Source organism: Diospyros lotus, chromosome 4, assembly GCF_014633365.1.
Source record: "Diospyros lotus cultivar Yz01 chromosome 4, ASM1463336v1, whole genome shotgun sequence".
Taxonomy (NCBI): domain Eukaryota; kingdom Viridiplantae; phylum Streptophyta; class Magnoliopsida; order Ericales; family Ebenaceae; genus Diospyros; species Diospyros lotus.
Window position 1 is genome coordinate 3,327,155 of NC_068341.1, and position 140,222 is coordinate 3,467,376.

At 36.5% G+C, this 140,222-nt stretch overlaps 9 protein-coding genes, 1 long non-coding RNA gene and 3 pseudogenes across 21 annotated transcripts in view; 6 read left to right on the top strand and 7 right to left on the bottom strand.

The window, feature by feature from the left end:
• Positions 1–13,754: 13,754 nt before the first annotated feature.
• LOC127799155 (calcium-transporting ATPase 12, plasma membrane-type-like) lies at positions 13,755–16,805 on the top strand. The gene has a single exon (XM_052332908.1). It carries the CDS (start codon positions 13,755–13,757, stop codon positions 16,803–16,805), a length of 3,051 nt encoding a protein of 1,016 aa, XP_052188868.1.
• An 8,890-nt stretch (positions 16,806–25,695) lies between these two features.
• Positions 25,696–30,213, bottom strand: LOC127800004 (ATP sulfurylase 1, chloroplastic-like). Its single transcript, XM_052334359.1, has 5 exons — positions 29,562–30,213; positions 27,034–27,439; positions 26,425–26,685; positions 26,232–26,318; positions 25,696–26,118 (listed from the first exon to the last, which is right to left on the bottom strand). Exons 1-5 carry the CDS (start codon positions 30,062–30,064, stop codon positions 25,981–25,983), a joined length of 1,395 nt encoding a protein of 464 aa, XP_052190319.1. The 5' UTR covers positions 30,065–30,213; the 3' UTR covers positions 25,696–25,980.
• An 11,996-nt stretch (positions 30,214–42,209) lies between these two features.
• On the top strand, positions 42,210–51,862 carry LOC127799410 (protein argonaute 10-like). Of its 4 annotated transcripts, none has more exons than XM_052333425.1 (22): positions 42,210–42,355; positions 43,883–44,474; positions 44,767–44,975; positions 45,261–45,410; positions 45,514–45,647; positions 45,756–45,865; positions 45,958–46,064; positions 46,392–46,530; positions 46,627–46,743; positions 47,333–47,440; positions 47,515–47,586; positions 47,846–47,968; positions 48,051–48,210; positions 48,311–48,432; positions 48,719–48,856; positions 48,953–49,095; positions 49,184–49,246; positions 49,920–49,983; positions 50,063–50,198; positions 50,301–50,374; positions 50,846–50,972; positions 51,457–51,862. In XM_052333425.1, exons 2-22 carry the CDS (start codon positions 44,010–44,012, stop codon positions 51,642–51,644), a joined length of 2,949 nt encoding a protein of 982 aa, XP_052189385.1. In that variant the 5' UTR covers positions 42,210–42,355; positions 43,883–44,009; the 3' UTR covers positions 51,645–51,862. The 4 variants fall into 4 exon arrangements, with proteins under 4 accessions (XP_052189385.1, XP_052189386.1, XP_052189382.1 ...); XM_052333426.1 differs by lacking the exon at positions 42,210–42,355 and adding an exon at positions 42,450–42,671; XM_052333422.1 differs by lacking the exon at positions 42,210–42,355 and adding an exon at positions 42,681–42,940.
• Positions 51,863–55,492: 3,630 nt separating this feature from the next.
• LOC127799411 (uncharacterized) lies at positions 55,493–58,844 on the bottom strand. The gene is made up of 2 exons (XR_008022617.1): positions 58,177–58,844; positions 55,493–57,780 (listed from the first exon to the last, which is right to left on the bottom strand). It is a non-coding gene; the product is annotated as an uncharacterized LOC127799411 (long non-coding RNA).
• Positions 58,845–63,832: 4,988 nt separating this feature from the next.
• LOC127799939 (uncharacterized) lies at positions 63,833–74,761 on the bottom strand. Its single transcript, XM_052334240.1, has 11 exons — positions 74,132–74,761; positions 72,798–73,062; positions 69,059–69,221; positions 68,150–68,903; positions 67,623–68,043; positions 67,340–67,521; positions 66,587–66,746; positions 65,989–66,216; positions 65,539–65,889; positions 64,569–64,670; positions 63,833–64,428 (listed from the first exon to the last, which is right to left on the bottom strand). The coding sequence occupies exons 1-11, from the start codon at positions 74,638–74,640 to the stop codon at positions 64,174–64,176; spliced, it is 3,390 nt and encodes a 1,129-aa protein (XP_052190200.1). The 5' UTR covers positions 74,641–74,761; the 3' UTR covers positions 63,833–64,173.
• A 1,207-nt stretch (positions 74,762–75,968) lies between these two features.
• On the bottom strand, positions 75,969–79,516 carry LOC127800477 (stem-specific protein TSJT1-like). The gene is made up of 4 exons (XM_052335092.1): positions 79,225–79,516; positions 77,179–77,419; positions 76,953–77,073; positions 75,969–76,455 (listed from the first exon to the last, which is right to left on the bottom strand). The coding sequence occupies exons 1-4, from the start codon at positions 79,422–79,424 to the stop codon at positions 76,268–76,270; spliced, it is 750 nt and encodes a 249-aa protein (XP_052191052.1). The 5' UTR covers positions 79,425–79,516; the 3' UTR covers positions 75,969–76,267.
• Positions 79,517–83,498: 3,982 nt separating this feature from the next.
• LOC127800620 (transmembrane emp24 domain-containing protein p24beta3) lies at positions 83,499–90,954 on the bottom strand. The gene is made up of 4 exons (XM_052335333.1): positions 90,670–90,954; positions 87,244–87,430; positions 86,821–86,928; positions 83,499–83,926 (listed from the first exon to the last, which is right to left on the bottom strand). Exons 1-4 carry the CDS (start codon positions 90,892–90,894, stop codon positions 83,793–83,795), a joined length of 654 nt encoding a protein of 217 aa, XP_052191293.1. The 5' UTR covers positions 90,895–90,954; the 3' UTR covers positions 83,499–83,792.
• A 3,229-nt stretch (positions 90,955–94,183) lies between these two features.
• Positions 94,184–96,344, top strand: LOC127800757 (probable aldo-keto reductase 1; annotated as a pseudogene).
• Positions 96,345–97,299: 955 nt separating this feature from the next.
• Positions 97,300–100,039, top strand: LOC127800755 (perakine reductase-like). The gene is made up of 8 exons (XM_052335553.1): positions 97,300–97,496; positions 97,581–97,656; positions 98,049–98,219; positions 98,530–98,733; positions 98,832–99,004; positions 99,175–99,271; positions 99,357–99,510; positions 99,614–100,039. The coding sequence occupies exons 2-8, from the start codon at positions 97,597–97,599 to the stop codon at positions 99,790–99,792; spliced, it is 1,038 nt and encodes a 345-aa protein (XP_052191513.1). The 5' UTR covers positions 97,300–97,496; positions 97,581–97,596; the 3' UTR covers positions 99,793–100,039.
• A 1,122-nt stretch (positions 100,040–101,161) lies between these two features.
• Positions 101,162–113,714, bottom strand: LOC127799156 (uncharacterized). Its single transcript, XM_052332909.1, is given in 16 exon segments — positions 101,162–101,417; positions 101,815–101,906; positions 101,995–102,048; positions 102,051–102,116; positions 102,250–102,339; positions 102,522–102,597; positions 107,379–107,395; positions 109,596–109,680; positions 109,780–109,898; positions 110,137–110,250; positions 110,327–110,452; positions 111,329–111,431; positions 112,555–112,639; positions 112,721–112,965; positions 113,377–113,525; positions 113,622–113,714. Coding segments are annotated over 16 exon segments (1,755 nt in total). The 5' UTR covers positions 113,700–113,714.
• A 3,537-nt stretch (positions 113,715–117,251) lies between these two features.
• LOC127800758 (perakine reductase-like) lies at positions 117,252–120,266 on the top strand (annotated as a pseudogene).
• A 5,790-nt stretch (positions 120,267–126,056) lies between these two features.
• Positions 126,057–128,710, top strand: LOC127800756 (perakine reductase-like; annotated as a pseudogene).
• A 1,497-nt stretch (positions 128,711–130,207) lies between these two features.
• The window catches only part of LOC127800753 (uncharacterized), a 20,418-nt gene continuing 10,403 nt past the window's right edge, over positions 130,208–140,222 (bottom strand). For 3 of the 9 annotated variants that reach the window (XM_052335544.1, XM_052335552.1, XM_052335551.1), the window contains 12 exons: positions 135,270–135,354; positions 134,099–134,201; positions 133,095–133,220; positions 132,905–133,018; positions 132,547–132,665; positions 132,363–132,447; positions 132,160–132,252; positions 131,888–131,977; positions 131,634–131,753; positions 131,454–131,545; positions 130,997–131,054; positions 130,208–130,474 (listed from right to left, as the gene is read on the bottom strand). In XM_052335544.1, the coding sequence (XP_052191504.1) occupies positions 130,412–130,474; positions 130,997–131,054; positions 131,454–131,545; positions 131,634–131,753; positions 131,888–131,977; positions 132,160–132,252; positions 132,363–132,447; positions 132,547–132,665; positions 132,905–133,018; positions 133,095–133,220; positions 134,099–134,201; positions 135,270–135,354 (1,148 nt within the window). In that variant the 3' untranslated portion in view covers positions 130,208–130,411. Of the gene's footprint in view, positions 130,475–130,996; positions 131,055–131,453; positions 131,546–131,633; positions 131,754–131,887; positions 131,978–132,159; positions 132,253–132,362; positions 132,448–132,546; positions 132,666–132,904; positions 133,019–133,094; positions 133,221–134,098; positions 134,202–135,269; positions 135,355–135,435; positions 135,682–136,106; positions 136,252–136,347; positions 136,478–136,601; positions 136,666–140,222 lie in introns of all 9 variants that reach the window. The other 6 variants (XM_052335549.1, XM_052335547.1, XM_052335546.1 and 3 more) reach the window with 6 other exon arrangements.

Genomic DNA, 140,222 nt, shown 5'->3' on the forward strand with positions numbered 1-140,222 from the left:
CGGGATTTTACCCTTCCTGCTCATCGCAAGACTTGGTCTTCGTCGCTTGCTCAAAAGGGCTCGGCTCCGGCCCCCCAAGGATCGCGCCTGATCCTCGCAATCTTAAGCCTTTCGAGGATTCGGGACCCTCCAAGGATCACATCTGATCTTTTGCTTTTGCCGGAGGTTCGAGCCTCCCGGGATCATATTTGATCCTTTGTTTTTGTCGGGATCATATTTGATCCCTTGTTTTTGTCGGGGGTTCGGGCCCCCCGAGGATCATATCTGATCCTTTGTTTTTGTCGGAGGTTCGGGCCTCCCAGGATCATATTTGATCCTTTGTTTTTGTCGGGATCATATTTGATCCCTTGTTTTTGTCGGGGGTTCGGGCCCCCCGAGGATCATATCTGATCCTTTGTTTTTGTCGGGGGTTCGGGCCCCCCGAGGATCATATCTGATCCTTTGTTTTTGTTGAGGGGTCTAGCCCCGTTGAAGGTATGTCAATTCTTTCCCTTCGCGCTGATGTGCCTTCCCAGATCTTTGGAAATGATGAGTTTTTACGCATAGGAGAAAAAATGAATTTATTCCTGGATAGCATACGCAAAGCAATAAAAAAGAAAAGATGCCAAGACATATAATGTAAAATTATTACTAACAGATCATATGAAGATAATAAAGAGCTATCACTGATAGAACTTCCTCAAGTTCTGCACAATCCATGCGTTTTTCACCGGTGTACCTTCGAGGGTCTGTATTTTGTATGCCCCCGGGCTGAGGACTTCTGTTACCTTGTAAGGACCTTCCCAATTTGGTGTTAACTTATCTGTTTCTCGGGCTCCCTGAACGTCTGCTCGCCTTAGTACCAAATCTCCTGGTAGAAAGTTTCGTGCTCTTACTCGTCGATTGTAGTATCTCTCTATGCGCTGATTATAAGCAGCTTGTCGAATCTTCGCCTGGTCACGAAATTCATCAAGGAAATCTAGGTTGTCCCTCAAACTCTGCTCATTGGATTCAGGGTCGAATAGCTCTACTCGTAGCGTAGGTACTCCAATTTCAACTGGGATTAATGCTTCCGAGCCGTAGCATAGACTGAAAGGAGTCTCTCCCGTGGAGACCTTCGCCGTAGTCCGGTAAGACCACAGAATGCTCGATAGTTCTTCTACCCAGCTACCCTTCGCCTTATCTACTCTTGTTTTTAACCCACGCAACAGAGTTCTGTTAGCGAGTTCGATTTGGCCATTAGCTTGGGGGTGAGCTACCGAGGTGAATTGTTGCTTGATTCCCAACTCCTGGCACCATTCCCGAACGGATCGATCAGAAAATTGAGTGCCGTTGTCTGAGATCAGCACCCGAGGAACTCCGAAGCGACAGACTACATTCTTCCATAGAAACTGTTTCACCCGGCGAGAAGTAATAGAGGCCACTGCTTCAGCTTCAACCCACTTTGTGAAGTAATCGATAGCAGCCATGATGTACTTGACCTGTCCAGCTGCTGGGGGAAATGGTCCCAGGATGTCTATACCCCATTGGGCGAAGGGGCATGGTGTGGCGAGATGAGTTAGCGCGACTGCCGGCACATGGACCAAGTTAGACGTTTTCTGGCACCAGTCGCAAGTTCTAACCCGCTGTTCGGAATCTCGTACCATTGTTGGCCAATAATACCCCTGTCGTAGGGCCTTTTGACTAAGCGCCCGAGCCCCGATGTGGTTTCCACATATTCCTTCATGAATTTCCCGTAGGATGTAGTCTACTTCGCGAGGTCGGATACACTTGAGCAGCGGTTGTGAAAAAGACCTTCTGTATAGTTCCCCCCCGACTAACACGAAATTTCGGGCTTTTCGTTTGACCTCCCGTGCCTCCGAGTCGTCTTCCGGGAGCTTTTCCTCTCTTAAATATGACAACAGGGGGTCCATCCAGCTAGGCTCGTCATCGATACAAAATTGGTCTGCGGCTTCTTCGATACTCTTTTGCGGAAGAGATTCGATCCGAATTTTCCGAGAGCTTGTAGGGAAAGAGGAAGAGGCGATTCGGGACAGCAAGTCCGCCTCTGTATTCATGGCTCGAGGGACGTATTCCACCTTTACGTGTTGGAAACGCGCCATCAGCTCTTTGGCTAGGGTCAAGTATTGCGCCATGTGACTTTCTCGGGCTTCATATTCTCCATTCACCTGCTGCACCACTAAGTTAGAATCTGAACTCACCTCGACGTTTTGAGCCCCCAACTGTTCAGCCAACCTCAGCCCAGCCAATAAGGCCTCATATTCTGCTTCGTTGTTAGATGCTCGGAATTCAAAATGTAGCGCGTAAGGCCATATTTGCCCTTCGGGACTCTTTATCATTAATCCTGCCCCACCGCCGCCCGAGGTCGAGCTTCCGTCTACCGCCACTAACCATGGTTTCTGGTTTTCTTCGGGACCTTCGGGAGCTCCTATCCCTTCGGCGATGAAGTCTGCTAGCGACTGCGCCTTAATGGCCGGTCGCGGCCTATACTCAATGTCGAAGGCGGTGAGCTCTACTGCCCACTTCAACATCCGGCCTGAAAGCTCTGGCTTGCTAAGAACCTGCTTCAAGGGTTGGTTAGTAAGCACTATAATCGTATGAGCTTGAAAGTAGGGTCGGAGTTTCCTCGCCGATGTTATTAAGGCGAACGCCAGTTTTTCCATAGGAAGATACCGAACCTCGGCTCCCGATAATCGTTTACTCGCATAATAAACGGGCCTCTGGATCCTATTTTCTTCTCGGATCAACACCGAGCTGACGGCCTCGTTGGCCACCGCCAGATATATGTATAATGGTTCTCCGGGCTTCGGTTTGGTAAGAACCGGAGGCGTGGCTAGGTGCTCCTTAAGCTTTTCGAAAGCTCGCTGGCATTCAGAATTCCATTCGAAGTTGTTTGCTTTCGATAAGACCTTGTAGAAAGGAAGGCCTTTTTATGCCAAACGAGAAAGGAATCTGCCCAAGGCTGTCATCTTACCCGTAAGGCTCTGTACCTCTTTCACATTCCTCGGGGCCGGCATATCCATGATAGCTTTGACCTTCGCAGGGTTTACCTCGATCCCTCGGTGGTGTACTATGTAGCCTAGGAACTTTCCTGCAGAAACGCCGAAAGCACATTTGACAGGATTAAGTTTCATATGGAACTTACGAAGGGTTTTGAAGCATTCCTCCAGGTCCTCCGGATGACATTCGGCTACCATACTTTTTACCAGCATGTCGTCGACGTAAGCCTCCATATTTCTCCCGAGTTGTTGGTGAAAAAGCTTATTTACCAGGCGCTGGTAAGTGGCTCCTGCATTCTTTAATCCGAAAGGCATTACGGTGTAGCAGTAGGTTGCCTTGTTGGTGATGAATGCCGTTTTCTCCTGGTCCTCCGGGTACAATGGAATCTGGTGATATCCCTGAAAAGCATCTAGGAAACTCATGAGCGAACATCTAGCAGTTCCATCAATTAGGGCGTCAATCCTCGGGAGTGGGTAGCTATCTTTTGGGCAGGCTTTGTTAAGATCGGTGAAATCGATGCAAAGTCTCCACTTGCTCTGCCCTTTGGGAACCAGCACAACATTCGCTAGCCAATCTGGATAATCCACCTCCCGAATGTGGCGCGCAGCTGCTAACTTTGCGATCTCCTCCTCGATCGCCCTTGCCCTATCAGGGGCGAAACTTCGTTTTTTCTGTCTGACAGGCTGAAAACCTGATCGGACCCCCAGCCTGTGTGTCATTACTTCTGGATTTACTCCTGGCATATCCCGGGCTGTCCACGCGAAGATATCTGCATACTGTCTAAGGAGTGATATTATTTGACTCCTTAGCGGATCTTTTAACTCCATACTCACTCTTACACATCGACTTGGGCAATTTTCTTCCAGAGGTACTTCTTCCAATTCATCCACCGGCTCCGCTGTTTTGGGATCTTCAGGTCCTTCTAGTAGAAAACTGACCTCCTTCGGGGGGTCAGCATCCTTCTGCAACCCTGCTTCTTTACTCTTCGCCATGCCTATAGAGGCCATGTAACATTCACGGGCTAAGCGCAAATCTCCCCGCACTTCGCCCGTCCCCCTATCCGTGGGAAACTTCATCATCATATGATACGTGCTTGGGATGGCTCGAAGGGCATTGAGACCCGATCTTCCCAGAATCATGTTGTAAGCCGAAGGCACGTCTGCTACCAGGATATCTAGCATAACACGAGAAGTTCGGGAACCTCTCCCTACCGTCAACGGGAGTTGAATAATCCCTTCTGAATATACGGCTTCACCATCAAATCCCACCAAAGGGACCCTCGCTGCCCTTAGCTGTGTCATTTCATACCCCATGCCTAAGAAGGCTTGCCGATACAAGATTTCTGAAGAGCTTCTTGGATCCACAAGGATCCGCCGAAGTTCCCACTTCCCGAGTTCAGCTGTTATCACCAGTGGGTCATTTTGAGTCGGGTACCCCGGGAGGTCGCTATCTGAAAAAGAGATTGGATCCACGTTCCTCGATCTTTTCAGCCGGGTCGTATTACTTTTTTCGTCCTTCATGACTGGGACCTCCCCCGCCGCGAGTGTGTGGAATATCGGAGGCTGAGGATGATCATCTTCTCTTCGATGTGATCTCTCCCGCTGGGCCCGATTTCGATCCTCCGCGCGGTCTCTCTTGGGGGGCTTCTTGATCGCGACCGTCGATCCTTTCTCCCCTGAGAATCACCTGTTTTTGCCACGTAGCTCCTCAGGAAACCCCGATTGATAAGTTCCTGAATCTCCTCCTTTAATTGGTGACACTCTTCCGTGTCATGACCATGATCTCGGTGGAATCGGCAATATTTACTTCTGTTCCTTTTGTCAGATGGTGCCTTCATCAGTCGAGGCTTTTTCAAGTAATCTTTTCCCTCAATAGTAGCCAGGATTTCTGCCCTCGGGGCGTTCAGAGGAGTGAAACCCGCCGAATCCCACCGAGGGCGATGCTTTTCTCTTCGGTCGTCACTCCTCCTTTCCTCGGGATGCTTCTTTTTATCCTTCTTCTCCACATGCTCCGCCCTCTTAGCCTGCATGACCTCTTCGGCATTTATGTACTTCGTGGCCCGGCCCAATATGTCCGTGAACGCGCTGGGAGGCGTTTTGGCTAATGATTGGGCGAAAGGGCCGGGCCTCAGGGCGTTCTGGAATGCCACCATAGCAACATTGTGGTCAAAGTTCTCGATGCTCAGGGCTTCCATATTAAATCGTGAAACGAAATCCTTCAAGGGCTCTCCTTGGTTCTGCTTCATACTCACCAAGGCCATGGTGGACCTTCGGTGTCTTCGGAGAGGTGCAAAGTGCGCCAGAAAGCTGCTCCGGAGTTGCGCAAAACTTATGATGGAATGATGAGCCAGGTTTGAGTACCACGCCCGTGCGTGCCCCTCCAGAGTGGCCAAGAAAACTCTACACCACATCGCGTCTGAGGCGTCCTGTACCATCATATGCGAGGTAAAGAGATCCAGGTGATCCATCGGGTCGGTGGTCCCTGCGTAGGGCTTAATGGCCGGGATACGGAGACGTTCTGGTGGTATGGCCGCCATGATCTCTGGGCCAAGGGGCTGATTTATCCTTGGTCCCTGAGCCTCTCCGGTCCTTGGCTTTAGGGCGGCCATCTCCTCCTCCAACTACCGCAATCTTCTTTCCTGCCGCTGCTGCACAAACGACAAGTCAAGAGACTCGGCCGCCTCGCCGTCATCTGGCCCTGGCCTCTGCGGATTCTCGTCCCGTCGATAAGATTCCTCTTCTCTTGGGGGCTCGCGCCTTTCCTCCGCCCGAGAGTGCTGGGCTTGCTGATGCTGGCCATCTAGAAAACCCATGAGTAACTCCGTCAATCGTTGTACTTGACCCTCCAGAAGTGCTATCCGATCAGGAGGAGGCGGAGGGCCCTCCGGACTCCGAGCCCTCCCCGGCGGGCTTCGGGGAGGGTTCTGCTGACTCGGTTCCGGAACGGGGTTGCTCCCCACGGCCCTAGACGGCTGTCTTCTGGTCGCCATTCACGGTTGAGAAGATTGTCCGCTGCACTGGAAAGACAGAAGAGAAGAATGTCGGCCCCACGGTGGGCGCCAATTGATGAAGGATTTTCGGAAGTGGTAGCCGCACGTTCCCTTCTTGCCTCTCTGAATGTACCTGCAATGGAGACGGGGCTTGCTCCCCCGGTCGATCTCCGATGATTAAGTTAGTTTTTTGATCTAGGGTTCCTTGTCCCCTTTTAAACTATGTTAATTGATGGAAAGATCAGGAGAATCTCCCACCTTCTTCGCTTACCTTTTCTCGGGATAGGGATCATGAGGGATCTTCGGGATCTTCCTCCCGCCTTCTTCGGGACTTTCCCGATAAGGGTTTCGCGATAGCCTCCGTCTCCGAGGAGTTCGGGATACCTGTTGCCTCCGTGATCTTCGGTGGGATAGCCTGTTCCTGAGATCTCGGGGGTTTCTCTATTGAGTGCTTATCTGATTGACGTGGCAATGCTTGTCTGCTGTGTATCTTTTGACCGCTGTTAGGTATTCGTCTCGGCGTAATTATGGGACCGAGGGCGTTCCCCTCATCACCTCACAGTTTCACCATAATCGAAGAAAATTTAAATAGTGTCTTGAGAAATGAGATTACTCTCACAATTTATCCTCGGTATCAATATGAACACCGCCTCGTGAATAAATGCATACCAGTAGCAAAACTCAGAAGAAAATTCTTTTGCCCTACTAAACCTAGTGGGCCTGAAAAACCCATTTAATGTAGCCAGAGAAGCTGTAATCGATTGCCCAAGTACCGGAGTGATGTCAAAATGATCACAACAGAGGACGTGTCCACTGCCAAAGATATAGCAGCTGCATGTGGTATAATTGAGGCAGGTCAGGGCATTGCCACTGGTGGAGTAGTTGAAGGAATGGAATTTCAAAGCTATGAAGATGATGAGAGAATGGAGAAAGTTGACATACTTCGTGTTATAGCAAAAGCCTCCGATGACGATAAGCATCTCATGGTACAATGCTTGCAAGAAAAAGGTCATGTCGTTGCGGTTACTAGAGATGATTCAAAGGACAGAGCTGCTTTAAGAGCAGCCATTGTAGGACTCTGTATGGGGACTCAAGGTGCTGATACGGCCAAGGAGAGCTCGAGTATTGTTGATAGTTGAAGTTCTGAGGTGGGGGAAAGGCATATGTACATCAATATCAGGACATTCACTCAGTTCCAACTTACCATCAGCATCACTTCTTTGCTAATTGACTTTATCACTCACCTGGTGAGCTCCCTACCATCAACTAGGCCTGACCACCGTTCCGAACCGACGTTCCGGACCTGCCTTCTGGTGGAATAGAATTGTCTATAGATAGTTCTATTTCCTGTTCTCTGATGGTTCGGGCTCGGTTTCAAGGGCTGTCATTTCCGGTTTAAATCGATTTAATAAAAAGAAAATAAAGAGACTTAAACTTGATTTATATAAATCAAATTACTTATGTATTCTTTTGCAGTTTAATGAAATCAAAACTTATATACTTCACTTACCATTTGAAATTGTTATTTTCTTATCTTAATCGAAATTATTTTCAAAAATATCAATTATTATATATTTTATATTTATTTAATTTATTTTTTATCGAGTTGAACTAGTTCCAATTTCGATTCTTTATTTTTAGGAACTAAAACCAAATTATAAGTCTTCGATTCCAATTTTAATTTTTTAATTAAAATAAAAAAATAATTTTAATTCAATTTTTAAAAGAACAATTTCGATTCGTTTCACGGTTTGAACCAAATCGTGATAAGGTCTATTGTGGCAACCATCTCTACTGAAAAAAATTATCATATAATAGATGAAACGTGACAATAATTATAAAAGATATATATTATCTATATTTTGGCCCTTTGTATTTTCATGTTTTGTTTTTGTGTGTTCATTTAAATTTTTTGTTATTTTAATTATATTTATAAATATATACTTTTAAGTTAATTTAATTTATGTATTTTGATATTTTTTCTCTTATGGCGATCTAAATTTTTAATTATTACTATTATATCCTTAAATTTATATTTTTAAATTAATTTAACTCATGTATTTTACTATAAATAGAATATGATGTGAATTTTTTTATCTCATTTTATCTTTTTATTTTACACATAAAGGTACGAAATTAAATTGACTTCAAAATTAGATTGAGAAATATTATTGAGATAATAACAAATTTAAATAATCATAATATAAATATATAAATATAAATTTAGCCTTATTATCTAGAGTATCATCCAACATCGCATCATCCACAAACAAATACCTTGCACCAAGACGCACGTGATGTAGGCGACGTCAACGTGGACCAACCAAACTCCAAAATTGCACGGAGCAGTTATTCTGGAAGCAATAATGTTCACACATTTGCATTTTTCCTTCTATTCTGCCAATGGGCATTTTTCCTTCTATTCTGCCAATGGGCGGCGGCGGCCTTCATAAATTCTAGAACTGCCCCCAATCCCATCCCATCCGGATAATCCTACACGTCCCGGAAGTTTTACAGGAATTTTTTTAATTTTTATTAATCTTTCTCGACATTTACGCCATTCCCCAACCTATTTAAAAACTTAAAAAAACTTGATTGAAAATTTGGGTACATCGCATCAAAGATCACAAAATTTTAGTATTTTTTATAATTTAATCATTAAACTTTAATTCTTTGTAAAGTAATCATAAAATTTTAAAATATTTTACAATATGGTCACTAAAGTGATTTTCTGATAATTTCTCACCAAAATCACTGATGTGACAATGGCTATATCATCGCTACGTCAGCGCCACATCATCGCCACGTCAGCAATTTTGGCTAGGAACCATCAAAAATTCACTTTAGTGATCACATTACAAAATATTTTAAAGTTTTGTTATCACTTTGTAAGGAATTGAAGTTTAGTGACCAAATTAAAAATGACGACAAAGCTTTGTGACATTTGGTGTGATTTATCCAAAAACTTGCTCCCCCGCCATATTTAAAAGCTTCCTTTTAATTTTTTTTGGCTGCTCATTTGGAGACCTAATCTCTTACAACATTATCAACAATCATGTGCATATGAAAAGGAGTTTAATTTCAATTCTTGTCATTGCGCGTTTTGTAACTGCCATTTGGTAAAAATTTTAAATAAGGATTTTGTTGGATATTTTACCTTTTAACATCAAATGTTTTACCTGCCCTTTTAATTTTTTTTTTCTTCATCCTTATTTCTCTCTTTCTTTCCCGCGCCTTCTTCTTCCTCGTTCGCTCAGCCTGCGCACAATCGCCATCGGCCTCCGCCCATGTCACGCCTTCTTCTTCCTCATTATATTATCAGATTTCTTAATATTTGTAGTACAGTACCATATTTAATTTAAGTTTTGAATAAGCTCAAAAAATCTAATAGCAAGTTTTCTATCAGATTTTTTAAGTTTTTAAAAATAGAGTGGGGCACGCGCCAGGGAGGGAGGAGTGCGATTTTGTTCACCCTCATTTAACGAGGGTTAAAATAACCCCCATGAAAAACTAACACCCATTTTCTCTCCTCCTCTCTACCTCCCTCTTCTTCTCTCCCCTCTCTCCTTTTCTCCTCTCTATTTCCCTCTTCTTTTATCTCCTCTCTACTTCTCCCCCTCTCCTCTCCTCTCTCCCTCATTTCCTCTTCTTCTCCAGCCAGCCTCGTGTCACCGCTGCCTCTTCTTGTGCGTCGACTGCCTCGCCTCGCCGATCACGAGGCGATGGCGCGATGCAACAGCGAGGCGGTGCAAAGGCACGACGAGGCGTTGCAGAGGTGCGGCAAGGCGGGGCACTGTAGCGAAAAGCGGCGATAGGGTCAGCGATAGCGAGAGCAAGGGAATGGGAGAAAGGGAGAGAGAGGGGAACGGGTGGGTGAAGACCCCTCCCCGAAATGACCTTTTTACCCCCCAAACTAACGAGGGTAAAGTTACCCCGTTAAATAAGAGTGAACAAAATCGCACCCGGGGGGGGTTGGAGGATGGCATAAATATTGAGAAAGGTTAATAAAAATTAAAAAATTTCCTGTAAAACTTCCTGTAACTTTTTCGGGACATATAGCATTAACCATCCCATTCGGGTCTCTTAGAGTCAGGAAAATGTCGTGCCCGCCTCTCTCTCTCTCTCTCTCTCATTTTATTCGTCCCTTTTTTTATCATAGATAAAGTTTCAAAAACCAATAGTTTCGAATCTATTCAGAGTTTAATAAATTTAAATATGTATTAATCAATATTTAAAGTGTGTTTTAGTAAATTTAATATTTAACATTTAATAAACTAATTAATCTTTAACAGAGTTACCTAAATTTAAAAACACTCCATAAAATATCTGGTACAGTTGCTCATTTATAATTTAAGATCCTCTATTTAATATGACTTTTCACAGTCATCTTACTGTTGTCATAATTAAGGATAAGCAAAGTTTTAATTTAATTAAAATAATTAAACAAAAGTAATCAAAATTGCTAATTTAGTTCGGTTTAAACTAAGGGTCAGTTTGGTTCAGTTTTTAAGTTTGATAATTTTAATCATTTCACTATGATTTGATTTTTATATTAAAATAACAAAACCAACAAATTACTTGAATAAAATTTTAATTACTCGATTATTGTTTCATATTAAACAGGCACCATGTAGTTCCATATGAAATCTTTGAATAGTCTCTATAGTCATGTCACCTCTAGAGTTATTTACTTTCACGATCAACTTCAACTTCAAGATGTTCAACGTCTTTTCACGACTTTTTTACTAATGTTTCTTTGAGAAAATGAGAGTTGGACCTATTCCGCCTCTATTGTGATGAGTTTGTCCAAAAGCATGAATTCTTTCATCTTCATGCTCATATTAGATGTGCAGGTGAGGGAGATCATTACTCTCGATTTTTTTTTTCAACAAATGTTATCTATCCATAACTCTCACCATATCCATAGTTTATCCTAGTCGAATAGATCTCCCACTTCATCTGAGGATAAGGTTTCCTAGGTCCTTCTTTCCCATTTCCTGAATCTCTTAGGCCTTCCTCCTCTTCTCCTTCTGGATTCTCTCTCTCTTAAAAGGAGGTCGCCATGTATGTAGAGCATTCTTTTTTTCAAGATTGTTGGCTGGATCTTATCAAGAGTGTCTCTTCCGAGGAAGTTCGCCTTGCCCTATTCTCCATGGGTGATGATAAAACCCCTGCCCCTGATAGTTTCACTGTTAAATTCTTTCATCAGGCTTGGGATGTTGTTGGTTTTGATTTCACTACGGGTGTTGGTAATTTTTTTTAGTCAAGTCAGCTACTTGGAAAGGTGAATGCTACCATTATTAATCTTATCCCTAAGGTCCCTCACCTCGTTTCTCCTAGTCAGTTCTTGTCCATCTTATGTTGCAATGTGATCTACAAGCCTCGAGCCTTTCTTGCCTAAGCTTGTGGATAGGGCTCAAACAGCTTTTGTGCTGGGCCGCTCAATTGGGGATAAAATTATGCTAGTCTAGGAACTTCTTCATCGTTACCATCTCCTGCGTGGCCTTCCTCGTTGTGCCTTAAAAGTTGATCTTAGCAAAACTTATGACTCTTTTTTCTTTTGGTTCTTCATCTTATGAATTTTCCCTTGTGTTTCGTTTCTTGAATTTGTGCTTGTGTAATTTCCCGTGGTAGGCGAGGGCTTCGCCAAGGAGACCCATTATTGTCTTATTTGTTTGTCCTATTCATGTAAGTCTTTTATGGTATTATTGCGTACCACACTCATGCAGATGACTTTCAGTTTCATTAAAAGTGTGATAATTTGGGCTTAGCCATGCTTATATTTGCTAATAACCTCTTACTCTTCTCCCATGGGGACCGAACATCTTTCAATATTCTAAAGCATTACTTTGATCGTTTTGCAGAATTCTTAGGCCTAAGCTAACCCCTCTAAAAGCGACAACTTTGTTTGTTGCTCCTCCCTTAATCTACAGGTAGAGATGGTTATGGCCTCCAGTTTTCACCAGGGTACCCTGCTTATTCGATACTTAGGCATCCATTTGATATCAACGAAGCTCTCTTATGGTGATTGTCATCCATTCTTGATAAGGTTCGTTCTCGAGTTAGTTTCGTCTACAAAAGAAACTAACCCTATAAGTCACCAGAGTTCTAATATTTAGGTGGAGCTTGAAATCGACAAGAGTCAGACATCTGAATCGTCGTCGTCATCTCAAATTAAGTCAAGCCCCAAGTCAAGTCCAAAAGCAAGTGCTGGTCGATCAGATTATTGTATTGCTAAGATAAACACATAAAAATTATCAATCCTCTTCAAAGATATGCTAAAACTGATCTCATGCATATGCTTTGAATGTGGCTAAAGATATTGACTATAGTGAAGAGTCTTCCACTTATTCTGAAGCAATTAGTTGTCCTGAACCTGGGAGATGGATTACCGTAATGTATGAAAAAATAGAATCCTTACACAAAAACAGTACTTAGAAGTTGACAAAACTACCCGAGGATAAGAAAGCAGTTAAGTACAAATGGATATTCAAGAGCAAAGAAGGCACGCCATGAGTTGAAAAAGTGAGGTACAAAGCCAGACTCGTAGCAAAATGATATAGTCAGGTTCTAGGTGTGGACTTCACAGACGTATTTTCTTCAATTGTGAAACACAGTTCCATCCGAGCATTACTTGGTATTGTGGCTATTTAAGATCTTGAATTGGAACAGTTGGATGTTAAGACAACGTTCTTACATGGGGAACTTGATGAGGATATCTATATGCAGCAACTAGAAAATTTTGAAGTTCCAGGCAAAGAAGACTATGTGAGATTGTTAAAGAAATCTCTATATGACCTGAAATAGTCTCCTCGACAATGGTATAAAAAGTTTGATTCCTTTATAATTAAGCACAATTTTAATAGATGCAATTATGATAGTTGTGTCTACTTTAAAAGGAACAAAAATAGGTCCTATATATATATCTACTTTTATATGTTGATGGTATGTTAATAGCATCAAAAGTTAAGGACAAGATAAGGAGATTAAAATCTCAATTCAACAAAGAATTTGAGATAAAAGATTTGGATGCAGCAAAGAAGATACTTGGAATGCAAATTTTAAGACAAAAAGACAGGTAAATTGTATCTAAGTCAAAAGAGATATGTTGAGAAAGTATTGACTAAATTCAATATACAGAAGGCTAAATTTATGAGTACTCTGTTGGCTGTACATTTTAAGTTTTTATCGAAATTATCCCCTCAATCAAATGATAAAATTGATAAGATGTCAAAAATTTCATACTCTAGTGCAGTGAATTTATCTTTTATGTATTTATGTATGCTATGGTTTGCACCCCCCCCCCCCCCCCCCCCGCGGGGCGCGGGAAGGTTGCGGCGCAAGTTTGGAATAATTTCCTCTCAAATACATAAATAAGACAGAATTAAACGAACAATGCAAAATGCGGCGTATGACGTAAAAGGCCGCCGCAACCTTGGAATAATCTCCTCTCAAATAAATAAATAAGACAGAATTAAACGAACAATGCAAAATGCGGCGTTTTGAGGTAAAAGGCAAAAGGCGGTAAATTGCCGATACCATGGGCGTGGCGTAGAGAGGCATGGATAATAAATGGATGCGCCATTTGATAGATTGAGAGCATTTATGAGTTTGCAGGGAAGTTTCCTCCAACATCATTTTTCCACAAGACACCGTCCTTCCCTCCCTGTCAATGCCGCACAAAGCGAAGCAAAGAAAGGCAATCCAATGCGAAGCACTATATATACGCACGAGCCAGGTAGCCATTTCACCACCAAAGAAGGCATCGTAGCTGTTCCCCGCCAGAATGTGCGGAATCTTGGAAATTCACGGGGAAGAGTTGGGGCCGATTTTGAGCAGAGCACAGAAGAGATGGCGTCTTGCTTTTAATGCAGTCAGCACAATCAGGGCCTTGCTCTCCGAGGGCAGGGGCATCATAGCTGTAGAGGTTTTGCGAGTTCCATCTTTTACCGTGCTCGATGTGGAGCCAGATTACCCTGCTGGCATAAACCAACCCGTCCTCAAACGGCTTGTTGAGGAGAAGGATCTGGGCAAGCTTCTACAACTCGGTGGGGTTCAAGCTGTCCTCTCTGCGCTAGGATCCCATGCAGAGAACGGGATCCAAGGCGATGTTGGAGATATTGCAAGACGCCAAATTAACTTTGGCTACAACTCCTCGAACCAAAAGCCGCCACCTGAAAAAATGTTTCATCTTGGGACGGGTGTTTTCTTGGAGGCGTTCAAGGATCCCATTATTCTTATCCTGCTTGTTTGTGCTGTGCTTTCGCTTGTCTATGGGATTAACAAGCAGGGATGGGAAGGAGGCTCTAATGGTGGAAGCATTCTTGCTGCTCTCGCAGTAGTGATCACTGTCTCTCTGTTTAACAACTTCTGGCTAACGAAGCAATTCAACGACTTATCCCAAGCCACGGAGAATACCCTTGTTGATGTCAGACGAAACGGACAGCTAAAAAAGATCCCTATATTCGACGTCGTTGTGGGAGATGTTGTTTCCTTGACGCAAGGGGATCAAGTTCCTGCTCATGGACTATTGTTAGAAGCGGTGTCGGTGCTAATTGATGAATCCAGCATGACGGTTTGTCGTGAACCTGTGGAAGTCAATCTCAAACACAACCCATTCTTGATTTCTGGCACCAAGGTCGTTGATGGGTCAGCTCTGATGCTTGCCACTTCAGTTGGCTGCAAGACAGAAGAGGAACATGTTATGATACAGCGAATAAGTTCGCCTTTACAAGCTAAGCTCAAGCAGCTGACTTTCTTTATTGGCATGGTCGGTGTAGCCGTTGCTTTCCTAGCTCTTTCAGTGTTGCTGGCTCGCTACTTCACAGGCAACATGCACGACGAACATGGAAAGAGACATTTCACTGCTGGCAAGACGCAATTCCGTCTTGTCTTCGATGCCATAATCGGAATTATAGCGACCCCAGTTGCTATAGCAGCGGCTGCAGTCCCAGAAGGTTTGTTGTTGGCTGCCACGGTTACTTTGGCTTACTCAACCAAAAGAATGCTAGAACGCCAGGCTCTCGTGAGGGACCTTTCATGCTTTGAGGCAATGGGCTCCGTCAGTGTGATCTGTACTGACGAAAGCGGCATCTTGATGTTAAAATCCATCAAGGTAATGAAGTTTTGGCTAGGCCAAAAATATATTGAAGAAGGGGCTTCATCTTCAATTGCACCAGATATTCTTGAACTGATCCACCAAGGAGTTGGTTGGCCTGCAGTTCACCACCGCACCGGGTCCCTCTCGGAACTCTATCAAAGAGCATTTTATGAATGGGGAATAAAAGAAATGGGAATGAATATTGAGAAACTACAGGAGGGCCATAGAATTATCCCTGCAGAAGAATCCTTCAGTTCAGACAACAAGGAATCCAGTACCGTTTTTGTAAGGAAAGAGGCTCGAAACACTGTACACGTGCATCAGAAGGGAGCACCAGAAGTAATATTACCTATGTGTTCAAGCTATCATGACGATACAGGTGACATCAAAGTCATTGATGATGATGTAAGGGAGTTATTGCAGCAAGCAATTCAAGACATGGAAAATAGTGGTTTCCAGTGCATTGCTTTTGCGCATAAACAGATGTCACAAGAAGAAGAAAACCATGAAGGCAATGATGCAAAACTCTCCCAAGCAGTACTAGAAGAAAATTCTTTTGCCCTACTGGCGCTAGTGGGCCTGAATAACCCATATATTGCAGCCAGAGAAGCTGTAAGCGATTGCCTGAGTATCGGAGTGAATGTCAAAATGATCACAACAGAGGACGTGTCCACTGCCGAAGCTATAGCAGCTGCATGTGGTATAATTGAGGCAGGTCAGGGCATTGCCACTGGCGAAGTAGTTGAAGGAATGGAATTTCAAAGCTATGAACATGATGAGAGAATGAAGAAAGTTGACATAATTCGTGTTATAGCAAAAGCCTCCGATGACGATAAGCATCTCATGGTACAATGCTTGCAAGAAAAAGGTCATGTCGTTGCGGTTACTAGAGATGATTCAAAGGACAGAGCTGCTTTAAGAGCAGCCAGTGTAGGACTCTGTATGGGGACTCAAGGTGCTGATACGGCCAAGGAGAGCTCGAGTATTGTGATGCTAGATGGCAATTTAGCGTTGATAGTTGAAGTTCTGAGGTGGGGGAAAGGCATGTACATCAATATCAGGACATTCACTCAGTTCCAACTTACCATCAGCATCACTTCTTTGCTAATTGACTTTATCACCACAATTTCAGCTGGTGAGCCCCCTACCATCGACATTGTGGCAGCCATCTCTACTGGGAAAGTTCCGTATGCAACACTTCAACTACTGTGGCTAAAGTTGATTGTGGGCACACTGGCAGCTCTGGCTCTCACCATAGAGCAGCCCACGAAGGAGGTCCTGCATAAGCAACTTGTTCGCGGGACGACCACACCATTTATCACCAACATCATGTGGAGCAACATGCTCGCTCAAGCTTCTTATCAGATAGCAGTCCTTCTAACCATATATTTCGGCGGTGAATCAATTTTCAGTCTAACTGCGAAGGTAAGAGACACCTTGATCTTCAATACTTTTGTTTTCTTCCATGTCTTTACAATGTTCAATGCAAGGAAGTTTGAAAAGAATGTTCTTGAGGGAATAAAGAGGAAAAGGATCTTTTGGGGGATTGTAGGAATGATCATTCTTCTTCAGGTGGTGATGGTAGAATTCATGAAAGAGTTTGCGGGTACAGAAAGGTTGTCTTGGGGACAATGGACTGCATGCTTTGGGACTGCAGCCGTCTCTTGTCCGATTGATTGGTTTGTAAACTACGTCCTTAAGCACGACACCATGCTTCACTGCCAGGCCAGTCATTGACTATTTATGGATGTTTGTTTCCAAACAGGGCCCGGTCATTAATCATGACGTGAACAAACTAACATCAACCATGTGTTCTAGCCATGCCAAATCTAGGATTGTTCCAGTTTAAGTTGAATCTTCTTAGGCCATTCCATCCATTGTAAGAAGTAGGAACTTTAATGCAACAGTTCAGTAGATGAAAATTGGTTTCGATTTTCCAAGGATATTGATAGATCTTGATATATCTGTATGGAAATTAGATTCCACTAGCCTCGCTTTTCTAGGAGTCTGTATCTGAAAATAGAGCATTTCTTTTTGTACATCAATCAAAGAGCAGAAGCAGTAGATGCTTAGGTGGGGGTGTTGTTTTGCTTTTTGGGGTCGTCTGTTGATAACTTCTAATTCTGCTGTTCCGGGGTGCTTTGCACAGCAGGGATTTGATTGTAGCTGTTGGGATTTGGCCCTTTTGGATCGTTTGTTCTAATTTCTAACAAAAGCTTATCACTTATCAATCAAACATCATGCTATAAATTTGGACAATTGCGAAGATGGATTGCTGAAATCTTAAAATCAGATACATACAGGAGGAATAAAGACCCATTACTGAAAATACCAACAGTCATCTAAGAACTGAACTTATAAATGAAACCCAACAAAGTTATCCCCAAGTCTGGAAATAGTATGAATCCATACCTCACAAGAACGTGCAGATCTCTCTCTCTCTCTCTCTCTCTCTCTCTCTCGTGGTTAGCTTCTGTATTTGGTGCAGAATATGCTTGAGAATATCTTGTTTTGGCCCTTCACGATGAGCTGTTTCGAGCTAGTTGACCGGAAGAACACGTGCCAAAGACTCACCACACATTCCTCTTTCAACCTGTCCTTGAGTCATCAGGATGAGAACACAGCGAGCAATTGCCAAAATAAAAATAAAAGAGGCTGTTTTGCTTACCCTTTTTTTTTTAAGAGTTTATAAATTTTTCTATTTATAAATTATGTAAAACTTAAAAATTGACTAATATTTAACTTAATAATATATTTAGATAAATATGTTTTAAACCGTTAATTATATAGATATATGTTTATTTTGAAAAAATTAATAAATTGTCAAATTTTAATAAAAAAATTAAAATAGATATGTTGTTATATAATATAAATAAAATTTATAAAAATATTATTTTTAATAAAAATAAATATATAAACTTATATGTTAAATATATACATAGAAAGAAAGAAGAAATGGTAGAGGATGGAGTGACACAACGGTGATAAATGAGGAGATCGAGACGATAGCATCAACGTTGGGCTAGAGGTGGCGATTGATCTAGAACTTGGAGGCAATGGCGATAACAACGACGTTGGGCTGGAGGCAGCGATTGATTTGGAAATAGGAGACGACAATGGACGTAACGAAAGAAAAGATCCAAACAACTAAAATGGTGCTCGCGCTGGGCTAAAAGTAGCGACTGATCTACTGGAGGCAGCAATGATGAAAGTTGGCAATGGAGAAGGTAACCAAAGAAGAAATGGGGAGAGAATGAGAGAGCGTAATGTTTTAAGGAAAAGAGAGTAAATATTTAAGTTATTTCAAGGGCAAATTTATAATTTAATTTATCAACAAAATAAGCTACCAACATGTTATTTGAAAAAGTTGCGGGTAGATTATTGAAAATTCTGTTAAAATAATTTTTAAACTCGATACCATTTAATTTTTTAAAATTTTAATAAATATATAACTAAATAAGTTATAACTTATAAGCCAAACTTATTAGTGGTCAAATCACTAGCCAAACACCCCTAGGTCACAAAATAGTGCCTTCATGGAATGTTGAATTTTATGACCTTTGAAACTATAAAAAATTAGGGTGTGTTTGATTACATTACCTAAAATTTAATTTTAAGTAATGATTGTTTAAAAAACAAAAACTACCTCACTTACTTGAAAAATAAATTTTATGAAAAGAAACTTTAAATGCTTAATTTTTTTATAAAAAGTTAAGAGTGTTTGATTATTTTTATATAAAATATGTATAATAATTACACATGATTTAACATTTTTTACAAAAAAAATGTATGTTATCAAACATGCCATTAGTGGTTTTTGCATGAAGTCGCTATCCTCTCCAGTGGCAAGGCCCATGGGTCCAAGTGTTAAAAATTTGGGGAAATAATTTGAAAAAATGGTATTTAAAGAATAAATTTTGAAAAATAATAGTTTTGGCTATTACTCAGAACAAAGCAACGCTGAGGAATAAAGAAGAGAAAAGGCCACTAGAGGGCAAGGGCAACGCCTTTTAGAACAGCTCCTCTTGGTGGCTTGTTTGCGTCTCTGTGTAGCCGGCAAGGGCCACAACCGGCGACGGTGGACGGCGGCGGAAGGCAGTGGAGAACGGGGTGGTCGTAACTTGCAAGATTGGGATGTGGGCATTGCTTGAAAAGGTTAAATTTGTCTGTGCGCATTATTGTCATTTACTTGGTCAATTGGAGCATATTTTTTTATCCAATTTAAAAGCGATGAAATATTTAAATATACTGAATATATTCAATGGTCAAGATTTTACTTAATCAACTTCTTATTTTATCTTTATTCAATAAATTATTTAATTAAATTAAGAATCTAAATGAAGTGACTAAATCTTCACTATAAAGTGTTCCAACTATTTTACTTAAAAGCTATCAAAAAGGTACAAAAGGAGACTAGCTTTTGTTTAAAAATCTATTGTCTGATTATCAAATATGTTAGATGTTACAAACACACAGAGATAGCAAAATCTCCAAACACAAACACACCGTCAAAATCCTACACAGATGAACTCACACGAACTGAAAAATAAAGCAATCAATATTGACAGTATTTAAAACATAAACCAGAAACAAGAGGCGCAAGATTTTATAGTGGTTCACCCAAAAATAGGGCTACATCCACTTGAGCTCTGGTGAGAAGAGCTCACTTCCACTAAATAGATTCAATCTGATTACAGCAAAATCGATAATAAAACAACCCTGATTTTCTAAAACAATAAGCCACGAACTCACTTACAGATTAGGTGCTTACCTTACACAAAACAAAATTAGGGAACGCTTACAGAAGACGAACTATACAACATTTACAGAGAGAGAACGAGAGAGAGAGCAAAAGATGAAACCCTAGAAAAATGACCGACTCTCTACCAAACCCCCTCAATCAAAACTCGTCTTCAATGCAATCAGAAAATGACAATCTCGAGGCGAGATATAAAAGAAATGAATGGCTCGGATTGCCTCAGCAAAAGCAGCGTCGATGGTCTGGATTAAATCGTGCAAAAGGAGCAGCAACAGACAAAACGACAAGAGATCAAAGGATATGAGAAAAGAGGGCCGGCCCAAGCTGGCTGCATCTTGTGGCCCTCCAGTGGGCGCCCAAAAGGGCAGCCCAGGTTGCCACAAGAGGCCCCCCAGACTTGTGCCTCTTTATCTTTCACAAAATATAACAAATTCTACCTTGAAACATAAAATGAATAAGTAATCAGATATGAAAATATAAGTAAAGCATGCTACAATTCTCACCTTCATGGCTCTAGATGACCAGAAAATTAGCCATCATCAATATACAACAATTTTAAGCAATGCTTAAATTTAGTTGCAGTTAATACCTTGGTCCCCATGTCAGCTGGATTGTTGGCTGAAGATACTTTCTGAATTCCCACAGTTCCGTTGGCTATCATTTCTCTTACATAGTGATACTTCACATCCACATGTTTGGTCCTATCATGATACACAGGGTTTTTGGACAAGTGGATGGCACTTTGACTATCCGAGAAAACCATCACTTTGCTTTGAAGCAAGTGAATTTCTTTTAGTATGCCTTGAAGCCATATGGCTTCTTTAAAGGCATCTGTTACAGCCACATACTCTGCCTCAGTGGAGGACAGAGCTACAAGAGGCTGTAACTGAGACTTCCAGCTTATACAATTTCCACCCAATGTGAAATAGTAAGCAGTGGTGGATTTTCTGGAGTCTCTATCTCCAGCAAAATCAGAGTCAACATAACCAGCAAGATTTAGAGTGTCAAATCTTTTATTAAAATTTAAGCCAATGCATGCAGTACCATTTATGTACCTAAGAAAATGTTTTAAGGCATCCCAATGAGTTTTACCAGGGTTAGACATATATCGACTGAGTAATGAAATTGAATATGCAAGGTCAGGCCTAGTGCTTATCATTGCGTACATAATTGTTCCAATTACATTTGCATAAGGGACATTTTTCATTTCTATTAATTCAGAATTGGATGTGGGACATTGTAATTTTGATAAAATAAAATGTCCTGCCAATGGAACTATGACAGTCTTACAATTTCTCATTCCAAATTTGTGAACGGCTTTCACCAAGTAATCATGCTGATGTATCTTAAGGCTATTGTTGCTTCTATTTCTCTCAATCTTCATTCCTAGAATTTTCTTAGCATGACCTAAGTCTTTCATGTCAAAAACTGAATTTAACATAGATTTTAACTCATTAATCTTTGACTTAGATTTGCTAATAAGAAGGATATCATCTACATAAAGCAGTAGATAAACAGGAATTTCTATAAGCATGAAATAGAAGCAATTGTCATATTGACTTCTAATAAACCTGGCCCCTAAAACAAAATTATCAAATTTTTTGTACCATTGCCTTGGGGCCTGTTTTAAGCCATACAAAGATTTTTTCAGCAAACAAACATGATCAGGTTTTTCAGACACAACATAACCATTGGGCTGAACCATGTAAATGTGTTCATCTAAGTCTCCATGCAAAAATGCAGTTTTAACATCCAATTGTTCAAGTTCTAAGTCAAATTGAACTACTACTGCAAGCATCATGCGAATTGTTTTAAATTTGACCACAGGAGAAAAAATTTCAATGTAATCTATCCCTTCCCTTTGTGTGAACCCCTTAGCTACTAATCTTGCTTTATATCTAATAGGGTCATCTAGGGATATACCTTCCTTTAATTTGAACAGCCACTTACATTGGATCAGTTTATGATTTTCTGGACGAGGGACAAGTACCCAAGTTCCATTTGCCATCAGAGAGGCCATTTCCTCATCCATGGCTTGTTGCCATTTTTTACTTTCCTTTGAGCTGACAGCCTCCTCATAAGAGGAAGGCTCACTGCTCCTCATCTCAACACCTGCCACTAGGGCGCAAAACACCAAATCTGAGAAAGCATACCTTGAAGGTGGTCTAATAGACCTCCTGCTTCTATCTCGAGCAAGTTAATAATGTTCCAGATTATGTTGAGGGGTGTCAAATTGCTCCACCTCAATTTCTGTTTCATCATTTTGTTCCTCATAATCAGATTCATGATCAGAGGTCTAGTCTTGGTTTGATGTAGGGTCTCCTTCAGATTGAAGGACTGGTATAGTTGGAGCATTTGAAGGATTGTTATCTATAACTTGATGCTCCACCTCTATTTGGGTATCTCCTAAATTTGTGGGATTATCTATGTCATCAGTTTTAGATAATTTGCAAGGGAAGACTGATTCATTAAATATAACATCTCGGCTGATGATAATTTTTACACCCTTAGATTGCCTTTCCCATAGCCTATATCCCTTAGTTCCTTCCTGGTACCCAACAAAAACACACTTAGTGGATCTAGGTTCCAGCTTACCTTCTGACTGATGAGTATAGGCTTCACAGCCAAAGGTTCTTAAGTAGTTGAAGTTTAATTTTCTTCCAATCCACTTTTCTTCAGGGCATTTTAAATTAAGGGCTGTGGAGGGGCTTCTATTTACTAGGTGTGAAGCTGTTGCTAAGGCCTCTCCCCAAAAGGATTTAGGCAAGCCAGATGTGAACAAAAGGCACCTCACTTTTTCAATGAGGGTCCGGTTCATTCTTTCAGCCACCCCATTTTGTTGGGGTGTATTCCTAATAGTCTTATGCCTATTTATTCCTTGGGAGTTACAGAAATCATCAAACTCTTTATTGCAGAATTCTAAACCGTTGTCAGTTCTAAGAGTTTTGATTTTTCTATCAGCTTGGTTTTCTATTAAGATCTTCCAGGTTTTAAATTTTTCTAATGTTTGATCTTTTGATTTTAATAGAAAAACCCACACCTTTCTAGTATAATCATCAATGATAGAAAGGAAGTACTTGTTGCCACCATGGGTGGGGACCTGGGAGGGTCCCCACAGATCTGCATGTAAGTACTCAAGGCATGCCTTCGCCAGGTGAGTTCCCTTATGGAAACTCAGCCTGTGTTGCTTGTCAAGCACACGTGGTTCACAAAAACCGAGGGTCTCAGCAGACACTGGACCAAGGTATCCTTGGTTTGACAGTGCCTGCATACCTCTCAGGCTCATATGGCCAAGTCTCGAGTGCCACAGATCTGTCTTATCAGTGTTAACATAGCATGCAGAATTTAATATAACAGAGGAATGAAAACAGCCCTTTAAAACATATAAACCATTTTTCTTTAAACTAGTTAAGATTAGTTCATCTCCTTTAAAAGCATTCAGGGAACCATTTTCAGCTTTGTATGAGAATCCTAACTCATCAAGTGTACCAAGTGAGATTAAATTTCTTTTAAGATCAGGGACATATCTTACATCAGTAAGAGTTCTAATTTTGTTGTCATGCAACTTAAGAGTTATGTCTCCTTTACCCTGAACATTACAAGATTGGTTGTTTCCCATGTACACTATTCCACTTTCTCTGTTATTAAAGTTGTGAAACCAATTAATATTAGGACACATATGAAAAGAACAGCCAGAGTCCATAATCCATTCATTTAAAACTGAGCTTGAGGAAACATTAAGCACCTCAGCCAAGCAATTAGAACTACTAGCTGCTACTGTTACATTTCCCCCTTGCTTTTGTTTTTTCAAGTAATCATAACAGTATTTCTTTATATGACCTTCTTTCCCACAGTGATAACATTTCCACTTTTGTTTTTGTTTTCCCTTCTTTTCCTTCTTTTTTCCCTTATACCTTGACCCATTGTGTTGTTCAGTATTCACAGTATAATTTCTTTTATCTGTATTTCCTTTAACAAACAAATTATTGCCAGATTCCTTAGATGTACTAAGTTCTAGTTCTCTAGCTTTAATACCAGATATAACAAGTTCCATATTAGGTACTATACCAGTGTAACGTAAAGCATGTTTCACTACATCATAATCATCAGGTAAGGAATTTAACAAAATCATTGCCTCACTAGTATCTCCTAAAGCCTGATCAGTACCTCTCAATAGCAAAGTGAGTTTAGTAAATTCATCTATGTTTTCATCCATGGACTTAGATGTATTCATTTTAAAGTTAAACAACATGCCTTTTAAATAAACTAAATTTGGAGCAGACATTACAGAATATAAAGATTCTAATCTATTCCAAAGTTCAAGAGATAGAGATATACCGTCAACCTTACGGATTACAGAGTCACCAAGATGAAGAAAAATCAGATTAAATGCCTCTTCTCTGATTTCATCAGTTCGGGCCAGCTGCTCAGGTGACCATTTCCGGTCATCTGTCTCAAGTGCTATAAGCACTTTGTGATGAGAGAGAAGTACCCTCATCTTCTTTTTCCAACTATCGAAATCCCCATTTCCATCAAATGTACCGATTTCAAATCGGGTTGTTGTCATTTTCGTAATACACGAAAAATTTCACAAAACAAAAAACCCTAGTTTACTGACTGAGACCTGTACAGCAAACTCACGCTGACAGGCTTTCTTCAGAAAACCCTAGAGTTCTTATAAAAACAACACCAACACAGTAAGGAAAGGAAACCCTAGGTTTTCGAAAAACAGAGTCGGTCGAGATTTTGACCCTAAAACATTGGATACGATAAACCAGAGAGCTCTGATACCACTGTTACAAACAAACAGAGATAGCAAAATCTCCAAACACAAACACACCGTCAAAATCCCATACAGATGAACTCACACGAACTGAAAAATAAAGCAATCAATATTGACAGTATTTAAAACATAAACCAGAAACAAGAGGCGCAAGATTTTATAGTGGTTCACCCAAAAATAGGGCTACATCCACTTGAGCTCCAGTGAGAAGAGCTCACTTTCACTAAATAGATTCAATCTGATTACAGCAAAAACGATAACAAAACAACCCTGATTTTCTAAAATAATAAGCCACGAACTCACTTACAGATTAGGTGCTTACCTTACACAAAACAAAATCAGGGAACGCTTACAGAAGACGAACTATACAACATTTACAGAGAGAGAACGAGAGAGAGAGCAAAAGATGAAACCCTAGAAAAATGACCGACTCTCTGCCAAACCCCCTCAATCAAAACTCGTCTTCAATGCAATCAGAAAACGACAATCTCGAGGCGAGATATAAAAGAAATGAATGGCTCGGATTGCCTCAGCAAAAGCAACGTCGATGGTCTGGATTAAATCGTGCAAAAAGAGTAGCAGCAGACAAAACGACAAGAAATCAAAGGATATGAGAAAAGAGGGTCGGCCCAAGCTGGCTGCATCTTGTGGCCCTCCAGTGGGCGCCCAAAAAGGCAGCCCAGGTTGCCACAAGAGGCCCCCAGACTTGTGCCTCTTTATGTTTCACAAAATATAACATAAGAGCTTTTCATATAAAACCTTAAGCTCAAAAGGAGTTTAATAGCCCAAGTTTAACCAAACAGTATATAAATTCAAATAAATATATGTGTGTGTGTGTGTGTGTGTGTGTGTGTGTTTGTGTACACATGCCCTTAATTTCAACAAGTGTGTAGTCTTTTTATATATCAAGGGTATGCCTTTGAATCGTCATTTGATTCTCCAAAAATCTTTAGCTATTTTTTTTTTTAAGATAGAAAGAAAAAAATACAAAAGACAAAAAGCTGGTAGAGAGCTTATGCCAAAAGGACCTTCATCTAGTTTCAAACAAAGATGGTGGATAAATGGAAGTCGAAGAGAAGATGAACTAGAGTAATAAATGCGACCATTTGACATGTTTCCACTGTAAAGGCACAATCACAACATAATGTTACGGTGTGCAAGCTGAAGGCATGTGCACAATCAAGCTGTTGCTACAATCTCTGGAGTTGTAATTACAGGTTGAGGCTTGGGACTTGTGTGTCTGAGCCACTGCCTCAAATGAGATATTATTGTATGAAAGAGAGATGGATTCACGCAGACTGAGATAAATAAGGAGTTTTCGTCTTCCTCCCAGACCATTGTCAATATCTATTGACAAAGAACAAATCCATCTAAGCAGGCACAGCTTCAGGAACTTTGCCGTTTTCAATGGGAGCCAAACTCTCATAGTATTCCACCAGCACTTTCCAACCTCCAGGGCACATGAATCCATCTGGGGGATTCTCCTTGTTCTTCGCAAGCGTTCGCATCTGGCAATACGGCAGCCACCAGTCAGTTCAGAATTGGCTGGATCAAGGGATACGGAGACAACTATCCGATGAAAAAATATTTGATTTTGAAGTAACTGTTTGAGAAATGTTACCTTGGTGCCTGAAATGAAGAGGAAATCTTGAGGCCTCGAGGGATCGAAGAATGCCATCTTGTTCTGAGTTTTATCGTATGCAGCCACCTGCATATAACAACCAATTATTAGCAACTAATGATTAGGATCTTATTCCTAGATTGGATGAGCGATGTTATAGTAGACCCTGTCCCAGCTAGAATGATTAGTATACCTTGAAAGGCAAGATGTTTAGCCGTTCAAGCCCAGGAGCCATGCTCAGAACCTTCTTTCCATGATCTGCATCGTATAAATCTCTTTTCTCAACTGGATGGCTCATGCCGGCAGGGTCCCGACCTACAATGTAAAAGTTGGCCCCTGCATTAATCCGAGCCTTGGCATGCCACTGCACCTCAGTAGGCCCAGCGTAGTGCATCGGTGATGGGAATATAGACACGACAGTGGTCTCTGGATCAAGCACCCCGTCCTCAAGTACCTGAGGAATCAGTGAAGTTGATAAGAAAATAATTCTTGGGGTAGCTGATTCTGAGAAATGAAGCCACGTGCGTTTCATGTTAGCTATGACAATATAGTTTCAGCAGATTCCCAATAATTAACTTAGCCTGCATTGATTTTCATGCAGGTTGTGGAAAACTGGAGAGTTTTTACAAACATAATGGTTCTTGGTCTATCCGAAAACATATTTAACCCCTACCTCAATCACATTATATCCCAACGAAGAGAGTGGAAAATAAGAACAAAGTCACCATCCAGGTCTTACGAGTTTCCAAAAAATAATGCAGTTATGCAGGGGGCAAAAAATGAAAAGAAAGCATTTACTAACCTTTTCATGTTGCTTCATTCGCCAACTAAGAGGAACATCATCTGCCTTTGTGTAGCCTCCCAATGGATGAAGCAAGAGGATGGGGTTCTTATAGCCGATGTCAAGAAGCCGGCGACGTGTGTCAGTCATCAGCAAAGCATGGCCATTGTGCACAGGATTCCTCAGCTGGAAAGCAAACACTGCATCGGCATTACGCTTGGTAAATTCCTCACGGAGTGCTGCAGGGGACAGTCGGAAGCGATCAAGACCATCATGGTACTTGACTGGCTCTATAACCTCTAAGTCACCGCCAATAAGCCAGTTTCCAGCTTTGGTTATGGCCTCTTCAACATAAGGCAAACCAGGTGCAGTTGTACCCCACGTTCTTGCTATCCTTTCTTCCTTGTTATGCTTGTAGATCTCAATACTACAAAAACAAATGCGTGCACCCAAACATGTAAGAATTAAGCAATTACAAACTAAACACTTACGACTTTGATACAAAAAAAAGTTTCAATATCTTCAGTACATATTGAAGAATATACCATTCAACATAAACTACAGAAACCAAGTGTTTAGGAATTAAAACACACAAATAACCAAGCGACAAGCAATCCCCAAAAGTCTGCAGTAAAAAATGTGCTTCAACTGGAAATTCCAATGGCCACAAGACTTTTAGCATCAATTGTAACTGAACCGTGACATTTCCAAGGTGGACGAGCAACAGTCAAAAATCTTCATATGACTTAACAATTGAGCCTTTCATGAAATGAGCATTGGCCAACCAGATGCAAGTTTGTGACAATTCATCTTAAACCAATAAGCAAAGAACAATACAAAGGGCTAAATTTACTCGAGAAGAAATAAAATACATGGAGTAATGTACTGTAGAGCATCATTTCATGAACTCTAACATCCTCTACTTGTCCCAAAAAAAAGCAGCCAGGACAAGAACTCTGTAACAAACTCCAACCACCTACAACTTCCCTCATCTAGTCAGAACTCAGAACTTCCCTCCCTAGTGACTTTCCAGTGAAACATCAAGTGACAGAAAAGAGAATACAATGTCATTACAAAAGGCATATATATATGCTCCAAATCACCGTCCAGGTCTTATGAGTTTCCAACAAAGTAGTTTATCAAGTTTTTGAAGTAACGGCAGTGGTGGAATTGGAGCATATATATTTTATTTTAAAATTTACTTGTTGGAACTCCAACCATTGCTATAATGTCACCGCGAAAGGCAATAACGCCCATGAATTTCTATCTCACTTCCATAGGCGCTTATAAAAATATCAAAGCCCTCAGATACCTTTGCGCACATAACAACTGGATTTAAAACCCTACAAGTTATTTGAGCAACAAGGACAATGATCAATGGAAGAAACAAACTTGGCATGGCAGGTAATCATTGAACAACTGAGGCCTTAACACAACAGACCTCAAATATTTTCCTTTCATATATCAGGAATAAGCATTATAGTAATAGTACTGATGTATAACATTGACTTGCAGTCAATGTCTAGCCACAACTCAAAACACCACAACATATCAAGCATTTACCCGACTATGTGGGCTCTAGCGGCAACTCACGTATGTACATAATTTAAAAGGATGCATAGAGGTCTTTTTAATTATTAAAAGGCCATACAAGCCAATTGGAATCAGAATCAACACCTCAAGTGCGAACTTAAAAGGTATCTCAAATCTTAAAGCTTACCCTAGTAGATGCATATTCATAGAATTCATGATTTTTTTGAATTTCTGATAGGAACTCTCCCATCATCTGGAAGAGAAGTGGGACCATTGGAAAGATTAAAAAACACAAGAAAATCATTTTATCTTCTCTAATACAATAAACGAGAATAATTAAGAGTGAAATTCGAAATCCTTCAAAACATGTTTCAAATTGCTTTTTCTCATCAGTGTTACACAAATCTTGAATTAGTTTCCCACATAAAACAAAATTCAAATACAGGACAGTGGAACAAAAAATATTGCTATCAGATCGATGTCAGACAGACATCTATAACCTGTGATCAGTACCAAAATTTGCCTGAAAAGGACACAGGACTAATGATTATCCACACCAATAGCTGTTCACGGTCCCTAGTCAAAACTTTTTTGACACTCTATCCCCATGAATCCATTCTTGTTAGTCTCTAGTATATTAGAATAATTGTATCTTTGTCATTAATTTAACAACTTAGCATAACAAACCATTGAAGAGAGAGTGAGAACAGTTGAGATTCCAATCATATAGGAACTAAGCTTCAATCTCGGTCAAAGTAATTCAATCTGGAATGGAAGATCAAGAACTGCATGATTGTGATTAACTAGATGTCACATAATTCAGCCGTCAACCCAATGGCCAATGCATTCCAAAGGATTAGCATATTAAGACACAACAACAACAAGATCTCATCATATTTCAACAAAAAATAAAATCATGATGTAGCCAATATTATCATATAGCCAATAGCAATCGCAGTAGAGAAACAGCAAGAGAGAATATAATTTCCAGATTGATGCGACCAAAATGCCCTTACTTGCTAAGAACCGCCACCGGGTTATTGCTGGAGTCGACGAGGGCGACGGCGGTGGACGCGCCGATCCGGGCCTTCTGGGAGTCGTCGACGGCGAGGACGATCGGCACCGACATGTTGACGACGGAGCCGTCGTCCAGCCGGAGCGAGTTGAAATGAAGCGTTTGGAGGAACTCGGATTCTCTCATGAACCCTTTGAGCGGGCTGGCCCATCCTTCGCTGAGCACATGAACCCACTGGAGGTCGATTCGGGACAGCTTGATTCTCGGAAGCGATAGGGCCTCCGTCCTCTTAGCGTCCCTCTGCGACTTCTCGACGATCAGATCCACCAGCTTGCCGCCGTCCGGGTCGATCAACCCGCACGAGATTCGGATCCTCCGGCGCGTCGTCGCGGAATGGACAGAGCAAGGGTGCTTAAGGGTTATTCCCAAATGGGTTTTCTGGGTTTTGGGGAAGGAGAGGGATGGGTTTGGAGTTTTGACGAAAAACGCCGCCATGGACGCCATCGGAGATGTTCCCTCCCCTCTCGGGACTCAGTTATTCCAAGTTCGGAGCTTATGTTATGATAAGGGGGAGACGAGGGGTATTTCGGGAATAATAATTTCTGTCACTCTTTAGGTATTTCAGTCCTGAATGGGACTGTGTTTGCCAGAAAGTAGATTAGATTTCATGTTGGATTTTATAGCGATTGGTCATTGGGCAGTAACTTTGGGAGGATGAACCTGGACACCTTTTTTTCTCATCGTTAATAAACATGTTTTTTTTATAAGGCCACCCTACAATTGGGTACAAAGTCAAAATTAGCCTCTGATCAAAAGTCTCAAGTTGGGTTCGGTCAAACCATCCCTGCTATCAAATAAAGGGTTAAAGTGTCCAATTTATCTTTCATTATCTCCACTTTATCCTTTAATTAAAAATAAAATAAATAAATAAAATGAACTTACCCTAACACTAAACACACTAGCAAATTGTGATGAACCTGAATTTATGTTTTATCGCCTAATTTTTTCTCAAATTCAAATTTAGATTTATCTTCAAGTTCGAGATAAATAATAAACCCTTATTTAAGTTCAAAAAAAAAAAAAGACAGAGAGATTATATTTTATGTGGAGTTCTAACAAAAATCTATTAAAAATCAAATCGAATTCAAATTTAAATTTTATCCGAGTTCCATCAAACTTAAAACACAATGCGAGAAAAAATAATATTACCATCAATCTAGGTTTTGCAATATAAAAATGAAAAAAAAAGTAAGAGACTTACCATTATAATTGTTGATATCTCTATTGAACTATCATTATCGTCTTACTGTATAAATCATTCTAGATTTAGAATAACAAAATTTGGAACCATTGATGTCTCTATTATTGTTATTATTTTTGTCTTTATTGCTAACCAAGAGAAAGACTTGTGACGGGAGAAATTATAAAAAAATAATAATCTTTTAAATATAAAAATATTTTTATTAAATTTAAATATTTAATAGAGTAACCAAATAACAAAGAAAAAAATTATAATACAATATTAAATATCAAAAATAGTTATTATATTTTTAAATACCAAAAATAAAATTTATAATTACCCTAAACCTCAAAAATACCATTTGAAATTTTTGCCTAAAAAATAATAACTACAAATTCTTATAATAAATAAGAACAAGGTGTTACCAATCCTGGGGATAGAACTGTCTTTCTAACTCAACAGAGGGCCCTAAGGCAAGAAAATTTTATAAGGCCCAAGACACCTTTAAGAAGGGGAATTGTGGGGCCCAGTTGATAAATGGGTAGCTTTCGTCTGTGTCTGTGTCTGTGTCCATGGATATTTCCAGGAATCTCCCTTAAAAATTTTCAAACGGCACTTTCCAGATGAGAAAGGGACCCCATCCAATTCATTTGTTTAGTGCATGTGACAATTAGCCATTCCCCCCCGCCAAAACTGAACAGCCCTCGTTACATGGCCAGGTTCAATTGCAGCCTTTAGAGAGAGTCTTCTAACCCAATTTTTCTTTATACCTAACACCCAATTTATTTAATATTGAAATAATAATGACAAAGAAAGCTAATGTGCGCCGGCGACGTGTCACATTTGGTTATTTAAGCGCTGACGTCTGCTGGTCGGGTTGTGAGACAGTGTCTTCTTTTGTGGGTTACAAAATGAAGAGAATCTAAATTTAAATAATCCTCATATATATATATATATATATATATATTCTGAGTTCTAGAGACCCAACAAATGTCTTTGCTTGTTTTTTCTTCTTTCACCCAAACCAATTGAAAGAATTTTTTTTTTAATATAATTATTTGTCTTATGTTGGTTTATTCTTCATCTCCAAAATATATAAATTTTCCGGTCACAATCAACTTATCTTAATTAGAAGTTAGGTTACATGCAAAAGAAAATAGAAAATAATACTTTTAAAAATATAAAAAAATACAAAAAAATGCATAAATAAAATATATATAATGTTTAATATACAAAATATGAAAAAATAATTATTCAGTTAAATATAAACATAAATTTCATTATCAATTTAAGTAAAAATAAACACAAATTGATTCTATCTCTAGCATGATTGTCGGGATAATAAAGGAGAAATTGATTCCATCTTTAACGTGGCTGTGGAACATAAATGCATTTTCAAATTAAAAATATTTTTTTAATATTTTTTCAATATTAAGAAATGACCCCAAAAAAATTTCAAAATTACAAAAATAACTAAATATATATATATATATATATTTTGTATTTTTTAACGTTTCAAGCTAAGAAACATTTTAGAAACACCAAAATGACACCATTTTTGGTGTATCCATGCATTAGGGATTTGAGATGAGTAATTCATCCAAATTACACTAGATCTAATTAGGTTGGGACCGACTCAATCCAAACATAATGTTTAATTTGTTAAGGTTTGAGTTTGAGTTTTTTTATATTATATTATTAATTGTTAAATAATATATATAGAAAGAGAGAGAATAAGGCTTGTTCTTTTTGCTATTTTTCTGTTATTTTTAGTTTTTAGTTTTTTAAAATAGTAAAAACTTGTTTACTTTATTATTTTTAAAAATGTATTTTTAAAAAAAAATTATAAAAAAAACCCAAAAAACCAAAAAGTCATTTTAGTTGTTTTGAGTAAAAACAAGTGCAAAATCTAAAAATGCCGAAAATAGTTGTTTTGAGTGTCCCAATTTCTCACAATATCAATCTTTCTCTTTCTTCTCTTTTCTCTTCTCATCCTTCTCAAGGCTCGACCATCGATTGCCATCACCTTTGTAAATCACTGATTTTGTGTATGGATGGAAGTTTAAATTTAGATTTATGAAGATTTGGACGTTGGATCTTGCTAGTTTTTGGATATGTTGATTGATGAGGATAAGAGTGTTGGGGTGGTTGCATTTGATGGCTAGAAACCATTGGCCACGGTGCCCAGTGACGATTGCCAGTGCACTTACGCAGGTATTGGGTCTAGCTGAAAGTTAAGTTTAGATTTAAGTAGATTTGCCCGTTAGATGTTGCTGATTTTTTAGTATGTTGGTTGATGGGGATGAAGGTGTCAGGTGGTTGCCTCTAATTATCGGAAACCACCAGCCACAATGAGTTGTGACGACTAATAGTGCATTTTTTAGTTTTAGCTAAAAATTAAAAATCAAATCTATAAAAATCCAATCATTAAATCTAGCTCATTTTTGTGTATGTTAACCTTATTGGCTCGACGTTTTTAATTGTAGGCTTTGATCATGAGAATCTTCAATCAGTGGTGGTGGACGGTGATTGCTGGTGGCAGCGATTGTGGCTAATTTAAATTGTTTATTGAATAAATTATCATTAAATAATTATTTTCAAAATTATAAAGTAAACGCATTTTTTAGTTTTATGTTTTGAAAAATAATTTTTTAGAATGATAAAAAAAATATATTTTCAAAAATCTCAAAATAAACATTCAAAACACAAAATTAAAAATTAATTCAAAATTTAAAATTAAAATACAAAAATAACACCACTTAAACTTTTGGCCCAAAGTGGGACCAGATGAAAACAAAACCAAAAAAAAAAACCAACATCAAGACTCGAGATTGGACGGAGAAGGTTTGGCCATATCGTTTTTTTTTTAAATAATTATTATTATTTGTAGAAACAAAACACTAATCATAATTACAAAATGACCATGTGTGTCAAAATTATTAGGTCATCTCTAATCACATTTATTATTCTACTATCCATTATATTATAAATAATTTGTTCCCTATTTTAATTTTATCTAAAAAATTGTGTGCTCCAACCACACTCTCTATTCCACTCCCTATCTCACTTCTTATCTTACTTATTTATTTATAAATTTTAATTCTATTTATTTTATCTCACTTATAATTTTTATTACTATAAAATTTATTAGTTATTTGATAATTTAATAAATACTCTCATTGTAATACAATAAATATTATTTTAAATACAATGTTAAATAATCTAATTGAGTAATTTAGATATGTATTTTTAGGATCAATTTCAAAATATTACATTGAAATTATGCGATATACGTATATATAATTAATAATTAAGTACACATACAAAATAAATAATCAAATACACAAAATAATAAAATGCATCACACACAAAATCTAAGCATTATTCTAGTTAATCAAACACATCTTAATTTAAAATCAAGCAAGAGAAAAAATAATTAAGAATTATTCAAAATGTTCTTAATATTAGAAAATAAACCAATAAAACAAAAGTAACAAAAGTTATAAAAAACAATTTATATAACTCACTATATAAATAATACAATTACACAAATCCACAAATCTACAACCACAAACCCACACCTTTTTCTCCGCATGCCGCTACTCTATCTTCTAGTGGTCGCTGCTTCGTCTTCTTTGCGCGGTGCCTCTGCGCCTTCTTCTCCGCACACCGCTCCTTTTCCGCGCACTGCTGCCATTGCTCTTCATCGCCGCCGCTGGTGTTGCTGCTTTCTCCGTTGTTGTTGTAGTTTTCAAATTTCAGAAGTCAAACAAAACATGGCTCCTCAATTGTAGGGAGTGATTTCAAGCTCCACAAAAATTTGAGGAGTGACTTGACAAGTAGGGTTTTGGAGCAGAAATTTTTGAAAAATATTTTTCAAATTTTGACTTAAAGGAGAATGTTGGCTCTGCGTTGGAAATGGCCTTAGGGTTCATTAAAGTGAGAGTGGAGGTGAAGGAAGACATTAGAATTTTAGTGGGCTGGCAGGGAAGTGCCCATCTCCCAGGAGCCCAAAGCAGCGAACATCTTCAATGGGCTGCATTGGGAATTATGGGCCAGGTTTCAGCTGGGCATGTTGTGGAACATAACAGCCATGGCCATGCATGATGAACCTTGAAAATTCCCTCTCTCAATCTCTCATAATGGCTTCCAAAATTTTCCAAGGAAAACTGATTGAACATCATCATCATCATCATCATCAAATTGAACCATATGTATGCAATCAGAATGGCTGGTTCCATTTGGTGTAAAGGGTGAATGAAATGAAAGATTCAACTCATCATTCATGATTCACCATCACTCTTTCATCATTCAATGATGAAAGATTCTCTGTTCAATATATCAACAACCTTTTGGGTTATTGTTGGGGTGATGGTCTAATCAGTTGGGTCTCTTTCAAATTGGCTTTATGAGAAATGGGCCGGCTGATCCATCATCCCTATATGATGATAATGATGACCCCTATCATTTTTCTCTTTCGCTTTCTAATCTGGGAATTATAGGTTCATGAATGAAAAAAAAAGTTGATTGAGATTCTTTAATCTTGTCTAATACTATTAACATCCACTTAATTAGCATTGAGTTATTAATCCTTTTACTTAACAAAATATAAAATATGTTCTGGACTTGACACTGATCAACTAAGACATAATAATCAAATCAAACTGAATCAAACTCATTAAAATTTATTTTTACTATGAAATTAGTTAGTACAATTATCGAGTTATATAAAGACTCGTTATAATATTTAAAAATCGACAATAAATATATTTAAACTTAATCAATTAAATAATTAGTTAACGTACGGAATAAGAACAACAACTTAATACTTTCTTATATTCTCTCTCTTCTTAAAGACTAAAATTCTATCCAAATCCGTATATATATAAAGTTTGAGAGCCACAAAGGTAGCTTTCAAAAATAAATAAATATATATAAGGGCGATGCACACGTAAACACGAAAATGTACAAAACCAAAGTTTGTGCAATCAAAGATAATGTCGGGCTGGAACATGCAATATTACCAGTCAAAAGATGAAGAGGATAACATCGATGGACACACTCACACACACACACGCGCAATAAATATAGTATTACTCATCAAACCCTATCTCCATGGTCCCAACAAAACACACCCTTTTTGTCGTCTTCATTAATGCAAAGTGAAAGCGAAGGCCATTTTTTAGGGTTTTTATTCATTAAGCACACTTTTATTGCTCATGAATTAATACTTTATGGCCATGATTGAGAGACTGAACTCTGAAGCAGCCAAAGCTTTTCAATTTGCAGCCTCAAAGATTGGTGAAGATACAGCCAGCCGCCTTGGACTGAAATTTTTGGCTAGCTTTTTTGGAGCTTGAGAGATGGCCTTCAGGGTTTATTATCTATACTAATTAAAATTTATGTTGCATGCTGTGCATGATAATAATTAATTAATATGTTTATAATTTGCCACAAATACCCTACACAAAATATATGAAATTTAAGTTGAATTCCTTAATTTATAGTAGTATATATAGTGTTTTTTTTTTTATTAATATAACATTATTTGTGAATGTGTGACATGCAATTAATACAGGATATACGCAATTAATTTTTTGAGGAAAATATGATATGGGACCGACCCCAGACTTAATAAATATGATATGTAACATTATTTGCTTATTTGAACTAAGTTTTTGCAAAACAATTCACAACTTATGTATTCAAAAAATTAATAAATTAATAACTTTTTTTTATGCTAAATATGTATTAGAGTGCAGATTTAACAACCCTTAATTAATTACCTTTTAACATTAAGCAATATAAAGATGAAATGAGATGCAGCGGTTATATAGTTTTCTAACAAACATCTAACTCCTTCAGTGTTTAGATGATTAGGGATTAGTGTCATCTTATCTATTCATCTAGTGTTTAAAAAATTCATTACCAACATTTTAACTCTATCTTTATCTGGTTCAATAAATTTTATTTTTCTCTCAACTCAAAATAATCAAGTCTATAATTTCAAAAGGAATAACTCTAAGTAACTCGATATCTTTATTCATATAAAGGTATAAAATTTTGATAAGTAAGTCAATAATAATTTCTAAGTATTTAATATGCGTTTATTATGTATTCAATTACTAATTTGAATATTACAAACTATGTCAAAAGAATCGATCCTACCTTTTCTTACAAATGCTCCAATCGAAGCATATATAGTTGTGATAATCGATCTCTTATTGCATTCTTAAAAATTTTGGATTAAAATTATAGTTCCAATTTTTGATCAACCTAGTTGTGGGGTATGCATGGGCCCCGGAGAAAATGATTGGGCCATGGACTAGCATGGGTGGTGGGCCAAGAAGACATCTAAAGACAAGCTTTCTTTTATTTCTTGATAATTACATATATATGTATATATTTTAATTCTTTTTGAAGGGGAAGAGTTTGGCAATAATTTATGCGTGGGGGGACAGAAATGCCCTTTAATGCTTTTTACGAAAAAAGTACTACTTGGCGTTCTGGGTGATGATGACGATGATTAAAGGGCAACAGAGATGTGAAAGCACTCCCCCCACCTCCCTGCCTTTTAAAAGCTTCTCTCTCTCTGACCCTTCTGCTTTTGCCTGAAATGATCAAAGTGTTTGGTGCCTTTTGATGCGGACATGTCTGTAATGAACACTTCAATATTTCCGCAAACCATTGTCTTTGCTAGCCTAAACCTAAAATGACCAGAACACCCCCACCTCACTCCCTATTATGACAGGCCAATGCCCATAGGGCTTAATGGTAATCCAACCCCAAACCGATGAATGAATGATAAGCTATTTATACATGGGGCACCATAATTTGATCCCAATAAGCAATTCTAGCTTCACTTTGCTAAACTCCTCAACCAGACTCTTACCCAAATGCGCATTGTACTTAAACGCGACCCCACAGCCGAGCTAGATGGGTCATATTGTGACAAATTCAAGATCTCCTAATAAGAACCCACCTTTTAATTCACCCAAGTAAGTACGTACAGGTACACACGTGTCGTGCTAACAAGAACAGATTAAGATACACAAGAATCATCATCAGCAGCTGACACAGTGGCACACATAGATCTTTCAATTCACCCAACAGGGCTTCCCATTTGCCAATTTCCAAGTCCTTATCATTCGATAAAGTTAAAAAGGAAAAGGCCGCAAGCGCCAAGCCTCCTCACCTTTTAATCTTCACTTCCTTTTTCCCTCTCGTCTTTTGACGGGTCCCTTTTTGCTTTAATGCTGTCAATGTTAGACTGTGTGATCAACTCAATATTCACAATTCATGCGAATGTAACATTGTAATGCTTAGGACGGCTAAGATATGAATAGATTTTGATTTTATTTGTGATCTCTTAAAGTTTGTCTCGATTCTTATTTTTCAGTTTAGTTAGATTTGATGTTGATGTTTTGAGAGTTTGTGTTTCATAAAACTATTATTTATACTCAAGCTTTCTTCAAACTCTCCTATATTATTATATATAATTTATTTTTGTTTTGTTCAAATAAAACTTTTTCTTTTACTAATTTTATCTCCATAGAGTTTGTTGGTGCTCGGGTTACGTCTTAACTAATATTTTTTATATAATAAAATTCCTATTTACAATAAAAAAATTATATTAATTGCATCTTTTCATTTATTTGCATACTACCAAAAAAGAGTTACAACATAGTTCATACATATAATTGTCTATTGTATTACGCATGTGAAAATAAACTTAGATAAAAATTTATGAGATGACGTTTGATAGTTATAGTTTATAATTTAATCTTCTTAGATAAAATTTTAAACAAAGTGATCTTTGAAATAGTGGTAAAATTTTTTACGAAATCAATTATTATTTATTAGTTATGAATTTAAATTTATTAGTGTAATTAATTTTTATTTTTTAAACAACATATATAAAGAATATTTTAGAAAAATACTTTATTAACAGGGTTTTATAACACCAAAGTTTGCTTATATAATGGTAAAAATTAGAGAGATGGTTTGTGTTAAGTGCGGATAAAAAATAAATAAATAAAAATTCATTAAGCGACGTTTAACTGTTATAATTTATTTTTAAATAAAATTTTAAACAAATAGTTGTATGACTGTCATATGATTATTTATGAGAAAAAGGATAATCATATAATTCATTTAAAATAACATAACATTTACGGTTTTGAATTTTTTGTTTCTTCTAATTATTTTAGTCAAAAGATAATTAATTAGAAGAAGGGAAATTCTACTATTTTTGCTCTTCACAACTACTTTATAATATATCTAAAATATTCTCTTTTGAAAAATCATATTTACCCTTACTATCGCAGTCATTTTCTCTTTCAATTATCAATTAATTGCTCGCTAATCATGACTACCCATTCATGTTGAGACAATGCGACAAAAAACAAAAAATAGATAAAAATAAAAGAACGCATACATAGATATACATATATATACATACATAATCACACAACCACATATATACACATCCTTGCATACACACATATATACATAAATATATATATAAACACACAGATACACATATATATACGCACACATACATACATATATATATATATACACACACTGGAGTAGCCATGGCGGCCATACCCACCATCGATGACCCTTTTCATGGTCCCTGAACCTTAGGGTTCAAGGGCAGCCTTCATGGCTCTCGTCGACGGGTATGGTGTGTATATATATATACGTATATGTGTATATATATATATTTGTGTGTATATATGTGTCTATGTATGTATATATGTATTTTTAATTTTGCAAACTTGTTTTGTGAAGGTTGTATTTGTGGATCAAAATTGTTGAGGTTTAAAGATATGTTATAGAGATGAATGTGTGTGAATGTCTATGATTGTGTAGAAGATGATATTTTTAGAAAACATTAACTGCAAACAAATTATTAAACTGGTTGTAAAAAGTAAAAAAATAAAAATAAAATTTTAATAATTGCGAAGAGCAAAAAAAAATGGCTGCAAATAGAATTTTCCTTAGAACAAATGTATCATAGACTCGACACGATGTCATTCCATTAGACCATTTATTTATTTTTAATTCCATGATCAATGTATCACTTAAATCACTAAGCTCCTGCACATGACCCTAAGATTAAACTCCCTTAAGCACGGTGCAATGAACACTAATTAAGCTTAGTTTATTAACCAAATAGGATAAAATAATTATAAAACAAAACTCACACGCATGCACAGTCTTGGTTAAGAGAATCATGTGGATTGAGGATTAAAAATAATAAAACCCAAATCTCAACAGGATCGAAGGTCATTAATGCCGACCATATGCCCTTTGGCTTTGTTAAGATAAAAATTAAATTAATTAATTAATGCTTCTTGCTGGGGGAAATTACTCTCACCCATCACTCACTCACTCACTCACTCATTTCTATTTAATTCTTTCAACCATGCCCTACCCTTCCAACCCCGACTAGTGCCCTTTAATTTCTTTCTTCACCCTTCTCGTCCTTCCCAACATTCCCCATAATAATCTATTCATCACTTGCAAGTAATTACATCTACATGCTTAATTATTTTACATATGCTGCAGAGACTAATCATAGATTATGATAAAACCATGCCTAAGCAACCTCCTTTCGCTAGTTTATGAGGAAAACTTCACTCGTCCCACATGGGTCATACACGACTCAATTGAATTATTATCATTGATTTGATTATTATATAAATAAAATAAGATTAGATTAGCAGTAATGGTGGCACACATGATTTAGGTACCTATAAAGTGGTTGATTTTTTCCATGTACTTGGCATCATTAAGGATTGGGAGCATGCTGATATGTCCCGTGCAAATGGCCATAACTCCCATCAGTTTTGTATTCTCTTCTTGTTTCCTGTTCTATTGCTTAACTAACCTTAATTTATGAACCCTGATGCGACAAGGAAGTAGAGTGACAGTGTCATTAAGAGATACCGGTTTAACTAACCATTAATTAATTGTTGCCAAGTTAGTTGGAGCAATATTTAGTCTACTTTTTATGGTTTAATTTGATATATTGCCTCATTATACCACAAATTCAAACTACACATATATCACTGATAAATATCACTATTCAAGGGCAACTCAACGCCCATCCATCATGGTATGGGCATTTGGTTTCTCTCTCCCAACATCGAGAAACCCAGCACCCAGCAGAGCGCACTTGCTGGGTTGAGTTTGGGTGGAATCATATCACACACACACACACACATATATATATATATATATTCCAGCAATGGAGCAGTGAGAATTAACTATTTTTGAATGGCTTTTGGGATACATGTTTTTGGATATTCGAGGGATGGAGCCAACAAAGTCACTCACAAACTGTTTAGCTTAATGAAGCCTCATTTGTCTTTGTTTACTAAACAAGTTGTACTTAAGACTTACTTGACTCGTTTGGATTTTACGATACTTACTCTATGTTAGAATTTTCTAGGTAAAATTTTGTGATTATGATGAAATTAGCCATTAATTGTGTTATTTGTAAGCCGGGGAAGATACAAACAAAAACAAGGCCATAACCCCTCCTTCCTGTCTCTGTGGGAGTAATGATTTGGTGCAGTTATTGTACGGTGGAGTTTTCTGTGCATGGCCACGCATTTACAAACAGGCCCATCCAACGCCAGATACACTGCAGCTTATGATGTCCCCTCGACCATATATCTATGGCCCACACACATAAACATCCACTCTAATGATTTTAATGATCCATCCTCCGCCGTACACTACCACGCTTGCCTTAGATTTAGACCAATCTTGATCGTCCAAGGAGTTCTATTCATATCCGACGGCTTTCGAAGGGGGAACATGCTAAGGCGAGTAAAGGCCATAACACTGGATCGTTTCCGGGGGTGACCGTATTATTATTCATTGTGGGTCAAAAAGATAATGATCCCCAGAGCAGCGGCGAATCACAACCATCCAAACTATAATGAATGGATTCCCATTAACCGGAATTAATTTCCCACTTTTAGAATCTGCCCCCCCCGTAGTGGGACCCATCAGTCGCTAGTCCAGGATGTCATGATGCACCATCGCTGCTCTGTCCATTCCGGGATGGCATCACCTGCTCCGCCACCCCACCGTAGCTTTTGATGCGTCCTTCCCCCAACCCCATCATCACCTGCTGTTTTTGGACTCATGCTGCCTCTCTACGAGAACATAGCTCCGCGGGATCAGATCAGATATTAAGCCAGCCATTGTGGGCCCTCGGTGATGAATGCCGAGGTCACAACTTGGTGGTCCGCGACACAGGTGATCACCATCAAACAGCCCAAGTCCAAAACCCCACTAGGGCCCAGTTTACATTGAGATTGACCCGACCGTTACGGCTTACCCAAGCAGCGACATTGGATTTTTAGGATATCAAAGCGCATAGAGAGAGGAGAGAGAGATGTTTATAATATATATATATATACATACATACACATATCATATTAATATATGTCTGTGCGAGAGAGGGAAAGAGAAAGCACATTTTGAGAAGTCTGCAAGGAAGAGACTGCAAGTTCGAATTATTCTTCTTCTGTGTATGATTGCTTTAAATCCTTTTGAGTGGTTGTTTTGGACTACACTCTCACCTCTACACTCCACTTGGTTTCTCCCTCTATAAATGGTTTAAAAACACATCGTTTCCGTGTACTTCCTCGAGGTTGCACGATCAGTCCACAGAGAGAGAGAGAGAGAGAGCATGTCCATCCATGGCTTGAGAGAGAGATAGAGAGCGAGCGAAATCAGAGAGACGGACCGATTTTAAAAATAGAAAAACAAAGAAAGCAGGGCCATGACAAGGCTTTTACACGTGATAAAGAAAACACCAAAAGCACTTTGCATGCGTGTATAAAGGTTCATCTTCATCATCATCATCTATCTTCCTTCCTCTAAGCCTCTCTCTATCTCTGTGTGCCATCCACAATCCCATATTTTCTCTCCACTTTCTAACGCTTCACGTTCTTCGGCAGTTCCTCCCTCTTTTGTGTTTCCGAGGGGTTAAAGCCCATTGCTTTTGACCTGTCCTAGAGCTAGATTCAAGCTCTTGTCCTTTGAGTATTTAAACCCCCCCCCCCCCCCCCCCCTTCTCTCTCTTCCCCCATGGCCACCGATTTCATGAGTTGGTGAGTTCAAATATCTCATTTCCTCTCGTGGGTCTTCGAAGTTGAAGTAGTTCCTTGATTTCTCGGGTCATTTTCTTTGTTGCAGTGGAATTGGGTCATATATGGTTCAGATGGCGATTTTATCTGGCGTTTCCAATGCCTATTATACCTTTCATTTGCATGTTTCTTATTCTTGGGCTTTTGTTTTTTTCTAGGTGTTTTTATTCTCTTCTTGAGCAGTCATATATCGCTGCACGTTTGCATACACATGTATGTATTTGTGTATGCCGGTCTGGTGTCGTATTTACTTGGATTTATTCCCCTATTTTGTGGTTTTCTGTACAAGTTTGGTTTTGGATAGGGGACAAGGGGAAGGAATGGTTTGTCTTCTGGGTATTTCCACTCTTTGATTATTATTATACAGTTCGCACCCATATATACATATTTCCACACATATGTACAAACACTATTTGTGTATCTAGGTTCCTGTCTTCGTGATTCATGCTCATTGTGTTTCGAAATTCGAACAGAAGCATCGAAGGAGGTTTTGGGTTTTGGGCAATGCTTAGGTTTGTCTCGACATATATGTTCATTTCCTCTCCACAACAGATTTTTCCTCCAAAATAACTATTTGGGCTTTCCTCCGAAACTTGGCTTTGCTGGGGCGTCCAGTTCTTGTGTTCTATACTTATATTTTATTATTTTTCGTTTCTGGTTGAGTGCATTTTTGGTTGAGTTGTTGAAACATATGTGAGAAGGCTATGGGTTTTTTCTACGTTGCAAAGGAATGGCAATAGTTGTGGCCTCCAATAAATACTGGGTTTTAATGCATATCCGTTTACTTTGCGTGTGAAACTTGGATGCATTGCCATCATTTTCACCCCCTGTTTCCATTTGTATCTTTTATTCAGTTTCGGCTATCTTGCTGACATAGCTCCTCCTCTCTGTTTTCTGGGTTTTCAGTACACTTTGCCTTAAATCTGTGATGGGATTGTGTTAAAGCACTGGAGGAGAAGAAGACAGTGTCTCTGTGTTTTCCTAACAAGGTTTTGGCACAAAGGATTTCGGGTTCAGTAAGCAACAACTGGTCATGCCCATGAGGCTGATGAAAGAGGGCTCAGAACAGCACCTTGTGATCAAACCCAGGTTGCAAAGCCCCATGAATCAAGCTCAGAAGCCCCTCAAAACTGCTCAGAATGGCAAAGGCCCACCAACGCAAGTAACCCAATACAATAAACCCCATAACCAGACCTCACCTCCATCAAAAAACAGAGGAAGGAGGAGGGGAAGAGGCGGCCGGAAGTCCGATCAAGGCGACGTTTTTATGCGGCCCAGCTCGAGGCCCTGCACCGGAGTGCAAATGCCAGCACCGGCCGGAGCTGTTGAAGAAGGTATTCCAAATAGGGTTGGTGAAGTGGAGAGGGGTTTTCCCTCTTCAAGCAAGTGTTTGAGTTTTGCCCCAAGGCCTGGTTATGGGCAACTTGGGGCAAAATGTGTTGTGAAGGCCAACCATTTCTTTGCGGAGTTACCAGAAAAGGACTTGAATCAGTATGAAGTAAGCTATCATCTTTCATGGGTTTACACTAAAAATGTTTGTAAACCATACAGCAGTCAAGAGTTATTAGATTCGAGTTTGTTGTGACTTAGCAACTGGGGACCCTTAATCTGACATTCATTATGTTCTTGTTTTGTTGTTTTCTTCTTATACCTGCTGTTTCTTTGCAGAAAGAAATTAACAGGCTTTTGCTTTTATCTCTGTCCTTTGCTTAGTAGCATTTATGAGCTTTTAAATTGTTCTTATTGCTGCGTATCTCCCTTCTTTACCATCTGCATCCTGTTGTTTGCAGGTTACTATAACCCCAGAAGTAGCATCAAGAACTGTGAACAGAGCCATCATGGCCGAGCTCGTGAAACTGTACAAAGAATCTGACTTGGGGAAGAGATTGCCAGCTTATGATGGCAGAAAGAGTCTATACACTGCCGGTGAGCTGCCTTTTGCATGGAAGGAATTCAAAGTTAAACTTGTGGATGAAGAGGACGGAATCAATGGTCCCAAGTAAGAATTTATTGCTTTCTTGGCAGGGCTGATGTGTGTTTTATTTCTGTCATCCAGACTTCCCTTTCTCTATTTTGAATGGTTTTCCATGGCAATCTATGTAGAAAGCAGGAATTCAAATAACATACAACAACAAATGCAATAATAATAATAATAAAATTAATTTTAAAAAATATAAGTTTAATATATTTATAGAAAATATAATAGAAATGTCCATGGAAAATTTATGCGGTATTTCTCGTTAATTCTATGAAACAAGTAACTGGAACTTTAATCAATTTTCAGAAGAGAAAGGGAGTACAAAGTGGTGATTAAGTTTGTTGCGCGAGCAAACTTACATCATCTGGGCCAATTTCTTGCTGGTAAGCGAGCCGATGGTCCCCAGGAAGCTCTTAAGATTCTCGACATTGTGCTGAGAGAGATTTCAACAAAGAGGTATGATTTCTTAAGGTGCTTAAGATAATGTTGGCCTCAGTTTGTTCCAGTCAATGAGTTTTGCCTAAAACGGGAACTTGTTTGTCATAATTTAATTCAAAAGGTACTGCCCTGTGGGGAGATCCTTCTTTTCACCAGATATTTGGAAACCACAACGGCTTGGTGATGGTTTAGAATCATGGTGTGGATTCTACCAGAGTATAAGGCCAACACAGATGGGCTTGTCCCTTAATATTGGTAAATGAATGATTGTTGTTTAAAATCTCTCTGAATTTTTTTGTCACCACAATCTTGCTTATCATTGTTCTATTATTAAGGAATTGCATCTCTATTGCTTATATGCAGATATGGCTTCGGCTGCCTTTATTGAGGCTCTACCCGTGATAGAGTTTGTTGCACAGCTTCTGGGAAAAGATGTGATATCAAGGCCCTTGTCAGACTCTGACCGTGTGAAGGTACTGCTCCTTAATTTGGTAAAATGCACTGGATTTATTTCTTTTCTAACTTTCGTAACTTAGAAATTTTCCTTGCAATGAATGCCCCACAGATCAAGAAGGCTCTTAGAGGAGTGAAAGTTGAGGTAACGCATAGGGGTAATGTACGAAGAAAGTATCGAGTTTCAGGATTAACATCACAACCAACAAGAGAACTTGTGTAAGATTTTTAGCCTTGTACAAGACTGTCTTCTGGATTGGAAAGCTCCTGTTATTAATTGCTATTGTTCTTCATCTTAGTTATAGATGCAAGACCGGTAACACTAACTGAACCACTATTAGTTTGAGTTAATTGTAAAATCTTGTTTCATTAACCGCACTGTGCTAACTTACCATTTTGCCGTCATCTGAAATCTCTTTCCTCTGTCCTTATTCCTTTGACATATTCACCTTGGTTCAAACAACTTCTTGCCTTTTGTTTTCTATCAGCAAGATTCTCAGTAAAGAAATGACAAGTTTTCTGTAACCTTCTCTGTGATTTTTTCAGGTTTCCTGTTGATGACAACTCAACCATGAAGTCAGTTGTTGAATACTTTCAAGAAATGTATGGCTTCACAATCCAGCACACACATCTTCCTTGCCTTCAAGTAGGCAACCAGAAGAAGGCAAACTATTTACCTATGGAGGTGAATGGCTACTATGGTTTTGAAGCTCTGCAGAAGCCTTCAAGTTGTATTCTGTATTTAAACTGTTGTGCGGTGGTAATTCTCTTTGTTTTCCAGGCATGCAAGATTGTTGAGGGGCAGCGATATACTAAAAGGTTGAATGAGAAGCAAATTACTGCTCTTCTAAAAGTTACATGCCAAAGACCCAGGGATCGAGAAAATGATATTTTGCAGGTACTTTTTGCTGTTGAGATCCTAATTGTCTGCTAAAGGTTGAGTGAATTAGTTTTTTGGCCTTGTGATAATTGGTGCATGCATACCCATGCTTCATTTGGTTGCTGAAATATTGAGATTGTAGAAGGGATATCCTAAAATTTGTTGCCTTTTCCTCAATCGTCTTGGCAACAACTTATTTACTGATACAATCTATGTATTGACATAGTTGCTGTATTTATAGGTGCCAAACTTGGTTAAATTTAAAATTCAGCAAACCCATGCTGGAAAATAGATTATTCTCCATGACCCAAAAAGAATCCAGACATGTCCCTCTTGGAAAATTTATCATTATCTACCCTGTGATTCAATCCATGATTCTGTTAATAGTATCATGGAGAAATTTAGAAATCTTGTAAATTTATTTGTTTCTTGAGTGTCAATGTATCAGATGCGGTTTAGCTTAAGCCATTATGAATGCCTTCTATATTTACTTATATTAGACAAACCTTGCAACTGCTTTCTGTTAATTTGTGACACTGATTATAGTTTTGGAAGTTGACTAGACATGAGTGTATGACATTTACCTGCTGTGCTCTTTGGATTACAGACAGTACAACACAATGCCTATGATCAAGATCCATATGCAAAGGAGTTTGGAATTAAAATCAGTGAAAAATTAGCTTCTATGGAGGCACGAGTACTTCCTGCTCCTTGGGTAAGGCTGACCCCCAACCCCGAACTTTTTTAATGGATGTGAGTGCTTATTAATGGAAAAACTTCCATTTGCAGCTTAAGTATCATGAAACTGGGAAGGAAAAGGATTGTTTGCCTCAAGTTGGTCAGTGGAATATGATGAACAAGGTATTTTGTTTTCTTGTGTTGGAACAACTGTTTCTGTACAGAACAAATATGCAAGAATTAAGAACTTATATTTTTTGTCCATCCCCTTTACCATCATCAGATTATTCAAACTATTAGTAGTTTGCGTGTTCTTCAATTTAATCTATACTCTTTTTCTTCCTCAAGGTTCACTCTCTAATTTTGGTGACTATGTAACTGCAATTTGATTTAGGACATGCATTGCACAGTTTTTGAAACTGATCTCGTCTCATAATTACAGAAAATGATCAATGGGATGACTGTTAGCCGGTGGGCATGCATCAACTTTTCACGTAGTGTGCAAGAGAGTGTTGCTCGTGGGTTTTGTAATGAGCTGGCTCAAATGTGTCAAGTGTCTGGCATGGTACTTCATATTTTCTTCTGTTTTTGAATTTGACAATGCCGATCTTTTCTGGAGTTGAGTTATAATCTGCTCTGGTTTCCAGGAATTTAATCCAGAACCTGTGATTCCAATCCACACAGCCAGGCCTGACCAAGTGGAGAAGGCTTTAAAGCACGTTTATCATGCGTGCATGAGCAAACTCAAAGGAAAAGAGTTAGAACTTCTTTTAGCTATTTTGCCCGACAACAATGGATGCCTATATGGTACTCTCATTGGCAAAACTTGGTGGCTTGAATTGTTATACATGAAATCTTTAATCCTTAGTTGACATTTTCTAGGTTGACCTTATCGTACATTTTTCAGGTGATCTAAAACGAATTTGTGAAACTGGTCTGGGTTTAATATCACAATGCTGTCTGACAAAACACGTCTTCAAGATTAGCAAACAATACCTGGCTAATGTGGCATTGAAGATCAATGTTAAGGTGCGATAATCTTCCAACTGAGAAGGGGACAAATAAATAAAGTTACATTTTATCATTCTGTGATGAGGTTTCCTTTCATTAGTTTCAACATAATTACTCATGTTTAAAATAATTAGCTTGTTAGCAGTGAACCAATGATGCTCTGTCTTTGTTTCCTTATTTACCTTCTAATCAAATGGACCCACAGTTTCTGAATCATCTCATTTCCTGTCCTGTTTATTTTTAATATAAAACTGCTAGAATTGCTACTAACTACTAACAAGAAGTATTTCTGTTTTTGTTGTAGATGGGTGGTAGAAACACTGTTCTTTTGGATGCTATCAGTTGCAGAATACCATTGGTTAGTGACATACCAACCATAATATTTGGAGCCGATGTAACCCATCCAGAGAATGGAGAGGACTCTAGCCCCTCTATAGCTGCTGTATAGTTCCTTAACCAAAATATGCTTCTTAGGGTATTCCTTTTGGCAACTATCACTCAGGACCTTGTTGACTGATATATCTAATGGCAAATGTAGGTGGTAGCTTCTCAGGATTGGCCTGAAGTCACCAAGTATGCAGGATTAGTTTGTGCTCAAGCTCATAGACAGGAACTCATCCAAGATTTGTATAAGACTTGGCATGATCCTGTCCGTGGCACAGTTAGTGGTGGCATGATCCGGTACAGGACACCAACACTTCGCTATGTGTGTTCTTTATATAGGATTTTTTTTTAAATTGTTTTCAATTTTGAATTTCTGTTTGTGCAGGGATCTTTTGGTTTCCTTCCGCAAGGCAACAGGGCAAAAACCACTGAGGATTATATTTTACAGGTCAATATGTATATATTTATATTTATTTAAGTATTTTCTTGGCTGCTTTAGTATTTAAAGCATGTTTCCTATCTTCATTGTGCTCTCGATGTGGTGTCTATCCCCATGTTGCTCTCTAGCTAATCTTCCTCTTAGATAAAAAAAATTCACGGGCCTGTATCCATTTCTATATCCGCACGTCTCCATATAGGTTTTTATTATTTCAGCATAGATATCATGAAGTATGGAGGATTGATCGTGAGGGCCAGGTTTGAAGGGAAGGCAAGTTTGCATGTCGTAAAAGTTAAGTGTCCTCTTTTATAAAAAGGGTGAGGCTTCCTTTAGAATGATTGAACCCCTGTCATCTTCCCATCTATCAAGTCCCTGGACCCTATATACAGGAGGGCCTACACGTGATAAGTTCCACTTTCAAAGATACTATTTTTGTCAAAGATGCTGCCTTTATTTCATTGGATCAAAAGATTATCAGCATGGCTCAGTTCAAGTACACCATGATTGGTACTAACCCGGGCATGCATGTGTGTCTTTCTATTCTTTTCCCTGTGCATTTCTGGCCAAATGCATTTGTCTCTTTGCAGGCCAGGAGGCTAAAGGCTAGTTCGGTCATTTTGATGCATATTTCTTGACACCATTATTATATTTTATATGCTAAATTGGAAAATAACTTGAGCAGGGATGGTGTGAGCGAAGGGCAATTTTATCAAGTCTTGCTTTACGAGTTGGATGCAATTAGGAAGGTTAGTGTTTGCTCTTGTGCGATATACATGTGAAACATACTCAACATGCTTGCAGTCCTGATCAATTGCCTATTTTCAGGCATGTGCTTCTTTAGAACCAAACTATCAGCCACCGGTAACTTTCATTGTGGTGCAAAAACGGCATCACACCAGATTATTTGCTAATAATCACAGGGATCGCAGCAGCACTGACAAGAGTGGGAACATCCTGCCTGGTAACATACTACTTTCATCGAAATCCGAGCTGTCTGTCTGCATGGATCTCTGATTCCTCTTTTTCAAATGTTTATTTGTCTTTGCATGCATTGTTTCCTCAGGCACCGTGGTTGATTCAAAAATCTGTCATCCAACAGAATTTGATTTTTATCTCTGCAGCCATGCTGGGATTCAGGTGAAAACTTAGTTTCCTTTTACTGTATATATTACATGTAATTAGCCTTGAGATTTTTCTTTAAGGAATAATGAACAACAAGATTTAAACTTGACTAATGGACCTGTCCCTACCACAAGGGAAAACTAAAAGAAGGTAAAAATTAGACTGTTGATTAGACCTAGAATTTTATTTTGTTTCATTAAGGGGACAAGCCCCTCCAAGATTAGGTGCCATGTCTTTGAACCAAAAAGGAAAAATATGTTCACTGGCTTGTTGAAATCATAATTGCTTCATTTTTTTTTTTGTTTTGTTTAATTTGTTTAATCTCAAACATGGTAGTACTAGGGTGTTCTGTGAATGAATTGGCGTAATGCTTCTTTCATTTCATATCGGACTTTACATGATGGGAAATATTAGCACCCTGTAGAAAAGTGAATATGCTGCTAAAATTTCTTCAATGTAATACACTATGCATTTATAACGTGACAGGGGACAAGTCGGCCTGCCCATTATCACGTCCTATGGGATGAGAACAATTTTACGGCAGATGGAATTCAATCTCTAACGAACAATCTTTGCTACACGTATGCCAGGTGCACGCGCTCTGTTTCAGTTGGTAAGTCAGTTTTTAGCTTCAGAAAAATGAAGACATGGCGCATCTAAATAATAAATTATGTATCTATGTATATGTATTTATATAATTGAAACGCATGTACATTAATGGAAATTATGTGTAATAAAAAGAATCTTTACACACACACACACTAAAAAACTCTTTAAGCACAAAAGATTCTAGAACACAATTGAAAAGTTTGAAGAGGAGAGGTCTAGTAAGTGCATTAGATCGTTTTTATAGTTCATGGTTGATTTCAACTTGTATTTTTTTATTTATGTTGTGCGTCATGGATGCCAACATAAGTGTTAATGCTTCTTGGGTTCAAGTACAAGCGCTGAAGTCGTGTTCCCTTCAAAAACTTGAACAAGAACTTGCATATCATGAAATCTAATTCCTATACTTAGAATGGTGCATCACTGCAAATAGTCACTTGTGCGTCACCAGAAAGAATTTGAGCCAAGGGAGCTGTGTCCTCTCTTTGCAGTTCCTCCAGCATACTATGCACATTTGGCCGCTTTTCGAGCCAGATTCTATATGGAACCCGAGTTGCAGGAGAATGGTGGCTGCGGCGCTGGACAAGTTGGCAAGAGCATGCGAGCCAAGGGGGAGTCAGGCGTGCGGCCGTTGCCCGCCCTGAAGGAGAATGTAAAGAGGGTAATGTTTTACTGTTAGAAAGACAGGTAGGGGGCAATGAAGATCGAGATGGGGATTAGGGGGGAAGGGAAGAAAGAGGGTGAATCTGTTGTCTTTGATTCTAGTAAAGAAGCCTCTTTGTACATGTATGATGATTCATGCCAGCAGTTCTTAGGTTAGAGTTGAGAGTTTGATTATAAAGCGAAAGAGCTAGCCTTGGTTCTCTTCATATATATATTATATCTGTTTCATTTCCAGATCATGATCTTCACAAGCCCTTCTCCATCTTTCTTACTAGTTCATTTTATATCTTCTTCTGACACTCTACAAAGTGGTATTTTGACAACTTGCAAGAATTGCTCCGGGCTTTTAAGATAACAGCATTTGGGAGCTTTTATTAAGTTTGTTCAACGAAGAGCGGGTAGCTATGGGTTTTGTATGTTATTGACAAATAAAGGATGCCTTGGAAGCTCATATGTGATATAACCAGAGATCCCTTTCATAAGAAAAGGCTCAAAGGAGAGTCGTACCCGCCCAAATGACTGCAACGGCCATTTCATAAGAGATCAAACCGTTTTGTTGTGGTATCAATTTCGTATGACTGCAATTGTACCTCCACGATGCAGATGCCTTAAAATGCAAGAAATAATGGTTTGCGACTTGCTTGAGAAAAGACGCTTCAATATTACAAAATTAATGAGAAAAATCCCTCCGGGTATCATTACTCATTTTCTGGGTTACCTGTTGCAGTTCACTGGCACAAAATTAAAGGGTTTATCACATTAAGTAAAGGCATTAAGCATGAAGAATGAAGTGTGAGTGTCTGGAGCTTAATTATCACTTTAGCGTATATTGTCTTTATACAGGGTCAGTACATGGATCAACTTAAATGTGGGGGTTGAAAGGGGGGTGGTAAATCCCCTCCCAATGAGGGTTATAGGGGGCAGAGCCCCTTGGATGAAATTTTATACGCAATTTTACAATAATAATAGTTTGAGTTTTCACATATGTTTTTTTCATTGTCCTAATTTTTTTACTTATATTAGAGTAATTTTTAGAGAGCATTATGATACATTCTTTTGTAATTTTCAATTTGGTTATAAGAAAAAATCTTGCAGCAGTAGCGAGTGGACGTAACTCTCACATTGAGAGTGAATCACTATAAATTTTGTATATTTTTTATACTTGTTTTAATTATTTTTTTATTTCTTTTACTATTTAAGATTAGAACTTTAATCATAACATAAAAATTAAGAGGATTACATATCTTCGAGAAAACCTGTTCTTATGCGAAGTAAACTTTCACAAAACCTATTTTAAGTGATTTCAGATACTAGTGCAGCAATGCACTGGGTATGTGTACATGCAGCCTTGCAATGTTAATGGAAAATAATCTGATAATTACGTAATAATTAGTATATATTGGACGGTCATCTCACTTAGCTAAAACCTTTGAAGCATGGAAGTGAAAAAAATGACCCAAAATATTTTTTAGGTTATTTTTGTAATGACAATAAAAAAGATACAACAAGAGCATGGGCGGATTTAGGGGGCTGGCACGGGCTACACCGCCCCCTCCTCTCAGATTTATTAGGAATAATTAGGACCATTTCCAACCTCATTAATGGCTTATGGATTTGGGGGCTAGGCTCCCAGATCTGTTCCTAGATTCCGCCCCTAAACAAGAGAGAGAGGTGTGTAGTGGCAGTGGAGACAGAGGATGCAGCTATGGTCGGTGATGAGAGGAAAGGCGGCAGTGAGAGACAAAACAGCTGCTAGTGGCAAAGAGAAAAGGAATAAGGAAAGATTCCTGGAAAAGAAGAGCATAGGCGGCAAAGGAAAGAGGAAGAAAAAAATAGAAAATGTTGTTGGAGAAGAAGAGCATAGGCCGCAAAAAATAAGAAAAGATAGGAGATACTGGAAGTAGATTTCTTGGAGAGAGTGAAAGAAAAACCACATATTGTTGGATATGTATGTATACATGTTAAATAATATATGGCTAAAGGCATAATTAGCCCTCTCACCTTTTATCATTTAACCATTTAGCCCCCTTAACTTCCAATTTTAAAGATATTAGGTACCTCAACTACTAATTTTGTAACAAATACATACCTTACTGCAGCAAGCATTTGGGCATGAGTTACACGCGGTGGGCCCCACATTAATCAAGCCAATGGGAGCATGCCACGTGTCTCCATCTGCAAGAGAGGAAAAGGTCGACGGCGGCGGCGGATAGCTGCCTGAAACGACAGAGAGAGAGAGCGAGCGAGCGGGACTGACAGAGAAAGAGCGAGAGAATGGCAGAGAGAGGAAGAAGACGACCGCCCCCCTCCGACGCCATAGCCGGCCACCCGCACGAGGAAGGCGAGTGATACAGAGCGAGAGATACAGAAAAAGCGAGAGCGAGAGATACAGAGCGAGAGAGCGAGAGCGAGAGATACAGACAAAGAGAGAGAGAAAGAGAGCGAGAGATACAGACAAAAAGATAGCGAGAGATACGAGAACAAGAGAGACTGACAGAGAGAGAGCGAAAGCAAGAGAGAGGAAGAAGACGACCGCGGAAGAGGAAGACGCCATTGCCGCCCCCCGACCCCAATTGACGCCCAACGCCCAGATCTGCCCGCGACCCACCTCCCACGCCGCCCCCCGACCCTAATCGACGCCATCGCCCTTTGCCTGCCCACGCCTGGCCGCTGCTATCGACAGCCCCCCAACCTCAATCGACGCCTCGGACGCTGCTGGCGACCACCGACAGAGAGAGCGAGAGAAAAGCAGCGAGTGGGAGGAGGTTGCCGGAGACAACAAGGAAGAAGGAGGTGATGTGTTGCACGCGCCTCAATCGCGTGTGTAATACACGCGTTGACCCAGGTGTGTGTAAGATTCAAAATTGGAAGTTGAGGGGGCTAATAGGTCCTAAGGGGGCAAAATGGTTAAATGGTGAAAGGTGAGGGAGCTAGGTATGCCTTTAGCCAATAATATATTTATAAAAAAAATTGTATTTTTTTTAATTTATATTTTACTTCGCATTTTTTTTTAAATATCAAATTTTCATTTTTATTTCATATCAAAAATGTTTTTCGTATTCGTTTCCTTGCAACTTAAGCTAAAATCACAAAAATTTATTTTCTTAAAATTATAAATAATATCCCAATGATAAAGCTTATGGCAGCATTGCTGAAAATGTGAACGATTTTTGACTTGCAAACCAATGGCAATGCTATTAATTAGATTTCAATCTAAATCCAAAATAATTAAAGAGCGATTACATCTGATTTTTCTTCCATATTCTCAGTAAACTATGTACAATTACTACCAATAGTAATAACTACTTAATTTTTGCCAATTTTTTAACCAAAAAAATAAACAAAGTGCAAGGAGTCGATCTTAGCAAACCAAACAAAGAAGAGGGCTCAAACAAAGCCATATCAAACAGGTTGAGAAAAAAAAAAAAAAAAAGGAAAAAAACAAACAATTTTCAGGAGACCTCAAAATTGAAAGACATCCGAATACAGAGTCATCCTATTTGTACAGAAAATGTGTTACAGAAACACTTACAGGACAATCAAAATATCAATTTTGCCCATGCAATAAATGACCCAAATACCCAATATCATCTCTCTCTCTCTCTCCCTCTGTCTCTCTCTCGTTCTCTCTCTCACATCGTCGGCCCCAGTGGCAAGGCGGTGGCAGCAACAAGACGAGGCGACAAGGCAGCCGAGGCGGCAGAGGTGACGGGGCATGGTGGCAGAGGCGACAGGGTGAGGCGGCGGAGATTGCAGCGGCGAAGCGAGGTGGCAGCAAGAGCAGACAGAGACGAAGAACGACGACAGGTGAGGTTGCAACGGCGAGGGAAGGGGGAAGAGAGGGAGAAGGGGATGAACAAAATATATTGCGAAATATCACAATATTTTGATATCGCGATATATCATCCCTATAAGCATTCTGTAAGGATGCTTATGTACAAATAGCATTTTCCTTCCAATACATAAATAACATATAGATGAGGATTTAATTTAAGAAAAGATACAACATTGGAAGCCAAACGCAAGAAAAAGAAAGCTAAACTAATTAGCTTCCACAACTAGATTAATTAGGGAAAAAGACGACCGTGATGGGCCACAACTTGCAAAGAAACTGCAACACACACTCGAGCTTGACCAAGATCGACCTGCACAGATATTGTTCCTAGTTGAATAGGGAGAGAAAAAGTGAAGAAGTGTTGATATACACGATACCTCCCTTTCAACCTTTAGGGGGAGGTCTTTTAAAGGACACCAAATGCCGTGGTTATGCCAACTCGCAGAGCTAGTAACTAATCAGGTAAGGGTCTTCTTCAAGGGAACTGAACTGCCGTGAAAGAGAACACACTGGCAATTTCACCCTTTGATTACCTTCTTTGTTTCATCCATCAGAGAAAGTGAAAAGCAAAAAGGTTGGAGAAAGTTAAAGAGAATCAAGCTAACTGACATTTTGGATATCTCGTAGTGGACTGAGGAAAAACGAAAGCTATATATTTAGAATGTTTCCCACATGAAGCTTTCGTAGAAAGTTTGAAAATTTTTCCCCACCTAACAAAAGCAATGTGGAATCCTGGCACTGAGTGCTTGTGTATTTCTGAAGGCTTTCCATAAGTGAAATGGTTGCTTGTCTTGTTCTCCACCCCACTGATTGAGCAAGCATAAGCTAATTATGTTTACTGATCTCTAATTATCTTGGACGCTACTTATATAAATAAACTAGGTAAATCTTAACAATTTTGCAAACGAAACTGGCTTTCAAAAGAAACCATATTGAACTGCTTCAATGCCACTCAAGAATATATGGATAGATTTCTTCCATGCCAACTACCCAAAGAAGAAGATTTAAACCAAAAGACAAAAAGTTTCCTTCTTCAGAGAAGGAAGACAAAAAAGGTGTACTGAGATTGAATCACAGATGGGATGGTAAAGGCAAAAGAAGATTTGTACGTTAAAGTGGCAGGCCAGATAATTGCGATCATGGTATTATGGGCACAGCAAATCTGCTAGATATGTTCAACTGCATGTGTTATCTTCACATGAAGACAAAGTTGTTGTTCCACGGATATATAAATGGTCATCCAAGATTTACTAAATCTCTCAAGAAATTAAAAGTTATTTTGTCAGGAAAACATCACGGCTGGAATAAACAGCATTGGAGAAAGATGAGGCCAGATCATTTAATGAACTTAAAAGTTGATCCTAATGCACCAGATTTTTTAAGGCAGCATATATATCTTACATATATATATATATATATCATTTCTTTTTTCTTTTCTTTTCTTTTTTTTTTGTAACACGAGATACATAGAGGTACATTTCTCAACAGGGATCCTCGACACTCAAATTTTGAACAGAAAAATTACTAGCTTGATCTACACACATAATTCAGCAATTTCATTAACTAATTAACAACAACATCAGATCTGCTAATCCACTTGGACGAGAACTTCTAACATTTCATCTACATTACAGCCTCCAGAAGTATCTCATGGAATTGCTGATCAATTATGTGTGTAGATCAAGCTAGTAATTTTTCTGTTCAAAATTTGAGTGTCGAGGATCCCTGTTGAGAATTGTACCTTTAATAATCTTTTCCGGTCTCAAAATCCTTCATCTTAATATTTTCAAAATTAATATGGCCTAAGGGAAATTTGTTCTACGTTCAACACTCTCCTGCTGCTAGTTCTTTGAATGACAGTTTTACTTGCCCAAAAAAAAAAACCAAGATATCCCCAAGTCGCCACCTCAACCCCCTCTCTCTATCATATATATATATATATATATATATACACATATATATAGTGATATATGTGCATATATAATTTCTAAAAGCTAGATTGGCAAGATTCAGCCCTCTTTACTGAAAATGAGGTTGTAGATATATATATACACAATCTAAGGGTTAGTAACTGAACAATATAAAAGGAGGGAAAACATGAAAATGTTGCAAGAAATGAGCAAAGTGTAAGTCACTCTTCGGCACTGAGTCAACTCAATACCTTGGATGGGCTTCTCGACCAGTTCTTGGCATGAATTGGAAAGAAAACCCTATTTTCGATTCGTATGCCAAGAGGGGAGATGACGAAAGTCTATAGGTGCAGTGGATAATGAAAACTCTCTGCAACACACAATATCATACCACCTCCACGAAAGCCCTAAGCACAAGAAGGTTTGAAGATAATAAAAAGAGAGTTTAGTCCTCAGATTGTGAAAAATGTGTATCAAAGTTTGTAACAATGTTTCAAGATAAAAAGAGTTCTATCGATCTTTGCTCCCCTGATATATAACCCCAAGTTTATCAAACCCTATTTCATAGAAATATAAGTATAGGTAAAACTTATTAGTGAGCAAGTTTTGATGGTAGATTTGCTTACCCTATAAATCACGAAAGGAAGTGCAGATGTAAAACAATTGTTAATGCAACGCACTGTGTAAATTTTGACTCAAAAAAAAAAAAAATAGTAACCATATATAAAACTTTAGAAGTATAATCATAAGATCCAAATGAAACGACAATAAAAACAACAGATTGCGAGAAGAACAGTGCATACCTTTTTCTGGATTTGTTGAGGAGGGCTTTTAAAATGACACATGGAAGCATGTAGAGAGAGAGAGAGAGAGAGAGCAGGAAACAAAATTAGGGTTGAGCTGAATTAGGGTTTTTAGTGCCACCAACAACAGGTGAAGCTACCACATGATCTGATCTTTCCTCAACAAAGGAGGAATGTTTAGATCACGCTGGCAGCTTTAACTGATGGTGGTGCACTACAAGAAAATCTGCACTTCCTAGCTAGCTAGTAGGGTAAAGAAAGAAAGAAAAGGAAGACCTCCAGATTATATATGGTCTTCATCATAATTTTCTGCAAAAAGGGTACCTAGAGAAGAGGGGAAGAAGAGAGTATAAATAGATGGCGGGGTGAAGCAGAGGAATCCGTGGGGAAATTATCAATTTTTATTGGATATAATTGATGGATAATAGGTGGCTGAAATAGCTTTTGAAAGCTATAAGAGTATGAGAAAACAAAATACAAGACGAAAGGGTGGTCCATGGTGATGCAAATTGAATATTGTCACGCCATCATTTCCAGCATGCAGATCGCAGACAGGCTTTGTGAGAGTTTCTAAGCATTGTAAGAGCATTTATTAACTTTAGGGTTGGGGAGAGAGGAGGGGACCCCTCGTACATCTCCCCCCCCCCTCTCTCTCTCTCTCTCTCTGAGAAAGCATCAACCATGAGCCAAAAGAAGAATGTGGACACAAGTAGAATATAGGGGGACCATTTTGCATTTCTTCTTAGGTACTATTTCACATAAGGTTCCCCGAGGAGAAGAAATATAGAAGAGAAATCTCAACCCCCCCCCCCACCCCCTCTCTCTCTCTCCCTCACACACACACACACAAACAAAAACATAGAATTATGAGGCATTCCTTTTCCTTCAAAACTTTACCATTTCAAAGATAGTTCTTCTTTTACTTAACCAAAAGAAAAAAATGGATAGTTCTTCTTCATCTGATGGTGCCACTCCAAGCGGCATGTTATTGATGCATATGCATGATGTAGACAATCAAAAAATAACATGTTCTGATGAAGTTTCTTGTTTCCTTAAGTACTATCTTCGCAATATGATTTTTGTTTTTGCTGAAGTAAAAATTCATTTCAACCAAGACAAAAAAATAAAAAAAAGACCCGAGAAATAAATCATCAGGAATTCATTGCAGAGAACAATAGAAAGAAAACCAGAAAAACTGAAAAGCAAAAAAAAAAAAAAAAAAGAAAAACCAGAGCCTGTGATTCTGCTCAGTCTCGACAGTTAATCATGCTCCTCTTCCATTGGCGATATCCCATTTCCTCTACATCCCATATCCTATTTCTTACCATTCCCTCTGTGTCCAGACCACTTCCAGATGCATTGCTACCTACCCAAGCAGCTAGTTCATGAGCTGTTCCATTAATTACTATATGCCTAGAAACATAGACAAAGCTCCAGCATTTCTTCTTCTTCTTCTTCTTCTTCTTCTTTGCCATCCACTGAATGTCCCTCGGTTGATTTATAATTGTCAGGCCAAGGCATAAGAGATACAAAACCTGTGGCACTGGCTAAATCCACATTAATTACCAGCACTGTCAAAAGAATGTACAGAAAAATGGTTACTTTATAATAGTTGACCTATCAAGAGATTCAAAACAGCATTGATCTTTTCCGCCAAAAAAAAAAAAGCAGCATTGATCTTCGACAGCTTTTAACAATAAGAAGTGGATTCAGATCCACAGATTATATTTTCACAATCCAGATTCCATTGCCCATTCACAAGCTGCTTTTGCAATTTTCACCTCTGCTTCAAGAGTCGAAAAAATGAACCGGTAGTAACTTTCATCTTGACTATTGTGAACCATATTAAATTATTGAACACCAAAGTAAGTTGGTAAATTAATTAGCAATAATGATAATGATAATAATAATCTATAATAAGTTGGTAAATTTGGTGACCAATAATTTAACATGTTAAAGTACTTATTTGATACAGCAACTAATCATTTACTTGCCTGAAAGATTAAGCTATATATGCTTGAGAAAATACGAACTAATTCAAATTATGAAAGTATATTATATTATACTATTATAGTGTTTTGACAACCATTTAAAAGTTTATATCACTCCCGGCAACCTTCTCAACAACCAAGAGACCAATTAAATGTTGAAACAGATCCTAATTAATGAGATACCTACTCATGAATATAACAATTTCACAGCCTCAATGCACTTATATGAATCTTATCTGTTTGTCTGTGTTCAATATCCTCTCGGGTGAAAAGAAAGGTATTTTGGGGTAAAAAAGCATAACCAGATTTGCCCTACTTTCAAGATTTAATGCTGATTCGGAGAATCAAATGGACTCAATAATCCGCTTCTTTAGCAAGTTAATCTCTCTCTCTCTCTCTCTCTCTCTCTCTGTGCATTAAAATTTCTTAATTTGCTATTTGTTATCACTCTATTCCTCAAACAAAATGCCTTTCAGCCAATAGAGCCAGCTAATAAAGCACATGGATTTATATGCACAAGAGCAATCGTGAAATCATTGTAATCAACTATCAATCTGCTCGTATTCAATTTCAAGCTGCCTAACGATCAACGAAGTATCCGTATTAAGTAGACTGTTGAAAAAAATAATAATAATAATGAATCCAAAACCGATGTTAATTCTTCAAAGTTTGTACATAATCTTGAGGAGAATTCTCAACTGCATGTTAATTAATTAAGCCCCCTTAAGCACAAATTAGATTTGGTGTAGAAATTACTTCTACCAACCATAAGGACACGCTGTTCTTTTCAGAGCACTTTGAAGTCTATGTGACTATCCGTTGCACCTGTGACATAAGATAAATATAGATGAGACGAAGATCGATTGGCATAGTCTATATATAATAGTTTGTCCCTAAAATAGAATTATCCCGATATTGGCTCCTCCAACTATAAAAGTACGACGATTTGATATGGTTCAAACACAAGAATAGCCCAAAACTCTCTACTGTCTCCTTTCATTATTCTTCCGAAGTCCTTGAAAACTATTAATCTAAATATAAAAGAATCTCACAGAGATGCATACATAATTCTTCGCTTGTTTTTGTTTGTTAATCAGAAAAACACTCCATATATATACTCTCCCATTGGTTATTCACTTGCTGAGGGTGCCCCATTTTGCATTGTCAAAGCCATTTTTTGATGATAAGCTTCCAGTGTTGGGTATGCAATTTTGTAATTATATACGCAATTTAGGAAGAACGGGACCACTCTAGTCTACAAGTACCATTTTCTTCTTTTGTTTTTTCTCTTTGTAAAAAGGTAGGTTCAGCAACCTTTTTTTCTTTTCCTTATAATTGATAATTATTTTTAAAATTCACAAAACGCGCGTAATTGTAAAACATTAAATAAAAACAAACCACAACACATAAAACCCCAACTAGTAACATTTTTTTGGGGCCAAAAGCATATTTATACCCTTGAAATTTTATATATTTTTTTCTTGTAGAATGTTAAATTTTTCATGATTTCAAATGTGTCCCTAAACTTAAATAAAAAACATATTTATATTTATGAACTTTTTGTGATTTCAAATATTTTCCTAAATTGTATAAAATCACTCATTTAAACACCTAATCAGTAAGTAATACACACACACACACACACACTAATGTGGTAGTTTTCCGACATCTCCTCAACTCTCTCTCTCTCTCTCTCTCTCTCCGAATGTGTCTTTTTTCTCTTCGGCATCTCCTATGTCTCTTCCAATTGGGCTACTTAAGCTGATTGGGTTAGACAGCTCAGTGACGTGCCCAAGTCAATGATCGTCTCGCTGTCTAGGGGGAATCGAACTTGCTGTCTAGGAGACACAGTCAAAGAAGACGCAAAAGATGTTAGAGAGAGTTGAGAAAATGATGTCGGAGAGAGGAATGGAGCTGAGAAAACATTAGAGAGAAAGAGATAAGAGACGTTAGAGAGAGGAATGGAGCTGAAAAAATATTAGAGAGAGAGAGAGATAGGAGATGTCAAAGAGGGAAAGAGAGAGAGATGAAGAGATGTCAAAAAATTATCACAACACAAATATGTATCACTTGTTGGTCAAGTGTTTAAATAAGTAATTTTGTACAGTTAAGGGGCACAACTAAAACCTAGAAAAGATTAAAGTTTCATTAAAAAAAAAATGTAAAAGTTGGCATAAATATACTTTTGACCTAAATTTAAAAACATATTTAAAATCACAAAAAAAAATACAAAAAATTTAGAGGCATGCTTTTAGCCATTTTGTTTGAGCTTCTTACAGTACTACTGGTGAAGGCAGGAGGCCCACCCCATCAATCTTTCTTGTTTTTCTGAGCAGGGGCATTATAATTAAGGAGCGGTCCTTTGGGTGCAAGCCCCTATAGCTCTCCTCACTGTCTCTTTGTCTCTAAAATCCGTGACTTTCTATCTGTTTATTATTTACTATTAATTATCAGTGTTGTCATTTCTTGCTGTTATCATCGGTGACGACACAAAGGGCAATATAGCCGTGCAGATGTCTGTAACAACACATTAACTCTAATATAGTCTTCCCACTGCAGCAGTCTTGTTATGTGTGTGTTTATTTGTTTGAATATATATATATATATATATAATCTATGTTATTGTTCTATATTCGCCAAAACTACCCAGAGAAAGAGAGGAACATGGATTGTTTGGGATCCTATCCAATCAAATCGTACGACGTCTGGTGCTTATCCGTTCTAGAAGACAGATAGACAGACGAAGGGAGAGACAAGCGCTCTCTCTCTCTCTCTCTCTCTTTCTCAATTCTTATCAATTGATAAAAGGTGGCTATCTTTTATCAATTAATAAAAGATAGCCACCTTACCCTTTCGGCTGCCATGAGGGGGCTATCATTATGAATTCCCAACTTCAATTAATAATAGTTTTATTAAATGTCAACGTGGAAATACTTGGTTAAAATGTTATGATAAAAGTTTTTACTTCAATAAATTAAATATAAGATGTCATCAACTTAATTATTGTTTTTGTAATAAAACCCAGAATTAGAACATCCCCCGCAGGATCGAGTAACAAAATCTGGCATGGAGATCAGTATGTTCAATAGGCCACAAAGACTCCAACCAACCTGGGACTCGAATCAAACAGTCTCATATATTCAATCAGAGCACACTTTTGTTTCTTTCTTCTTGCATAACGAGCTGAAAATTGAATTTGAGCATCCTGTGCTTGGCCAAAAACACAATAATAGTTGGAATGTAAAACCAGAGCTAACTACTAATTAAGTAAATGAAAATGCTTTTTGAACACCCGGTTATAACACTTTTAATATCCCTTATCTATTAACGTATTATACATTTGTATTGATGTAATGCAAAATATAACACATTGAAGCACAAGAGACACAACTGAGTGTTAAAATAGCATTTCCAGTAAATAAACTATCAGACCGAAGGTCAGAAAACCAATAACTTTCTCCATGTCAGCTCATAATTCTGCCTTGGAGAAAACGAGAGAACGAAAATGGCCATAGGATCACTACCCTAAGTTGAAAAATGAATTGATAAGAATTCTCAGTCCAACTTGAGACGCCACTAGAGTTGAGTGCTGCAAGCTTGCAGTTAATGCTAATTCATGCAGCCATGCGCTCCCTATGTCCAAAGCAACAGAAACACATTTGAAATGCTTTGACAATCTAACCAGCACATCTAGTTTACATTACATCAGAGGAGAAAAACATTCGTGACAGCATACAGCAGAAATCTAACCTACTCCTACAGAAAATTGTCGGTAAAGACAATTTAAGATGTACTTAGGTGTGACGTGCCTGGATAAAAACTTGTGTACAGCAAATAATGCAATGCACTGGGTTGCTATAATAATCGCAGTTACTGGTGGATCAATGTGACTCTTGGGTTGAGCGAACCCATGTATTTGTTCCCTGAACAAAGGATTAATACACCTCTACAGCATCCTAGGTTTACAAAATCTGGGAACAGGAGTAAGTTGGTACCTAAATGACTGCTATACTTGTTCTGAGCTTCTTGAACCAGTAAGAGAGTTCGTACGGGCAAGCAACATATTGTACAGGCTATCAGATGTTGGACGATCAGCTGGATTCTTCTCGGTACATTGGCGGTATACATCAACAAGAAATTTCAATGTTTCTAATCCTGCTGCCTCTAATCTCCCTGGGTCCGTGCCAGATTGAGACATTGCAGGCCCCTCTGATAAAACCAATGCTTCCAGCTCTTCTGTCAGTGGCGGCCGTTTTCCAGTCTGCTTAAAGCAAAGCACCGATCATATTCAGCCAAAACTTTCATAACATTGTTGTGTTTCAAAAGGATAATTCACAAATGGCATGGCCTCGGTGTTTTGTAGAAAACTATACTTGGCACACACATACACAGAGGTAATACCTGTAGAAGGTCACGAGCATCTGATTCTGACAACCCAGAATAAGGGAATTGCAAAGTCAATAGTTCCAATATCAAACACCCAAATGACCAAATATCCACCTCCTGTAGCCAAACAAGAACAATTTATGAGCCACAGAATTGAATTCAACAATCACATGTTTGTCTACTGTAAGTCACTTGCAAAGGAGTACAGTGACAATTAGTAGGATGAAAGACTCCTGCCTAAATGCAGCTCCCGTCGCAACCACTTTGTGCTTTCACCTTCCCCCTTCCCCAATTTCTTATATGCCCCGAAAAAAGAAAGAAAGGTGCCAGCCTCATGTGGAAAGCCTACACAAATTTTTGAAGAACCAATAGAATAAAGGATACCCAACATAACTTCCAATCTGTCTCTTTCCCTCAGAACAAGGACCCCCCAGATGGGCCCAAATCATAGGTTGCAGTAACACCACTGGAGGCTTCATTGTGTACAATTGGGCAGAAGTTTAGTTCTAGACTTATTCTATAACCACTACATAACATTTCCCCTCTTGGCCCACCAAATGACCATCTCCTTACAGCCAAATCATGACAGGCTTGATAGCAAATGGATTCCACTCAAGAAACCTCAAGACAAGGTTTCAAAATCCACCATCTCCAAAATGCTCTCATAAAAGCTAAAAGGGAAGAGGAAGGGGAAGCTTTATCAAAGGTTTATTATAAGATCATATTTGCACACATTTGAAAAAATTGGATGGAATGAAACAAGTTTGTAGCAAAAGAAGAGAAAGACCAAAAAGAATTTGGTGATTAAGCAAGAAATGAAATGTAATTAAGGTATGGTGTAGTCAATTGCCTAAAAAAACTGCCCCCTTTATCTAGGGATCACATCAATAAAAAAAAAAAGGTTAAGAACACTGAAAACAAAGAGGCTTAGTTAAATTGAGAAAAGTTAAATGACTAAATAAATTATTAAGAGGAAGAAACTCACCAGCCCATACATGCTGGGTTTATGCATTGCCCGAAACACCTCAGGAGCCATCCAACGTGGAGTCCCAACACAAACATTTGGTGGAGGTATCCCATTATGCGAAATACAGCATAAATGCAAGGAAGAACGAAGGGGGATGGCTCTATCAAAATCACACAGCTTGATGACAGGTGTTCCATCAGGTCTCCTGTTATCCAGATCAATCAAAATGTTTTCACTCTTTATGTCACGATGAATTATGTGTTTGCGATGCAGCTCCACCAATGCACAAGCAACATCTCTAGCAATGTACAATGCCAATTCCATCCCAACGTGCTTCTCACCAGCTCTGGATAGCTTCTCTAAATAAATCTGTCACATAATAAGTAAAATAAATGAAGTAGACATTATAAGCCAAATAAATCAAGCATATGTAGTTTAGGCGTATTGATAAATTATAAGAAAAATCACCTTTAAGGAGCCCCCTTTTATGTGCTCCATCAAGATAGCAGACTGCAATATGCGATGCCCAGGGTCGTCATCCGACTGAACCCACTTGGAAGATATCTGGTGACCATAAGTTTCAACAATGCAAGAGTGTTGCCTAACAGCATTTAACATCCTCACCTCCCCCAACAAACTATATTCAAAATTCCTAATTGCTTCTGTAGAAGTCCCACCCACTTCTAGTGTACGCACCTGCAGTAATGAACAAGTTAGGCATGCTACAAGGTCAGGCCTTTTTCTTTATTACATTTAGCATGTTAATTCAAGTGCGATCAAGTTCCTTAAGATCCAAGACTAGCAGAAGGTGAAAACTAGAATTCAATTTTGAGACCCTTAAAAGGGAAAAAAAAAAAAATGAAAGATGTAGTCAGCAAAATAAATGCTGATGTATATGTGCAAAGGCAACAATGGTGTTAAAAATGAGCACAACAGAACATAGTAGCAATAATTAGAAGCAGTATAGATCTTTGGCCAAAATAATTCTGGAACAAAATTTAGCATGAACAAAAGGTAGTGCATACCAAATATACCCAAGAAATGTTGGCATTAGCAAGACACAAACCTTTGCTACAGCCTCAACAGATCCAAAATTGCATTGAAAGAGTGTACTAGAAGCTCCTTTTTCTATTTCATTGCGTGTAGACAAAGAAGGAAAGGAACAATTTGGTCCAAGACTGTTATCTGCCACATGGAGAGCATTAATCCGGCTCAAAGGAACATACCTGAAACAGAAAATTCCTTAATTAGGGTAAAAGGCTAAAAGCATCCACAGTCACATGATCAGACACAACATTCAGCAACAAAACAAGCTTGGCCCGACAGATCGCACAAAACAGGCAACAGACCAAGGAACTTGGGCACTTTAGCATGTTAGCACCAGCAGTACAAAAGCATATATAAGTTACCCTACCAGAAGTCTTTTTCTTTTCTTTTTTACTATTCTGTAAGTAATGATGTTAACAGTAATACGTTAAAACATGATAACAACTCTATCTTCTACTTCTGAGGCTTAATTATAAGCAAACATGTTAACTATATCATTTTGTGAGAACAACATAAATATATCTGTTAGCCCCAAAATGAAATCAAGCAAACAAGAATGCAAGTCCATATCTGAATCTTCCAGTCATTTTAAAAAAAGAAAAAAAAAAAAGCTTTAATCTACATTTGCATTGGCAGTTGTATATCAAGAGAAGTTGGTTCTGATGGGATGCAAACATGATTAGCAACCTAAAACAAAAAAATAATAATAATTAAATAAAGCATGGCAATAAAGAGAACCAAGAATCATATAAATTATAGTAGTAGTATTTACCTGCAGAAATATTCAGAATCTGTTTCCTCCCTTATATCATGTGGATGACATGCATCGACTATCATGCGAACCCATGCATCGCCCTTCTTGATAACAACGATATTCCATGCATGGGGTGAGAAATCTAAGTAGCCCCGAACAAGTTCACAAGGTACACGAGGTTCCATCCGGTCACAAAGATACTAGAGAAGATTATGATTTGTCAGTTCAGAAATAAATCTAGGAAGGAAATAGTGCAACCACCTAAAATTATAAATGGATGGATGAACTACAATACAATCACCTTGAGAAGCAATGCTCTATGTCTACACACACCAAACTGGAGAGTCCCAATAGAAACCACAATGCAATTTTGTCTTCTTTTTATTGATTGAAGTGATTTCTCGCATAGATTGGGGAATGCAATATCTTCTCCAGTATCTTTTGAGGATTTTCTGATACTGTCACTGTTTCCAGTTGGGCAGGTACAGACAAAGGGCTTTCTATAGTTTGAACCTGACACAGCTTTTCGTGTCCTCTCAATGACTGCACTTTTATCACTGCCCCCAAAGTGGTCTGATACAAAAAGAGCAAGCAATGATACAATCTGAAGGGTATCTGTCCCAAACTGTTCTCGTTGTTTGATAGAACCATTAATGTGCTTAAAATGAAATACTAATGCTTGAGCACACAGTACAATGGCATCCAACTCTTCATCATTTTTCCTGAAAAAAATATACAATCACTAAGATTTGGAACTTGTTTACTAAAAGGATAATGGCAGAAGGTAACATATGTTTCAACATCAAACATGTGTACAACAGGAATTACCTATCTAAAACAATGACCTCACGTGAGTCAAGATGAAGATTTTGTTCATAGCTCCTCAGTGGCATGAATGGCCGATCTCGTCCTGCGTCATAGAAGCCATCAGGTAGATAGTCATCAGAGCTACATAATGATGTATTACTATATTTGCATGATAGATCGGCATGATCATCGGTTGGTCTCCTAGACTTGCTAGGTTTTGGATTATCAAAATCCCTATCAGGAAGTGGTCTTTTTGACTTTGGAACACTCTTACATAAAGCCAAAGATGAGCCTTCATCATGCAACCTAGCCGCATCTGAAATATCAAAAGATGTACCAAGACCAGAACAGTCATCTTCACTCTCCTTGCATATTTTGACAGAGTTAGCTGTCGCACACGAGCACTTGTCTACAAGAGACTCCTTTCTCAAACAGATATCACCATCCTCAACACTAGTAATATCACTCTTGTCTGCACCAGAATATAATTCTTTATCATCAATGTCAGGATCAGCAATGGCTGATGGATTTTCTGCACAAGATTCAGAAGCAAGCATAGCATGCTGACAAGGTTTGCATTTGTCAGCTGCTTTTTGGGCCAATAACTCAGTATGGTCTTCACCTTTCCACTTCCTACTGCTATTCAAACGTTCTTGGCGAGCTCTCTGTTGTAAATAATAACGACGTTTCCAACCCTTTCCAGGCCTCCTTGCCGCAAAACACCGATTGTTTGATGAGGGTCCAATTAAATGGCTGGATGAGTTAATAGGAAAACCTGACGGACACAAAATTTACAGCCATTTAAAATCCTTTCAAATAAAACAATTACAAAGAATCACATCACCTTACGCGCGCGCGGGGGAGGAGGTTATAATAAAAGGAATGTAATGTCTAAAAGAAATATCTTGCTAATATTTTTACAGATCCCACCTTTTCGAGATACGCTGTCATCAATCTTTTGAACACCAGCTTCATATACATCCATTTCAACAGCAGAGCAGATGAATTCATCATTTGATTCATCCTTGAGGTTTCCCTCCAAATTGCAGGATATCCATGAAGGTATATGATAACCACCAAGAAGCTTATTGCACTAGAATCATGAGCACCGACAAAATTGTTGGAATTAAGAACTCAGACAAAGATGTGCAACTTGTACAAAATTCAAAGTAATAAACCACAAATTCAACACCAGAGGGGAATGACTTCCAAATTATACATAGTACTGAAAACTCAGAACAAATCAACGTAACAAAGTATAGTAATAAAAGCTGAACACAATTGCCAGTATACATGCATATAGATAACTAACCAAACTAAATGCAGCTACAAACTCAATAACTTGCAGGGGGAATGTAAAATTGAACTTCGGAAGTAAAAGAATATTAGTATTTCAACTATTACAAGAAAAAATTTTACATGAAAAACCAAAAGCCAAGGATTGTCCTCTTTGTATTTCAGTTTTAAGTTTGAATTCATTTTCAGTTTTGAGTGTCTGTTTTGAAATTGTTGAAACACATTCTTTTTATCTATAGCGTTTTCCACGTTTTAAAAATTTTGAGCGTATTTGTAATAAAAACAGCCAAAACGACTTTTTGTTACTTTGAGTTTTCTTTACAAAATTTTTCCTCGTTTTCGAAAAGGCCTTTTTGAAAATATGAAAATAAACACGTTTTTACTGTTTTGAAAAATTGAAAACAACAAAGAGAACAAGCGTTGTTCTATTCATGTTTCAGTTTTGAATTTTAAATTTATTTTCAATTTTTTGTTTTGAGTGTCTGTTTTGAGATTGCTAAAAACACGTTCTTTTTATCTATAGCGCTTTCTGCATTTTGAAAATTCTAAGCGTGTTTGTGATGAAAATAGCAAAAACGACTTTTTTTGTTTTGAATTTTCTTTACAAAATTTTTCCTTGTTTTCGAAAATGCGTTTTTGAAAATATGAAAATAAACACGTTTTCACTATTTTGAAAAACTGAAAACAGCAAAGAGAACACGCCTATTTTTTGCCATAGTCCGCAAATACATTCCAAGCCCAGATACTTAAACAACACACAGGACACAACCAACATGGATAGGCAGACAAGCAATTTCCAAAAAGAAAAGGGTTAAGACGCGGCTCAGCATGTATACCTCAAATATATTATATACCTTAATGTGTAGTTTACATAAAATAAATCATGCTCTATATTCTTGCAGTTAAAAATGATAATATAAAATATAAAATTTCCTCTCTCTCTCTCTCTCTAAGAACTTAAGCTTTTAGATAAAGTAAAATAACAATACAAAGATAATGTTATACTTCTATAGTAGCTTCAAGTTTTTAAACAAGATGCTCATCAATTATTTAACACATGTAATACAAAATGAATATATTAGAAAGGCTTAACATATGTTCTAGAAAAATCTTGATGATTAAACTTTTGGAATGTGCAGTTCCTAATTTTAAATGGCTTAAAGATGCAAGACTAATAAGTATAAATCTACACTATCTATATCACATTATTGATTTTTATCTTATTTTAAAAGGTAAATCATCAAATTATCCCTCCAACTCTAGTCATTTCTCAATTTTAACCTTGGGCTTACAAATTTTCTATTTATGCCTGTCAACTTCACATTGAAGCCAATGTGATCTAATCAGTTATTGGTAAATATCAAAAATAAAAAGAAAAAACTATCATGCAATATAATTGCTTTCTAAGTAAGCTAATATTAAGACAACACTATAAAATAACTATCAAGATAATATGGAGAGAGAAAATTATTGACCACTTAGATGAAAGAATTTTTTAATGTTAACATAATAATCGATAAATGTCAATACATGACTTGCTGGTGCTAACTTACCTAAAACAACTATTACTTTTCACTTCCATTTTAATTCTCTAATCTAGGCAATTATATTTTAGAGCAAGTGCCAAATAAGCCATTATACTTTGGCATGGCCTCGAGGCCAAATTGGCCACTATATTTTGAAATGGGCCAAATAAACCACTATACTTTAAGAGTTGGGGCCAAATTGGCTAGTATACTTGGAAAAGACAAACCACAATGGTGTGGGTCACGTTTGTGACTATGTGGGGTTTTTTTGATTGGGGATGGAGTTGGTGTTGTTAATTAATAGAATTAAGACACCATTGGATGGCGTTAAAAAGACATGAATCATAATGGATAGCATGGCCCAAATATGAAAATACAATGGCTTATTTGGTGCTTCTTAAGATACAGTGGCCAAATTGGCCCCAAGTCTGAAACGCAGCGGCCTATTTGGCCCTTCTTAGAATACAGTGGCCAAATTGGCCCCAACGCCGAAGAACAATTGCTTATTTTCCACATTGCCCTATATTTTATGTATAAAAAATTTAAATATTGATTTATATTTGAAACACTTAATCTGTTAAAATTATTTTCTTCACATAATGAAATGATGGCGACTACTGATTACTATTTCTAGACATAATGAAATGGACTATATGACTCCAGTGCGAAAGCTGGAGACTTTAGAAGAAAATTAGAGGGCCAAAAATGACATTGAAAATTAGATAAAAATCAAAAGGACAATTTAATAGAACACCCATTTTTAAACTTATAATTTGGTTCTAACTTAATTAACCAATAGAGATTTAATATCTTGTCATGGAACAGCTGTCTTCCAAGAGAATTTAAGTGTGACAGTAAAAAAATGTCACAAAAAAAAATTAAAAAATAATAGGATGTAAACACAGTCTTCGACAAGTGTAGAGTCAATACAACATTATTGTAGAAATTTTTGTGCCTCAGACAGTTACAGATTGATTAACATGCGAACTAAAACAGAAATGTCAAGAAGCCAATTCAGCCATTATCCATTGTTAGCAATTTATTAGCATGTGGAAGAATACCAGACCCCAAAAGAAAATTAGAGAAGAGAGCATGCCACAAATGATACATGGTCATGATTTAGGAATAGCAATACATCAAGATATCAAAGCCATAATCCCACTAGCTAGAGCCTGCTACATGAATTCTAGCTTGCTAATCATTTCTATTTACAGTCAGATCTTCTATAAGGCCCTTATAACTCATATATAAAGGTCTCTCCTACCAAGTTTTCTTAGTCTTCCTCTAACTCTTTTGCAAGAGGCATTCTATTTCATCCACTCACCTCACAAGAGCCTCCATTGCTCTTCTTCTCATTTGACCCAAAAAACCATCTTTATCATGTCTCACGCGTTTAGGTGTCAATGAAACAGCCTTAGCTTATCTCTCATTGCATACATGCAATACAGCATCTCCTAAGAGGGCTATGCCCCAACAGTTTTCTTCAATGACTAATGCACCAGCAATTCCACCACAAAAGGTAGAAGATATAAAATATTTAAACATCAGATTAGTAACACATTGTTTAGCCACAAGTGAAACATGATAAGCCATAACTGCATGAAAAATGCTGTGAATGCTGAGAGAAATAGATATGAGACTCGCTAGGGGAAAAGGGCAAGAAAATTATATAGACAAGCAAATAACACAAACTTCCCTACTATGGAAATTAAAACCTCTAATTCAAGAACAAAACATGAGACAAGAAATGAAATACCCTCAAACACCTACAAGAATCCTAGCAGATAATACAAGTTCAAAAGAACCACTTGTTTTATCATACATCCTAATTTAAGTTTAATATATACCTGAAGATTTAGCTTCTGAAGGTTATGCATTGAGCCAAGTTTGAGACAGCTCAATGATGTTAACCTATTATTTGACAAGTCCAAGAATTCCAACCTTTGTAGGGATGATAGACCCGAAGGTAATTCCACCAATTTATTATATGTGACTTTCAATGAAATCAAGGCATTTAAACACGTAACCTCGGCTGGCAAAGTCCTCAACTTATTGAATGAAAGATCTAGATACTCCAAATTTTTAAGGCAGCCAATTTCTGGAGGCAGGTATCTGCAGGGAAGACAATGAACAGAAATCACTAATTTGTCCAAGATGCAATATGTCAACAAACTTTGGCCAGTTCAAATTTGAGAGGGGGAAAAATGTGAAATATTACTCTACTGCTTGTTATACCCGTATTCATAATACCCTAGAATGACCAAAACTGATATCCAGAAAAGGGCACACTAAAAACAGATAGTTATACCCCATTCTTTTTTCCCACTAATAGAACATTAAATGAATCAATATTTGACATTAAGATTCAAATCACTAGTTTGTTCAAAAAAAGTACGGTCCACTAAGAAAGACATTGTGTCTAAATAAATGTGCACTTGCAGGTGCTGAGACTGTCATTATCTAGGCCAACCAATGTGCCAGGTCCCATGAAACAGTAGTCGTGTAAGAAATAGAAGTCAAGATACTAGACTAACCACACGATGCCACAGAGGTTTTGATAAGCAAAAATCGTACATTATTTCCATGCATCTGCAGCATGACCAACAATAATCCATATTAGACATTGTTTCATTATTCTCAAAACTACACAATCAAATTCAAAAGCTCAATTCTTTATTTCCAAAACCCTGTTCCACATACATCCCTTCTCCATGTTGACTGACTGCAAACCCCCAATACAAGGTTGCAAGTCAAAACAGTCCAACTGACATACCTTATCTCTAACTTCTAATTCACTACATCCTCCCATAACCTTTAGTTTTGGATCAATCATTCAGAGATTTTTGCAACCTCAAATGCATTGACAGTCAAATGCTTTTATACAAGAAAGCACAAAATATGGCATGCCGTAGAGGGGTTTGTTTCCAGTTTTGTACCTAAACTCTTAAATGACACCGTGATATTTAAGGATCTATTCATGTCGAAGTTCATCCAGTCCAAGAATAACTAGTTTTTTCTAAAATGGGACTGTGGAAATGACTCTTCCTTACATTTCTATGCCGTGGAGGGGGTTAAAGATTCAATGAACTGAACTCAATCAACTTGCCTACACATTTCATAATAAACATCAAAACAACTAAACTGTTGGCACAGGGCCTGCTTGGCCGCATGATTTTCTTACCTGATAGAGAAGTGACAAACAGAGAGTTTGGTAAGGCGCTTAAGCCTACCAATCTCATTCAACAACGGGAATGCCGATGACCTCGGGGGCACCTTGCAGAGGTCAAGCTCCTTCAAAGACCTCAACTTGTCCAAACACAAACCCCCGAAACTCGGGGAACCCACCTTCACCTGCAAGCATTCGAGCTCAACCAAGTCCCTAATCTCCGCAGGGAACAAATTCACCTCATTCCCAAAAAACTTCAGGGTCTTCAGGCTTCCGAGCCCACCGATCCACTTCGGAATCAAATTAAACGCATTCTTGTACACGTAGAGCCCTTCCACAGAGCCCTCCAACCGGTTGGGCACCGACAAATCTAAACTTTTTCCAGAAACATCAAGAACGGAGTCGCAATCCGAACCATCCCGACTCAAGTTCGTGTCCGACGCTTCTAATTTTTCGGTATTTTCGACTTCTTTTGACGGATCCTCCTCTACGATCGGTGCTTCGTCGGAATTGGCGACCTGCATTGCTTAACGCTAATATATAGATATAGATATATACAGAGAAAAGAGAGAATTGGGAGGAGCGTGGGGGAGAGAAGAACAGAGACGCTCCTCGAGAGAAACCCTAGAATACAGACGAGAAGACGTTACGCGCAAGTTTTAACTATGCAAGGGAAAGGAGACCTCCGCGTGTAAAAAGTCCAAAATGACCTTCCCTTGGTGGGAGAATTTATCCTCCCTTCGATGGTGATTTGGACATCCTGATTGAAATTTAGTTTCAAGGTACGATTATTAGAATTATCCTAAATTACACGTGCTTTTTTCTCTTTCAATGTTTTTGCTTCTAATAATAATGCCAACAAAATCAGCTTATGGTTATGGTGGTAGTTACTGTTTATGATTTTCAAATATCACATTAAGAGTTTGAAAATTACATCAGATAAATCATTCATTTCTATGTCACAAAATTATTTTATTATTTATATTAGATATATAACTTTTGTCCTACAAAAACAACATTAGAAAAGGGGACAAATAACATAAGTTTTACTCTAAATATGCAACATCGAGAGGGGGGCAGGGTTGAGCCCATCACATGAACTTTTTTTCTTCTTTCTCAAAATATATTTTTAATTCTAAAATATTTTTGATTAAATTTAATATTTATATCTTATTTTGTAGTACACGAGGATCTATAACTAAATATATTTAATGAGCTCATCAACAGTAGTGTTTGTTAATTAAGATATAGATAAAAAAAATAAAATATAAAAAATATTTTAAATAAAAATATTTTTTATTATATTTATTAAATTTATTTACTGACTCTTGAAAAAAAATCATGTAACTTCTTATTTAAATCTTTTCAGATAAATTTATCTCTCTCTCTTCGAATAAATTTATTTTGATTCTTACAGATAAAAAAAATTACGTTTAAATCCTCTAATGTATTCTAAAAAATTTAACAAATAATTTGATAAAAATTTTCAATCTTATCTTAACTATTACATATCTAAGTTCATAAAACATTTCAATCTTATCTTAAACAAGTTTATCTTACTCATTTTAATAAATATTACTCAAAAAAAAAAAAAGATAAAACCTTAGGGTTAATCTTTAATATAAACAATCATCGTATCAAGAATAATTTTTATGTTTAATCAAGACTCTCATCTTTATTAGGATCAGAGGATGATGGTAAATGTGGCCTGAGCCTGTTTTGAGTTACTCAAAGAACAAGTAGCAACATCGCAACAGCCTATCAAACTGCTCACCGAATCTAACATAACCTGCATACATTTGGAATTTTGAATCATGAAAGAAGATAGCTGCTGCCTGTATCAGGATCAACATGAACAAGTGAACCTGAACAAAGATGCCATTTAAGAAGCAGGTTCAACCCAACAAACCAACATTTCCTTATCTACAGAAGCCTCTGAACACAGGCGAAATTATTCCATCTAATAAAGTTTAGAAGCCTGGGAAAAGCTTCACATGATGTACAGATACATCGGCTATCTTGGTTCACATAATATACTTCCAGTACCATTTAACAGTCATCAATATGTGAATTTAGAAGGAAATAGGAAGTACAGATAGATGGAAGGCTATTTAATAACAAAAGCCTTCCAAAATAGTAGTCATTAGGGGATCAGTAGTTCTGGGACCAGTTTGCAGCACTTCCAACTCTTGGCATCCCAGTTTCCTTCTTAGACTCTGCATCCACCTTGAACGTTGCTCCACACACCTGACCAGAGCTGTCCACCCTTGGCACCGGCTTTAACTCGTTAAGGGGGTGCTCAAAACTCCTCAAGCCTCCAGAGTTCGTAAAGAAACAGCCTGAGGATGTAATAGAATGGTTAAAGCGAGAGACATTCTCATAAGTAAAATTTTTCACTAGCAAAAAGAGAACACAAGTGTATGAGAGAGGGTGAAACCGATGCCAGAAACAACTCAACCAAGTCTCTTTTGAACTGAATTTTTCAGCAAATTAATAAATTAGCTGCAAAAATGTAAACCAAATCAAACAAGAAGCTGGCAGGTTCCCAAATTGCTAATGGTAAAAACAATGACAATGAAGGCTCGTGGAGTTTTTCATGACAAAGAATATTATAAAGTTTCATTTCAAACACATTTCCCCCAGATTATGGGATGATTGCTGTAGCATTTGCCCCTAGTTTCCACGCATAATTCTGACAGATTTCAAATAAGATTTGTTATCCTTGATCTAAGCCTGTTTTGTTAATTTACCCACAAATTCCGAACAATTACCAGCTCATGTAGGAAATAATCCCCTTGCAATCATGAATTTAGGTACAGATGTCTATACATTATACCTTTTGGAAATGGTGCAAAGGATTTGCCACAGCCTTTCTTCACAACCTCTGTATCATCCCCAAGGACAAGATGCCCCTCAGAATCAGTTCCCCAGAAGAATGGAACACTTCCATCAGCATCCTGTGGCACAGGAGAGATACCACATACAGGAATATGTCATTAGAAAAAACAGCTTTACACAAAACTTCAGCAGAATATCAATGCCCAGGCCCAAGGTAAACTTACTGCAGCCACAAAGGTTGTTTTTGAGGAGGAATCATAGAGAATAAACGCAAATTTCCCATGAAGATCTCTCACAACCTGATCAGCAGGATATGGACCTCTATCTCTTAAAGTTCTGTAAGCTTCTATAACAATGATCACTTCATTTGCTGCCTTGTTTAACCCATACTGTTGTTTAAGATGAGCAACATTTTCAATGTGGCCTTGAAACAAGCAGAATATATCATCCACAACTGCAAACAATCTAGCAGAGGAGGTAGAAAAATACATGTTAAAACATCCAGCAACATAAAAAGTGAGGGGCTAGTTATGAGAGCCCAAAATCTATGAAAAATAATAGTGATGTCTTGAGAATAAAGAGGGGTGATTTATTTAACCAAGACTGGATGATAAAAGTTGAGCTTGAGCATGTAAGAATTCTCTTGTGGCTCACATAATAATTGATGTAAATATCTCATCATATAAATGAGTAAGAATTATGTCAAGCCCTTGAATTAGGGCTTGCAATTTGGTAGTATAGGTACGTAAGATTGATAGAGAGAAAGAGAACAAAAAGAAAGAGGGAGGGAAAGAGAGAATGAAGAGAGAGGAATTGATTATTCACTTCAACGATACCTCTCAAAGTGTCGTAGGTCCTTGTTTATAGGACCTCTAGCTACATCAACAATGTCCTAACTACCTCAAACGGCTTCAGTTAGCCATTTGAACAGTTCTAATAACTCCTTGATTTCCTCATTTAGACCCTAACATTTTACAATATTACACACTCCTCCCTAAGGTCGTGACAAATTATCTTGACTCTTACATGGTAATTGAAGTAAATATTTTATCAGATATCACGGTGTTTATCTGATAAGATAATTAAAGGATTTAATAAGATAATTGATTACTTAAAATTCAATTTGTTTAAAAGATATGTATAACTCCTGATAAGTACTTCTACTATTATAAATAAGGGTTTGATCCTCTCCCTACTCGATACACAAAAAACAAATTACAATTAAATATTTTACATCCATCATCAAGGTCGGGGGTTAAGGAGGAGAAATCAAATCTGACTGTTTTCGTCATCAACCAGCAGTCTCCTTCATGGCTTTAAGTTCTGATGGATCAAGGTACGTTTTTTGTTTAATCGCCTTATGTGAATTACAAGAAGTTTCTAAGGTTATGGGCATGTTGATTTATTGTTTGTTATTATCTTTACAAGCAATATTATAACTTACAGAGCACAATATATTACTCCAATGCACACAGAAGATTTTTCCGTTTGTATGCCAAGCTAATTCAGGAAAATAAAAATGACTCCATACAATGGTATTAAGAAACAAAATATATATAAAAAATAGAAACCATCAGAACTCCTAACTTGTGTAGACAACAATATTCAAACATCCCAAACTGCTAAACAGACCACTGGATATATGATTTCATTGTTGACTTTAGAAGGCCTTCAGATATATATGTATACAAACACACCTACAAAAAAGGATCAAAGCAACTGAAGTCAATATGCACTTCTTTCTTTTTGTCCAGTATCAATAATGGACAGCAAAGGATCAAAAGAAATTAACTGGATGATAGATATGCACTTTGTCATTTAATATAGGGGCGAACAAGGATATATTAGTTCATAAGACAAGGTCATAAGGACAAAAACAACACTCAGATCAGTATGCCCACCAACACTACGAAGGAAAGGAGTAAACAAATCAGCAATCAACAGATTCCTCACTCGAAATAAGAAATCTACAATCTTTTGGTGGAAATAGAAGTATCAAAACAAAAAAAATGCATGCCACAAAACATAAAAAGATACATCAGAATGAAGCCTGAACAATGGATTTAGTGATTTACTACCCAAAGCGAACAAAATAAGCATCATCAAACATGGTAAATGAGACGAACTGAGAAAAGGTGTCATCGAGATCTACGAGCTCACATCATCCAAACAACAGTAGCCAATCTCGCAACAAATCCATACAACCCAGAATCCCTATCTATTCTGTGAACAAAACTGAAAACAACAGATCAAGGATGAGAGTGTTGAACCTGGGGAGAAGCGGGTTTTGTTTTTCCATGGAGTAGGCCACGAAACCCGAAGCGCCGAGGTTGATGGTGACCGAACCAGGATGAACAGACGTGAAGTGTTGAGCCAAAAACCCATCTTTCAGAGCCGAAACCGACTCTGAATGCGGAGTCTGCAGAGCTTCGGGGCTTTTGGCAACCGATTTGTCGAACACTGCCAACATTTTCTCGGCTTATTGATTGGGATTTGGGAATCGCTCACAACAAGGCAAAGATTGCTTGATTGATTGATGGCTTCTGAAACGAGTGGAGATTGGGGAAACAGAGAAGTGAGATTTAAAGACGTTTCTTGAAGCAGATCCTGGTTCCCAAAATGCCCCCCCTCTCCATCGCTAATTACGGAATTACGTGGATTTATCTATGACAACTATCAATTAATTTAAATTATCCATAAGCAAAGCATCACTTGCAATTGATGGATGGATTATGTTTTTCCATTTTTTATACAAACTTTTTTCAGAAAAATTAGGGCAACCAATTAACACTTCTAAATTAATAAGATTAAGGGTAGGGTGACTCTAGAAGTTCACCATTGATGATAAGTCAACTTATCAAAATTATTATTATTATTGAGATAATTTATTTATTAGCATTTGTTAAAATGAGTAAGATAAACTTGTATCCACGTAAAATTAGAATGTTTTCTGAATCAAGATATAGAATGATCAAGATAAATGTGAGAAGTATTTTAAGATTTTTATGACTGTTTGTTAAATTTGTTGTAATGTATTAGAAGGCATATGCGTTATTTTTTCGTATTTGTACAATTCAAGATAAATTTATCTAAAGGGAGAAGCTAAATTTATTTGAACAATCCCAAATAAAAACTTATGCAACTTCTTTTTAGTAAGTTTCTAAATAAGCTTAATACAATAAAAAATAAAATTGTCTAAAATACTTTTCATATTCTATTTTTTTCAGCTCATATATTAATTAACAAACCCTATTATCGTTTGTTAAAATAAACAAGATAAGGTTAAAATACTTTTTAGACCAAAATATGAAATAATCAAGATAAGGTTGTGAAATATTTCAAAATTTTTGTCATATTATTTGTTAAATTTTTTAGAATACATTAGGGAATATATATATATATATATATATTTTATCTATAACATCCAAGATAAATTTATTTCTAGAGGGGATAAATTTATCTTTAGAGGGAGAGAGATAAATTTATCTGAACAATTCAAGATAAGAAATCGCATGATTTTTTTTCTAACGGCTTATCAAATAAATTTAATAAATATAATAGAAAACACTTTTATGTATAATACTTTCTATATTTTACTTTTTTTAGCCAATATCTTAATTAACAAACAAAACCTCAATTAATATATTATCCAATTATAAGTCAATTTAAATCACTTACTCATGTTTTTAGTTATCATATTATCTTAATTAGATAGTGATCAGTAACTAGTTAATCAAAATTGTGACAATTTTAATTTATTTTGTTCAAAAATAGTTATATAAGAAAATTTATAATTAGAGAAAAAATTAGAGAATTTACAAAAATTAGAGAAGAATGTGAAAAAATGTAATCACTAGCCCTTATTAGTCTCCAAATCCAAGTAAAATCCCAATTTATCTCTAAAGAAGTGTAAAAACCAATCAATTCATAATTGAAAGGAAGTCCAATTTGTCTTTAAACAATAAAAGCGAATTAGTCTTCAACTTATTTTTGAATCGAAGAAACAAAATAATTTCTAATTTGAAATTAGGAATGCAAATATAGTGTTTGAAAATTCAATCAAAAATCTCATTTACTAGGAAAAGCAAGAAAATTCAAAGAATTGTGTGTTTAAAAATTGAGAAAAATAAGAAAATTCAATTAGAATTTCATTTATTTAAAAGTTATTTTGCTTCCACATTCCAAAAATAAAATAGAGAGTAGTGAATTCATTACTCTTTAATTTGCTTTTACAATTCAAAGATGAATAAGATTTTATTTAATTTGTGAATTTATTAGCTTTTACACTTATGTCATGTGGAGACAAATTGGAATTTTGCTTATATTTAAAAAGGTAAATTTGGTATTATTGCTTTTAATTGATTTATAGCAATATAATTATATATCAATGTTTAAGATTAATTGGGGTATTGCGGTCATTTTCTTTGTTCGACACATAAATTTAGTTTTTTTTTTAAACAAAAAATGATATCAAAAGTGGTTTTTGATAAAAAAAAAAAAAAAAGAGAGAATATTTTGGCCATTAAAATACACGCGATTTTCACCATATTATAATATTACAAATCAAAGATACTCCAACAATCTTATCATAATCTTTTAAATGAAAAATCTTCTAACAACCATCAAAAAATAGATACACCTATTAATGAATGAATGTTCATTTAGTTAGACGATGGAAGTTCATTTCGAGTCATTTATAAATAACACCCACATCAAACATAAGAAACCCTCAAGGTTTTCATCTATTTTCTAAAAATCAATATCATCATGAAGTCAGTTGGGATGGTTAGTGTGCTGTTCTTGGTGGCGTTTTATGCCCAATTTGAGTTGAATATTGCTACTGCAAGTGCTCGTTTTCCTCCTCTGACTGTTAACCCTAAAGGCCTGAAGCTGGATTTGGGTATCATTTTCATCCCTTTTCTCATCTTAGTTAATTAATTAATGTTTTCAATTGCAAGATTAGTTAATTGTGAATTCAAGTTCTAAAAAAAGACAATTTTTTCTTGGGATTTATTGAATGAACAGGTTGCTCAGCAGCGGAATGTATGCCAGAGAAGGCTTCTTGTTGTGGCTGTGATCTTTCAAAGTTTCCACCAGTCTGCGGGAAGTGTTGTTAATTAGCTCGATCTTCAGTTTAATTAATGAATAATAAAGGTTAATAGTTAACTCTTTCAAAGTTTCTCTCTATTTTTTGCTACCAAATCATCTTTTGGCTCCGCTTTGGGATGAGTTTGTTATTTTTATTTTTAATTAATTTGTAATAATATAATTATGCGTCCTTATTTAAAATTAATTAGAATATTATAGTTATTTTCTTTTCCAGCATATAAATCTAATTTTTTACCAAAAAATAATGTTAAATGAGGTCCTCCCAATCTCCCATTAAAGTTAAAACTAGAAGATAGTTTAATTGTGAGAAGATTTAATGAATTTTCACTTTTTTTTAATAATATTTTGCATAATATTAATTTATACCATTTTTTATAATTTATTTTATCGTAAGTAAAAAAATAGAAGTAGTGATGGTTATGAGTATAAAGTATTACAGTAAATAAAACAAATATTGAAGGGTAGTTTTGGTAATCCAATTCCAAGACGAACACCGAGACGATGCTCCCGTTCCAACTTCGAAAACATAAAAATATTGTAATAAAGAAATATTCCATGGGCTGCATCTGGTCAATGATCTTGAACGGTGACGTGTCTCCACATCGTTTGTCACTCAGCCCTTATCTTGCCCCCCAAATAAAATAACGGGTTACTTCTGGAAAAGTCGGGTCAGGTAGGTGGGTCAAAGCATCACAACGGCTCTAACACAGTATGGGGAAAGACTTCATCCTTCTTGGGTGCAATCCCACACCTAAAGGGTTTTCATTAATTGTCTCATGTACGTGAAATGTCTCATGTATGTAAAAAAATTAATCATGATACTTGATAATCTTTAAGATAGGAGATACAGTGTATAATATTCACAAGAAGTTACCTCACAAGAGAATAAAACTCTCATACTACGACTACCATAACTCGAATCTGCATCATTGGGTGTAATCTTTATCTTTCTTGTTCTGTTTGTGGATAAAAACCCAAAGATCAAAACAAATTCATGGAAAAAAGGGAAATACTTTTGGCAAATATTTTAGTCAATAGTTTTATTTATTGACTAAGATAATGTTTGTTAAAATGAATAAGATAAAGAGAATATTAAAATAAAATTAAAATATTTTTCAGATTAAAATATAAGATAATTAAGATAAAATTAGAAAATATTTCAAAATTTTTATCAAAATTGTTTGTTAAATTTTTTAAGATACACTAAAAAATATAAATGTCATTTTTTCTTATTTATAAAAATCAAAATATATTTATCTCGAGAGAGAGAAATAAGTATATTTTAAAAAATTAAAATAAAAAGTTATGTGACTTATTTTTTAATAATTATCAGATAAATTTAACAAATACATTGAAAAAATCAAACATTCAGAATGCTTTTCATATCTAACATTTTTTCCCTCTTTATCTTAGATAACAAACACCCTGACAAAGATAAGTAACAAACCAATTAGATATCCATGCAGCCGAAACCGGTAAATCCTTTAACGTTAGTCAGTGTCAGCGCTTGCAACGTTGTTACAGAACAACACAAGATCGACTATTATATTTGTACCCATCAATCATGAACCAAAGAGTTGTGCAATTTCATAGAAAAACAAAGTATTCCCCAGCACAAAGCGTGGGGTTCTGGAAGCTGTTAAAACGTTTTCTCTAGCATCCTCCTCCTCCTCGACTCGGATGCCGAATGGATTAGCTTCGGAGAAAGAGGTAGCTTCGGTGCCAAACCTCACACTCTATTGTATCCTACTGATTTACTGAACAGGCGGCGGATGTAGACGACCTGAAGTCCGCTTGCAAGCGCCAGCATAATGTACTCTCCGATTGTGTAATATATGACACGCTTCCTAGTGCTCTCATTTGCTGCAGCACAAACATGCATGTGGAACAAATTAACAGTAGAAGGCTATTGGTCGATTGCCATAAAAAAACAGTTAATATTTTCAGAATACACACACACATATATAAGAGCTTATTATCAACAATTTGAAGAAGGTACAACCACTTATTAGGTCCCATCTAGAGTATCACAAAAGGTGAGTTCATGTTGTACCTCTAACCAACCTATGAAACAAGTCAAGATAAATAATGGAAGAAGAGAGTGAATCACACAGCATGGGGAGAAGAAAACGGTAAATTGGAATTTCACGTGGGTTGCCACCATCTGGCCTTAAATTAAATCTTCCTGCTAGGATCAATGCCAGTCATTTTTTTTATTTTTAAATTTAATGCAGTCATATTCTTTATGCATTCTTAGGTGCAAAGGGCATTTCTTAATTTACAAATGCTGGACATGTGCTCTGGGTCCTTCCACGGCTGTGTTAAAAGGTCAAATATTACCATATGGATTTCACACGGTGCTATTATTGGGTTCAGAAAGTTCCAGATGGCCTAAATTTCTTATTTCCTAACTTTCGAGTAATAGCCATAGAAAAACAAAGAGAACTTGCAGCTTATGCACGAATTTAAAACCTCTATAATCCTTAAGTCCAAATTCTTGTGAGTATATCCTTGCCCTTGGAGGAGTTCTAGTTGGATTGTTGGAACTTTTACAGTCCTTGTTTTTCTTTTCTTTACCTTTTTTTTTTTTAACTTTTTGCAAGGTAGTTCCTTTGTTTTTCTTGTTTTTTATTTTTCATTTTAGTTCCTTCAGTTTTCTTCTTCTTCAAAGAAGCAGAAAGTTTGTCAGTGTCCACCACAGCACTCTATTACTCCAAACATTGTTAGAGATGCACTCAAATATGTTATTCTTCAAATACATGTTTCGAACATAGTTGTCAAAGGCGTGCTTGAGGCGCATCTAGGCACGTGCCTCATGCAAGGCGCAAGGTGTATGAGGAACATGCCTTTTATATGCAAGTGTATTAAAACCTTATTTCTTGTCCATTTGTCATCCTAGATCTTAATTCTTGTTGATTTGATTACATATTCTTGTATATCGGTGAGAGTTGAATCTAGCGGGGCAAGTAAAAGGTTTGGCAAATGCCCCACTCACTGGAGAACTATTCACGTCAGCATTCCTCTTCGTTTTCTTTCTTTCTTCCAATTTCTTTTACAATTTAGAAGAAACTAATTTTTTGCAGTAATTGTTTTTTGTTGTGTTTTACTCTTTTTTTTTTTTTCCTTCATTCTAGTTGCTACCTTGCAATTTAGGAGAAACTAACTGCTAAGAAACAAATGTTTTCGTTATGTGTTCTGTTGATTTTTTTTCTCTCTCTTCTAATTTCTTTTGCAATTTAAAAGAAACTAATTACAAAAAAAAAAAAACTAATTGTTTTCCTATAACTGTTTTTGCTGGGTGCTCTACTGTAATTTTTTTCTTTCTTCTAATTGCAAAAGAAATTAGAAGAAACTAATCATTTTTCCATAATTGTTTTTTGTAATGAGTTCTGCTATAAATTTTTTCTCTAATCTCTTTTGCAGTTAGAAGAAACTAATTGCAAAAAAGCTATTTGTTTTTCTGAAATAATATTAGTTATTATTGTAGGGTTGGTTATTTTTCATTTATGATTTTATGAATTTGCATTTGCCTCCTTATAAGCACATATTGAGAAGAATAGTGTATAAGTATTTTGAATAAATGTGCGCCTCATGTGCCCCATGCCCGCACTTTGCCTTGCACCTCATGCCTAGGCCCCAAACACTAATTTGTGCCTGAGTGTGTCCTGCGCCTTTGACAACTATGGTTTTGAAAACTTAAAAGGGACATAGATTTACACTTGTAATCCTAATCTTAGAAAACTAAAAAGGGAAAAACAGAAAGGAGAACTAATATAATCCTAAATGTAAAATCTATTCCTGCCCTAAAACCATCACATTTCCCTTATGTAGGAAAACTTATGCTGTAATTTCATAATCCATCTAACGTCAATCCAAACTGTTAAGCTTGCTACACGTAGGAGGGAAAAATAACTTTAGTAATTGCACAATGCGCTCAAGTACTAGTCAGAATAATTTTTTTTCTTCTTTTGGTTCACTTTCCCCAAACAGTGAGATAAAGGTTTGATATATGCCGTTTTGGTTCACTTTCCTATCATATCCCCAATATGCTGAACAAGGTACAGATTTACCCCAATCAACAAAATCTCTCTTTTTATTTAGCAATTCTCATGTTTATAAGCAGCGAAGGGCTAGTTGGTAGAATTCCACACTCAATTTAATATGTTCAAGCATTCAATAGTCAAACCACATCAAAACCCTGAAACAGATTCTACCATTGCTTGGCCACAACCAAGTTATTCATAAATGAAGCAAAAAGAGGAACATATGACTGTTGGGAAATTTCTACTGACTGTTAATTTGTGGTCAACATTTATTAACATAAGATCTGCCTTCACACGCATTCCATTACCTATGCCATTACAATATCTATTGATGAAATGGTTTGAGAGATAGATATTTACATGGACCAACTTATTGCTCTATTTCAACATTTCAGATGCTTACATGCACAAAGTAAAAGCTATAATGTTTACATGCAAAAAGGTTTCCTCTTGTTAATGAAAATTATCCAACTCAAGCGAATATGCATGCACCTGAGCATCAGAATATTTAGGTATTCCAGCAGTACTGATTCAGAATTCCAAATATATAGTCATTTATATTTTGCAATTTGCTGCCTTTGACACTGATCAACCATGAGGTATGAAAACAGCCACCATGGTGGATTATTTCATTCCAAGTAGAAAACTAGAAAAACTTTGCATCTCATGACTGCATCAATTAATAAACATTTCAACAGAAAGGAGACAACTTACTATGACGATGCCGAGCATCTCGCGCTTTCAAGTACTTCTGTTCTGCTGTGACTGATTCCAATGCCTCCTTCAGCTCAGAAATTTTAACATTAATGGGGTTCAAATGTTCTGCGATAAACCACCATATAAGAATTACAGAAGGGATAGAAAAAGATCTCTCTATATATATCAGGCTGAATAACAAGGCTGAAACAGTGGGAAATTTTCATAATCAAGGTGTATTGCTATTTGCTCTGCTTTGCTTGTTCCCCCCCCCCCCCCCCCCCTATTCTTTTCTCTTGATAGGTGAAGGATAAGAGAGTATATTACATTAACTGTTGCTGCTATTTGTATTCACATGGCATAATTAGTACCATCAAATAGATGAATAAGGCATAATACTATGTAGTAACAATCATGCATTTGCATAAGAAGTGGACAAACCATCTTTGGCGAGGTCATGTTCATTGGGGATGTGGCCAACATGTATATAAAACGATACAGTCTCTGGTGTTGAATAAGGATTATGGAAACAGAATTTGTACATTCCACTTCGTGGGGCCTTAAACTCAAACTTGTCTTCAGCTTTTCCCTTTAAAGTTTGCACCACATTACCTGCGGGAGATGTCACCTGCATATAACCCAGATTGAGGATAAATAAATGGTTAACCAATATCAACCATAAACCAATCACTAGTTTCTCCTTACCACAGTTCTTCCTGGTAAGGTAGAAACTTACAAATAGGCTGCATTATTGGCCAGTCAATGTTTCCAACAAAAAATGCCAAATGGTTTATGTGACAGGAAATTCAACATGGTTACCAGCTTGCAATGTTGGTTCATTAGTTCCATTAAACTATTTATTGTTAAGTTGTCATTGTCAAACTTTACATTACAAATTGGTGCAAACCCTCAATAATCCAACCATTGGGTTTGGCCACATAACTTTCTGAATCATAGTTGCTATATTGCACTATCCAAATCTATTTCATGTCCTAACAAGTAACAAGTCCTCAACTGTCTCAATCTACTTCAGGTTCCTAGTTCCAGTAAATGCTGAACTCTTGATAATTCAAGGCAGCAATTGACAATTCAAGATAAAAAAAAATTCCCTTTTAGCTTCAATGGAGTCTTACCATCACATAAAATGTCATACTCACTTTTCCATTTTAACCATAATACCTTAATTCTATGGGTAACCTCCTTTATTCTTATTAATCCCCCCATCTTTTCGGATGATTGATCCAAGATATCTAAATGGATCTTCTTGGGATGACTTCACATTTTACCATAACATCATCTACACTAGTATTTTTACTACATGTACATTCCATATATTCGGTTCTCAATCTATTTATCTTAAAACCTATAGATTCTAAAATGATGCTCCATTTTGCAAGCTAAGCATACATTCTTTTGTCTCATTCACCAAGATAATGTTATCTACAAATAGCATACACCAAGGCACAACTGTTTGGATATGTTTAGTGAGTTCATTCATTATTAAGGCAAATAGGGGCATGATATAGACCCTTGATGTAATCTAATTGAATTAGAAAAACCTCAATATCTCCTCCACATATTCTAAAACGTGCTTTTGCTCCTTTATACACATCTTTAATCATGTATATAAGCAGTTCAAACTCTATTTTTCTCTAAATCCTGCATAAGACTTTTTTAAGAACTTTGTAATATGTTTTTTTCTAAATCTATAGATACCATATGCAAATCCTTTTGTTTATCTCTATGTCTTTCCATTAGGCACCTTAACAAGTATAAAGCTTTCATTGTTGACATACCAGGCATGAAATCAAATTGGTTTTCAAACACCATCGTTTCTCTTGTTAATATTTTATTAGTCACTCTCTACCAAAGTTTCATAGCATGGTTCATTTGCTTGATTCCTCTATAATTTCCACAACTTGGAACATCTCTTTCATTTCTATAAATAGGCACAATAGTGATCTTTCTCCCGTGTTATATAATGACCTTATTTGAATATGAATAGAGATACTTAGAGAGCTAAAAATTTATATACCCAACCTCGCTAAATTGGATAAGGCTAGTGATGATCATGATGATGATGATGACGACAACGACAAATGATCTTCATAAATAATATCCACAAACCACTAAAAGTATTAAGAGAAATAGCACTAAATGACATAGAAGATGCCATTTAGTCAATAATTTAAACATAGTTCAATATAAATATTTGCATCAATCATATTATGTTAAACTAAAATTTAAAAACTTAGTTTAGCAAAAGTTTAAAAAAAATTTGTTAAAGCTTAAATAACCACTTCAATATGTGAGAGTAAGAGACGAGTGTAAATTTTGATAATAGGTAGAACTAAGAGCACCCTGAGAGCCTCTATTGATTTATAAAATATTTTTACTGGCGAAACTATTGTTAATTTTATATTTGTTTCATTCATAAAGTTGGCGTAAAAGAAAAAGAACCATAAAAGAAACAATATGACAACATAGCATAGCAGTTACAGTTACATATTTTAGTAAACTGGTAGCAAGCTTGATTCCAAATCAAAATGCAATTTGCTTCTTAAGACAAACTTTTTGAATTAGAAGGTCTACAGTCCATGGTATTCTATCACTGACTAGCCACCATAACAAGTCATGCTACATTCACCTAGGCGTACAGTATTAAGGCCGCATGTTGTGCTGTCACTTGAAAACTTGGAATCAACCTAGCATTGAAGGATCTACCAACAAGAAGTTGCAGATTAATTTTTTCTAATAAATAAGATGCCTATTATTTCACTCTGAATATGAGAAGTTGATGATTAGAGCAGGTTGCTACCCTATGGTGGCAAACTAGATTTGTGAGGTTACAACTATTTAACTTCAATAATCAATTAGTCAACAAAAAAAAAGAGATTGTTTTCTATTACATCATTATACTATTAAAACAAACAATTTACATCCAATTTTATGAAAGGTATTTGAAGAAAGAACTAAGAACGAATCATTTCTGGCTTTTTAACTTCTAGGTAAATTCAACTTCAGTCAAAGTATCAGCAAAAGACAGTACACATAAGACATGTATTTCAACATATTTGGTGAATATGTCTTCAAGGTGTGCCAAAGCCAGATAAAGATAAGGCACTTATTTCAGAATAAGGGCCTTCATAGAAAGGATGTTTCTGAACCATATTTAGTGGCTTGAAGGGGATAAGCCAATTAAACAATTGCCCTCCTAACATGAAAGTTCATGATCCAGGGGATAGACCTAGCCCAGTAGACCAAAAGAATAATATAAGTAGTGCGGAGAGGATTAACTAAAGAAAAAAGAACAAGATGATGCCACAAACAGAGAGCATTTTCAGGATGATGCCACAGATTTCCAAACAATTTCAGAAAATTCTACTAGACTAATAATCCTGCAGGGAGGGAAAACCGAAGAAATTAAAACAAAGGAGTTCCAGCTGAGCCTAATATCTGAATCTTGATAGATTTTGATGAGGTCACACGACAGTAAAAGCTTAAAAGTTTTGCGAGCAACAAAAAGATAGCATCTTCCCGATGCGAAAATACATTAAAGATATAATTATACGGATTTAATTGACAAAATTCCTAACTTTATACCATTATTAGTACCAATTGACCAGAACATCACAAATTCGTCAATAATTTATTGAGCTACTGCTGTATCGATCAATGGCGAAATTAGCAACCTACGGCGCAAAAAAGCAGAAAACCACAGCAGATTTCCTATCTCCAGGAGATCATAGAACTCTAAGATACGTACCAAATCTCCGTCCAAAAGCGAAAAAAACCATCAATCAACATGGAATCACGAGGAGATAAGAAGAGGAAGGGAACAGATAGAAGAGAGGGAGAGGTCCTCACGGTGAAATCGATTCCAGGATGATCGGAGCCCCAGAAGATTTCGTGGTTCTCGACAACAAAGTTGCCGGAGACGGTGTCGCCGTCGTAGAGGACGTACTCGTAGACGCATTCGATTTCATTTACGGTAACGGACAGCGCAGAAAGATTGCCGATGAAGCTGAGCAGAAGAAGCCCCAGCAGTGCCGTTGAGTAGATCTTCGATCTCAGGCCTTTCCAACTATCCATTTTCACAGTTTCTTCGCCCTTCTCACGGCCCCTGTGAGTGAACAAGACAGGATAATTGTCCGTTTCCACAAAGAACCAAACAATAAACGAACCGGCGCGGTTCGATCGGCTCACTTGCTAGTTGCTGTCGCTGTCGCTGCTGCCATGGCGTTTCAGTCCATAATTGTACAGCTATATAATTTTTGTATAAAAATATATTATTAAAATAATATAATAAATACCATTTTTAGAATAGTTAAATACTTCATTAAAATATTTTATTTTATGGTGTATATTTATTAATTAAAGATGAGAATGGGTACATGTCAAATATTCATGAAACGATATAAGTAAAATATTTGTAAATTACTAATAAAGTAACAAAAATAAGATCTTGTTTCTTATATTATTTTATCTTACCATGATATAATTATATATATATATAAATGGTCCTCCCCTTATATTCATTTTCTTACAAATGATATATTAATTAATGTTTTTTTCGATATTCAACTTAGTAAAACTCAAATTTAATAAACTTAAATATTTGTGGCCAAGCAAAATTAGTTTGCCTCATCAACAATGGAATCAAGGAGTATTTGACTTTTGACGGATGAAAAAATAAGAGTTTGTGATAGGTAATTTTATCATCTAATACTTCAAGAGTTGATTTATTTTTTACGGCATGAGCACAACAATAAGTGTTTTCATGAACAGAAACGCGTAAAATCTTATGTGACACATTTGATTTAATTTTCTTAGTCTCTTTAGGAGTTGGTTTTGTTCATATTTGGTGTCTCCATCTAAAGAGCATTCAATAGAATCTTTTATTTACTAGGGTATGGGTCTTTGTATTGTGGAGGCTTAATTTTTTGTGTTTGGTTGTGAGTTAACTTTTTTTTATTTACTTGTGTTGTGCTTGAAGTATACCTTAACATTGTCTATGTATAATATTTTTTTTTACTTGATATATTTTTAGTTAAAAAAAATTATGACTAAGTAAATTCTTAAATCCATTGATACAAAAAGATTAAAGATGAAATTGTCATCATTTTTAAGATTATTGCTCGTGTCTTTGATTTCAAAAGAGAAGGTAAATCGTAGATAAAAATTTTATCTTATCATATAAAATAAAAAATTAAAACCACAATCTATTAATTTAAATCTCAATTTATCATAATTCAACTACTTAATTTCTGTCCAAGAGCGATTCTCATCGTTCCTTTGTGATCAAAAGGGTGTTGATGATTTGGTCAAATTGAGGCAATATTATTCTCTATTTTATGTGATTACGTCACCATCTCTGGTTCTTATGTAACATCATCATAAGCACAAAGGAACACACAAACTTTAGTTTCCATGGACTTTCTTCATTGCTCCTGCAAAAGATAGCCGCTTCATTTGAACAAACTGCATGATATTTCTATATATGCGGCGAAAATGATGACGTCACCTTACAATTTTTAATTAATTGTAATTTTAGTCCTTGTTTTCCTTTTTTTTGGTCATCTTCTGATATATATGAAGCATGATATATATGAAGCATGAAGAAAGTACTGGGTATAGTATGATAATTAAAAGTATTCAGCTGTAATTTATTGTTAATTCTTCAAGAAGATGAGGGAAATGAATGCTCAACTACATGATTAATTAATTAAGAAAATGATTAATTAATTAAATTCTATATATGAGAATCCCATAAGAGCACTTTTTATTTCTAATATGTTATGAACTAGATCAAAATCATTCTTAACGAGTCTATAAGAAGTGATTTTATTTTTTTTATCGGATTCAGATAGATACTAAAGATTTTGAGTGACCAATCTAACAGAACAACTCAAAAAATAAAAAAATATATTTAATTTCTCTGTGCTTGTTTCAAGTTTGAAGTACTATTTGTACAAATAATAATCCCCTTCCTTACGTGATTTTTTCTTCACATAGATATATATAAGATCTATGGAACAATTATTTAGAAGTACATTTTGTGCAACAACCTCTTTTATCTCATAAAAAATTATTCTATGATTCTAAACCAATATTACTTGAGATTACAAATTTAACATTGGTTTATGAAAAGTGAGTTGTATTAATATCTATCATTAATTTTTCTTGTATAATACTAGTCGATAGAGTCTCATTATTAAGTATTATAAGATTTCATGCATTGGAACCCATTGTTATGGACTTGAATTCATTAATATAGAATATTTTCTTTTTTAAGTGAAATCCCTTAATATATGAAAGAGTGAGAGAGTACTTTCATTATTGCGAAATAATTTTTTTTGTATATTAATGTACGTATTTAATTTATTCGAATTTGTTAAGGTGGAATTCAATTTTAGAGGAATATAAGTCAAAACAATAATAAATTCTTTTTTGTGGAACATCTTTCACAGTTGAGAGATGATTCACTAAGATGGATAAGTATTTTGACTTATTCACATTGAGAGATAATGAATGTTTGACACAATTGCTTTTCTTATGCTCGAATCTATGAATTTATCCAAACATATACAGATCAACAATTTAGCTGTGTGCAGGGTCGATCCTGAGGGTAGACATCCAATGCAGTTGTCTTGGGCTTCTCCACCAAAGCCGGTCATGGCCTTGTTGGCATGGGCCAAGTGGCTTTGTTTGCATGAGCCTATCTTAAATTTTAATAAATTAGTTTGAATTATTTTATGTTTAATTAATTTTAAATTAAAAAATTAAACTAATAAAAAGAAGATAAATTGATTTGATATAGACGATAGACCGCAGTCATAATCATGCCTCTGCAAGAAGAAATTTGAAAACCACCCTCTTCTCCTCGGGCTGTCCATGCCACTTTTATATATATAATAAATAAAATTTTTAGTCCAGAAAAAAGTCTCATTTTCATTTTACTATTGCTCCAAACCTCTAGTACGTGCATGCGAGTGCATCTTTTTTTTTTTTTTTTTTCTGTAAATGCATGCGAGTGCATCTTACATCCCTCTCGTCTTACATATTGGGGCCCATATAAAATTTCTCTTAGGGCCCAAACATCTCAGGGCCGGCCCTGGCTGTGTGTATATAAGCCATCGCTAAGACTCTTCCATCAACGTAGACAAGAGTTAAGCTGTGTAAAACTCTGATTTGTTCAAAAGAAAAAAGACAAAAAGAGAGAAAAATCAGTGCTCGTTGATTTTGATTTTTTCAACTGTGTAAAAATCTATAAAACTAGAACTTTCTTGTTTTATTTTTTGAAAAGCTTGCAAATTAAACAGGTTCCCAGCTCCATTTGATCTTCCATTGAAACATCTTCAAACTGTCTCAAGGAACATTAATGGAGCAGGAGTCACAAATCCAGGTTCCAAGAGTAAAGCTGGGCTCTCAAGGCTTGGAGGTAATTGATGAACTCTTGCTTTTTTCTAATTAAGAAGTTTCTTGTAAACGGTATTGATCCCTTCTGTCATTCATATATATATATATATATATAAGTTTCCTGAAACCTCTCTCTCTCTCTCTCTCTATATATATATATATATTTATAGGTTTCAAGATTGGGTTTTGGATGCTTAGGACTCTCTGGAACACTGAATACTCCACTCTCCCATGAAGCTGGATGCTCAATTTTAAAGGATGTTTTCCACAAGGGCATCACCTTCTTTGATACCTCTGATGTTTATGGACCATGAAAATGAGATCATGATTGGCAAGGTGGCCAGCTAGCTCTTCTTCTATTTAATTGATGTTTAGATCGTGATTTTGTTCTAGTGTCTTGAATTGCAGACAAAAATACTGGTTCTCATCCATTTCCGGCTCTGAAGCAGCTTCCCAGAGAGCAAATCCAGCTAGCTACAAAATTCGGAATCAGCATGCCCGATAGGAGAAGAGTTGAGATCAAGGGCAGCCCAGAGTACGTGAGGCAATGCTGCGAGGCCAGTCTCAAGGGGCTTGGCGTCGAATACGTTGATCTTTACTACCAGCACCGTGTGGACACCTCTGTGCCAATCGAGAATACTGTAATTAAGCACACAACAGATTCATTAACCTCCCAGCTGGTTTAACTAATCTTAATTGGCTTACTTAAATAATTTTAAGAATTGTTTGAAACCTGTTCATCTCTTCTAATTGGTTTGCATGAATGGAGAAAAGATGGGGAGAGCTGAAGAAGCTGGTGGAGGAGGGGAAGATAAAATACATAGGATTATCAGAAGCCAGTGTGGACACAGTAAGGAGAGCTCATGCAGTTCATCCCATCACTGCTTTGCAGATTGAGTATTCTCTCTGGTCTCGCGAAGTTGAAGAGGATATCATCCCATTTTGCAGGTTTAATTAGTTCATATATCTATCTATCTATATATATATATAACCCAACTTTTGATCTATATAAAAAAAAATATTGTTATTTAAAAGTTCACACAAAATGACGTGACTTTGTTTCCATTTTAATTTAATGATGCATAAGCATGAAATATTATTGGGAAGTAAAAATTTCATTGTAATGATTAATAATATTTGTAAATATCAGTGTATATATATCATATCTAGTTTAATTAGATCTTAATATTTTCCACACAGAGGTTGTATAAAAATATTATTTTACTTGTCTATACATTAAGCTTTGTTGTTTCCACAGGGAACTTGGGATTGGGATAGTGGCATACAGCCCTCTTGGCCGTGGCTTCTTTGGTGGCAAGGCAGTGGGAAGCTTGGCTAAGGAAAGTGCATTGGTAAGTGACAAGAAGATAAAATTTTATACCTGCTTTGCTTGTCAATTATATATTAATTAATTAGGATATTCTTCAAGTCATATGTATTAATGATCACTAGAATGAAAAATCTTCAAATATTTCATATATCTGAATCATTCATCAGAATGAAGATGCACATTTTGTGACACCTGATCAGCTTTGCTAAGAGAGATGGATCCTCCATTTCATGAGAACGAATTATTTATATATATAGACCAAAAGAATAGTATCTTAAATTGTAACCTTGTAACACGCGTCTTAGCCCATGCATCCTAGGTTCAGCGGGGAGAACTTGGATAAGAACAAGAGTTTATATTCTCGGTTCAGGGACTTGGCGACGAAATATGGCTGCAGCCCTCCTCAACTTGCTCTTGCATGGCTGCTCCACGAAGAAGATGATGTGGTTCCAATCCCAGGTATATATATATATATATATATATGCTCTTCTAACGCCATGCTAACTGGTGTATAACATATCAACTTTTGTTTGTTTAAATTAATGTTTAGATATTATCATTGTTCTTACATTACATTAATATTAATTAAATTAATTTTACAGGAACAACCAGGATTAAGAACCTCGATGCCAACATTGGATCAGTGGCAGTGAAGCTTACGGTCAAGGATTTGAAAGAAATTTCTGATACAATTCCCATTGATGAAGTGGGTGGAGGAAGGGAGATGGAGCTCATGTCTAAGTTCACTTACAAGTTTGCCGATACACCACCGAAGATAATGTTGGAAATTTGATATATTCATATCTCTAAACTGATAAATGGTGGGTGAATGAAAAACTAATTGAAAAATTATTTTTGAAGCATGTGTAATATAATGTATAATTTATATTATTATAAAAATAAAATAAAAAAAAACCAAAAATATATTACGATCGCACTGAATTATGAGGGTTATACCATACGTGTATTATGTCTATACTATGCATGAATTATGAGGATATACCAAATGTATACCATACACATACTATGCAAGCACATTATATATGCAATTACTATTTAATTAAGATAATATAAAATATTATATTATATTTTTAAAAAGAAAGCAACCACTTTTCACGGTAGTCATCTCTTTTTTTTTTTTTTTTTCTTCTTTCGTTCTTCTTCTTTCTTCTCTATAATTAAAGGGTTCTTCTTTTAAAAAATAATGACAAAATTCACAATAAAATTATTTTCTATAAAATTTTCACTCTGATTTTAATATTATTCAACTAGTATTTCAATTCTCTATTAGAGTCTGAAGTTGGTGTTAACTTTTCAGTCTGTACATCGTTGTACCTAAGAAAATAAACACCAATTAATTTTTATTCGGTAAGACAACGAATCTGTTTGAAGAAAATTGTGTGTTACACAAGTCTCGATTTTATTATTCTTTTATATACTGTTGTGTTTTTATTTTTCATTATACAATATTATATTATCTTAATATTTTTATATTATTGATTTAAATATAATATTATAAATAAAATTATTATTTAACCAACAATATAATTATTTTATTATAATTAGCTAATAGATATAACTTTGGAGCTTCAACCTTTGGAACCAAACATATTTATACCCTTGTTCTAATTAGATCTTAGTTGTTCCTGAAATGAATAACTTACTGTATTTGCCGAACAAATGAAAGCCCATCAATTATTTCATTTTGGAATAATAAACCAGCCGCCACATAACGTCTAGAGAGGTCGCGCCAATGGTTGCCCCCCACCTTCCCTCATCGTCACAGAAAAAAGCTTGGATGGTGCCCTTTGTCCTCTTTGCGGGAAAGATAAAGCCAGTGGAGCCTATCCTTACGTTTAGAACAAATTAGCAATTGTTTTGTATTTTGATTTTTCTTTGGTGTTTACTAGTCTGCTGCCTTGGGAAGCAGGAAAACAGTTTCGTGGTTTGTGATCAGTAAAGCCTAGTTTTCTTATTGGTGTTACACCTTCAACCAATCCAACTGATCTCTATCTCTCTCTCCTGTTAGCAAAGAAGGGAAACAAATGGAAGGCAGCTGCCAAATGGAGATCCCAAAAGTGGCGCTGGGTTCACAAGGACTGGAGGTAAAATTAGCACCTTGATTGTTATCGATTCATATAAATCGCCAAAATTAGCACCTTGATTGAGAACTGTTTTAGGGTTCATACTGAAATATCAAACAACTCAACCAGCCTCATTGGATTCCTTAGTTTCATACCCTCATCACAATTACTCTGCAATTCACGTCAGTTCTTACAACTTTGGTAAAGATTAAACAGTCGACTTTTCTGATCAAGAAATTAGTGCTCTAGTAAGTAAAATAAGAAGGATAACAATATAAAATGTAGGAGGATGTAAGGTATATGATCAAAACAGGGTGGAAATGATTTTATAAGGGGAAGTAGAAATTTTGGAAAATTAGGAGCTGAAATGGGAGATAATTGGGGGTACCTTGTTCATTCTATCGATTTTGCAGGTTTCTAGAATAGGCTTCGGATGCGCTGGACTTTCTGGAATATATAATGATCCTCTCTCGCATGAGGCTGGATGTTCAATTATAAAGGAAGCTTTTAGTAAAGGTGTCACCTTCTTCGATACCTCGGACTTCTATGGGGAAAATCATGACAATGAGATCATGATTGGCAAGGTACATCCTAAATCTTCACAGTTCAGCTTGAAATGTCTACCTTCTTCTCTGTTGATTTCAACAGAACGGTTAATAGCTCAATAACAATGTTAAAAAATCCAGTGAAATATAGAACTCAAAAGTGCAAAATCATTATAGTTCTGGAGCACGATCATGGTGGTTTGGATCTGTAATCCCATAATTTTGTAAAGCATATGTTTTTATGCTCTGTGTTGGTATTGTTGGATCATTGGATAGTTGATTTGTCATATTTTAGGCTTGTAAGCTACTAAATGCATATTCTCAAACAGTTGATCATTTTGTTTATTAGGCTCTAAAGCAACTTCCACGAGCGAAGGTTCAGCTAGCTACAAAATTTGGGGTCACCACATCAAAAGACGGGCAAGTCGAGGTGAAGGGTACCCCAGAATACGTAAGACAGTGTTGTGAAGCGAGTCTGGGACGACTGGACCTCGACTATATTGATCTGTATTATCAGCATCGGGTGGATGTCTCAGTGCCAATAGAGGACACTGTAATGTTGATCATTTCAGTTATACTATTTGAACCAAGTTTGTTCATGCTTAAAGAACAGCCTAACAGTGATCCATGGCTAAATGCTCTTAATTATAGATGGGAGAGCTAAAGAAGCTAGTGGAGGAGGGAAAGATAAGGCATATCGGGTTATCTGAAGCTAATGCAGACACAATAAGAAGAGCCCATGCGGTTCATCCCATAACTGCAGTTCAAGTGGAGTACTCTTTGTGGACCCGTGACATCGAAGAGGATATCATTCCCCTCTGCCGGTTTGCTCAAAACCCGTTGTCATGTGTCGCCAGTAAACTTAGCTAGTTTCTTCTAGTCTGGATGAACATTAAAGTTGTAGGCTTGTTTGAGAAACTCGAAAGAAAACCAACCGCCCTTCTTGTTCTAATGTCGCTTGAATTCTGAAACTCTGCACCCTCTTTACTTGCAGGGAGTTGGGGATCGGGATAGTGGCATATAGCCCTGTTGGTCGTGGCTTCTTTGGTGGGAAGGGAATTGTTGAGAGTCTTCCCAAGGACAGTTTGTTGGTATGTAATAATTTCATTCTTGTTTTGTTTCTCTGGACATTATTGAGCTCGGAGGATGGATTCTAAACTGATGTTGCTGTTTCAGGCTATCTTTCCAAGGTTTACCAAAGAAAATCTAGAGAAGAACAAAAAAATATATGGTCGTCTAGCCGACTTAGCCGCAAAGTACAACTGCAGCCCCCCTCAGCTGGCCTTGGCATGGCTCCTCCACCAAGAAGACAAGATTGTCCCAATCCCAGGTAGATCGTGGTTTCTTATATCATTTTGTTATTCTCTACTTAGAGAGGATTTTTTTTTAGCGAGAACATTAAGATGAACTAGCTCTTAATTGCCATTGGACAGGGACAACCAAAGTTAAGAATCTTCACAGTAACATTGGGTCATTGGCGCTGAAGCTGAGTGGAGAGGATCTGAAAGAAATATCTGATGCAGTTTCGGCGCATGAAGTGGCTGGCGATAGAGATCCTGATATACTCAAGAGGTACTCCCGGGAGTATTCATCCACGCCAAGTCAATCTTAAGTGAAGCTACAGAAATGAGACCACCAAGGGTAGGGTTGTCGCTCTGGTGCTAACAGGCTTGGTTGCTTCCTCTGCGACCAAGATTAGTAAATCTCATTATCTGTTAGATCTGATTACACTCACTTGCAAGAACCATATAATTAATAAGTGCGTGTTGTGTCGTGCACTAGTACAATCAATTAAATTCTGATCTCCTCCTATTTGAATCCATTAATAATCGAATTCCTTTGGCGATTTTTTCTTTTAATTACTGTTTTTACATCTTATGGTTGAGTCACAATCACAACACACTCGTATTTGAACAAATTAGTTCTCTTTTGTTTTAACTAATCTCACGCGGTTACATTTTTTAATTTTTGATTTTTTTCCCCTTTTGAGTTCATCAAACAGAACTTTAAAGAAGGCTATTGTTAGAGAAATAATCCATAAGCTAAACAACAAAAGATGCATATTTGAAGAGATTTTACATTTTAATTACTAGTATTGATAAGAAGTTTCATTGATCAAAATGATTTTTCTTGTCATTTATTGAAATAATATCATCTTTTTACAACCCCAGCTCTTTTCAAGAAACTTACCGTTATGTGAAGGTAGTATTCGAAGCGTTATCGTTATTTTTCTGCCAATAATCCAAATTCAGGCTACAATACCCCCAGCCAAGCCAAATCCTTGACTCTTTATTAGTTGTTTTCCTTTACAGGCCTTCGCAGTTCAAAGCATACAAATCCTAATTCCTCCAGATCCTATGCGGGTAGAGTGGGTACCCTGTGTCAATGCGAATTTCCCAATACAAGAGAGTTATTTTTCATACTGTCTCGGACCGAGCTTCTTATTTTTTATTCAGGTGGTAACACAGAGTCAACTATACACAAAACAAGGCCTCTGCAGTATCTCAGATATATATATATATAAACATAAAAGAATGATAAGAATGCATTATCTAACATTTATATATATACACAGATGACATATATCCAGAGAAAAACATGATCATTCGGTTGGGCAATGATCTATAACACCTCTGCTAGGTCACCATTTTGATGGTTGTCTGCTTCAATCCCTGGATAACTTTCCTGTCAACAAAATACGTTAGGACTGTAAGCACACAAGGGCTATGAGTGTCCCGAGTTGTACATATCAACACAAAAGAAGAAAATCATAACAAGGTTGAGCTTTTCTGGCTCACAGCAGGCATCAATAACCAGTGATGAACCCAAGATAACGTCCGTTTGTTGACAATCAAGCGAAGGACTTTTGTGACAAATCCAACAGCAAGTTGCATTGATCATCAATGAAACCGAATTCAACATTTAGAAGAACTGTTGAGACAATTCAATAGTGCCTTTTGTGTTTGGGGGTTGGGTTCAGGTTACTTTCTCAGAGTTTTCTTTATGTGATATACAGCATCATTTACGATAAATAGAATAAAGCATGTACACTCGGAAAATGTTAAGGTTAATAAGCAATTATAAATTATCAGAGCATCTCTGACGCCAATAGGAAAAGGCAAAAACATCCTTGGATTCACAATTGATATCTCTAAAACAATGAGGAAACAACACTTTACCTCTAAAGGCACATCAACTGGGAATAAGTTTATGCTACTGGGATTGAAGTTTAATGCACTGCAGGAAAAGGACGTCACAAAAAAGAGAAATCAGTAATATTTCCTCCATATTTGCAAATAAAAACAGAAATATTTAATAAATAAGAAGATTCAAAATGGCTCAATGCATTAAACACTCAATCATCCTTAACTTAAACCTCCTATATATAAAATTTAACCAACTAAGAACTATAAACTTCCCTATCCGTCATGCTAGAAATTATAAAAAAGGAAACAGGAAAGTATTTCATCCATTGCTCTATTTTCATCTTTTAAAAGGGAAAAAAATGTTTTAGAAGTAGGAAAACAGGAAATAACTTTAAAATGGAGAAGCACTCGGTCTATCATGCTAGGACATACACAGGACAGAAGCATACAGATCCAACCAGGTAAATGAATCAAATGCAGGAAAGTACCTGCGAGCCATAACAAGCTGCCACACATAAGGAATGAAGAACTCCTCAGGATGACTCTCTTGCTCATACGTAAAGCGTAATTGAGTAAACATCTGCCAAATAGGTAATGAGAGAGAAACACAAACATCAAAGAGGAATTCCCTTACTAGATCTGCAAAACACAAACATTGTCTATCATACCTTCATGCCTTCCCCACGCCAAGATCTACAATTTATGATTATGACTTGGAGGACACTCTCTCCACTGACCATTCACCAGCCATTCTTTGGGCATCCATGCGGCTATTGAAAAAATCTAAGACCTAAAGAAGCAGCCAGAACAGGACAGAAAGAAGAGAAAACTTGAATTTCCCTCAAGGTTCTGCAGGAAGAAAAGAAGAGAGAACCAAGGAAAAAGAGACCTCAAAGTTCACTATTAAAAAAAATGGCACATACAGTAAAAATATTCTCAAGCAGCTCATTAAAGCGTGGATGACTCTTCAAAGGTTCGAAGACCTCCTGCCTGTGCATAATTGCATATACAACCTGCTCCAGAGTATTGCAAAAAAATAAAATAATAATAAGCAGTGTATGAAGAAGGCATAACAACCACATGCATGTTGGTGCATTGATGACAAATGATAGCTCCACTTTTATCTTGCGTGAATCAGTAGAGACTCAATGACTCATGAAAAAAAATAATATAACAGAACATATGACGATCATACCTCAGGATTACGTGGCAGAGCACAAGTCAGAATTGCATTTAATATTTCCAGAACGATTCTTAGAAAGTCTGTTGTACTTTGATGAAGCTTCAATATCGCTGCGTTTGGCATAGGGGCTGGAGGGTCTTTTCAGCAACCCTCAGAGCCGCCCAAAACGGTAGCGTTTTGGGCCTCTGAGTGGATGGCTGAAATGGCAACCAGCTGTGCCGTTTTGCTTGACGTACTTCATTGTCGCCTTGCCTGCTGTGTGCCCGATCGTTGATGCTCTGCTGTGCCTTTATTCATCCCGATCGCCACCGTTGCATCCTTCTATATATCTTCTACAGTGGCCTCGAGATCAGCAGTGCGCACAGCCTCCGATTACCTTCCTCTTGCTTGGTTTGATCTGTTTATTCTCTGTATTTTCTTCTCTCTCTCTGTATAGTTTATGTATGTTTTCTCTCTAGGGTTTGGTCTCTGACCTTTAGTTTCTATGGTTATGGGGCCGATTTAAAAGGTGAGAATCATTTTGTACAATAAGGGTTGAGAGTTAATCTGTGTAAACCGAGGTTGTAATCGTTTTTGATCTGATAGTGGAGTGAGCTTTCTTTGCCGGAGCTCAACGTGGATGTAGTCCTCATTAACGGGTGAACCACAGTAAATCTTTGGTGTTTGTATGTTTGATTTATTCTTGATTATCTGCATGCTTACAGTATTGAATATTATGTGTCTTCCGCTTTGAGTGTTTGGTCGAGGGTTATCCTTTTGTAACAAAGTCGGTATAAATATGCAATTCTGTTGACTGCAACAAGCATATTTCAATTTAGAAAAAGCATACTGTTAGGAAAATAATCTCGCACAAAGCCAAAACACTTTCTGTTAGTAGCGAACAAATCAAATCACAAGTGATAAACACAAGAACAGAAAGTTAAACTTCCCTTTTAAAATACCAATGAAAGGTTACAGCTTATTCAAGGCTCAGATCTGTATATCATCACCTACAGCGAACCAACGAGAAGCTCTCCCAAACCGAAGTCCAATCGGCCCAGCTCGGTACCAGCACACAGCAAGAAGATCACACAGAAATGGTTCACACAGAGACCCAACGAGTTCAACTAGGTTTCTCTTCTTTTTCACACACTCGTCCCATCGAACCCACATAGGTTTTATAGCCATCAAGAGATAAACCGAAACCAGTAAAAAATCCGTCAAAGGAGGAACCAGGTTTTCGGAGAAGATAGAAATGGCGAGATAGGAGGAGAGGATAAGCTAGGGTTTTGGACGGAGTCGCAAACGGCCAGAGAGAAGGTAGGTCACAAAACGAGAAACAACTATTATATACCTGGGAGAGGGCTGGCCGAGCTGGGCTTCAATTTGGGCCTGAGCTGCTGGGCCAAAATTGGCCCTACCTCCTCAAAGGCCCTTTGGGCTTGCTTCTCTATTTGGTGACCTGTACATTGGATTGAATCCACACAAAAGTGGCCCACATGATCATCATAGCCTTGGGATGTTTGGTATCACAAACAACAAATCTCCACCTTGATACCAAACATCCAGCAAATCGGAACCCACCGAGAATGCACAAAAAACACGCATAATGCACTAAACAAAAAACAAATGAATAGCACACAGCAATATAACAGCACTCAGCATGAAAATAGCACACAGCAACAGCACATAGATTATCAGCACTCACACAGAACTGATTATGTTATTTTACCAATATTTAAGAGTGATAAACAGCTCCTGAATTTTGCTAATGTGAGAACCTTAGTACCCATATCTGAGGGGTTATAATCAGTCATAATTTTCTCCAAATTAATAGTATTTTGAGACACTATGTCACGTATAAAATGGAGTCTGATATCTATGTGTTTAGTGCGTTCATGAAACATGGGATTTTTGCACAAATGAATAGCTGACTGGCTATCTGAATAAACTACTACATTACTCTTTAAAACACCCAGTTCTGTGAGTAAACCTTTAAGCCATAAGGATTCTTTAATTGCTTCAGTTGCAGCTATATATTCTGATTCAGTGGTGGATAGTGCAACAATATGCTGAATTTGGGATTTCCAACTAACACAGGATTTACTTAATGTAAACACATAAGAGGAAGTTGATTTCCTATTATCTCTATCACCAGCATAATCAGAATCTGTGAATCCTTCTAATTTAACTTCTTCATTTGTGCTTTTATACACTAAACCTATATCACAAGATCCCTTCAGATATCTTAATAACCACTTTAATGCTTCCCAATGCTTAGGACCTGGGTTTGACATAAACCTGCTAAGTGTGCTAACTACATGAGCTAGGTCAGGTCTAGTACACACCATTAAGTACATAATTGACCCTATGACATTAGAGTATGGCACTTTACTCATATACTCTTTTTCTTCTTCATTAGCAGGTGATTGATCTCTTGATAAAATAAAGTGGCTTGCTAAGGGTAAGGAGACTGGTTTACACTCATGCATGCCAAATTTCTTTAAAATTTTTTGGATATAAAATGATTGATGCAAAAACAAAATGGAAATAGACCTGTTTCTTTTGATTTCCATGCCTAAAATTTTCTTAGCATGTCCTAGGTCTTTCATTTCAAATTCTTTGTTTAAAGTTGTTTTGATCTCATCAATCATTTTTATATCTGGACCTATTAAAAGCATATCATCAACATATAGCAGCAAGAACACACAGTAATTGTCATGATGCTGAAGATAAAGACAGTAATCAAAAGCACTTCTTTTAAAACCAATGGAATGTACAAAATTATCAAAACGTTTGTACCATTGCCTAGGAGACTGTTTCAACCCATATAAAGATTTTTTCAGGTAACACACATAATTAGGATTATTTTTATCTTCAAACCCCTTAGGTTGAGTCATATATATGTTTTCTTCTAGATCACCATGCAAAAAAGCTGTTTTGACATCCAATTGTTCTAGTTCCCAATTAAAGTAAGCAACCAATGCTAACATAACCCTTATTGTGGTATACTTAACAACTGGAGAAAAAATTTCATGGTAATCTACTCCTTCTTTCTGTGTGAAACCCTTGGCTACTAACCTAGCCTTAAACTTAACTGGTTCAGCCCCACTTGCCCCTTCTTTTACTTTGAAAACCCATTTGCAACCCACTAAGGATTTGTCTTTAGGCCTAGGGACTAATTCCCACGTTTGATTTTTATGAAGTGAACTCATTTCTTCTTTCATTGCACCAATCCATTCTTTAGCATTTTCATTTTTAATAGCTTCTTCATAAGTATTTGGCTCTTTATCTACTAGATCTTGGTAGCTAGCATACCCAATGCTAAAATCAGTTTCCAATCTTTTAGGGAGTCTTTGTGGCCTTCTTTCCCTATCTCTTGCTAATTGATAGTCATTTAGGGAATCTGGACTTTCTGTTTCTTCTTCTAGGTTAGTCTCATTTTCATTAACCTGATTTTGTGCATTATTCTCCACCTCATTTGGGGTATTATGGATAAAAGTACTAACTTTCTCCACCTTACTTCTAGTGTTTTCTAACTTGTCTTCATTCTCTAAGTTTGAGTCTTCCTTAAGGCATGGCATTTCCGATTCATTAAAAGTGACATCCCTGCTGATTATGATCTTTACACCCTTTTGACTTCTATCCCATAACCTATATCCCTTTACTCCTTCGGGATACCCTAGAAAGACACACTTTCTAGCTCTAGGTTCTAATTTGCCCTCATTTTGATGTATAAAGGCAGCACAACCAAAGGTTTTTAAAACAGAATAATCTGCACATTTTCCATACCATTTCTCATAGGGTGTATCACCACTTAAAGCCACTGAAGGTGTCAAATTAGTTAAATAACAAGCAGTCACTATAGCTTCTCCCCAAAATGATTTTGGCATACCTGACCCTAGCATCATGCACCTAACTTTATCTAACAAAGTCCTATTCATTCTTTCGGCCACTCCATTTTGTTGTGGAGTGTAGGGTACAGTCCTATGTCTGGTTATGCCACTTTCAGCACATAAGTTTTCAAAATCAGAATTACAGAATTCTAGGCCATTATCGGTTCTTAGATATTTCAGTTTTCTCCCTGTTTGATTTTCAAATTGTATTTTCCATCTTTTAAATTTTGAAAATGTATCTGACTTTTCCTTTAAAAGATACACCCATACACGCCTAGAGAAGTCATCAATTATAGATAGGAAATATCTATTTCCTCCAAAAGTAGGATTAGACCCTGGTCCCCACAAATCTGCATGAACATACTCTAGGATTCTAGACGTTTTATGATTGCTAGAGGAGAAGGAGAGTCTATGGTGTTTACCTAGGACACAAAAGTCACAGAATGGCAGGTCTGACACTTGATCCTTACCAAAAACACCCTTATCACTCAGATATTTGAGACCCTTTAAGCTAATGTGTGCTAACCTATTGTGCCATTTTTGTGTGTGATCCGTGTTAAGAGAGGCAACAGTGGGAGTTATATTACTTAACACTTGTACATTAGTTAAATAAATTCCATTTTTCCTTACAGCTTTAAAAGCCCTAAGTGCACCCTTAAACATTTGGATCATCCCATTTTTAATCTCACCTGTGAACCCCAATTTTTCTAGTTCCCCAACAGAGATTAAATTTCTACTCATTTGAGGGATATATCTAACTCCAGTTAATACTAGCACATAGCCATTTTCAAATTTAACAGTTATATCTCCTACACCAGCTACTTTGTATGCCACATTATCACAAGTAACAACATGCCCATTATCAGAATCATGTAAATGTGCAAACCAGTGTTTTCGAGATGTAACATGAAATGAAGCACCAGAGTCTACAATCCATTCATGCAAATAGGTGTTCATAGACAAATTAATTTCAGATGAATCAGAGTTTACTAACATATAAACCTCACCTGACTCACCTTCAGAAGACACTACATTTGCCTCATTATTTTCCTTCTCCTTTTGTTTATTCTTTTCTATATAACAATCTTTTATATAGTGCCCAGGCTTTCCACAGCCATAACATTTTCTCCCTTTTATTTTTCCTTGGGACTTAGACCTACTTCTACCCTTTTGCTTGCCATTCTTCTCATTCTTCTCAGAATTCCTAAACTGTGATCTACCCCTACCTCTTACCATATGAACTTCACCATTTCTTTTCTCATTTTTTAGTTCCATTTCTCTACTTCTAAGAGAATCAATAACAATTTCAGGTGACAATGTATCTCTACCATATTTTATTGCACTTTTAACTTCTCTATAGGTTTCAGGTATGGAATTCAATAAAATAACAGCTTTGTACTCTTCAGACACTGTTTCACCACAATTTGTTATATCTTGAACCAATTTATTGAAACCATCTAGATTTTCATCTAAATCCTTAGAGGGTTCAATTTTGAAACTAAAAAATCGTTCAAGTAAGTAGAGTTTGTTAGGAGTAGACTTCACAAGGTATAGAGACTCAAGCTTTTCCCACAATTCTTTAGTTGTGTTTAATCTCCCTACCTTTCTCAAAACAGAATCCGAGAGATGTAAAATTATGGAAGTGTATGCTAATTCATCCATTTCCTTTTGTTCTTCAGTTATATCAGAAATTTCAGTTTCGGTTCCTTCTTTAGATGTACTAGGTTTAGCAAAACCGATTATAGCTTTTGAAACCTTCTGTTGTACTAAAATTCCTCTCATTTTTTGTTGCCATATTGAAAAATCACCTTTACCATTAAAAACACCTAGTTCAAAATGTTGTGTTGCCATTAGATGCACAAAGCAAAATGCAACAGATAGACTTTTCAGAAAGCAATTAGCAACTAAACAGTCAGGAAATAACAATTACACAATTCCAAAATCAGCAAGTTCACAAAGAAATCAGTAAAGTAGATAATCCTAATATATCTATCAGCACGTAATGGTTACCACCACAGGGTAACCCCCAATCCTAATGACCACCCCCACACGATGGCCTGCTACTTGCTGAAATAAAATTAGGGTTAGAAGAGTCTTACCAAACTGACCGGATTAACAGTCAGTAAATTAAGAGAGACAAACCACTGAGGTTGGGCTGATAGTCGAAAAGCCTCGCACGGCCGTTGGTGCTGCCACGCACCGTCGCCGGAGCTGCACGCGCCGTCGGCCGCCGGTTGGCCCGAGCTACACAAGCCGGTCGCCGAGACTCACCTCAACGTCGAGAAGCCGACGAAAGGTCTCACGCGCCTTAGAACAACCGGAGTGGAGAGATCGAGTAGGATTTTCGAATCAGGTTAGGGTTTCGTGAACCTTCCCCAGACTCGAACGCAACTAAGAGATCGATGATCTCTTAGTCTCCAAACTCGGCTCTGATACCAGTTTGTTAGGAAAATAATCTCGCACAAAGCCAAAACACTTTCTGTTAGTAGCGAACAAATCAAATCACAAGTGATAAACACAAGAACAGAAAGTTAAACTTCCCTTTTAAAATACCAATGAAAGGTTACAGCTTATTCAAGGCTCAGATCTGTATATCATCACCTACAGCGAACCAACGAGAAGCTCTCCCAAACCGAAGTCCAATCGGCCCAGCTCGGTACCAGCACACAGCAAGAAGATCACACAGAAATGGTTCACACAGAGACCCAACGAGTTCAACTAGGTTTCTCTTCTTTTTCACACACTCGTCCCATCGAACCCACATAGGTTTTATAGCCATCAAGAGATAAACCGAAACCAGTAAAAAATCCGTCAAAGGAGGAACCAGGTTTTCGGAGAAGATAGAAATGGCGAGATAGGAGGAGAGGATAAGCTAGGGTTTTGGACGGAGTCGCAAACGGCCAGAGAGAAGGTAGGTCACAAAACGAGAAACAACTATTATATACCTGGGAGAGGGCTGGCCGAGCTGGGCTTCAATTTGGGCCTGAGCTGCTGGGCCAAAATTGGCCCTACCTCCTCAAAGGCCCTTTGGGCTTGCTTCTCTATTTGGTGACCTGTACATTGGATTGAATCCACACAAAAGTGGCCCACATGATCATCATAGCCTTGGGATGTTTGGTATCACAAACAACACATACATAAATGTAAGATAAAAGAATGTCATCAAGATGATGACAAAGTTAACATGAATAGTATGGACTATGGTGAATACTGGGTCTTCTGGAAGGCTGTCTCCTCTTGATTCAATATTCGTTATATGCATCTTATCATTTTTCAGCCGTGCTAATTTTGAGTACCTAAAGACAACCATATAAAGTTAAAGCCTCATCAAAGAGATAAGTATCCCATCCAAGAAAACAGATGTGTGTGTTTAATGCAGACATTAAAAGACATACTTGCGTGAGAGCATATCAAAAAGACTAACAAGCCTCTGTGATGCATATGCACTCAAATGGTGGACATGCGGTGCCATGTTGGCCAAAGTTGCAAGGCAGTTTGTATGGAGATAAACATCCTGCACAAATTTAATATGTCAGACACTATGGCAGAAATGCATCTATAAAACCAACTGTTTCAAATGAAGTCATCTTTACTTAGTAACCACTAGACAGGTCTTAAAATGAAGTCACTGAAAAATCATTAAAACTTTCAGAAAACATGAAAACCCTGGGGTAAACAATGAAACTGGTAAATCTCAATTATAATGAGATATTCAGAAATCATATATTAAGTGGAAACAGTCCTAGCCATACCCGTAACTTGGACAGGTTATACTTCACAGTCCTTATCAGAATTATGACCATCAAGGAACCAAGAGAAATCTGATGGAGGAGCCGTTCTTTGTACCATGGAACAGTTGGCAATATCTGTTAGAATAGATAAAATTTCAATCACAACCTTCAAAACTGCAGTCAAGAGTTAGCCTTCAGAGGCAGCACTCACCAGTTTGTGTATGCTGGCATTGAAAGAAGAATCCTGATTGAGTATTAGAAGGATAAAGAGCAGCATGTAGATTTGATTGGATGTCCTCTTTGAAGCATTATAAAGTGTTTCCAACATGGGCATCAACTGTTGATTTCGTTGTAGAAGTGAAAATCATATTAAGAGATGTTGCAGCTACATCACGTTATGACTAAATATGACGGCTGGCATTAAGAGTAGAAAAAAATAAATGTTTTGCTGAACTTAATATCGAGTTATGCATAATATGACTTTCACCTGATGTAACATGTAAAGACATGGCAAATTTATATGTATAAAAATCAAAAGGAAAACTCTAGGGAATATGAAGAAAATGATCAAGATAAGAAAGGAAGCACGAAAATGTGATCTCCGTGCCTCTCAAAAAGGGAGGACGCCCAAAATTAAGAGATTTTATAAGAGTAATCTTACCACTATAATAACATAGGAGGGCTCAAGTATTACTATAACATAATTATAAAGTAATGGCGTCCCCAGTGCAGAAGGTTCTTCACTTTGCAAGGGTTAGGGGAAGGGCATTTTAATATGCAGCCTTACAATTGCTTTGCAAAAAGATTATTTCCACAACTCAAACCCTTGGAAAATTGAATGCTTGACCTTCCACAAAACACTCCCAAGTAATCTTACATATTAACTAACATATCATGTTCTCCACATCAACTAGGCTACATCCATTGGACAAGGAGAACCATGATAAGTATCTAATAACTAACTTCTCTCAAAGAACTTATCAATAAAGGGGAAAAAAAACACCACTTCACTGCAAAAGATATGATATTACAATTCTAATCTCAGATGCTAAAGCCCAGACTCTGTTATGGCCACAATTTATTAAAATTTTCAAACTACAAGGTTCAATCACAGTATAAACCTAATTGGCATGATTCTTAATCTGCCAATGTTACAACACAGAAATAGGTGGACCTAAATAAATTCCAAAAGCCAGTGAGGGGACATTCATACCAGTGTATCTAAATCTGTTCGCACCAAAACATACTCCAGAAAATCGGAGTTACCATGCACCAGTGAGTAAAGCAGCAAGACAGCAGCCTCATCTGCCAAGTACCTGAGAGGCAGAACCCATTAGTTACCCCAAAAAGAAAAGAACTAAATAGAAAGCTATATAAATGACAACAGTTCAATGAGAGCAGTAGCCAGCAGTGTAGCATGCTCTACTTCTTCCAGTTCTTTAGAATTATAATTCAGGTAGAATATAAAAAATCCAACTCAAATTAATTACAGTTTAGCTCACAAAAATAGTACAACAATATTCACTTGCACATCCTAAACAATAACTTGTACAAACTGATTTGGTTGATAAATGAATAAGTATAATCTGTATGTTGTATAAGTAATAGGATAACCTGAACTTGGAATTTAAACATCATTTCTCATTGTCTTTCTGTCCATTTACTGGGATGCTTAACTCTAGGAATTCAAACTCCTAAAAGCATGTTTGTAGGGGGATTGGATTAATTAATACCACCCCTAAGCCTTATCCCTTGTTTGGTGCAGCCCAAGGATTAGGCCTAGCTAACCCTTGGGACAAGTTAGTCCCACCGGGTAGGGATTCATTTTTCCCACTGTTCCCCTTGGGACAAATAGTCTCAGTGGCTCCAATGATGAAAATGTCCCTTCACTAGAACCAAGAAAAGCATTGTTCCTTTTTGTAATTAATAAATGAGGGATATTATGGTATTCTTTAAGGTAATCCCACATCTACACCTTCAAACCAAACAAGGGGTAGTTATGACCTTGACCTTGAGTAATACCTCCTATACCAAACATGATCTAGCATTGTTTAACCCCATCGCAAAATAATCCATGTACCAGACACCCATAAGAATCAGATTTCTCAAGAAACAATATAATGATGCTTGTACATAGCAATGGAAATTAAGCTTCAGAATCTTAAGATCACATTTCTTGCTGTTTGGATGAGAATTGAAAATCCTAGAGGAATCACTTCTACTCAAAATATCCTTTCCTGTAATTTACTTATTCTTTCCCATGACACAAGGCATAACATATATCAAATGAATACAGTTACGGGAAAGGACCAATAAAACAAAAACAACATAACATCATTTATGAAGTATTTTATATTTATATCAGTGTATCAGATTTATAATAAAAATGAAACATTTCATTTACTTGCTTTAGATAATAATAATGATATAGACACTTACATGCCAAGAGTATCAAAAAGGGATGCAAAAGATACTCTCACAAGTGGACCAATGCGGGTACTGCCTTCAATGTCAACGCGATCAACTGCAAGCAGTAGACTGATTTCCTTAGCACTGCATACAGCAACACCATAACAATCAATGGTTACAATTAAGAGGACCTTACATTGGATATCCCTAGCATTTTCTAGAGCCTTGCAGTAAGGGTTTTCAGAAAAATATGAACTTTCTTTCAAGAGTAAATCTGAACTGGCACTGTTATTACTTGTATCTCTCAATGTCTCCTCCAAAACACATTTCCGATAATGAATGAGAATAAGTAACATGTGAAGACTGCTGGCTGCCAATGAACTTCTGGTAGCTTCACGACTTGAATTGACAAAGTAATTAAATGGCAATAGAACAAACTTGCTGCAGGACAACCATACAATTTAAGAACTTTTTTCAGTAAAATCTGTTATGTTAATAGAGAAATAAAAGGAAAAGATTCCACGGTAAATAATAAAAAAAATAAAAGAAGAGAAGCAAACAAAAATAATCTAGAGAAATTTGATTCATACCAGCATTTTTAGTAATTGTTTGTAAAAAAACATTTTTTCCAAACATACACTCATATAACATTAAAAGCATTTTTGTATGATTTGGCCAAACACTGAACTGTTTTTTCTTGAAAGTGATTTTTATAAAAGCATTTTTTTACAGAAGTGATTTTCAAGACAACAGAAATTTTACAGCAATGACAAATGGGCATATATAAATACACTTTTCTGACCAAAAAAACAGAAGGGTGTCTGTCTAGATTTCACAGCGTTAAAGATCAACATACCAGCCACAGAACCAACTCTCTGTAGAACACTGGGCTGATTTCCTTCAGAAAACATGTCATAAGATGCAGTGTTTAAGGCAAATCGAGGTTGCGTGATGCAATTAAGTAGCAATCTGCGAACAACCAAGCCAACCAAAGGGATCTCCTTCACAGGTGGTATCAATTTAGCACACCAGCAACATCTTTAGAAATTACCATAGAGTTTTGGACCATCTGAAAGAGTTGATGCTGTTCTTGTCACCTGAACCATGGCCGCATCGATGAATGGGTGAACATCATTAGGTCCTGGTGACGGTCCAGATAGGAGTTGAGTTGACATAGCCACTAGAATGAAGTTAAGCAGTTCATGGTGTAGAAGATATGTGTTGGGGCATGCCATAAAGATGCAAAAAGGAAAAAAAAAAAAAGGATAAAAAAATAAAGAACTAAATTAGGGAGATGATAATGTAAATTGCAGCACTAGCAAATATTGTCAATATTCTATAACATACCTTACATCTACTTTGCCTATAAAGCCAAGCACAGTACACATAACAAGATTTTCGACATTTTGATCTGCAATGCAAAACACAAAGGTTCTTAAAAAAAGGAAACAAAAAAGGGGGAAAATGAACAGAATAAAGTCACAACACACTGGCTTAAAAGATCGGGGAGAGAACTACAAAATCTCCAAAAAGAGATTTCAATTATCAAGCAAGTTGACTTTCACTATTAAGAGCATTTTAACTACAAAATATGCCATGAAGTTAAGTTATATTGCTGCTGCCATGGCGTTTCCATAATTGTACAGCTATATAATTTTTGTATAAAGAGATATTATTAAAATAATATAATAAATAGCATTTTTAGAATAGTAAAATACTTCATTAAAGTCTTTTCTTTTATGGAGTATATTTATTAATTAAAGATGAGAATGGTACATGTCAAATATTCATGAAACGACATAAGTAAAATATTTAAAATATTTTTAAATTACAAATAAATTAACAAAAATAAGATCTTGCTTCTTATCTTATTTTATCTTACCATGATATAATTATATATATATATATAAATGGTCTTCCTCTTATATTCATTCTCTTACAAATGATATACTAATTAATGTTTTTTTTCATATTCAACTTAAACAAGTAAATCTCAAATTTCATAAACTTATAAATATTTGTGGGCAAGTAAAATTAGTTTGCTTCCTTAACAATGGAATCAAAGAGTGTTTGGCTTTTGGCAGATGAAAAGGTATGAGTTTGTATCGGGTAACTTATCATCTGATACTTTAAGGGTTGGTTTATTTTTTATGGCATTAACACAACAATAAGTGTTTTCGTGAACAGAAATGTGTAGAGTCTTAGATGACACATTTGATCTAGAATACTGTTTGGAATTATCTATTCACTCTCTAGTTTTCCTAGCCTCTTTATGAGTTAGTTTTGTTCATATTTGGTGTCTACATCTGAAGAGCACTCAGTAAAATCCTTTATGTACTAGGGTATGAGTCTTTGTATTGTGGAGACTTAATTTTTTGTGCTTCGTTGTGAGTTAACTTTTCTTTATTTACTTATCTATGCATAATATTTTTTTTACTTGATATATTTTTAGTTAAAAAAAATTGTGGCTTAAGTAAATTGTTAAATCCATTGATACAAAAAAATTAAAGATGAAATTGTCACCATTTCTAAGATTATTGCTCGTGCCTTTGATTTCGACAGATGAGATAAATCATAAATAAAGACTTTATTTCACCATGCAAAATAAAAAATTAAACCTAAAATTTATTAATTCAAATTTAACTTATTATGATTTAACCAGTTAACGTCTATTCCAATAGCAATTGTCATCATTCCTTTGTGATCAAAAGGAAAGATAACCGCTTCATTAGACTAAACTGCATGATATTTCTATATATAGGCGGCGAAAATGATGACGTCACCTTACAATTTTCATTAATTGTAATTTTAGTCATTGTTTTCTTTTTTTTGTCATCTTCTGATATATATGAAGCATGAAGAAAGTATTGGGCATAGTATGATAATTGAGAGTATTCAGCTGTAATTTATTGTTAATTCTTCAAGAATATGAAGAAAACGAATGCTCAACTACATGATTAATCAATTAGGAAAGTAATTAATTAATTAAATTCCATAAGAGCACTTTTGTAACATCCTGATCGAGCGATAGGAAGTCGTGATGGGCCTACACGAACTTCTCAAGAGGGTCACCCATCCCTGGATTACCCCAAGTTAAGGCTTAACTTGAGAGTTCTTTGCCAACATTCAGCCCAAAAAGTATCCAGCTGGTGTTGTTTCCTTTCTTACACTATCCTCGATATATACTAACTTCTTTGGGCTCTCGGGGTATTACATTCTCCCCCCCCTTAAGCACATGACGTCCTCGTCATACGACCTTACAACCGGTCCCAGATCTCCCCCCTTGCATGGCCGATGTGGGATTCGCCTAAGGTGCCTACATGCACCCCCCATAGGGGCCTACACACACCCCCTTCGGGACTCAGCCTCCTCGCTGAGGTTTGCCCCACCACCGCGCTCAGAGGCTCGGGGGTCGGCTCTGATACCACCTGTAACATCCCGATCGAGCGATAGGAAGATCTGAAACAACTTATCGTGATAGGCCTACGCGAACTTCCCAAGAGAGTCACCCATCCCTGGATTACCCCAAGTTAAGTTGGGAGTTCTTTGCCAATATTCAGCCTAAAAGGTATCCAGCTGGTGTTGTTTCATTTCTTACACTATCCTCGATATATACTAACTTCTCTGGGCTCTCGGGATATTACAACTTTTTACTTCTAATATGTTGTGAACTAGATCAAAATCATTCTTAACGAGTTCATAAAAAGTGATTTCATTTTCTTTTATTGATTTCGGATAGATACCAAAGATTTTGAGCAACTAATCTAACATAACAAGTCAAAAGATAAAAAAATATCTTTAATTTCTTTGTGTTCATTTCAAATTTAAAGTACTATTTGTACAAATAAGAATCCGTTTCGTTACGTGATTGCTTCTTCGTATAGATATATATAAGATCTATCCAACAATTACTTAGAAGTACAACAACCTCTCTTATCTCATAAAAAAATATTCTATGATTCTGAACTAATATTACTTGGGATTAATTACAAATCCTACATTTGTCTATGAAAAGCAAGTTGTATTAATATCTATCATTAATTTTTCCTATATAATACTAGAGTCTCATTAGTAAATATTATAAGATTTCATGCATTGAAACCCATTGTTGTGGACCCAAATTCATTAATATTTAATATTTTCTTTTCTAAGTGAAATTCCTTGATATATGAAAGAGTGAGAAAGTACTTTCGTTATTGTGGAATAAGAAATTTTTGTATATTAATGTATGTATCTAATTTATTCAAATTTGTTAGAACGGAATTCATTTTTTTGAGGACTATAAGTCTAAATAATAATAAAAATATTTTTAGTAGAACATCTTTCACAATTGCTAGAGAGATGATTCACTAAAAGGGATAAGTATTTCGACTTATTCATATCCAGATAATGAATGTTTGACACAATTGCTTCTCTTTTGCTTGAATCTTTGAATTTATCCACACATATACAGATGAACAATTCAGCTGTGTATATATAAGCCATCGTTCAAGACTCTTCCATCAACATAGACAAGAGTTAAGCTGTGTAAAACTCTTGATTTGTTCAAAAGAAAAAAGACAAAAGAGAGAAAAATCAGTGCTCGTTGATTTTTTCAACTGTGCAAAACTCTATAAAACTAGAACTTTCTTGTTTTTTTTTTTTTTTGAAAAGCTTGCAAATTAAACAGGTTCCCACTCCATTTGATCTTCCATTGAAACATCTTCAAACTGTCTCAAGGAACATTAATGGAGCAGGAGTCACAAATCCAGGTTCCAAGAGTAAAGCTGGGCTCTCAAGGCTTGGAGGTAATTGAACTCTTTCTTTTTTCTAATTAAGAAGTTTCTTGTAAACGGTATTGATCCCTTCTGTCTTTCATATATAAATATATATATATATATATATATAAGTTTCCTGAAACCTCTCTCTCTCTCTCTCTCTCTCTCTTTTTCTATATATATATATATATGTATGTATAGGTTTCAAGATTGGGTTTTGGATGCTTAGGACTCTCTGGAACACTGAATACTCAACTCTCCCATGAAGCTGGATGCTCAATTTTAAAGGATGTTTTCCACAAGGGCATCACCTTCTTTGATACCTCCGATGTTTATGGGCTTGACCATGACAATGAGATCATGATTGGCAAGGTGGCCAGCTAGCTCTTCTTCTATTTAATTGATGTTTAGATCGTGATTTTGTTCTAGTGTCTTGAATTGCCGACAAAAGTACTGGTTCTCATCCATTTCAGGCTCTGAAGCAGCTTCCCAGAGAGCAAATCCAGCTAGCTACAAAATTCGGAATCAGCATGCCCGATAGGAGAAGAGTTGAGATCAAGGGCAGCCCAGAGTACGTGAGGCAATGCTGCGAGGCCAGTCTCAAGGGGCTTGGCGTCGAATACGTTGATCTTTACTACCAGCACAGTGTGGACACCTCTGTGCCAATCGAGAATACTGTAATTAAGCACACAACAGATTCATTAACCTCCCAGCTGGTTTAACTAATCTTAATTGGCTTACTTAAATAATTTTAAGAATTGTTTGAAACCTGTTCATCTCTTCTAATTGGTTTGCATGAATGGAGAAAAGATGGGGGAGCTGAAGAAGCTGGTGGAGGAGGGGAAGATAAAATACATAGGATTATCAGAAGCCAGTGTGGACACAGTAAGGAGAGCTCATGCAGTTCATCCCATCACTGCTTTGCAGATTGAGTATTCTCTCCGGTCTCGCGAAGTTGAAGGGGATACCATCCCACTTTGCAGATATATATATATATATATAACCCAATTTTTTGTTGGGGTAACAGCAATAATTATACATAAAATCGATACAAAAAAGCTGTAAGTAATGACTGAAGTAGATGGCATTGCAACGAGCAAGGAAATTAATACAGATTGAGTTTGCGTGCAAAAGTGTTGTCTTGAAAATAGAATCATCCAGCACGGGCAGCTAGCAGACTACAGTGATAGTCTTAGCAGGATAAAACAATCTTATCGGCAGAATAGTAGCCAAGAACTGCCGAAGCTAACAGAACTCAAAAAGGAATTTCGCTCTCTATTTTTGATTGGAAAAAGATTGAAAATGGAATTAAACTCTCTGGTGAACAGTTAAAATGGAGAGGAAATTCGTATGAGCAGAAGAGAGTGAGAGTAGAGCTTCAGAAAAACATATTCGTGGAATTAGAAGCTCTATATATAAGGCATTGGACAGCCCAACACAAACGCATGAAATGTGGAAAGCAGCAACAGAAAATCGAAAAGTTGTTGGGACTAGGACCGCAACAGCACTGCATGGAACGCGCGGAGCAGATTTCAGAATAGTGTCCGGATTAAAATTAAAATAAAATAATATATTTAATAATTATTTACTAAAAATATATTATTTTATTTTTATTGATTCAATCAATTGGACGGTGATGGCGGCGTTGCGCATGTGGGTGTGAGTTCGCCCGCTCATAAAATTTGAATGTCTCTTAGGGTCCAAACCTAATATCATAATTTGAGCTATTTATACCCACTTAGAATCTCTCACGAGTTCGCCCGCTCATAAAATTTGAATGTCTCTTAGGGTCCAAACCTAATATCATAATTTGGGCTATTTATACTCATTTAGAATCTCTCACCAAGTCATGTGGGATAAACACTCTCACACACAACACTTTTGATCTATATAAACAAAATATTGTTGTTTAAAAGTTCACACAAAATGATGTGATCTTTGATTCCATTTTAATTTAATGATGCATAATCATGAAATATTATTGGGAAGTAAAAATTTCATTGTAATGATTAATAATATATGTAAATATCAGTGTATATATATCATATCTAGTTTAGATCTTAATATTTTCCACACGGAGGTTGTATAAAAATATTATTTTACTTGTCTATACATTAAGCTTTGTTGTTTCCACAGGGAAATTTGGATTGGGATAGTGGCATACAGCCCTCTTGGCCGTGGCTTCTTTGGTGGCAAGGCAGTGGGAAGCTTGGCTAAGGAAAGTGCATTGGTAAGTGACAAGAAGATAAAATTTTACCTGCTTTGCTTGTCAATTATATATTAATTAATCGGGATATTCTTCAAGTCATATGTATATATGATCACTAGAATGAAAAATCTTCAAATATTTCATATATCTGAATCATCCATCAGAATGAAGATGCACATTTTGTGACACCTGACCAGCTTTGCTAAGAGAGATGGATCCTCCATATCAGAACGAATTATTTATATATATAGATCAAAAGAATAGTACCCTAAATTGTAACCTTGTTAACACGCGTCTCAGCCCATGCATCCCACGAAGGAGAACTTGGAGAAGAACAAGAGTTTATATTCCCGGTTCAGGGACTTGGCGACGAAACATGGCTGCAGCCCTCCTCAACTTGCTCTTGCATGGCTGCTCCACGAAGGAGATGATGTTGTTCCAAATCTTCAATCCCAGTTATATATATATATATATATGCTCTTCTAACGCCATGCAAACTGGTGTATAATATATCAACTTTTGTTTGTTTAAATTAATATTTAGATATTATCATTGTTCTTACATTAATATTAATTAATTTTACAGGAACAACCAGGATTTAGAACCTCGATGCCAACATTGGATCAGTGGCAGTGAAGCTTGCAGTCAAGGATTTGAAAGAAATTTCTGATACAATTCCCATTGATGAAGTGGGTGGAGGAAGGGAGATGGAGCTCATGTCCAAGTTCACTTACAAGTTTGCCGATACACCACCAAAGATATTGTTGGAAATTTGATATATTTGGTATATTAATATGTCCAAATTAATAAATGGCCGGTGAATGAAAAATTGATCAAAAAATTATTTTTGGAGCATGTACAATATAATGTATAATTTATATTATTATAAAAATAAAAAAATAAAATAAAAGATGTACTATGCATCCATTATGTGTAAATTATGAAGATATACTATGCGCATGCTATGCATGAATTATGAGAATACACCATGCGTGTACTATGTGCGCATTGTGCAGGCACACTATACTTATGGCGACTAGTTGATTTCAATTATGAGGCATTATGTAATTATTATTTAATTAATATAATATAAAATATTATATTATATTTTTAATTAAAAAAGCAACCACTGGTAGTCACCTCCCCTTTATTCTTCTTTCTTTTTCTTTTTCTTTTTTCGTTCTTCTTCTTTCTTCTCTATAAATGGAGAATTTTTCCTTTGAAAAATGATAACAGAATTCACAATAAAATTATTTTCTATAAAATTCTTATATTCCTCTAGTTTTAATAGTATTTAATTAATATTTTAGTTTACTATTATAGTATGAAGTTTGTGCTAACTTTTCAGTCTAGTCTGTAAATCGTTGTACCCTAAGAAACAAACGTCAAATAGCCTCTTAAAACTTTCGGTGAGGCAGCAAATTTGTTTTAAGAGAATTGTGTGTTACACAAGTCTCGATTTTATCATCCCTTTATATATTGTTGTGGTTTTATTTTTTTTTTGTATAATATTATATTATTTTAATATTTCTATATTACTAGTTTAAATATAATATTATAAATATAATTATTATTTAACTAATAATATAATTATTTCATTATGGTTGGCTAACCGCTATAACTTTCCAGCTTCAAGCTTTAGAACCAAACATATTTATACTCTTATTCTAATTAGATTTTATATGTTCCTGAAATGAATAACGTATTGTGTTTGCCGAATAAATGAAAGCTCAACAATTATTTCATTTTGGAATGATAAACCAACCGCCACATAACGTCTACAGAGGTCGCACCAATGGTTGCCCCCCACCTTCCCTCTTATTCAAAGAAAATATCATAGCAAATATCTTCTTTCTTTAAATGTGTCGCTAAAACAGGGTAGTTGTTCGGTGACAGTACGAGCTCATCGTCACAGAAAAAAGCATGGATGGTGCCCTTTGCGGGAAAGATAAAGTGCAGCCTATCATTACGTTCTAGTGGTAATTTTAGATGTATGCTGAGACCAATAATAGATGGTTGAGAGAGAGAAGCCAAATTCATCTAACAACTTTCAAAAAATATCTCACACATTATTAAACTTGTGGATAGTGATTACAGTAACACAAAAGGTATCATAATACACTAATTACAATAATAAATGATGTATGAATAATTAATCACACACTTCTATGAATGATGCTTTGATCGTCATTTTGATCAAAACCCATCACTCCTCCTCAAACTGATTTCTCTTTCTTTTTGTTCTCAAAAATAGTGGGCACGATTCTTTTTTTTTTTTTTTAAACATAATGTATGAAAGAAAAGTAAGAAACCCTTGCGTACACTCATGATGACTTTTGAGTTTTTTCTTTTAACCTAAGAAAAGACACTAAAAACCAACATTAGAAGAATTTTTATCCTTTTAGGTGAAAAAGAAGTCAAACTATGAAGGTGATTTAGATTCAGCGTGCTAGAACAAATTAGTAATTGTTTTGTATTTTGATTTTTCTTTGGTGTGTACTAGTCTGCTGCCTTGGGCAGCACGAAAACAGTTTGTGGTTTGTGATCAGTAAGCCTAGTTTTCTTATTGGTGTTACACCTTCAACCAATCCAACTGATCTCTCCCTCTCCCTCTCCCTCTCCTGCTAGCAAAGAAGGGAAACAAATGGAAGGCAGCTGCCAAATGGAGATCCCAAAAGTGGCGCTGGGTTCACAAGGACTGGAGGTAAAATTAGCACCTTGTTGTTATCGATTCATATAAATCGCCAAAATTAGCACCTTGATTGAGAACTGTTTTAGGGTTCAAACTGAAATATCAAACAACTCTACCAGCCTCATTGGGTTCCTTATTTTCATACCCTCGTCACAATTACTCACATTATGTTTAACAGAAAAGGTAACGGGATCAGAACTATTTGCATTAAGAATAGTCCTTTGATTTTCTTCTTGAATAACTAGGGCAAACACTTTGTTAATTGGGAGAATTGGATCCATAAGTAACAGTTGTCCCCTAACTTGTGCAAACGACTCATTTAGTCCCATTAAGAAAGACATTACATACTCAACTTGGTAATGTTCAGCTAGGGATTTAATACCAACATACATTTCCCACATGAGCATCTCGGCCTATAGTAGTTGCTAAGTTCTTCCCAGAGAGTCTTAAGTTTTATGAAATACGTACTCATAGATAATTGTCCTTAATTGATTCAAATTCATCAATTCTTTCCTAAGCTGAAAAATTTGAGGTCCATTACTTTGTTGAAATCTTTCCTTTAGATTAGTCCATATATCATGAGCAGAATCGAAGAAAATTAAACTTGCAGATATCTCCTTAGAAACGGAATTCAATATCCAAGAAATCACCTTATTATTATTTTTGATCCAAGCATTGAGAAGAAGAGTATCACCTGATGGTCGAGAAATCGAACTATTTATAAACCCTAGCTTATTCTTTACCGATAACGCAATCCACATTGCTCGGCTCCAAGAAGCATAGTTATCTCTCGTCAAAGGCTGAGACACCAGGACTAGGCCAGGGCTGTCAGAGTGATGTAAGAAAAAAGGACTTGTTCCGTCGTCAATGGCGGAATTGAACCTTGATGAGGAAGAGGTTTCTGTCACCATTTATCAAAGATGGACGAACAAATTTTGAAAAAACTAGAAAGATATAGAGCAAAGGAAATAGGAGTAATCAATCGCAGATCTTCGAGTAAGAAAGAACTGCAAGCAATCGAAAAAAAAAAACGGTTGCAGATCTTCAAACAAGAAAGAACTGCAAACAATTGAGAGAAAGAAACAAACCTCCGGAGAAAAACACTGTTATCACCGGAGAAGAGGAAGCAATAAAGAGGCGAAAAACACGACGGAAAGCACCGACGAAACCCTAGGGCTTCAAAAGTGGCTCTGATACCATATTTGAGACAGAGAGTAAAATCACAATAGAGAGAAAAGGGAAAGTTATAAAATGCCTCATTGATCTCTCTTTATTGATCTCAGCTTTAAATACCTAAAACTAATACAATGTTTAATGAATTACAAAATTGCCACTGGAAACAAAATACAGAGACAAAATACAGCAACTATAAAGAAACAAAATAAGCAAAGTACGGAGCAACAAACAATAATAAAATCTATTAGGAAGCTTGGCTAAGGAAAGTGCATTGGTAAGTGACAAGAAGATAAAATTTTACCTGCTTTGCTTGTCAATTATATATTAATTAATTAGGATATTCTTCAAGTCATATGTATATATGATCACTAGAATGAAAAATCTTCAAATATTTCATATATCTGAATCATCCATCAGAATGAAGATGCACATTTTGTGACACCTGACCAGTTTTGCTAAGAGAGATGGATCCTCCATTTCAGAACGAATTATTTATATATATAGATCAAAAGAATAGTACCCTAAATTGTAATCTTGTAACACGCGTGTCTCAGCCCATGCATCCTAGGTTCAGCGGGGAGAACTTGGAGAAGAACAAGAGTTTATATTCCCGGTTCAGGGACTTGGCGACGAAACATGGCTAAAGCCCTCCTCAACTTGCTCTTGCATGGCTGCTCCACGAAGGAGATGATGTTGTTCCAAATTTCCAATCCCAGTTATATATATATATATATATGCTCTTCTAACGCCATGCAAACTGGTGTATAACATATCAACTTTTGTTTGTTTAAATTAATGTTTAGATATTATCATTGTTCTTACATTAATATTAATTAATTTTACAGGAACAACCAGGATTAAGAACCTCGATGCCAACATTGGATCAGTGGCAGTGAAGCTTACAGTCAAGGATTTGAAAGAAATTTCTGATACAATTCCCATTGATGAAGTGGGTGGAGGAAGGGAGATGGAGCTCATGTAATTAAGTTCACTTACAAGTTACGAGTTTGCCGATACACCACCAAAGATATTGATGGAAATTTGATATATTTGGTATATTCATATGTCCAAAATAAATGGATAAATGCTGGGTGAATGAAAAATTAATCAAAAAAATATTTTTGAAGCATGTGTAATATAATATATAATTTACATTATTATAAAAGTAAAATGAAGAAAAAAACAAAAGATGTCCTATGAATGCACTATGCATGAATTATGAGGGTATACACTGTGTACTATGCCCACACTATGCATGAATTATATAAGGGTATATCAAATGTATATTATACATGTATTATACAAATACACTATATATACAATTACTATTTGATTAATATAATATAAAATATTATATTATATTTTTAAAAAGAAAGCAACCTAACTCCTTCCTTGATGAGACCTTTCTTCTTCTTTCTTTTCATTTTCTTTTTTTGTTCTTCTTCTTTTTCCTCTATAAATAGAATGTTCTTCTTCTAAAAAATAATGACAAAATTTACAGTAAAATTATTTTCTATAAAATTCTCACTCCTCCAATTTTAATTGTATTCAACTAATATTTCAGTTCGCTATTAGGGTCTAAAATTTGTATTAACTTCTCAATCTATAAATCGTTGTACCTTAAAAAATAAACACCAATTAACCTCTAACACTTTTGATGAGGTAACGAATTTGTTTTAAAGAAATTATGTGTTACACAGGTCTAGATTTTATCATTCTTTTATATATTGTTGTGTTTTTGTTTTTCTTTGTAATGTTTTTATATTATTTTAATATTTCTATATTACTGATTTAAATATAATATTATAAATATAATTATTATTTAACTAATAATATAATTATTTTATTATAATTAGCTAATAGATGTAACTTTCGGGCTTCAACCTTTAGAACCAAACATATTTATACTCTTATGTTAATTAGATCTTAGTTGTTTTTGAAATGAATAACGTACTGTGTTTAATTTGCCGAACAAATGAAAGCTCAGCAATTATTTCATTTTGGAATAATAAACCAGCCGCCTCATAACGTCTAGAGAGGTCGCACCAATGGTTGCCCCCCATCTTCCCTCTTACTCAAAGAAAGTATCATAGCAAATATCTTCTTTCTTTAAATGTGTCGCTAAAACAGGGTAGCTGTTTGGTGACAGTACGGGCTCATCGTCGCAAAAAAAAGCTTGGATGGTGCCCTTTGTCCTCTTTGCGAGAAAGATAAAATGGAGCCTATCATTACGTTCTAGTGGTAATTTCAGATGTATGCTGAGACCAATAATAGATGGTTGAGAGAGAAGTCAAATTCATCTGACAACTTTCAAAAAATATTTCACACACATTATTGAACTTGCGGATAGAGATTACAGTAACACAAAAGGTATCATAATACACTGATTACAATGATAATGATATATGAATAATTAATCACACACTTCTATGAATGATGCTTTGATCGTCACTTTGATCAAAACTCAGCACTCCTCCTCAAACTAATTTCTCTTTCTTTTTGTTCTAAAAAATAATGGGCACAATTCTTTTTTTTCTTTTAAACATAACGTATGAAAGAAGAGTAAGAAACCCTTGCGTACACTCATGATACAAAGACTTTTGAGTTTTTTTTTTTTAACGTAAGAAAAGACACTAAAAACCAACATCAGAAGAATTTTTAGCCTTTTTGGTGAAAAAGAAGTCAAACTATGAAGGTGGATTCAGATTCAGCGTGCTAGAACAAATTAGCAATTCTTTGGTGTGTACTAGTCTGCTGCCTTAGGGGAGCACGAAAACAGTTTCGTGGTTTGTGATCAGTAAGCCTAGTTTTCTTATTGGTGTTACACCTTCAACCAATCCAACTGATATCTCTCTCTTCCTCTCTCTCTTCTGTTAGCAAAGAAGGGAAACAAATGGAAGGCAGCTGCGAAATGGAGATCCCAAAAGTGGCGCTGGGTTCACAAGGACTGGAGGTAAAATTAGCACCTTGATTGTTATCGATTCATATAAATCGCCAAAATTAGCACCTTGATTGAGAACTGTTTTAGGGTTGATACTGAAATATCAAACAACTCTACCAGCCTCATTGGGTTCCTTAGTTTCATACCCTCATCACAATTACTCTGCAATTCACGTCAGTTCTTACAACTTTGGAAAAGATTAAACAGTCAACTTTTCTGATCAAGAAATTAGTGCTCTAGCAAGTAAAATAAGAAGGATAACAATATAAAATGTAGGAGGATGTAAGGTATATGATCAAAACAGGGTGGAAATGATTTTGTTAGGGGAAGTAGAAATTTTGGAAAATTAGGAGCTGAAATGGGAGATAATTGGGGGTACCTTGTCCATTCTATCGATTTCGCAGGTTTCTAGAATAGGCTTCGGATGCGGTGGACTTTCTGGAATGTATAATGATCCTCTCTCGCATGAGGCTGGATGTTCAATTATAAAGGAAGCTTTTAGTAAAGGTGTCACCTTCTTCGATACCTCGGACCTCTATGGGGAAAATCATGACAATGAGATCATGATTGGCAAGGTACATCCTAAATCTTCACAATTCAGCTTGAAATGTCTACTTTCTTCTCTGTTGATTTCAACAGAACGGTTAATAGCAAAATAACAATGTTAAAAAATCCAATAAAATATAGAACTCAAAAGTGCAAAATCGTTATAGTTCTGGAGCATGATCATGGTGGTTTGGCTCTGTAATCCCATAATTTTTGTAAAACATATGTTTTTCTGCTCTGTGTTGGTATTGTTGGATCATTGGATAGTTGATTTGTCATATTTTAGGCTTGTAAGCTACTAAATGCATCTTCTCAAACAGTTTATCATTTTGTTTATTAGGCTCTAAAGCAACTTCCACGAGCGAAGGTTCAGCTAGCTACAAAATTTGGGATCACCACATCAAAAGACGGGCAAGTCGAGGTGAAGGGTACCCCAGAATACGTAAGACAGTGTTGTGAAGCGAGTCTGGGACGACTGGACCTCGACTATATTGATCTGTATTATCAGCATCGGGTGGATGTCTCAGTGCCAATAGAGGACACTGTAATGTTGATCATTTCAGTTATACTATTTGAACCAAGTTTGTTCATGCTTGAAGAACAGCCTAACAGTGATCCATGGCTAAATGCTCTTAATTATAGATGGGAGAGCTAAAGAAGCTAGTGGAGGAGGGAAAGATAAGGCATATCGGGTTATCTGAAGCTAATGCAGACACAATAAGAAGAGCCCATGCGGTTCATCCCATAACTGCAGTTCAAGTGGAGTACTCCTTGTGGACCCGTGACATCGAAGAGGATATCATTCCCCTCTGCCGGTTTGCTCAAAACCCGTTGTCATGTGTCGCCAGTAAACTTAGCTAGTTTCTTCTAGTCTGGATGAACATTAAAGTTGTAGGCTTGTTTGAGAAACTATAAAGAAAACCAACCGCCCTTCTATTTTTAATGTCGCTTGAATTCTGAAACTCTGCATCCTCTTTACTTGCAGGGAGTTGGGGATCGGGATAGTGGCATATAGCCCTATTGGTCGTGGCTTCTTTGGTGGGAAGGGAGTTGTTGAGAGTGTTGCCAAGGACAGTATGTTGGTATGTAATAATTTCATTCTTGTTTTGTTTCTATTTTTTCTATTCTTCTGGACATTATTGAGCTCGGAGGATGGATTCTAAACTGATGTTGCTGTTTCAGGCTATCTTTCCAAGGTTTACCGAAGAAAATCTAGAGAAGAACAAAAAAATATATGGTCGTCTAGCCGACTTAGCCGCAAAGTACAACTGCAGCCCCCCTCAGCTGCCTTGGCATGGCTCCTCCACCAAGAAGACAAGATTGTCCCAATCCCAGGTAGATCGTGGTTTCTTATATCATTTTGTTATTCTCTACTTTGAGAGGATTTTTTTAGCGAGAACATTAAGATGAACTAGCCCTTATTAATTACCATTGGACAGGGACAACCAAAGTTAAGAATCTTCACAGTAACATTGGGTCATTGGCGCTGAAGCTGAGTGGAGAGGATCTGAAAGAAATATCTGATGCAGTTTCGGCGCATCTAGTGGCTGGCGATAGATATCCTGATACGCTTAAGAGGTACTCCCTGGAGTATTCATCCACGCCAAGTCAATCTTAAGTGAAGCTACAGAAATGAGACCACCAAGGGTAGGGTTGTCGCTCTGGTGCTAACAGGCTTGGTTGCTTCCTCTGCGACCAAGATTAATAAATCTCATTATCTGTTAGATCTGATTACACTCACTTGCAAGAACCATATAATTAATAAGTGCGTGTTGTGTCGTGCACTAGTACAATCAATTAAATTCTGATCTCCTCCTATTCGAATCCATTAATAATCGAATTGCTTTGGTGATTTTTTCTTTTAATTAGGGTGCGATGGTGATGAAAAATAAGGATAAAATTTATTTTTCATCCAAATTCCAGAAAATTCTATCAAACATTTTTTTTTTTTCACAGAATTCGAATTTTATCTTAGTTAAAAAAATAAAATTTTTTCTTAAAATCAAGAAATTGAAATTCTTAGGGGTGGGGTGAGAATTGAAATTTCATAAAATAGAAATTTTATCCCATTTTTTACCCTCCAATCAAACGCACCTTTAGGACAAGTTTAATAGCTAATTTTTTTCATGAAAAAGGTCAATTTTCTACCTAATTTCTTATTTGTGCATTGATTGACAATTATTTGTTTGATAATTATTTTTTTCTAAAGAAATTATTTTTCTTCAAATCATGAAAATTAAATTCGAGAAAGAGATGGAATTTTCTAATCAATTGAAAATAGGGAGTGAGTGATGGTGGGAGAGAGGAAGAAGGGCAGGTGGGTGGAAAGAGTTTATAAATTATTTATATTTTGTGTTTTTAATAATTAATAAATATAAATATATAAAAAGAAAAAATAAAAAATATTCTATATAAATTATTTTTTTAGAAAAAAAATAATTTTTAGTTTTATTTCTTTGAGAAAATAATTTAATTAATTTAAAATACATTATCATTTTAATTTTTGTATGCAAACTTTAATATTTTTCAATACTTCACCGTTGAATTCCATGAAAAATAATTAAATTTTATGAAAAATATTATTACTATCAAACACCAAAAGATGGAAAATAAAATTATTTTCTAAATAAAAAATTATACCAATCAAACAAGTTAAACGTCAAATTTTCAGAAATTTATTTTTTCCTGCAATTCAATTCCCTAGAATTCATTTTTTTTTCACTCAAATTCTACTCTTACAATCAAACGCACCCTCACTATTTTTACATCTTATGGTTGAGTCACAGTCACAACACACTCGTATTTGAACAAATAAGAAAAAGAAGATCCCTATTGTAAATACCATGATAACCTAACTTATGTTATTTTTAATTAGTTCTCTTTTGTTTTAACTAATCTCACGCTGTTACATTTTTTAATTTTTGATTTTTTTTCCCCTTTTGAGTTCATCAAACAGAACTTTAAAGAAGGCTATTGTAAAAGAAATAAACCATATGCTAAACAACAAAAGATGCATATTTGAAGAGATTTTACATTTTAATTACTAGTATTAATAAGAAGTCAAATTGATCAAAACGAATTTTCCTGTCCGTCATTGAAATAATATCATCTTTTTACAACCCCAGCTCTTTTCAAGAAACTTACCGTTCTGTGAAGGTAGTATTTGAAGCATTATCGTTATTATTCTGCCACTACAAATCCAGGCTACAATACCCCCAGCCAAGCCAAGTCCTTAACCTTTTCTTAGTTGTTTCCTTTATAGGCCTTTGCAGTTCAAAGCATACACATCCTAATTCCTCCAGATCCTATGCGGGTAGAGTGGGTACCCTCTGTGTCAATGCGAATTTCCCAATACAAGAGAGTTCTGTTTTATACTGACTCGGACCAAGCTTCTTATTTTTTATTCAGGTGGTAACACAAAGTCAACTATACACAAAACAAGGCCTCTGCAGTATCTCAGATATATAAACATAAAAGAATGATAAGAATGCATTATCTAACATTTATATATATACACAGATGACATACATCCAGAGAAAAACATGATCATTCGGCTGGGTAATGATCTATAACACCGCTGCTAGGTCACCATTTTGATGGTCGTCTGCTTCAATCCCTGGATAACTTTCCTGTCAACAAAATATGTTAGGACTGTAAGCACACATGGGTTATAAGTGTCCTGAGTTGTACATACCATTCAAAAAAGCAACGCAAAAGAAGAAAATCATAACAAGACTGAGCTTTTCTCTCTCACAGCAGACATCAATAACCAGTGATGAACCCAAGATAACGTCCGTTTGTTGACAAGCAAGCGAAGGACTTTTGTGACCAATCCAACATCAAGTTGCATCGATCATCAATGAAACCGAATTCAACATTTAGAAGAACTGTTGAGACAATTCAATAGTGCCTTTTGTGTTTGGGGGGTGAGGGGTTGGGTTCAGGTTATTTTCTCAGAGTTTCTCTTTCTTTATGTGATATGCAGCATCATTATTTACGATAAATAGAATAAAGCATGTACACTCGGAAAATGTTAAGGTTAATAAACAATTATAAATTATCAGAGCATCTCTGACGCCAATAGGAAAAGGCAAAAACATCCTTGGATTCACAATTGATATCTCTAAAACAATGAGGAAACAACACTTTACCTCTAAAGGCACATCAACTGGGAATAGGTTTATGCTACTGGGATTGAAGTTTAATGCACTGCAGGAAAAGGACGTCACAAAAAAGAGAAATCAGTAATATTTCCTCCATATTTGCAAATAAAAACAGAAATATTTAATAAATAAGAAGATTCAAAATGGCCCAATGCATTAAACACTCAATCATCCTTGTTAACTTAAACCTCCTATATATAAAATTTAACCAACTAAAAACTATAAACTTTCCTATCCGTCATGCTAGAAATTATAAAAAGGAAACAGGAAAGTATTTCATCCCTTGCTCTATTTTCATCTTTTAAAAGGGAAAAAAATGTTTTAGAAGTAGGAAAACAGGTAATAACTTTAAAATGGAGAAGCACTCGGTCTATCATGCTAGGACATACACAGGACAGAAAAATACAGATCCAACCAGATAAATGAATCAAATGCAGGAAAGTACCTGCGAGCCATGACAAGCTGCCACACATAAGGAATGAAGAACTCCTCAGGATGACTCTCTTGTTCATACGTAAAGCGTAATTGAGTAAACATCTGCCAAATAGGTAATGAGAGAGAAACACAAATATCAAAGAGGAATTCCCTCACTAGATCTGCAAAACACAAACATTGTCTATCATACCTTCATGCCTTCCCCACGCCAAGATCTACAATTTATGATTATGACTTGGAGGACTCTCTCCACTGACCATTCACCAGCCATTCTTTGGGCATCCATGCGGCTATTGAAAAAATCTAAGACCTAGAGAAGCAGCCAGAACAGGACAGAAAGAAGAGAAAACTTGAATTTCCCTCAAGGTTCTGCAGGAAGAAAAAAAAAGAGAACCAAGGAAAAAGAGACCTCAAAGTTCACTATTAAAAAAAAATGGCACATACAGTGAAAATATTCTCAAGCAGCTCATTAAAGCGTGGATGACTCTTGAAAGGTTCGAAGACCTCCTGCCTGTGCATAATTGCATATACAACCTGCTCCAGAGTATTGCAAAAAAATAAAATAATAATAAGCAGTGTATGAAGAAGGCATAACAACCACATGCATGTTGGTGCATTGATGACAAATGATAGCTCCACTTTTATCTTGCGAGAATCAGTAGAGACTCAATGACTCATGAAAAAAAATAAGATAACAGAACATATGATGATCATACCTCAGGATTACGTGGCAGAGCATAAGTCAGAATTGCATTTAATATTTCCAGAACGATTCTTAGAAAGTCGGTATAAATATGCAATTCTGTTGACTGCAACAAGCATATTTCAATTTAGAAAAAGCATACATAAATGTAAGATAAAAGAATGTCATCAAGATGATGACAAAGTTAACATGAATAGTATGGACTATGGTGAATACTGGGTCTTCTGGAAGGCTGTCTCCTCTTGATTCAACATTCGTTATATGCATCTTATCATTTTTCAGCTCTGCTAATTTTGAGTACCTAAAGACAACCATATAAAGTTAAAGCCTCATCAAAGAGATAAGTATCCCATCCAAGAAAACAGATGTGTGTGTTTAATGCAAACATTAAAAGACATACTTGCGTGAGAGCATATCAAAAAGACTAACAAGCCTCTGTGATGCATATGCACTCAAATGGTGGACATGCGGTGCCATGTTGGCCAAAGTTGCAAGGCAGTTTGTATGGAGATAAACATCCTGCACAAATTTAATATGTTAAGACACTATGGCAGAAATGCATCTATAAAACCAACTGTTTCAAATGAAGTCATCTTTACTTAGTAACCACTAGACAGGTCTTAAAATGAAGTCACTGAAAAATCATTAAAACTTTCAGAAGACATGAAAACCCTGGGGTAAACAATGAAACTGGTAAATCTCAATTATAATGAGATATTCAGAAATCATATATTAAGTGGAAACAGTCCTAGCCATACCCGTAACTTGGACAGGTTATACTTCACAGTCCTTATCAGAATTATGACCATCAAGGAACCAAGAGAAATCTGATGGAGGAGCCGTTCTTTGTACCATGGAACAGTTGGCAGTATCTGTTAGAATAGATAAAATTTCAATCACAACCTTCAAAACTGCAGTCAAGAGTTAGCCTTCAGAGGCAGTGCTCACCAGTTTGTGGATGCTGGCATTGAAAGAAGAATCCTGACTGAGTATTAGAAGGATAATGAGCAGCATGTAGATTTGATTGGATGTCCTCTTTGAAGCATTATAAAGTGTTTCCAACATGGGCATCAACTGTTGATTTCGTTGTAGAAGTGAAAATCATATTAAGAGATGTTGCAGCTACATCATGTTATGACTAAATATGATGGCTGGCATTACGAGTGAAACAAATAAATGTTTTGCTGAACTTAATATTGAGTTACGCATAATATGACTTCACCTGATGTAACATATAAAGACATGGCAAATTTATATGTATAAAAATCAAAAGGAAAACTCTAGGGAATATGAAGAAAATGGTCGAGATAAGAAAAGAAGAACGAAAATGTGATCTCCGCGCCCTCTCAAAAAGGGAGGACGCCCAAAATTAAGAGATTTTATAAGAGTAATCTTACCACTATAATAACATAGGAGGGCTCAAGTATTACTATAATCATAATTATAAAGTAATGGCGTCCCCAGTGCAGAAGGTTCTTCACTTTGCAAGGGGTTAGGGGAAGGGCATTTTAATATGCAGCCTTACAATTGCTTTGCAAGAAGGTTATTTCCACAACTCAAACCCTTGGAAAATTGAATGCTTGACCTTCCACAAAACTCTCCAAGTAATCTTACATATTAACTAACATATCATGTTCTCCACATCAACTAGGCTACATCTATTGGACAAGGAGAACCATGATAAGTATCTAATAACTAACTTCTCTCAAAGAACTTATCAATAAAGGGGGGAAAAAAAACACCACTTCACTGCAAAAGATAGGATATTACAATTCTAATCTCAGAAACTAAAGCCCAGACTCTGTTATGGCCACAATTTATTAAAATTTTCAAACTACAAAATTCAATCACAGTATAAACCTAATTGGCATGATTCTTAATCTGCCAATGTTACAACACAGAAATAGGTGGACCTAAATAAATTCCAAAAGCCAGTGAGGGGACATTCATACCAGTGTATCTAAATCTGTTCGCACCAAAACATACTCCAGAAAATCTGAGTTACCATGCACCAGTGAGTAAAGCAGCAAGACAGCAGCCTCATCTGCCAAGTACCTGAGAGGCAGAACCCATTAGTTATCCCCAAAAGAAAAGAACTAAATAGAAAGCCATATAAATGACAACAGTTCAATGAGAGCAGTAGCCAGCAGTGTAGCATGTTCTACTTCTTCCAGTTCTTTAGAATTATAATTCAGATAGAATATAAAAAATCCAACTCAAATTAATTACAGTTTAGCTCACAAAAATAGTACAACAATATTCACTTGCACATCCTAAACAATAACTTGTGCAAACTGATTTGGTTGATAAATGAATAAGTATAATCTTTATGTTGTATAAGAAGTAATAGGATGACCTGAACTTGGAATTTAAACATCACTTCTCTTTGTCTTTCTGTCCATTTACTGGGATGCTTAACTCTAGGAATTAAAACTCCTAAAAGCATGTTTGGTAGGGGGATTGGATTAATTAATCCCACCCCTAAGCCTTATCCCTTGTTTGTGCAACCCAAGGATTAGGCCTAGCTAACCCTTGGGACAAATAGTCTCAATAGCTCCAATGATGAAAATGTCCCTTCACTAAAACCAAGAAAAGCATTGTTCCTTTTTGTAATTAATAAATGAGGGATATTATGGTATTCTTTAAGGTAATCCCACATCTACACCTTCAAACCAAACAAGGGGTAGTTATTACCTTGAGTAATACCTCCTATACCAAACATGATCTAGCATTGTTTAATCCCATCGCAAAATCATCCATGTACCAGACACCCATAAGAATCAGATTTCTCAAGAAACAATATAATGATGCTTGTACATAACAATGGAAATTAAGCTTCAGAATCTTAAGATCACATTTCTTGCTGTTTGGATGAGAATTGAAAATCCTAGAGGAATCACTTCTACTCAAAATATCCTTTCCTGTAATTTACTTATTCTTTCCCATGACACAAGGCATAACATATATCAAATGAATACAGTTACGGGAAAGGACCAATAAAACAAAAACAACATAACATCATTTATGAAGTATTTTATATTTATTTCAGTGTATCAGATTTATAATAAAAATGAAACATTTCATTTACTTGCTTTAGATAATAATAATGATATAGACACTCACATGCCAAGAGTATCAAAAAGGGATGCAAAAGATACTCTCACAAGTGGACCAATGCGGGTACTGCCTTCGATGTCAACGCGATCAACTGCAAGCAGTAGACTGATTTCCTTAGCACTGCATACAGCAACTCCATAACAATCAATGGTTACAATTAAGAGGACCTTACATTCGATATCCCTAGCATTTTCTAAAGCCTTGCAGTAAGGGTTTTCAGAAAAATATGAACTTTCTTTCAAGAGTAAATCTGAACTGGCACTGTTATTACTTGTATCTCTCAATGTCTTCTCCAAAACACGTTTCCGATAATGAATGAGAATAAGGAACATGTGAAGACTGCTGGCTGCCAACGGACTTCTGGTAGCTTCACGACTTGAATTGACAAAGTAATTAAATGGCAATAGAACAAAACTTGCTGCAGGACAACCATACAATTTAAGAACTTTTTTCAGTAAAATCTGTTATGTTAATAGAGAAATAAAAGGAAAAGATTCCACGGTAAATAATAAAAAAAATAAAAGAATAGAAGCAAACAAAAATAATCTAGAGAAATTTGATTCATACCAGCATTTTTGGTAATTGTTTGCAAAAAACATTTTTTCCAATCACTGGCCAAACACACACTCATATAACATTAAAAGCATTTTTGTATGATTTGGCCAAACACTAAACTGTTTTTTCTTGAAACTGATTCTTATAAAAGCATTTTTTTACAGAAGTGATTTTCAAGACAACAGAAATTTTACAGCAATGACAAATGGGCAGATATAAATACACTTTTCTGACCAAAAAAACAGAAGGGTGTCTGTCTAGATTTCACAGCATTAAAGATCAACGTACCAGCCACAGAACCAACTCTCTGTAGAACACTGGGTTGATTTCCTTCAGAAAACATGTCATAAGATGCAGTGTTTAAGGCAAATCGAGGTTGCATGATGTAATTAAGTAGCAATCTGCGAACAACCAAGCCAACCAAAGGGATCTCCTGCACATATGGTATCAATTTAGCACAACAGCAACAGCTTTAGAAATTACTATAGAGTTTTGGACCATCTGAAAGAGTTGATGCTGTTCTTGTCACCTGAACCATGGCCGCATCGATGAATGGGTGAACATCATTAGGTCCTGGTGATGGTCCAGATAGGAGTTGAGTTGACATAGCCACTAGAATGAAGTTAAGCAGTTCATGGTGTAGAAGATATGTGTTGGGGCTTGCCATAAAGATGCAAAAAAGGAAAAAAAAAAAAAAAGGATAAAAAAAATAAAGAGCTAAATTAGGGAGATGATAATGTAAATTGCAGCACTAGCAAATATTGTCAATATTCTATAACATACCTTACATCTACTTTGCCTATAAAGCCAAGCACAGTACGCATAACAAGATTTTCAATATTTTGATCTGCAATGGAAAACACATAGGTTCTTAAAAAAAGGAAACAAAAAGAGGGGGGGGGGGGGGAAATCAACAGAATAAAGTCACAACACACTGGCTTAAAAGATCGGGGAGAGAACTACAAAATCTCCAAAAAGAGATTTCAATTATCAAGCAAGTTGACTTTCACTATTAAGAGCATTTTAACTACAAAATCTGCCATGAAGTTAAGTTGATAATCGAAGTGCTTGACCTTTCTCCTTTAAGACTGCATTAGCTTTCATGAATTAACTTGAAAAGTGTGAAATCCTGATCCCAACTGAACTAAGATAAAAAAAACCTTCCTACACAGATGACTGTGCTGGTTCACTCTTTGAAAAATGAACTTTTCTTATTTTTGAATTCAAATTTATAAAAGCAAGATTTTGGAAATGCAAGATTACTCCTAATTCTTTAAGTTAGTTGCTTCCTTGAACTTCAAGCAAACAACAGTTTGGACAACAGTTTGGTCTGCTCTAGATTAGAGAAAAGATGGAAACTTTTAAGTATGAATGAAAATAAAATAAAAGTGAAATTTGAATTAAAAATATATTGCAAACTGTTCTGAATAATTCTTCAAGAATTTTCTGAAAGTAAGTAGTCTCAGACTTTCAGGAAAAGTTAACAAGAATCTCCTACATTATTAATGATGTTTTGGTTTTGATGTTTCACAAAATTCCTTACATTATACTTTATCTTATATAAACAAAATCAATTTCAAGCCAAAATAAAATTACATTCAAAACAACTTATTTCTTTGGCATATTCTCTTAATGGAGATTGGAAAAACATGATTTGTCTCAATCACATTGGCCAAAATGCTTTTCAAAAGTTGAACCTAAAATCGTTGGAGAAATGAAAGCAAATTTATGAAAAACATGAGATAGGCCGTCGACCGGCCATAATAAGCTGTTGACCGATTGCAAAGTATGCTCTCTGTAGTTTGCTATTGATTGCCTCTGCATCAGGTCTTGTCGACTGTTCTTGGGTAATGGTTGACCGCTTTGATTCACTTGTCAACTGGTATTTAAATTTTTGCACTAACCTGTCGACCGATTTAGTGAACCTATCGATCATTTTGATCGCAGACAACTTGTAACGACTAATTTTTCAGTGCATTTAATGCAGCTCAACCAACTCCAACGGCTCGATTTTTGGCTTTTCTCACCATCAACTATAAATACTAGACTGGTGGTTCATTTAAAGGGGTTCGAGGGATTGAATACTCCACTACCAACTGCCAAGATCATTCATTGTGCTTTAATTTCTAAATTTCTCTCATTCTCACTATAAAGGCTTTGTGTACTTATTGCTTATTATCATTTCAAGCCTTGTATATTGAGAGAACCTGTAACTAAGGGGGTAAACCCTTAGAAACTCTCATTCACTTTGTTATATTTCCTAGCATCTTTGCTAGAGGGCCTACTCATTGAGTAGGAGGTTTGTATTGCCTAGCATTTTTGCTAGAGGGCTATCTTGAAGATAGGAGGTTATTTTTTATATAGTGGATTGGTTTTTTAAAATTCTTATTGAGGAGCTAAGATAGTGGATTAGACTTGGGTTAAGCCAAACTATACGTTTCTCATTTTGATTGTGTTTTCTGTTATAGTTGTTAGTATATTCAATTATAAGTCTATAAATAGGCTAGAGTAGTTAGAGAATGACAGTTTATGAATGAATTTCAATTTCATTTCCCTCTCTTCTCCCTCAATCCTCTCTATTCTGTCTTTCTTCTCCCTCCCTTGCTACTCTTTCTTTCTCGCGTTCTTACCAAATTTCTTCCTAAACCTTAGCCAAACCCCAGGGTCATAACATTTGGTATCAAAGCCGACCATTCTCAGCTGTGATCCAAAAGTTGTAGCAATTGACCAAGGCGATTCCGTGCAACAAATTTCGACAAAGGATTGAATCTCGAAATTTGATTCCGATGCACGAGGAGCTTCAACAGATCAGATCAGCCAACATTTCCGATCTGATTCCGAAGGAACCAAGGGCTGATTGTAACGAAGCGAGCAAGGCGGAATTGAACTCGAATTTGAAGGCATAGTCGAGCAAAGCAAACTCAGATTTGGAAGGCGAAGCCAAGCAAGGCAAACTTCGACTCAGAATTGAAGACATGTGAAGGTGATGCTAACCCAAGCATCTTCAGCTGTTGTTCCAAAGCAATTGGATCTAGGTCACTGGCATTTCCCGAAAGCGGCGATAATTCCGACAATCCTTGGCAGTAAGTTTGGGAAGAAGCAATAGTTTCTAATGATACAAGCTTGAAGTGGATAGTGATTGGGCGGCAACTCCACTAGCGATCTCGAATTCACTTTGATCATGAGTAGATAGCAAGAAGGCATGCATGTGACCAAGGCGAGAAGGAAGGAACGATTGAAGCAAACCCTTGAGCAATTCAAGAATTCAAGAGAATTCCAATCAAAGGTCAATGATAGGGTGAGACGGAAGGCGTTGATTATGGCAAAGGTAGTTAGGATAGGTCATTACAATCAATTGGCCAAGGTTAGTGATTGGGTGAGATGGAAGGCGTCAATTATGCCGAAGGTAGTTAGGGTAGGTCAATGTAATCCATTGGCCAAGCTTCTTGGCATGATTTCGGGGAGAGTAGCTTATCCTTTGAAGGCGAAGTGGAAGCAAGTTTGGGAGTAGCTTCTTGGCGCGATTCCGAGGAGAATAGCTTATCCTTTGAAGGTGAAGTGGAAGCAGGTTCGGGAGTAGCTTCTGGGCGCGATTCTGAGGAGAGTAGCATGATTCCCGGGCGATCAAGAAGCTAAAGATGAAGCAAATCCAGAGTAGCCAATCCAAGAGATAGTATCGACAGGTCAATCCAAATTGGAACTTTGGCAATTTGTGTTGACTTTTGAAGGCGAGTCAGGCCAGGCAAGTTCCGACTCTGATTACGAGCAATTGTCATGGCCGCAACAGAGTGGATCGAAATATCAACAAACAGTCTTTGTAGATCTCAAGGCTCTTACTTAGGTTGCTAAATCGAGTATTGGAAGGCTGTCCTTGGAACAACGAACTGTTTGAGGTAAGTAACTTGAGAAAATGGCAGAAGGGAACCACATGATGCAGCTTATGAATGAATTTGAATTCCATTTCCCTCTCTCAATTCTCCTAACTCTCCCTCAATTTCCCTCTCTTCTCCCTCAATCCTGTGTGTTCTATTCTCTCTCTCCCGCCAAACCCTAGGGTCGTAACAACAAATTAAGTGGTTGATCATCATCCTTCCCTCAGGCCCCTATACCTAACCTAAAGCTTTAAACATACCATTAAAACATACAATTTTAGTCATCATTCTGCAGTATTATGAAAGATGGATTCAACTTCCTACAATAAGTCATTGTCTATTTTGAAGAGTAGAAACAATAACCTAGAATACTATACACCTAGATCATTATTTTGTTCTAGAACAGGAAGTTCTTAACTAAGGCAAATAGTTATGCAAACTGGTTAATATTGGTGTGGAAAAGTATCAGATAAAAATGCACTAGTTCAAGTCTCTAGCAATCTTAAATACAAATGTGAAACATAAACAAATA

Excerpts from the sequence above, each read along its gene's own strand:
- LOC127799155 (XM_052332908.1), top strand. The coding sequence starts at position 13,755 with ATGTGCGGAATCTTGGAAATTCACGGGGAAGAGTTGGGGCCGATTTTG.
- LOC127800004 (XM_052334359.1), bottom strand. The coding sequence starts at position 30,064 with ATGGCGTCCATGGCGGCGTTTTTCGTCAAAACTCCAAACCCATCCCTC. Across the intron at positions 27,440-29,561 it reads CCGGTGGCGGTTCTTAGCAA|TATTGAGATCTACAAGCATA; the intron begins GTAAGGGCATTT and ends TTGTTTTTGTAG. Across the intron at positions 26,319-26,424 it reads TAAACATCTTGCCTTTCAAG|GTGGCTGCATACGATAAAAC; the intron begins GTATACTAATCA and ends TGTTATATGCAG.
- LOC127799410 (XM_052333425.1), top strand. The coding sequence starts at position 44,010 with ATGCCCATGAGGCTGATGAAAGAGGGCTCAGAACAGCACCTTGTGATC. Across the intron at positions 49,247-49,919 it reads CTGAGGATTATATTTTACAG|GGATGGTGTGAGCGAAGGGC; the intron begins GTCAATATGTAT and ends TAACTTGAGCAG. Across the intron at positions 50,375-50,845 it reads GCAGCCATGCTGGGATTCAG|GGGACAAGTCGGCCTGCCCA; the intron begins GTGAAAACTTAG and ends ATAACGTGACAG.
- LOC127799939 (XM_052334240.1), bottom strand. The coding sequence starts at position 74,640 with ATGCAGGTCGCCAATTCCGACGAAGCACCGATCGTAGAGGAGGATCCG. Across the intron at positions 66,747-67,339 it reads GATTCTGAATATTTCTGCAG|GTATGTTCCTTTGAGCCGGA; the intron begins GTAAATACTACT and ends TTTCTGTTTCAG. Across the intron at positions 66,217-66,586 it reads CTGTTGAGGCTGTAGCAAAG|GTGCGTACACTAGAAGTGGG; the intron begins GTTTGTGTCTTG and ends TCATTACTGCAG.
- LOC127800477 (XM_052335092.1), bottom strand. The coding sequence starts at position 79,424 with ATGTTGGCAGTGTTCGACAAATCGGTTGCCAAAAGCCCCGAAGCTCTG. Across the intron at positions 77,420-79,224 it reads CAAAACCCGCTTCTCCCCAG|ATTGTTTGCAGTTGTGGATG; the intron begins GTTCAACACTCT and ends CTCCTCTGCTAG. Across the intron at positions 76,456-76,952 it reads CTTTGCACCATTTCCAAAAG|GCTGTTTCTTTACGAACTCT; the intron begins GTATAATGTATA and ends TTACATCCTCAG.
- LOC127800620 (XM_052335333.1), bottom strand. The coding sequence starts at position 90,894 with ATGGATAGTTGGAAAGGCCTGAGATCGAAGATCTACTCAACGGCACTG. Across the intron at positions 87,431-90,669 it reads ATCCTGGAATCGATTTCACC|GTGACATCTCCCGCAGGTAA; the intron begins GTGAGGACCTCT and ends GGTTATATGCAG. Across the intron at positions 83,927-86,820 it reads AGATGCTCGGCATCGTCATA|CAAATGAGAGCACTAGGAAG; the intron begins GTAAGTTGTCTC and ends TTTGTGCTGCAG.
- LOC127800755 (XM_052335553.1), top strand. The coding sequence starts at position 97,597 with ATGGAAGGCAGCTGCCAAATGGAGATCCCAAAAGTGGCGCTGGGTTCA. Across the intron at positions 98,734-98,831 it reads CAGTGCCAATAGAGGACACT|ATGGGAGAGCTAAAGAAGCT; the intron begins GTAATGTTGATC and ends TCTTAATTATAG. Across the intron at positions 99,272-99,356 it reads TTCCCAAGGACAGTTTGTTG|GCTATCTTTCCAAGGTTTAC; the intron begins GTATGTAATAAT and ends TTGCTGTTTCAG.